Below are 121,896 nucleotides of genomic sequence, written 5' to 3'. Positions count from 1 at the left end.
ATGGCATTCACAAAAGGCACTATGAGGGAGCAAGAGACAACTCCAAAAAGGAGGTGGAGAGATTTTATTCCAATGTGTGCAACCAACAAGTGAAGACCAAAGTCAACCATTGGCCTTTTATACATGCCACCTTTTGAAGGGAGGCCCAATCCTATTCCCTTTATACCACTCTCTTTCCTCATTCTTTACAACAATCAACTTGGGCCTATTTGGCTCCAAGGCACAATCATAGCTCTAGGGACTTGCCACCATCCATCCAATGACATTGCTACCTAATGTAGTTAACATGCCCCCCTTCCTGTTCTTGATCCCATCTCCTAGATCATGCAAAGGTGATAGTTGTTTGAGGGTTGTTGCTAAAGATTATTCCTTTTATGCACTCATGTGAAATTCTCTCATTCGCAGTGCTTCATAGGTCTTCACTAGATCCTTTGTTGTGGATTTTGCTATAATTGACATGGCATGGGCAATGTTTGCAATAGCTGGATGGATTGGAGCTGAGTCCTTGTGACCTTTCTAAGGAAGAAAAACTAAAAGAAGAATATAAGGTGCATGTTAGCAGGAAGAAGGAGTTAGTAGGGGTTAATGTAAAGTCCTAGTGGTGTTAGTGTTAGCAAAGTAAGTAAAGTGCATTCTGATTCTCCCGCTTAAGTCCCATATTTGATTTGAGTGCCAACAAGTTTTGTCACAGTAGGTTCTTGTTGATCTACTCCACTTTTAGAAGTAGGTTCTTGTGGGTTGATTGTTATGTATTTTGATTGAATGCCACACTGAAGGAGTGGATTTGCATTTTCTCATTGGGAAAGCTATCAAGGCTATTATTGCCTTACACTTTGTGGATGTTGCAATAGGTTCTTGTGTTACTACTCCCTCTCTAGGAGTAGGTTCTTGTGTAGCCACTGACGGTGAATGCTTCATTGTTAGTGTTGTAAACTCAGACCTTTTAGGTCTCTCCTCTAATTTTTGTGGGCCTAGAGGGGTGAAGTTGACCCTGATACAAGCTTGAGAAGATGGACTTCCATGTTGATGATGCTTAGGGATCCACACTACCATTGTAAGATCCTTGAGCTTGCAGTAGTCCTTCTTGATCCCATCTTTTTGGTGCCTTTGTCAATTACATCCTCTTACATGTTCAACTTCCATTGTCTCACCATAATAAAGTGATGTATGTCCTCTATAGCAAATGTGAGTAGAACCATAGTGTCTCGGAGATCTTCTATTTTTGTTGAGGCCAAGTTGCTTCTGAGAAAGATGGCAATGAAGATAATTCCTCATTCACATTGGAAGGTTCTTGTGTGACCTCCACTCTGTGTGGTGTGGTTACCGTCTCTTTTTTGGAGATAGGTTCTTCTGTAATTGCCATTTTCCTTAGAGATGATGCAGTGAATTCAACGGCTTTTCAATAAACTAGTGATCGAGTAGGTTCTTGTATTATTCTCTCTCTCTTTGGGACAATAACTACTCAATAGGAGATAGAGCATGTTCTTTGTGTTGGATCCTCTTGTATTGGTATTGGTTCTACCTTTTTCAAGGTAGGTTCTTGTGGTCCTGTTCTCCAATCTTTGCCTTGATATATTTTCATAATCGGTAGGTTTGAATTTAACTATTGGCTTGCATTTGTCGATGATAATAATTTTAAAGGCTTTGGCCTCCAGTCTTTCTTCTCTTCTTTACTAAGCACCTTGTGATTACTATTTGAAGATGATGGAGGTGGTCTTGTTGGACTAAGTACCTTGGGTACCCAAATATAAGTGTTTCCAAGGCAATATCCCAGGGCTTTTAGTAGTCTTGTGAGAATCCAGCTGTATTGTACCTTCCTTGTTGGATGGCATCGCTTTGTTATTCAATGTCAAGGTTTGTTGTTTACATACTGGGGTGGCTTTTGATGTCAATTTGGGAGCAACACAATTTGAGGGCCATCGCAATCATCGGGCTTTGCCTAGATGATTCATTGATTCATCACATCGACTTTAAGTCCAAAGCAAAGGAGATTTGGGCATGCCTTGAGAATATATTTGGTAACAAGATCACCAACTCCAAGGTATTTTTGAAAATGCAATTTTATAAGCTGAAAATGGAAGAGTCTAATACTTTAAGTGTGCATATAGCAAAAATTCAATCTTTAGTTCAACAACTCTCCAATTTGAAATGTTGTCCGCATGAGGAGGACAAAATGGCTGTCCTGATGACAAGTATGGAAGGGATTTCTCGCTTTGAGAATGCCCTTGAAGTACTTCGCATTGCATCGACTACATTCGAAGATATGGTGTCTCTATTGCTTGAAAAGGATCACCGCAACAAAGAATCTCCATCCTATTCAGCAGATACTACATAGGCACTTGCCTCCACCAGCAAATGTGGTTTTTTGCAAAAAGTGATAGTTTTTCCCTTTCAAATCACTTTAAAAATCTAGTGTTTTTGTGCTATTTGTTATCATATACACCTTACCAATCACCCCATATGCCTTATACAAAGTTTGAATATTAAAGAAACACCAAAATCACTTCAAATTCACTCCAAATGACTTTCAAACCTCTCTTTCACTCACACTTTCCTATACACCAAAAACCAACAACTTTTCACTAAGCTTACTCAATGTTGGGCAATGGGTGGGTAACGAGAGAAGCAAATGCAATGCAAAAGCGCACATAGAACTCCCTAGCAACGTTGCCAAAAAAGTGGAGTCTCCAACGGTGACTCATGTGTAATTGGAATCTTGTAGGAACGCCGATGGAGTTCTCCTCCAAGCCACTATGGGTTGAGAGCAATGCATGCAAATGCCATCCACTAGTGTCACTGTAGCGATTCCTAGCTTGTTTCAATCGTGAATCCATAAGGAGGAGAAGTGGGAATGGAGAGGGAGGTGGAGAAGAGAGAGGAGGAGAAGAAGAAGAAGGGAAGAGGAGAAGAGAGCATGGCATTCACGAAAGGCACTATGAGGGGCAAGAGACAACTCCAAAGAGGAGGAGAAATTAACAATCGAAGACCAAAGTCAACCATTTAGCCTTTTATACATGCCACCTTTTGAAGGGAGGGCCAACCCTATTCCCTTTATACCACTCTCTTTCCTCATTCTTTACAATCAACTTGGGCCTATTAACTTTATACCACTCTCTTTCCTCATTCTTTACAATCGACTTTATCGACTTGCCACCATCCATCAAATTACATTGTTAACAAGTTGTTTGGGCCCAAATGCTTGTAACAAGAGCATAAAAGAGGTGAAAAATAGTAGATAGAGAGTACAAGGGTTAGCCCTCCCTTTAAAGGTGGATTATATTAAAGGCCAAAATTTTGACTTTGGTCTTCCTTGTGTACATGCAACTTTTGAAATACAAGCTCTCATTCTCTTCATTCTCTTGTGAGAGTGAGACTTCTTGCTTCCATTGTGTATTGCCTTCTGATTGCCACTCCCTAGCTTTATACTTTCCTTCACCTTCTCATCCCCATCCCCTTTCCCTTCTTCCCTCTTCCTCTCTTCATTCTTGTAGAATCACACTGACACAATCTGGTAGAAGCAGCTTGGGTGACACACGTGGGTGACACAAGTGTGAGGTTTGTGCATACAAAGCTCCCATAATGAGTTTCTTAGGCTCGTGCAGACTCCGATGGCATTCTTCTAAGATCCCCATGACACATGAGTCATTGCCAGAGATTACACATTTTTGGTGCAGCTGCTGCAAAGGAGTTTGAGATGTGCTTTTGTATGCATAAGCTTTCTACCATCAACCACCCATTGCACAATGATTTCTAGCGTAACTAAGAGTATTCTTAGTGGAGTATAGGATTGGATTAAAGAGACAAATTGTGTGTTTGAAGGGGAAATTTTAAAAACTGTCATTTCTACCCCATGGTGATTTTGATGCATTTGATCTTGTATTTAAGTGTTTTTTATTATCAAATAATAGGAATAGATAGCTTGGGTGATTGCTAAGGTGTTTGTGGTGTTAAATCTCACTAAAAAACATTAAAAAATGAAGTTGAATCAGATTTGGTTGAGGTATGTGTGAGTTCTCAGCCACCCCCTTTGAAAATCTCCCATTTATCGCTTTCAAGTTGTTTTTTGTGATTTTTTTATTTGAGTACATAGATTAGGTAGGGTAGCACCCCCTAGTGCTCACAAGCCCCACAAAAAAACTTAGAAATTCACAAGGAGCACCAAAAACCAGTCGATGTCATAGCCAAATTGTAAGCCACTCCTTTAAGATTAACACAATGATGACTGGCTGAGTCGCTACGTCTAGTGACTACACGTGGACTACTAATTGGACAACCACCCTCACTCAGCCCACCTAACTACACGTGGCATTAATTGAACTCAATTTTCATATCAAAATCCAAACCACTACTTTAAGGTTAACGCAGCAGCTCTAAGGCCGTTGTGTTAAGGAGTTAGTGATGTAATTCACTCGTTGCATTAAGTACTCGTTGCATTACCAGCATTGATGTTTTACTAATCATCACATTAACTCACTTGCTGCATTAGAGTCACTGCTTTTAGAACCTATCATATTAAAGAGTCACTGCTATAAGGCTAACATAGTGACTTGACAACACAGTCACTCATGAAGTCGATGCTTTAGGGCTAACACAGTGACGTCTATTACTTTAAGGCCAGAAAGACACATTGATTGAATTTGACTGGGGCAGCCAGGCTGACTGAGCAACACATGCACCTGAGAATTGGTAAGGTGATGGGAATTGACCCAAAGCTAGAAGATAACGCTTCAAATAACATCCTAACTGGCCCATCAAATGTTGCACTATTAGTTTCATTTGAGATCTTGACCTTAAGCTCTTATTCAGTATATGGTCTCATACACATGGAGTCCTCTAGTTCAGAGGACACAATGAGCGTTGATGCCAAAATGGGGGAGAATCTGAAACTTGGTGCTACTATGGCTTTTAACTACAGCTTAATTAGGCCCCAACCCACAACACCTTCAACCACAGCCTCATGATTGAGGGAGTCATTCTCTAATTTTATGAGATGGTTCGGCTTGTCTACTGACCCCAACCCCTTTACCAGGTAGACCAAAGTGCCAAAGGAGCAACAAGCTCCACCTCCAACATTTGCAACAGATAGTGCTCCAAGTAACCCATACCCAATTCAACTGAAGAAGCTCCAGGGCCTCATTTACAATTCTATGAGGGTGAGCCATCCTTCACTAGAATTTCCACACCTTGTATACCTAGGGTTTGGCCATCGAGTCCTTAAGGATAGGGAAATGACTAGATGGACTTTGGGGAAAAGATTCTTCCTCACCCAATGGCCCCTCATTCCAACCTATACCCAAGTTGGGTAGGAGCCTTAGAAGGTACTCCTTACCCTATGACTGCACCCAAGAGGCTAATGCCTAATGTGAATATACCCATGCCAAGACTCATACCAATGCAACCTATACATCCAAGCCCACCACAGATGCCGGATCCAGGTTCTATTAGGCTAAGACTAGCAAACACAATACCTATATGACCTACAACTTTCTATTGGGTTGACTGTCCCATGAGAAGAGCATCCAAAATGACCCATGATCCTAAGACTAGAATCAATTTGTTGAGCATTGAGAGAGACCAAGTGTCCTCAGTATCGTTAAATGTGATTATGAGGGACCAAGCTAGAGCCATGACTAAAGAATTCCATGAACAAGCCAAGAAAAAAAGGATAGCCACATCTCAATTTGAAGGTAAAGGCCACGCGAGTGCCATCAAAGTAGGTAAGGAATAGGATGGATTCATCATTCAAAGTGGCTTGGGACGAGGAGACTAACGTGGTCTCCACCTCACATCTTCAAGACCTAATCGATTGACCCTAGATCCTACCCACACCATGGCCTGAGGAAAAGGGTAAGATAGGTGAAGCATAGCCACATAGATGGGACTTAAGTCCCAATTGGCCGTAATGAATACCCTAACCATGCTACTAAGAAGCAATACATTGTAGATGCACAACAATTAGTTTATGACTGCCAGGAGGGAGATTTGAGCAAAGGTTCAAGACTAACAAAGGCATGGATACTATCTATCCAAACCATCAAACCCTAAAAAGGTGAGATAGTCTCAAATAGCATGTCAGTGGGATGATCGTTCTTATGCCACAAGATGTTTGAAGAGGATCCTACCTAGCACTAGGTTGTAGACAAGGACCCTGTGTCCTTTTATGGATTTCAAGAACCATAGTTAGAAGGTCGAGAGCCACCAATCATCCAACCTTGGGATGTGGTAGGGCTCACTACATTCTTGTCCACGGAGGTAAAAATGCTTATAGCAGCCCTACTAAGAGGGAACCCCATCCTTTGGAGAGATCTCTCAAATTGGATGAATGGATAAATGGTCACCCATGAGGAAGTGGCCACCAAGGTAGTTGAAGCCCTCATGAAAAAGCCAAATCTTCCAAAGATACCAATCACCAAGTTAGGCCAGTACTTTGAGAGCGATGATACAAATGCCATGCTCCCAATTACCTACCAAAATAAGAATGCTACAGCAATACTGGATGGAGGGGCAGGAGTCAGCATTGTCATGCAATAGTGCTAGACCAAATGGGGTAGGCCTGAGATGGAAAGCATCAATCCGGTCGTTAAGCTAGCCAATGGTGCAACGGCCCACCCGTAGGAGTTCGAAAAGACATAAAGATCATGACCTTTAGTATTACCTACTGAGTTTGGTTTGTCATAATGGACTTCTAGGGAAATCCAGATGGCTATGAGGCATTCTAGGGAGACCCTTTATGCATGTTGCAGGTCTTGTCCATGACTGGACTTCTAACAAAATCTATCCATGCAAGGATGAGTAGATTATGAGGGTCGACCTCCAGACATGGAAAGCCCATCCAATGATCGGCAATTTATTTACAGTTGAGTCGGGCACTACGCAAATGATCACTTCTATAAACTGTTACAAGCATGTAATGAGAAGAACATGGGAGAGGCCCGAGACAAACACTGGTACCTCCACTTCTTGAACCCAAGTTCTCACGATACTCAATGCATGTCGTAGCGACCAAAGATGTAGTCGAGATGACAGGAGTGAAGATGGCAGCCTATGATTCCAAGGATAGTTCCCTTACACATGAGCAACATCTTGAGGGAACTAGAGGATGGACAAGGGGTACAAAAAGTGAAAATGGATCTTCATTGGTTGAGGTAAATGGGTGCTATCACTGCACACCATGAGTTCTCATCCAATTGGGGAGCCAAGTTAGATAGAATTAAGGCCCCCTAGGATCCCTTAAAGTAGAGGAAGCCCGTCTAGCTAAGATTAAGCCCCCTTCGGAAACTAAGCCACCTTGGAAAAGAAAGGCCACAAAGGGCATAGACACTAAGAATTCTCCAAAGGAGAAGCAACCCACCTTAAAAGCCTTGGAGGATGACGAGGAAGAGGAAACCGATTTATGCCAAACCCCCAAGGATTTTAAACATTACATGCTCCAAGGCCGCAAAATACTTCTAAGGCAAGCATTATGGTTATGACAGTCTGGCTAAGTTATAGAAAGTGGACCTTGCCAATGAAGGCGAAGACCCCAAACTAGACTATATAGCCAACGACTTGACCCCTTAGCAAGAACATGCCTTACTTGCTCTCCTACATGAATTGCTTGGAAGTATACTGATATGAAGGGAGTGCCACCAAAGGTTGTACAATACACCATCCCTATGTTGGATGATGTTAAACCCGTGCAGTAGAGGCCCTACTCAATGAATCCAAAGTACATGATGATTGTCAAGGAAGAAATACGAAAGTTAATCAAAACATGATGCATCTATGAGATTGACCATAGATTGGGTATTCCCCATCATCATAGTTCTAGAAAAGAATGGCAAGATCAAAGCATGCATAGACCTCAAAAATGTAAATGTTGTGACTCGAAAGAACCACTACCCAATTGCCCTTTACGAAGCATGTTTTGGAGAGAGTTGCTGTGGAAAGGAAGCTTATAACTTCTTAGATGGGCTATTTGGATATAATCAAGTGTCCATAGCACCAAAGGATCAGCAAAAAACCATTTTTACCATGGAATGGGGAGTTTATGATTCCAAGGTGATGCTCTTTGGGCTCAATAATGCTCCCGTAACATTCTAAAGATTGAATGATCACGGCATTCAAAGAATATGTGAGGGATTTCCTAGAGGTTTTCCTAGATGACTTGTGTTTTCATTCCAAATGGGATGATCACCTTATGTACTTGAGACTGTGTTTAAGAGATGCCATCTCTATCGGATCTCCCTCAACCCACTTAAATGTCAGTTTTGGTTAAACACAGGGTTGTGCTCAGACACGTAGTGTCCAAGAATGGGATCTCCATAGACTATAATAAGATTAAAATTATTTTGGAGTTCTCGCCCCCCACTAATGCAAAGGTGTCCGGACATTTACTGCCGTAGATTTACTGGGCATATGGTCTATTATCATAGATTCATCTACAACTATGTTGGGATTGTGCGCCCTTTGTACAAATTGCTTATCATCTTTCATTGGGAAGAAGAATGCCCAAATCTAATATGAGACCCTCAAACTAATTATGGTGTCAGCCTCAATTTTGCAAGCATCAAACTTGGACTTGATATTTCATGTCTCAATTGATCCCTCAAAGCTCGCAATGGTGTGTGTATTGGTGCAGCTAGGCGAGTTTAATTTAGATTACCTGATATATTTTGCAAGCCGCCAATTGAATGATGCAAAAATGAACTATACCAAAATGAACCATACCACAAGTGAGCCGGAGGGACTTGCCATGGTGTATGTAGTAAAGAAGTTTAGGCATTACTTTGGCAAATATGTTTTCCTTCTTTGTAGATCACCAGGCTCTCCTATATCTAGTTAATAAGCCATGTATGATTAGATGCATCACGCACTAGATGCTCATTATTTTCTAGTTTGATTTCACTGTTGCTATAAGGAAGGGGCGTACACACTTTATGGCTAATCACATGTCTCGTATTTCCAATGGAGAACTAGCAACGATAGGAGTGGAGGATGATCTTCCAGATGCCTTGTTATTGCCTTTTTATCTAATTCTAGAATGGGCTCAAGAGATCGGACACTTCTTACCCAATGAATTCCTTCAAGACAATGCCCTTAATAAGGATAGGGCTAGGAAACTTATCAAGGATGCAACTCCATATAAATTAATAGTTGGACAACTCTACCAAAGGGGGAAGGAAGGCATAATGTGCCACTATGTCGAGGAGGATGAATTTGTGGAGGTCTCAGATGAAGCCCATTTAGGCATCGTAGGTGGTCATTTTGCTAGAGAACTTATGGCCTGCAAGGATTACAAGCAAGATTATAATGGCAAACACTCTTTGTTGATGCTATCAAGTTTGTTAAGAATTGTGATCCGTATCACCGAGTATCCATACCTAAAATCCAAGATTACATGCTTTTGATAGGAGTCCTTACAGATCAACCCTTCGAAAAGTGGTGTATCAAGTTTGTAGGATCGATAAGTCTAGCTACTAAAGGAACCAAGTCCGATATATTATAGTGGCCACAAATTATTTTACCAAGTGGGCAGAAGCCAAGGTCACCATGAAAATGGATGTGAGGACAAACGCTAAGTTCTTGTATGAGAACATAATATCACGATTGGCCTCCTACTAGAAATTATGAGTGATCGACTTCGTTAATGACACAATTCACATACTGATGAGTGAGTTCCTCATCATTCATTGAAAATCCACAGTTACTACCCTCGAGCTAATGGACAAGCTGAGAGCTCAAGAAAGACCTTGTGCCAAACAATGACGTGCATAATCGAGATTGCCAACCCTAGCAAGCCATAACCTAATATCATATGAGATGTGCACCCGGCTCCTAACATTTAAGGTATCCCTAGAAACTGTACCTATCATGGTACGAGCAGTGAATGGGAAAATCTCACTCATAATAGGTTGTGTGGAATTGCCCATATCAGTTAATAACCGTAGCGTGGCTAGTGGATGTTATGCTATGCATGCAGTTGCCATGGATGAATAGGTAATCATCGAAAAAACTTGGTATTCGGTAGTTGACTACCAAATAGATTGTTGGCGGGAAATGCCCCGTGCCATTAATCAACGATGGTTGCACCTCAGTCATTTCAATCGGTAGCAACCTTTGACGTCATTCACGGCTAAGACAATAGTAGTACCACAAGAAACTACCTCTAAATAGGAGATAGCCACACAAGAACCTACTATTGTGACCTCAAGGCAAAATATGGCTAAGATGAAACCACGGGGAACTCCTTTCTATCGCCGAGTGATTATGTTTCAAGGAACAACTTCACAAGCAACCGTAGTAGTAGTAACATAAGAACCTACTACATTGAAGAAAAAATGTGAGGCCTGCTGGATTCCCAAGAGTCCCACTAGAGATAGCATTCGCTTCCACCTCCACATAGACAATGAACATGGTAGCCACACAAGAACCTGTTCCTAAAACTAGAGCAGTCCCACTAGAACCTACCATCATTTCAATGCCATATGTACCATATTTGAGCACCAACACTCTCAGAGGTGTCACAGAAAGTCGAGTAGTTCCTCAAGTTTGTGCAAAACTTCAAGCTGTACTACTACTAATTGATGTTGGCGCCCCACCTACGTGCTTCAACACCAACAAGCTACTAACACCATTCCTGCACACTTCCAAGGCATAGCTCTCCACTCTCTTCATAGGTGCTCTCAGCAAGTATGCAGCTTAGAAAGAGGCCAGATACTCCAAATCATAGCACTTTGAATTTCAGTATACATGCATTGGGTCTAGGTGATAGTAGGTAGTCAACATTTTAGGTTAAAAATAGAAAGCTTCCAAGTTCAATCCATTGTTAGGTGAATAAAGCAACCCCTTCCATCAACTTATGGTTCTCTTGTGAATATCGATGCATCAGTCAAAATAGATGATGAGGCTCCATGAATCTACACACACACACCATTCATAGGGTCCCTTTCTCAAAATTGCACAGTCCAAGTTAGCACCACAATAAGGCCAATATTTCAATGTCGTAGCATCCACATAACTTCACATGAAATCACACTCAAATAGGAATCTAGGAAAGCCAATCAGTTAGTCCAATTGCAAAACGGCTCCCATAAAGTCAAGTCACTGCTTTAAGGTTAACACAACAACTGCTTCAGTCTCGCGGCTATGAGCCTAGTGCAATGACTCTTGACTCATTGCACTATTAACATTCACCCAATGCTATATATCACCAATCACTGCTTAAGTGCTAATGCGATGACTCTGTAACATGATGACATCCTTTCAGGCTAATGCTGAGACGCCGCTATAATAATGCTAACTTGCTACTATAATAACGTTGAGTCACTACACTAATCCAATGGTAATGCCAGTCGTCATCGTCGCTGTGGTAATAACACCAATCATTGCATCAATACTAACTCCAAGCATGGCATGTAGGTTATTCAGTTCTCCCCATTGGGACCAGAATGGTTGGAAGGAATCTAGGGATTGGTTATCCACTCACAGTTCAAATATACCGCCAAGGATTTTATACCACAAAGTAGAGGCATACGAGGATCTACAGGACCCAGAAGTAGTACCACTTATCGAAGAAATGGGCTTGCACATGATGGCCAACAGGTTTCCTTGCCACTTAAATTTGTGCTAGCTGATCGATATATGGATTCAATAACTCATCAAGCTCCACTAGTTGGCTCCATGCAAATGGGGAGTATCATTTTTACCAATTTATTGTAGAGACAATCCGCCAAACTATTGGGCTCCCCCATGTCACCAAGACATATGCAACACTACATGGAATTGACAATCGGCTTGGAGGCTTGGTGAAGTACAACACAAAAATTCATAGGGGTGGCATCCCTATCAATTTGATCACAATGCAACATTGGCAAAGGCAGCTCCGAGTAATCACTCTCCTTGCCCAAATTCAACACACAGAGAATCACAATGTGGTACTCCCAAATCTCTCGGCACGTCTCCTTAAGCCAGAGGAGACTGATTGGGCAGATCACTCTTATTAGGGAAATTGTCAATATGTGTACACACTCAGGGTAAAAGATCAGCAACCCCAAGTTCCTCATGTCCACAATCCACCACCTTTCTAATGATGCAAGTTCAAAGGGTATGAAGATACATCTAAAGGTTGTGCATTATTAACGGCGCTAGAGAGAAGGATCACCCCCACCATCACCTAAGAAAAGGAGAGAGGACCAGACAAGCTAGTAGGTAGAGGAAGAAAAAGAGGCCAAATGAAAGCAAGAGCAAGATGCTATTCTACAACAACAACGGGAGGAAGAAGCACGAAACAAAGAAGCAGAGGTTGCTAAGAAACTCTACCAAAAATGCCATCTAAAGAGTCCAATCCATGAAGGGGTGGGAATCATTGATATGACCCAGGAGCCCGATGGCCGCGTCTAACTCAACAATAGGTCTAAGCAAGTGCAACTAGGTAGCCAACATAGGTCCATGGACAATAGCCACCATAGCAACTCACCACTTCAGTACCTATTAGGTGATGGAGAATTGTACCTCCAATACATACACTACAGTAGAGGGCTCCTCCAAGCTTATGCATGAGGACAGTCATGTCACACAAAAGGAGCTAGTTTTTGTGGAATCCCTTAAAGTTATGCGATGGCTGCTCGGCAAATACTAGCAAGGAGACATCAGCGCACAGCTCAGCAAGCTCCAGATCACAGAGGTGGCCTTGTAAAAAGAGAAGGCAAAAAGGATGTAGTCGAAGACAGTGGACTAAAGGCTGTAGAAATTGGAAAGAAGTACGAGATGGAGCTCTAGGAGACACAAGAGCCCTGGCCACAAAATAGTCCAGAAGTGACACTCTTCAGGCCGACTACAATGCATTCCAACACCAAGCCACGATGGACCAAGAACAGTACACAAGGGAATAGGAAGAAAAGGAGGCCCTAGAGGCAAGGGTGGCCCAACAAACACAACTGATAGAGTGCATGTATGCAATAATTTAGTAGAGGTAGCAATAGATAGTCAACCTTTAGCTAGATCAACAGTTGGTTAGAGCTTCTACCCCTCTGCAACAAGACCCCGAAAAACTCCACAAGTGGCTACTGAACATGTCTACCTGTGCATCCTCCCTTTGTTTCACAAACCACACAATTAAAGACACCTTCAACTACTTTTTTCACACCATCTCCATAGTCACACTTTAGCAAGATATCAGTTTTGATAACCCACTCATAGCCCATGACTTAAAGACCCTACTTCGCCGCACTAATTATCTGTCCCATCCCCTAATAGCCATGGCCTATTTTCATGAGGACATGGTCCTCCAAGATGATACAGATATTCTTACTCTCCCAATTGTTTATAGCTTCATGGAGTGGAATGAAACCCTCCCTCCGATTTTATTTCCACTCCATAGTTGGGTGGGTGGTGTGAGCGTGCCCTAAGATGTAAAGGATAGCTTTATGAAGGCTAGGTGCTTTTTTAGTAGACATTTGAACCTATTATGTGAGGCTAGTTGCTTTTATGGTAGACATTAGAACCTCTTGCTCGTCAACATTTATAAAGGAAGCCAACATTCAGGTACATCTACTTTTGATTGGTCTAGTTGATAGAGGAAGAAATCCTTGTGAGGTGTTGTGGCTTCAACTCCCACTCAACGCGACTTGCAGGTTTCAACCGTGCGCTTGGTGGGCAGCCTACGTAGTGCAGGCGAGTTTTCCTTTCGTGAGAGTCCGGGCCGAGCTTTTTTATTGGGCCAAGCAACCATCGCTCCATGTTTAGAGCGCGTGGTGTGAAGTGACCCTTAGTGCTTAAAAAACTAAATCAAGAAACATTTGTTGTGTGCATATAAATATTAACTCAAATGGAAAAAGGGACCTTAAACTTTGTGGCTTGTGTATATTCACAAATTCAGAAAGAATGACCATCAATTTCAAAAGCTTGAGCAAACAAACCAACGTTCCTGATACTTGACACTCCCACAGCGCTACAAATGGGGGAGTCCGCAGAAGATGCCTTGCTCAAAGAGTTTTTTGCCGATGTCAGCGAAGTCGAACGTGATAATGAAGTTCTCAGGTTGGTTCTCTCGCTACCTGGCCCTTTCATGGCATTTCGTGTAGCTTTGCAGAGACAACATGAGAACTTTCGCGCAGTTTATTTGAGGGGAACTCCGAATGTCAAAATCCAGGGAAACTATGAAAGGCAATAATTTGGTTAGCTGTGAGAAAAGCAGGTTTCCCTCGCAATCGCCGTGCTTACTCTTTACTAGAAAATAATTTTAACCTAAAACCTGACATTGTCAGAGAGGGATTATTTATTGGTAACAACAAGCTTGAATCGTCCATACATGCACCTGTGCTGTGGATTTCTAAAACGGATGAAAACCTTCGGATTCTTTGTGATCTCAAAAACAGAAATCTCGTTTATAGGCAACATTTGTTCGGCGCCTCCAAACCATGACCGATCATCACGATTTTGCCTTTAAAACACGTAGGCAGAAACTTATGCGATTAATTAGTTCAGTAGAAGCGTTCGTTGTTTACATCAAAAAAGCTGACTGTATTGCGTTTGTAATGCGCAGAGTTCTTTCCTGCTTCAAGCTAAATCCATTTGAACACTTGAATCTACCGTTTGATTCCAGTCCAGAAGACGTAAAACGGCAGTACCGTAAGGTATTTTATGTTCAAGCTTTGCATGGAGTTGGAAATGAGCAATGACGTCGGCATCCACTGTATTCATGGAAGTAATGATTGTGAATCGAGTTATGAAGTCGACATCCACTTTGTTCATGGAAGCATTACTGCAGTCTTTATTCGAAAGTACGATGCAAATAATGAAGGTTATGCACCTCGCATAATAAAAGTTCAAATAATGATGGAAAAAAACCCCTTTTGGACATTTCCTCAATGGATAGGGTAGCTTTTTATTTGACTTTCCAACTGTAACTTAAAAATACCAGGCCCCCGGGCCCCCTTCCACCACCCAGTCCCCCACCCCCTTACCTTCTGCCCTTCTATCTGCCCTGCCCCCTCCAATGGCTGTTAGAGATTAACAGTGACTGGGACTTGCTTTCAAGGCCAAGCCCAGATCACTGCAGTGGAAAATATATTAAGCCACAAGATCACACATTGATTTGGATCTTGTTCAATGTATGCATACAAGCACGTGAAGACAATATGCTTAGATCTGGAGATAGACAGCGAGATATTGCTACCAAAACATGAATAGATAGCTCCACAAATAGGACCTTAACTGAATACACAAAATGAACTCACGACCTACACCACGTGGATAACGGTGTGTTGCTCCACTAGTGTTCAATCTGAGAACTGTGATGTTGCAACAATGTTGGCCATGCTTTCTACAGAACAGGGAAAACCATAGCTAATGCCAAACGAGAGGATCATGCATTAAATAAAAAGTTTTCTATGTTTACAAGTTTCACAAGAGATAGCCACCACAAGTCTACTTCAGATGCATGATTGCCATATTTAGGTTCTCACACAACATTTAAAGTTAGCACTAGGAGTTAGGCCCAATTAAGATAATCAGTAAACATTAGTGGAGATAACTTTTATGCTCACAGCCCTGCCCTTTGGACATACATTTACACAGTTTATTTTGCCTCTTTGGAGGACCCCGATTCGTCCTCAGTTCTCACACTCACATCACTCCTTTGACTTGTGTTCTATAAGTGTATCTTCTCTTAGTTTCTACTTTGTTCAGGTAGTAGGAGAGAGAGTGATTAATCCTCTCCTACTACACTTGCGCTTATCGTTGTACCAGCTATTGCAAGATACAGAGCCAAGAGGCGGGGTGAGTGGAAGGGGTGGTGTGTGTGAAAGTGTGTAGTATGGCCTTATGGAGAGAGCAGGTGATGAAGGCAGCTCAATCCTCTAGGAGCGGTATGTCACCGATATATGTGAGTAGAGTGGAAAGGCATGCAAAGTACTCAATGACAAGCTAGGATCTTTTTGTATGTCATGATATGTTGCTCCTGGAGAGTGAGGCGAAGGCAAGGGATCCTATGGGGTAGGCAACTACGCTGGAACACCTCCCCCTCCTGTGGGAAACAATTGAATCCGCTTGAGGAGGCCACTGATCTAGACCATTGTAAATGGCAAGATCATGTATCTAGTCCATGTCCAAGAAAGCATGCCCGTAAGATGTGATTGGGGTTCGTTTGTCTTTGTGTGTTTGCGGAAACTTATGACGTCTGTGTATCATCTACATCAAATAAGATAGAGTCGTGGCGAAAATCCAAAAGCTATACCTGACCCATACTCGTTCTCGCATTGAGTCCCCTAGCAAGGAGAACTTCTCTATGGCTTGAGAAATCCATGATGTCCGAGTATATGGCTACGTATGGTCCTCATATACGTCCCTAGTGAAGTGTGTGGTCTTTGGAAAAAGGTAACATAATGCAATGAAGAGGTTCTGTAGAGAGGGGTGTTGGATTGGAATCCATAGAGGTCTAGCTTGTGTCACGCCTCTCCACGGAGATCGTCTCGATGAGAGATGATCTGTATAATACTGCCACTCCTCCCAATCCAAGCACTCCACCCAGTGATTACATAGAATCCTAATGGCAAAAGAAAGGAGATCGTTTCGATGAGAGATGATCTGTATAATACTGCCACTCCCAATCCAAGTGATTACATAGAATCCCAATGGCAAAAGAAATATTTGGTTGGATATTGGTTAAGTAAAGAAAACTTGCCGATTCTTACCAGCATCCATCGATTGAGAGGTATTCTCCTTTTTGAGCCCAACCATCACGGCTTCCTTGTAGTCCTCCATTTGGAACGGCTTCAAGATCTCACTGCAATATTTCTCTTGAGAAATGAAAATGTTGGGCTCCCTTCACCCGACTTCTATTTCAAGGAAAAATGGAGAAGTCCTGAGTTAGTTGATTTCTTTGCCAAGCAATAAAGGTAAGAAAATATAATGAACTTGCAAATGATTGAGTTGACATCTTCCCGCAAATGTCAAGTGCACTAACTCTGGCGGGGCTTTGGCTGTGAACATGTTCTCCTTTGGGAATGGCTCTTTGTGTTGCTTGCCTTCCATGCAAGCCTTCCAAACCTCCATGCAACAACCTTAAGCTATTAGACTTTTCTTGAACTGTCAATGCATTGATCCGATACAATTTATTCTTTTTCACTCCTCATGCTAGTATCTTATTGATCCGATGCAATTTATTCTCCTTCACTCCTCATGCATTGAATTTATTCTCCTTCACCCCACCAAAACAATATATTTCCGTCCAAGGCTATGGACACAACAAAAGAAAGAGATCCAAAGTCCCACAAGAGCATGGTCCTTTGATCTTACCACAAGGTACTTCTACTATCTGCCGGATACTTCTAGACTTGAGCCCGCGTGCTCCACCTCGAGCGTATGTAGACTATATCTGTCCAGATCTCAGCACCTTACTGCCCTGGTAGACAGCCTAGGTCTCAGCCAATGTAGAGCTAAGTCTGCAGCACTCTTGATCCTCCTTGACCTCCCTGAAGTAGGCCCAAGTATAGGTCTGCTGCCGCTCCTTACTGCTCCTGGAAGGCTGCACAGCTGGATGCTAAAATGAGGCCCGGGGCCTCTCCTTTTATGGGGTCCAAGGCCCCTTCAAACTGACCGACCCGCCAGCCCTAAATGGGCCGACTGGCCTGGTTGGTTGCAGTCCTGATGGTCAGCTGGTTGGCTGCCTTCCAGCCCTATATAAGGGCCAATGCCATGCCCTTTGCAGCCCTTCTGCTGCCCCTCCATATCCTCCTTGCAGGTGCCTCCAAGACCTGCTGGTTCTGCCTTTTGCTAGGCCATGTCCACGCATCCAAGGACCTGTATCAGTCCCGTACAGCCATGTCGCTGCTGTTCCGTACTGTTCCTGCAGGGATCCTCCACCTCAGCGCTTTTGCTGCAGTCCTCCATGGTAGCTTTGTCTTTGTGCTGTCCACAGCTGTCTATGTGGCAGCCCCTTTTCTTCTCTCTTGGCTGTGAGGTGCTGCCCATGTGGCAGCCCCCTCCCTCTCTCTTTTCTGGTCTGATCCCTGCCCTCATGGCAGCCATGATCAGGTTCATCCCCCCCATGCTCTCCTCATATGGGGGCTTACAGATGGGGAGTTGACCTTTCCAACACCCCCTCTCACCGGCACATCTAGGCCCAATGCCAACATGTCGATGACGCTGCTCTAATAGCTCCCATGATGAAACACTCTTGCACAATCCGGTGTCAATTTTGGTTCCTGGCGTTTCAACCAGTGGCTCCTACTCCTCCAAGTCCGGTTCCGCACAAGCAAACCATCTTGGTACACAGGTTCAAGCACGTGTTGGCACCTCCACCTTCAATCACGTTCCTGCCTTCAAACTCGAGCAATCTAGACGCCACAATCTTCTAGTTATCCCCCTCATAATGAGTGAACAACCTGGAGTCTTCCAGGCACCATGCTCTCAGGGTCTGGTCTCAACCCATCCTTCCTTTGGCAAGGTCTGCAATAAAAGAACCATCTCGAGAAATGAAATCCCAAGAATATCTCCAGATAACGTGAACCACGAACTCTCACTGAGTTCTCAAGCATGTACTCTTATAGCTTAAGTACACCTTGTCCATCACCTTTCAGCACTCTGTGTTTGAGATTTGAAGAAGCACCCCCACTTTCCCTTTTGCCTTTGAAGAAGGCCCATTCCTTCCAATCTCGCATTACTTGAGACACATGAAGAGCAGATTCTCTCCATAGCATGCTATAAAGGCTTAACTTAAGAACATCAAGTACATACCAGACCTATCGTACTGCCTATATGCTTGCTCTTACAGCAAACCATGCACCTCTTCAAGGCACATACCAATAACCTGTGCAATCCTGTACTGCCCCCTTCTGAATTACAGCAACCTAGATCTGCCCATGTAGCATTCAAACCTGATGCATACACAGCAGACTCTCATGCATCCCTTTCCGACATTGGTATCATGTCCTTGTGCTCTCCTTATATGGGGGTTTAGAGGTGTGACCCTATTTTCCAGCGTTGAGTGCATGCTTCATAGACTGGCCATTTCCTAGCTTCATCCATTGTGTGGTTCAAGTTCCAGCTTTGGACGCTGAATGAATTTGGAAGAATGATGAAAAGGGTCAGACCTTTTTTTTCCCTTGCAGATTTGAGAAGTTAGAGGAATGGGGCAACACTGCTTCACCTAATGGTGCTCCTCACCTGCTCTAACAACCATTTTGATCTTATAGCATTGGGTTTACCTGGAGATTTCAGAATCTTTCAAAAGACAAATGGCAGCTTTTAATGCGAGCATGGATTTTTAGGGTCTTGTAGTGTTTGATTTAGGATAGGGTTAAGGGTTTCTTACAAACCCCACACTCTGTCTTTTCAAGCGTTGCAATTATTTTAGCATTGCTCTTTAATTTGTTGGAAAGGATACCTCCCCATCTGTAAGCCCCCAAATGAGGAGAGTGTGGGGGAGGGAGACTTAGGGCAGCATATGCCCTGAAAAGAGAGGAGAGAGGACAATGGTACCTGGCTGATCTGCAAGAGCATAAGGCGGACCAGAGGACAGCAGCAGGGACCCAAGAGAAGAGGCTATGAGCTCACGGGTGGCATCAGCAAGGGTACGGAGCAGTACGGGATAGAGGCGCACACGTGTTGGCAGATCAGGCAGCCAGAAAGGGGCGCAGCAGAGACGTGACAGATCAGTACATGGGTCTGCCAAAGAGAGAGGCAGCCAACAAGGCCTTATATAGAGCAGACCTAGGGGCTGGGCCCCTGCCTTGATGTGAGGGCCAGTGCCCTAGTGTTGTGGGCCAAGGGCCCTAGTTTTGAGCCCCAAAAGGGGCGCATTTATGGAGCTGCTGGGTCGGTTTTAGGGCCCGTTCTGTTAGAGAATAGGAGGGAATGAATCACTCAAACCTCCACCCAAGATCTCTCCAACTCTTCCACACACTCAACTCAGATAGATGATCACAGATGCAATAAACACTCACTTAGAGATAACTTAAACGGAGAGAGAGAAAGAGTATATTCATCCACTGGAAGGTGGGCAGAAAATCTCTCCAAGGGAGCAATACAAAACTCAGCGAAGTGCTGGAGAAAACTGACGGAACTCTCTCTCACAAACTGAAGCAGCTCTGAGTGCACAGCACAGCCTTGGAAGGAGGCTTTCAGTCTTGCACTGGATGCTGGAATAACTGAAGGAGTGGGCCTTTTATAGGCACTGCCCAGGCCCTTTGGGTTGGCCGACCAGCAGGGTCGGTACCGTGTCTGGTGGCCGACCAGATGGCCCTGGAAATCCGACCAGGGTTGGCCCTGGTCGGTGGCCCTGGTTGGGCCGACTTGGCCTGCCACAGGCCCCTATTTAAGGGTGCCCTGTCCAGCCAGTCTATGCAGCTGCAGGCGCCTCCAAGTGAGGCCCAAGGCCCCCTGTTTCTCTGCTGTTGCAGGCAGCAACCAGCCCATGTGCTGGTTGCCTATGATGCCAGCCTGAGTCTCTCTTTCCCATCCCTCCTACCTCTCACTGCCCCTTGTCCCCTCAAATCGGGGGCTCACGGGTGGGCACAGTGAGTTTCTAACACCCCCCCTCAATGTCACAACTGTGGGCCAATCCCCATGCGTTTGATGAGGTGCTCGATCTGTTCTCGAGGGAGTGCCTTTGTGAAGAGGTCGGACAAGTTGTCGGCGGTCGGGCAGTAGATAAGCTTGATCACGTCGTCGATGATGAGCTCTCGAACAAAGTGGTAATGAACTTCGATGTGCTTGGTCCGCGCATGGTACACTGGATTCTTGGCAATGGCTATGCAACTCTGATTGTCGCACATCAGCACTGTTGCGTCCTCCTGACACACGTCCATGTCCTCCAGAATCCACCTCAACCACAGTGTCTCACAAGCTGCTGTACACGCGGCTCTGTACTCTGCCTCTGTAGATGAAAGGGCCACTGTGGGTTGCTTCTTACTCAGCCAAGAGATGGCACCAGATGCAAGTAAGAAACAATACCTTTTTGTCGATCTTCTGGTGTCAGCATCACCCGCCCAATCACTGTCACAGAACCCGCCTAGTTCGATGTCTTTGGTGTAGGTGATCCTATAGGTGCAAGTACCCTTTAGATATCTCAGCACCCGTAAACCTGCATCCCAATGACTCTTCCTGGGAGAAGCAGAGAACTGGCATAATAGCCCAACTGCATAACAAATATCAGGTCGCGTATTGGTAAGGTAAAGCAAACTTCCTACCAATCGTTGGTACAAAGGAGTATTGACCAGCTGAGATGTGTCGTGAACACTTAGCTTGAGCCCGACCTCCATGGGAGTTACTGCTGTCCTGCAATCCTCCATCTGAAATCTCTTCAGAAGTTCTCTGCAATATTTCTCCTGTGAAATTAAGATCCTGCCTTTGGCCTGCTTTACTTCTATCCCAAGGAAGTAATGTAATAACCCAAGGTCAGTCATCTCAAACTCAGACATGAGTAGCTCCTTGACCTGTGAAATCTTCTTGACATGATCACCTGTCAAGATAAGATCATCAACATAGAGGATGAGTACCAGTCGCAGCTGTAGACATTGGGCCACAAATGTCGGCGTGAACCAACTCAAGTGGTTTGTTGGCCCGAAACGAGGCCTCTTGTGGGAACTTATCCCTGTGCTGCTTGCCTTCTAGACAAGCCCTACAGACATCATCCTTGCCTGTAATTGGTGGAAGTCCATCCACCATCTTCGACTTTGACATTTCAGCCAAGTTTCAATATCTGACATGACTGAAGCGCTCATGCCAAAGTTTGGACTTTCCGTTGTCTTCATGAACCAACATTGCATTGAGACGGTACAGTTCGTTCTCTTCAACTCCTTGAGCCACCATCTGTCCATTTGCTTTGGATGTCACGGTGACCTTGCCATCTTGAAAGAGAACTGCCATGTTGTTTTTGTCCATTTGACTTACAGACAGTAAATTCTTGCAAAGGTTGGGTACATAAAGTACTCCAGAGATATCCTTCTCCTCACCCGCGGTTGTAATGAAAGGAATGCTACCGATGCCCTTCACAGGACACGTCCGGCTATCCCCGACATAAACTTTGGAATCCGGGTGTGTACTTTCCATGGTTTTGAACCAAGTCCTTCTGTTGGACATGTGCTTGGAAGCACCGCTGTCAACATACCAACCCTCTTTACCTTCACTGACTGCATATGCTGAACAATGTTCACTGATTAAAAACAACTGTCCAGTCGCCACATTGGCAGAATCATTCTTAGGCTCTTCTTTGTTCTTGGTTTCTCTCTTTCGCTCTGATTTGCCTTCTTCTTTCGGCATTCTTTGGCAGAGTGGCCAAGCTTTTCACAGTAATAGCACTTCATTTTCTTCTTGCGGTCAGCGTCCTCTAACTTCTTGGACTCCTTTGGCTTGCCTTTTCCAGGCTTGTCTTTGGCCACTAATGCTTTCCTGTCGGTTTGCGTAAAGAGTTTCTCTCGAGCCTCCTCCTGAAGCAGGAGTGGGCTAAGCTCCTCAAAGGTGATTGGCTTAGTCCGTTGACCCGCAGTGACCGTAGTCACAAAACTTTTGAAACTCCGTGGCAACTTGTGGAGTGTGAGCAACGCCAATTGACGCGAGTCCACTTTCTGACCAACCGCTGCGAGCTGGTCCCGCACGACTTTCACCTTTGTCAGATGATCATGCACACTATCACCCTCATTCATATCAAGATTATAAAGCTGATGCTGAAGTGTGAGCAACGCCAATTGACTCGAGTCCACCTTCTGACCAACCGTTGCGAGCTAGTCCCGCACGACTTTCACCTTTGTCAGATGATCATGCACACTATCACCCTCATTCATATTGTCATGTGCACGGATTGGTATCTGACGTGTACTAGTTACACAGAACTAGCTCAGGTTAGCCTGGGGAGGCTTAGAGCTAGGCAGGCTTGATTCTCGGGTTGAGTGGCAAGGGTACGAACTATTTATAGGTCTTCGCTATTTTTGGCGCCGGGGCCCGAGTCTATAAAAGAGGCCCAGGGGGTTCAGTTCTCAGTGTGCAGTTGGGAGCAAGTCTCGTTCCCAGGTGCTAGGTCTGATCCTGGATTGTGTCGCGGACGCGCGCCTGCATCTTAGCGTAGCCCAAGGCCCAGTGGCAGATCCAGGGCTTCACAGCGCCACCTGGTGGTATGGGACACCAGGCTGGTTGGGATCTGATTGGGAGTTCGTGCCAGTAGCTCAGCTCGTGGCTCGGGGGGACATCTTCTGATTCGGGATCACATCCCGTAGATGTCACGGTTGGGTGGTGAGCAGCCTGCTCAGTTCTGATGTTGTGTGTGGTTATTTTGCAGATCAGGGGTTTCAGGAGTGCTGGGACGTGTCAGTTGGTATCAGAGCCAACTCCTGAGGTAGGAACTTCTGATGCGAGAAATTTGACGGATTTCTCTTCCAGGTATGCCCTAAAATTCGAGATTTCCTGCTGCGTTTTTGCTGTCTACCTGGGGTAGAAGGGGTGAAGAAATATCTGGAAAAGGAAGAAGAAGAGGAGTGAAATAGAATCGAGATTTCTGAAGGCTACGGAGAGAAGTTTTGAGGGAGGAGAAGGAGAGCAGAAAAGAAGGAGAGTAGTGCAGGAAATAGACAGCCAGGGAGTAGGGGACGCGGAGCGTAGGAAGGGGCGCTGTAGGCGAGGCAGTGTGGCGGGACAGCCTGTGTAAAGGGCTGTCCACAGCCAGCGCAACAGGCTGCGAACAGCCTGCGCCTAGGGCTGCGAGCAGCCTGCGCTGAAACAGGGTGTTTTTTTTTCGAAAAAGCACCCCTCCAAAGTTGGAGGGGCTCAGGTGCTTTTTTCGAAAAAAGCACCCCTCCAAAGCTGGAGGGGCTTAGCCTTTTTTGGAAGCCTAGCTTCCAAATCAGGCAGCCCTGCACCCTATATAGGTGGGGGCTGGGTGCTAGGCAACCCACAAGCAGCCCAAGATTCGAGAAGCTACCTCGAAATTTGTGCCAGCCAGCCTCGCCCTTCAGCCGCGCCCTGTTCGAACAGCTCCCCTGCACCCGCCCTGCCTGCGATAGCCCTGCGCAACTCCCGAAGCCGCCGTACCAGCCGTACAGCTCCAGCGACAGCCGTACAGCCTGTACGGACTGTCCTGCCTGTTTTCGTACCAGCTGCTGTACCGAACAGCAGCCGCGCCAGCTTCTGCAGCTACCGTACGGCCTGCGTCAGCAGCCGTACAGGCCACGTCAGCAGCCGTACAGGCCACGTCAGCAGTCCGCACAGCTCCTATTGCAGACTGCGCATCCGGTTAGCAGATTCGGGGAGGCACCAGGACTCGTGGTCTTCCAGATTTCAGCATCTCTTCTGTTAGATTTATCTGGGACGGTTTTCTTCTGCTCCATCTCCCTCCGTGCTTCGTTTCAGTCAGTTATTTCTCTCCGTTTGTAATCAAATCAGATTTCAGCCATGTCTGATGCTCCGAATCCCGAGTTCGCTATGGGAGAGCAGGACTTAGATTACACTCCAGTGGGAGAGGATGATCAGGGTCTCTATGACGACCTGATCACTAAGAAAGCCTTCAGTGAGTTCACGACTGCTCTAGATGGTAAATTTGAGCAGGTCAACGCTAATCAATCGGGGTTAACACAGCAACTCCAAGGGATACAAGCAACTTTGACTCTTCTGGCTAGCACGGTTCAGGCACTCACGCATGTGGATGCCATGGCTTCCGTGCTAGGCCCGAATATCACTCCGGATCCCTTTCCAGGTGACCAAAAATCAAGAACAAAGGAGGTGGTTGACACTTGGTTACACAAGTGGCAAGTACACTTCCAATTTCACCCCTATCCAGACGAGAAAAAGATTCAGCTAGCAGCAGGGTTTATGTCAGGTAAAGCCTTGCTTTGGTGGAAAGAACTTCAGCCTAAGCCTGATACTTGGACAGAATTTGAGGGTATCTTCAGGAAGGAGTTCCTGAAGAAGGAAGATGACTACGATATCGTCGGCAAGCTCAAGGCCCTCGATATGTCAAAATTGAATTTAACTTTTGAAGTTTATCTTCAAAGATCTAGGGGATCTGCAAACCAGGGCCACTAAAATGGATCCTGTAACCTTGTTAGGTTTTTTCGTGGATGGTTTGCCAGACTCCTATAAGTTACAGATTAAGAATAACAAGTGCACAACATTGCAGGAGGCCATGACATATGCGCGCATATATGATGATACCATGGCCGGTACCAAGGCAACCACAGTTACCGAGACCAGCGGAAAGAACAAACGCAAGTTCTTTCAGCCTGCGACTGGTATTGGGGAAACGAAGTCTACGGACAACGCCTCCAGGAAAAGCTTAACTCCTGCGAAGAATGGTAAGGCCCGTTTCCTTCGCACTCTCAGGCTCAAGAAAGAGGGCCGGTGTTTTTATTGCGAGGAGCGGGGCCACACGAAGAATGAGTGTCCTAAGCGGAAGAACCAGAAATTGGTGCTAAGCTCCAGGCAGGTCCACGTACCGTTTCAAGGGAGCCAACCAGGTTACGATGACAGCTATTTCAGTAAATGTCATTACCTGCCCCCTTTCTTGTAATCGTACCTTTAATACTTCGTTGTTTGGTTCCCATTATCTTTTCCGAGTTTATGGAGAAGTTAGGGACCAACAGGTTCACATTCTCTTTGATCCGGGCAGCTCTCACAATTTTGTTAATTACAAATTTGTGCAGAAGATGGGGCTGTCCACAGTACCTAGCGACCACACCTACGAGGTGCAGCTTCCAGCCGGGAAGCAGTTTTGGGATCGCAAGGTTGAAGCGCTTCCCATCCGGATTCAAGCCTACACGGGAGCTCTCACATGTTACGTTATGCATCTAGAGCATGTAGACTTGTTGATCGGGATAGAGTGGTTTAAAACCCACAATATCCAGATTGGATGGACGGAGCATACGCTTTCTTTTGTAGACAAAGGCACCCAATTTTGTATTCAGTGTGATAAGATTACCCCTTCTCAGGGGCCTATTGTATCTGCGATGCAGCTTCGGAATATATTGAACACTTCTCATTATGATGTCTATCAGTGTGTTTTGATTCCACTTTCTTCATTTATTGTTTCGGTGATTAACAAAAATGAATTAAGTGTGTTTGAACACCGAGAATTGAGAACGTTGTTAGATAATTTTAAGGACGTATTTCCAGCTCAACTGTCGGAAGGTTTATCTCCAGAAAGGGCAGTAGATCATCGCATAGACTTAGTCCCAGGGGCTCAACCTATCAGTGTACCACCATATAGGATGAGCCAGGTAGAGGAGGATGAGTTAGCTATCCAGCTTCAGGATTACCTGAATATGGGCTATATCCGCCCAAGTAAATCTCCTTGGGGTGCACCTGTCCTCTTAAGAAAGAAGAAGGATTCTTCCTGGAGAATGTGTATAGATTATAAACGATTAAATAAAGTTACAATTAAGAACCGCTATCCTTTACCTCGTTCTGATGATTTGATAGACCGTTTGGCCGGAGCGAAGTATTTCACTAAGATTGATTTGCGTACGGGTTATCATCAAATCCGTATCTATGCTAAACACATAGATAGGACCGCATTCCGGACTAGGTATGGTCATTACGAGTTCCTTGTATTACCTTTTGGTTTGACCAATGCTCCTGCTACTTTTCAGCAGATGATGAACGATTTGTTCAGAGATTATCTGGGCAAATTTGTTGTAGTGTTCTTAGATGATATCTTGGTATATAGTAAAACGCTTGAGGATCATATAGGACACCTTCGGGTTGTCTTACTTGTTCTAAGACAGCATAAGCTTTATGCCAAGATGAGTAAATGTGACTTCTTTATGAAGGAGATCATTTACTTAGGACACAAGATTTCTTCTGAAGGTATTAGCATTGATCTGGATCGTATCCAGAAGGTTTTAGAATGGCCTATCCCTCAGACTGTGAAACAACTTCGCTCTTTCCTAGGATTTACGGTATTTCTTCGGAAGTCAGTCCGTGATTATTCACAAATCACGGTACCCTTGACCAACATATTGAAAGGTCGTGGACGCAGGTCTACTCAGCCGATCCCTTGGAATGATGCAATGAACAAGGCTTTTGAAACCTTGAAGTTATCTATCAAGGAAGCACCCGTTCTTGCATTACCCGATCCTACCCGGCCTTATGTTTTAGAGGCCGATGCGAGTGATTATGCGATTGGGGCAGCTCTATTTCAAGAGGGCAGACCTGTAGCTTTTGAGAGTAAGAAGCTAGACGACACTCAGTATCGTTGGCCCACACTTGAGAAGGAACTTTATGCAGTAGTGTATGCTCTCAAGGTTTGGAGACACTACTTGTATGTTTCAAAGTTCCTTGTATTGACTGATCACCAGTCAATTAAGTATGTGTGTGACGGATCAGACTTGAGAGGAAGGAAAGCCAGATGGGCAGAGTTAATGCAAGATTTTGATTTCGAAATACGTTATCGTAAGGGTTCGTTGAATAGTGTGGCGGATGGCTTAAGTCGAGTTAAGTTTGTAAATGCTTTGTCATTTACGGAAATATCCTCAGACCTATTTCAATCCTTGAGAGGGCTATACGCAACTGATAGTCATTTCAGTTCTTATTGGCAGAGAGTCCAGGATGGGAATTCCATGGTTGACCAGGACTCAGGGATTGTGCCACCTAGGATACAGGCGGCGGGAGGTCAGTGGATGATTAGGAACGGCTTGCTGTTCCAGAATGAAAAGATTTGTGTGCCTGATGTTCTGGACCTAAAATCCAAGATTCTCTGGGAGTGTCATGATGCTCCTAGTGCGGGACATCCAGGTATACGTAGGACTCTGTCTCTTGTGAAGCATACCTTTTATTGGCCTAAGATGCGTGCATTTGTAGAGAACTATGTGGTAGGTTGCCGAGTTTGTCAGGTTACTAAGGCTGAACGCCTTAGAAGCGCGGGCTTATTACAGCCATTACAGATTCCAGGTAATAAATGGGAAAGTATTTCCATGGATTTTATTACTGGTTTGCCTCGAACGCGCAAGGGTCATGACTCTATTTGGGTCATAGTCGACCGTTTGACAAAAATGGCTAGATTCTTACCTACAAGAACAACTATTTCAGCTGTTCAGTTGGCTCACGAGTTTGTGGACCACTTGTTCAAGCTGTATGGTTTGCCATCTGACATAGTCAGTGACAGGGACTCAAAGTTTACAAGTAACTTTTGGACACTTGTATTTGAGAAGTTGGAAACTACTCTAAGTATGAGTTCCTCGGATCATGCACAATCCGATGGCAATACAGAAAAGGTCAACCAGTTGGTTGAAGACATGCTTCGGGCATATGTATCTAAGAGACAGTCTTCATGGGAAGATTATCTACCCATGATTGAATTTGCTTACAACAGTGCAAAGCATTCTAGTACAGGTTATAGTCCTTTTATGCTTATGTACGGGTTTCAACCTAAGTCACCAGTTATGGTTGGATTAAAAGGGATTCAAAATGATGCTGCTAAGAACTTCTTGCAAGACATGCAGGAAATGTTGCAGTTTGCCAAGGAGTCTATTAGAAGTGCCCAAGATCGGGACAGATTTTATGCTAATAGACATCGTTCACCTAGAGAGTTCTCTGAAGGAATGATGGCATATTTGAGAATTCCTAAGGAATCCAAGAGCCTAAGTACTGGTTTGGTTCCGAAATTATCCCCCAGACACTGTGGCCCATTCAAGGTCATTAAAAGAATTGGACCAGTTGCATATCGACTAGAATTGCCTCCTGATGTTAAAGTACATCCAGTCTTTCATGTCAGTAGACTGAAAGAAGTATTGGGTGCAGATGATCAAATTATTTCTCCTCATGAGATTATAGAAGTTACAGATTTAACTTTTATTCCTCACGAACCTGAATCTATTCTTGAATTTCGTGAAAGACAGATTCGAAATCGTACTATCACGGAATACAAGATTAAGTGGAAGGATCGTGTTGAGGAGGATGCAACATGGGAGACATTACAAAACCTCCAAAGAACATTTCCCGATTTCTTAGCGAACTCAGGAGTGAGTTCTTAGAGGAGGGGGAGTATGTCATGTGCACGGATTGGTATCTGACGTGTACTAGTTACACAGAACTAGCTCGGGTTAGCCTGGGGAGGCTTAGAGCTAGGCAGGCTTGATTCTCGGGTTGAGTGGCAAGGGTACGAACTATTTATAGGTCTTCGCTATTTTTGGCGCCGGGGCCCGAGTCTATAAAAGAGGCCCAGGGGGTTCAGTTCTCAGTGTGCAGTTGGGAGCAAGTCTCGTTCCCAGGTGCTAGGTCTGATCCTAGATTGTGTCGCGGATGCGCGCCTGCATCTTAGCGTAGCCCAAGGCCCAGTGGCAGATCCAGGGCTTCACAGCGCCACCTGGTGGTATGGGACACCAGGCTGGTTGGGATTTGATTGGGAGTTCGTGCCAGTAGCTCAGCTCGTGGCTCGGGGGGACATCTTCTGATTCGGGATCACATCCCGTAGATGTCACGGTTGGGTGGTGAGCAGCCTGCTCAGTTCTGATGTTGTGTGTGGTTATTTTGCAGATCAGGGGTTTCAGGAGTGCTGGGACGTGTCACATATCAAGATTATAAAGCTGATGCTGAAGAGTAATGATACGGACTGTATTATCGGTTTCATACAGCTCCTTCAGTATGGCCCACGCCTCTGAAGACGTCTCTGCCAACTGGATATGAGGAATCACAGCATTTGCTGTCGTGCCAATAAGCATTGCTAAGGCTTGAGCATCCCTCACCTCCCATGCACTGAGTTCATCCGCATCTGCTTCAACTAAAACTTCACCTCTTTTGTCCACAATGTCCTCCGGCTTGTCCTCGGTCCCAATCACTATCTTCCACAGCTTCTGTGCCAACAGATGGCTTCGGATCTTGACTTTCCAGATTGGATAGTTCGTCCCATCGAGCTTTCCAGCTTCACCAAAATTGGGAATAAATGAAGAAGGAAGATGAGTGGAGAAGGAGGAAGGACGAGCAATGGGTGTAGAGGCTTCTAAACGTTGATTCATCTCGGTGAATAGCAAACTGAAAAACTGAAGCAAAAAAGATGTACTGACCTCCCGTGCTAGCCTGAGCTGAAAACAGAATCGCCTTTCTGCCAAGGGACTCCTTCCTTCAGAGAGTGCTTTGATGAAGAAGAGTTGAGAGCCTATGGCTCTGATACCATGTTAGAGAATAGGAGGGAATGAATCACTCAAACCTCCACCCAAGATTTCTCCAACTCTTCCACACACTCAACTCAGATAGATGATCACAGATGCAATAAACACTCACTCAGAGATAACTTAAATGGAGAGAGAGAAAGAGTATATTCATCCACCGGAAGGTGGGCAGAAAATGGCTCCAAGGGAGCAATACAAAACTCAGCGAAGTGCTGGAGAAAACTGATGGAACTCTCTCTCACAAACTGAACCAGCCCTAAGTGCACAGCACAGCCTTGGAAGGAGGCTTTCAGTCTTGCACTGGATGCTGGAATAACTGAAAGAGTGGGCCTTTTATAGGCACTGCCCAGGCCCTTTGGGTTGACCGACCAGCAGGGTCGGTACCCTGTCTGGTGGCCGACCAGATGGCCCTGGAAATCTGACCAGGGTTGGCCCTGGTCGGTGGCCCTGGTTGGGCTGACTTGGCCTGCCACAGGCCCCTATTTAAGGGTGCCCTGTGCAGCCAGTCTATGCAGCTGCAGGCGCCTCCAAGTGAGGCCCAAGGCCCCCTGTTTCTCTGCTGTTGTAGGCAGCAACCAGCCCATGTGCTGGTTGCCTATGATGCCAGCCTGAGTCTTTCTCTTTCCCATCCCTCCTACCTCTCACTGCCCCTTGTCCCCTCAAATCGGGGGCTCACAGGTGGGCACAGTGAGTTTCTAACCTGCTGTTGTAGGCAGCAACCAGCCCATGTGCTGGTTGCCTATGATGCCAGCCTGAGTCTCTCTCTTTCCCATCCCTCCTACCTCTCACTGCCCCTTGTCCCCTCAAATCGGGGGCTCACAGGTGGGCACAGTGAGTTTCTAACACGTTCTAGTTGGGCAATAAGGGGGCAGGCTGGTCGGTAGGTTTGCCAGCCCCTGGGGCCTATATAAGTAGATGCTGGAGGCCTCATTATCTTATCACTTGCAGCAGCAGTTGAGGAGCAGACAGGAGCAGCAGGAAGCCCTCCCTTGGACCTACACACAGGAGGAGGAGGTGGCTGACATAGGGCTGCAGACTGAGCTCAAGGTGCTGCCCACCTAGGCGGGCTTCTGGACAGCAAGGTGGAAGGGATTTGGACGGAGAGTCTACATACGCTCGAGGTGGAGCACGCAGGCTCAGTGTTCGAGAGATATCCGGCAGATAGTAGAAGTGCCTTGTGGTAAGATCAAAGAACCAGGATCTTGTGGAACTTGGATCTATCTCTTTTGTACCGTGTCCATAGCTTTGGATGGAAATATATTGTTTTGGTGGTTTCTATATCTGGTTGGGTTATTGTCTATTTACTAGTCTGCACATCAATTTGAAGCACATAAAGCTAAGAGGTTTGGATCTATCTCTTTTGTACCGTGTCCATAGCTTTGGATGGAAATATATTGTTTTGGTGGTTTCTATATCTGGTTGGGTTATTGTCTATTTACTAGTCTGCACATCAATTTGAAGCACATAAAGCTAAGAGGTTTGTGATTCCACACCCAACACACATTGTGTGAGCTCCTGGGGGCTATTCTATCAGTTTTTCGCTGTGCATACCCTCTGTTGGTCGATTTCTAACATAATTGTATGCTCTCCTTTCTCTCTTTGTTTCATTAGTCTTATGGTTCTTTATATGTGTTTGGATATCATCATTAGTGCGGATTTGAAAGCCATTGCTTTCTCAAACCATTTAAGAAATTCATTGTAGTAGAGCCTAAAGGACATGCACTTTACAGTTCATTGTAGTTTCTACTTTAATTTTTGCATAAGTGCTGTTGTGTTTATTTTTGTGTATGTGGGTGTATATATATATGTACATACTTGTATATATTGCTTGTATATACGAAAGGCTTGTAAGGGTCTGCATTTAGATTGTGAAGACACGTTTTTAAATCGAAAAGTACGTTTTAACAAAAAATGTACTTTTTAAATCCCTGTGTAACTTGCTGCAATTTTGCAAGCAAATCCATCAGAGTACTTGTTGTAGAAATCTTTCTCAAATCTATTATGTGCGACTTATCGTGCAAGTGTGTTCCGATGGTACTTGTTAGATAGTATAGATTGTAAGAATACCGACTATGTTAATTGCATCTACTCACGTGGTGGATGGACAAAATATGAAGGACTTGCAGGCTTGAAGTTGCAAGCAACACTTATGGCTACTGTTGTCAAATTACTACTATGTACAAGAGAGTGGCCCTAATAGTTGAATCACCATTGCAGGGAATGAACTACTTAAGAGATTTCTTTCTACTATTACTTAGAGAGTTTTCGTCCAAGTTGCGGCCTGCTGGTATTGTGATAATTCTTTCTATCTTAAATGGTGCGTTGCCCTATCAGCTAGATTTAAATGCTTGTTTGGGAGAGACTAAAATGAAATCGTTTAGACTTCACAAGCAGTTTGTAGTTTGAATGAAGAGATTTGGACTACTTTTTGATTAGCCTTCTTCTTTAGTGCTAGCCTTCGTCATGGCTGAGTTTGCCCTTCACCTCCGGACTGCCGACAGAAACTTAGTATGAAGACTTTGTATAAATGGATGCTCAAGTATGTGTGGGTGTGTGGATTTGTATGTGTGAGAGCATATTTTTATACTATGGTCTACACCCGCTGTTGGGCACTGATGACGTAAGTGGGGATGTCATAGTAGCTAGTTCCTGCTATGCGTGATGATGATGAGATAGAAATTGCACCATGTTGTGTTTTTAGAGGATGAGTTTGGGAATGTTCTTGGATTCATCTAGGTATATTACTTAGAAGAATGTCTTTCTAATGAGTAACCATTGCCATAAATGAACACTTATTTCTACAGAATAAACATTGCTACCATTTTTCTTTCTTTGTGGAAGTCAGATGTCTTATTCCTCTCCTTCTCTCCCTCTCTCTTTGAGAAGCTCACAGTTGAACGTGATCTAAGCTTGTCATTACTCCTTCACATTAAAAGTTTGACATGTATTCAACATGTTGGTGTTTTGTCTTGTCCAGCTGTCGTTATTGATCCATCCTGACAAATGCAAGCATCCAAAGGCAAAAGAGGCTTTCGGAGGTAATTACGTTACTCCATAGTTTTCATTAGCTTAATCTTAAATAAATTCACGTGCATATGATTACTAGAGCTGCTTAGTGTGTGGATATGTATGTGTGAGAGCATATGTTTATACTATGGTCTAGCACCATTTGGGGGTGCTGATGATGTGAGTGGGAATGTCATCGTAGCTAGTCCCTGCTATGTGTGATGGAGATTATGGTTTTCAACTTTGTGAGTGAATGTCATGAGATTGAAACTGCACTATGGGTTGTGTTTTTAGAGGATGAGTTGGGGCATGTTCCTGCATTCATCTAGATATATGTTCTTGCTGTATTAGCAGACATGCAAATTTCACCTTGTGAAGTCTTTGTCCATGGACTTGCTGGTATTGCAATAAATTCTTTCTATCTTAAGTGGTGCTGCTCTATCAGCTAGATTGTCCAAGCTATTTCTGCTTAGACATGCTTGTTTGGGAGAGACGAAAATGAAATCTTATAGTCTTCACAAGCAGCTGTAGCTTGAATGAAGAGAATGTGGACTACTTTTTGACTAGTCTTCTCCTTTGCTGCCAGATTTTGTCATGGCTGAGTTTGCTGTTGACCTCCGGAGTATTGGCAAAATCTCTGAGTGTGTGGATATGTATGTGTGAAAACATATGTAGCTAGCTCCTTCTATGCGTGATGGAGATTATGGTTTCCAACCTTGTGAGTGACTTAATAGAAATCGGAGCTTAACATGTTTGCTCTCTTTCAACCCGAAGAAAAGTGATCATGTAATTCTTCACATAAAGTACTGAAAATAAAATATACAAGCTTGAGAGATATCGGCACCTAAACAACACGTTTTATTATATAGAAAGACTCAATTGTAGAAAAGGACTGCCACTCCTCCCTATCGGGCTTGTCATGGCTCACAACAGACATTGTAAATGACCAGTGACTCAGCGACAAAGGCTCAAGCACAAGACACTACATAGGCTGACAGAACCACTCAAAGACTTGCTGTAAGATGACACAACACCAGCAACGCTACATGCCTATATTATTCTCGGGAACCAGCTCCATAAATAGAGGTTGAAGGTGCTGCTGCGATGCCCACAAGATGACCATAGCCAGGAGAGAAAGGCCAGTACCGCTTCCACAAGAGAACCACCTCGTGCTAGTGCCAGGAACCAATCAGAGGAGACAACTGTGATCAGCAGACCAATCACCAACCTGTAGAGCCACGCCTCTCAACTCTCATCTGAGCTGTGCATCCATGAACCGACCGGGGAGGAAAGGATCCATAACTTTGGAGGGCCAAGCTTTCAGGAGCTACTTAGTGTGCTACATGACAGCTTGCCATGTGGCAAGAAACTTCTAACTGTCTTCAACCTTAGGGATGCAACTCACACCCCCCTACGAGGTTCACCATGTCCAAAGGAAGAAACCCAACATTCCCCCCCAAACCAAGTAGGGGGACAAAACACAGCCAACTGCACAAGATTGAGTGAGAAAGACAAAATTTAAAAAACTCCACTACAGCCTCATATCACATCTTTGGAGCAGCCATTTGAGGAGCAGTTTGGAGCAGCAGTTCAGCACCCTTTGGGCCCACTTCCCGGAGGACAAAGAAGGCTGAGGAGCTGGAGGCATAGCTCATTGGAAGCTGCCCACCTAGGCTGTACACCCAGGCAGCAAGGTGAAAAGATCAGACACGGAGACTAAGGTCTACATACGCTCATCAGGGAGCACGCAGACTCAGGGATCTAGGAGTGTCTCTGAGGTAGTAGGACAGCATCTTTTGGTGAGGACAAAGGACCACGGTTTGGTGGGACTTTGGTCCTCTGTTGTATTGTGTCTATTACACCGAAATATTTTGTTGGTCCTATATCTCTTTTGAGCATTGTCTATTTGCTGTTCTGCGCATCTATGTGAAGCACATTAAGTAAAGAAGTTTGTGATTCCACCCACAACACACACTGTGTGAGCTCCTGGGCTATTCTATCAGTCTTTCGCTGTGCGTACCCTTTGTTGGTTGATTTCTCAAGTGTGGGAACGTGAAGGCAGGCTTGATTCAAGGCTCTAGGGAATCGACTTCCACGATTGGAGGACTGCGCCCTTGCAAGGAGGAGGGCGACTCTGGTTTAGTCAGGTGTGTAAAGAGTTCTTGTCTACAAACGGTGGTGTTTATTTTTTGATTTTGCTGTGTGGTATAGCAGCAAAGATGTCGATTTTAGAAGCAGAAACCTCTTTAGCAATTGCTCTTCCTTCTTCCTCCTCTAGTCGAATTCCTTCTTTCACCATTCCTAACTTTGAAGAGTCTAGGAAATTGGATGGGACCAACTATCCTATCTAAAAGGTGAAGATCCGGAGTCATCTAGTGGCTCGGAAACTGTGTAAGGTAACAATGGGAATGGAGGCGAAGCCGGAGGATGTACTAGACAAACAAGGGAGGATACTTGTACCAGTACACGTCAGTAGAGGCGTGGGACATTCTAAAGGATCTGTATGAGATAGATAATACATCCCGGATCTTGACTCTTTAGCATCAACTCTACAACATGGATATGGATGAGGGAGATTCGGTTCATGACCATTTGACGAAAGTCAAGGTGGTGAGGGATCAACTAGCATCAGAAGGTAGACTCAAGCCAGCTGGCCTTGGAATGCTACCATGGAGTTTCAAGAGATTCGTTATGACTATGACAGTAGGAAAGAGGCCAAACCTCTGACCTTTGCGGAGTTGGGTCCTTTACTGCTACAAAAAGAGGCTCGGGAGAAGCTCTATAATAAAGATGACGACGACAAGGCGTTGCTGGCAAAGGACAGGGCAAGCCTAGCGGTGGCAAGCCGAAGAAGATGATTCTGGAGATAAAGAGGACTCTTCTAGTAAGAAGAGGAAGTAGAAGAAGAAGTGCTTCTATTGTGATGAGCCAGGCCATTTTGCGAAAGATTATAGTCTTCAGGATCAACTCTACAACATTGGTATGGACGAGGGAGATTCAGTTCATGACCACTTGACGAAAGGCAAGGTGGTGAGGAATCAACTAGCATCGGTTGGTTAGAAGGTAGACTCAAGCCAGTTGGCCTTGTGATGCTACCACATAGTTTCAAGAGCTTCGTTATGATTGTCACAGCAGGACAGAAGACCTTTACTACTACAGGAAGAGGCTCAAGAGAATCTTTATAAAAAGACAATGATGACAAGGTGTTATTGGCAAAGGACAAAGCCGGCAAAGGACAGGGCAAGCCTAGTGGTGGCAAGCCCTAGGAGGATGATTATGGAGATGAAGAGGACACTTCCAATAAGAAGAGGAAGCAGAAGAAGAAGTGCTTCTATTGTGATGAGCCAAGCCATTTTGCGAAGGATTGCATAAAGAAGAAGGCGAACAAAGATTTGGCTAATGTGGAGTCGGAGAACTGTTCTTGGTGACATCACCTTGTGTTATTGAGGTCAGATATGCAGACCTAGAAGTCACAGTGAAGATGTCTGATATTGAGATGTGGGGAAACGGGAGTCAGAGACCTTTGTGAAGGTGAAGGACAACAAGGAGTACTTGGACTCTTCGGGGTGCTTGGTTGTTGATACTAACATGAGGATCGATTTCATGGAGTGCCCTAGGGTTTCAAGTTTCAATGGATGCTGTAATTCAAAAGGGGGCATTATAGGACTACACAGGTCATTGGTATGTGCTTGCATGAGTTACATGGTTTGCTTTTAGAGCAAGCACACAGGTAGGACGACTTGGTATGTTCTTGATGTCATCAATTTGAGCCTTTATAGCATGCTATGGAGAGAATTTGCTCTTCATATGTCTCAAGAAATACGAGATTGGAAGGAATGCGCCTTCTTGGAAGGTAGAAGGGGAATTATAGACACTTCTTCCAATCTCGAAAGTAGATTATTGGAAGGTGATTATGGAGAGGGTGTACTGAAGTCAAAAGAGTACTGGCTTGAGAACTGAGTGAGAGTTCACGGTCCAGGTTATCTGAAGATATTCTTGGGATTTCATTTTTTGAGATGGTACTTTTGTTGCGGACCTTGATAGAGGGAGGACGGGTTGAAACAGACCCTGAGAGCATGGTGCCTGGAAGACTCGAGGTTGTATACTCATTATGAGGGGGATAGCGAGAAGATGGTGGCATTTGGATTGCTCAAGTTTGAAGGCGGAAACGTGACTAAAGGTGGTGGTGCCATATGGTGCTACCTTGGACGGACCTGTGTACCAGGATGGTTTGCTTGTGCAGGACCGGACTTGGAGGAGTAGGAGCCACTTGTTGAAAAGCCAGGAATGGGAATCAACACAGGATTGTTCCAGAGGGTTTCATCACGGGAGCTGCTAGAGCAACTACATCGCCTATTATCATCCTTCTCCTTGTTGATCATTTCCAGGGTCACTTCTATCTTCTCAAATCCCCTTTCCTTGATTTTGGAGATGAGACGCAAATTAGTATGGATGTATACTAATTTCTCGTATTCTTCGGAAGCAGCCTATTCCTTCTTTTAGTATGGATAAGAGAGAATGTGCTCCAATTCCTCTCACAAGGAGAAGCACATGTGCTTTGCGAGAGCACTCAAAGAGCTAATCGCTGCAAATTTGGTGTGTGAGCCCCAAATGTCTCCCACCATTTCACCCCTTGGTGCATTCTTTTTTCATCCTTTGCAATCGCACGAGCAAATGTGCCTGACATGGATTTGTAAATATCCAACTCATCACATAAGGTGCCCTGGCTGTCAACATCATACTTGGTGTATTGCTCTATGACATCCACCCACCCATCGTGCACCTCCTTGTCACCATCTGGATTTTTTTCGTGCAAATAGGATGGAGAACAAAAGCTGCCACATGCAATGGAGAATGCATCATATCCCACCTATCAACACTGAATGGGCTGGAGATGTCACATGCACCCCTGCACTTGGGTGCAAGGTGACACATTGGCTACATCGACAAGTGCATTATAGTTCTCAGATAGGAGATTTTGTCGTACTCTGTGACCCCTTTGTGAGCCATTGTCCAGGGACAGTCAGGCACAAGCTACGTAGGTCAGTCTCTCAGCCTTAGGTCAAGTCAGTAGTCAGTTCTTGTTCACTAGTACCCCCTGGAGAACAGTAGGTTAAGTGTTTCCATCTTATAGTTTAGGTCTTAGCCTAGGTTAGGAGTCCCTTTAGGGTCCCCAAGAGCTGGATAGGTAAGCAGGGAAGGCAGCCTACAAAGGCTGCCCAAAAATTCCCTTGGCAAATGAGCCAGGGAGGGCTTTTTATAGGCTGGTTGTAGGCCAACCAGTCTGTAAAACAGACTGAGTCGGTCTGTTTACAGACTGGGTTGGCTCAGTCCAGCCCTATAAAAGGGCCCCTTGGCTGCCCTGTTTTCTCATTCAGTTTGCTCTTGCCTTTAGTTCTCCTACAGCTCCACTTCAGCCTCTTGTGCAGCCCTTGAGATCCTCAGATCTGGCCCTGCTCTAGCCTCAGTCCCTTGGCCATTGGTTCAGCCTGATCTGAAGGTGACCATGCAGCACAACAGTCGGAGGTTTGGACCAGCAAACAGGGAAAGGTTTGGACACTGTTTCCTCAGCTTTCTCAGCTCTCTTTTACAGTTTACACAGCTCACTCTCAGCTCTATATTTCAGTCATCTCTCAGTTCTCTCATAGGATCTATCACTTCTAGTTTTCACTCTCTCACTCACGCAGTAACCCTGCATTCCGGTAGACAGCACAAGCCTCTTCCTTGCCTTGCAAAAGCGTCCTACATTGTCAGTGTCGACAGCATCAAGGTCTCGGTATTGGTCAGTGTTGCTTCTCAAGTCTTTGGGTCTGCTATACGTGTGCACAGTGAGCTCTTCAGAAGCGCGTTCCGTGCTCTCTTGAATAGTGTTCTTTGTATTTCTCAGTTCTCCAAGTATAAAGCGAATTCTCCCCTGACTGGGGGAGGGGGTCCTCAGTTGGTACAAGGACCCAATCGGTTGTCGACTCTACTCTCTCTCTACCCTCATCTCCTTTCTCTCTCTATGGTAAACAACGCTCATTCCTCGCTAAAGGTTTAAAGAAGGTCTTGCTGTGAATTGTACACGATTAGATAACCGTTGCATGTTACATTGGTATCAGAGCTTTGGTCTGTATCCAGCTTGACTATCGCGAGTGTATGGTTGTGTTGAGATCCGGAAAGGACACACAATCAAGCGCCATGGAAGGGTTGGGAAACGATTTCAACCACGAAGACTTTAAAGACTACCAACAAGATACGCTTCCGCCAAATGCTCAAGAAGTGATGGTGAACCTTCTAGAGCAGAATCGGATCCTGCTGCAGCAACTCGAAGAACATTCATCCCAGCTGGAAGAAAGCAGAAGACCCCTGGACCAGACAAAACAACGTCTGGAGGAAAAAGAAGCAGAAAAGCCGCTGGAAGAAAGAGGAACCACAGATTTTGAAAAACTGCTCTTGATGATGCGTGAGGAATGCAAAAATGAGGAGGCACTGCGATGCGCAGAGCTCGCCGAGGCAGAGAGGCAACAAAGCTAGACCGAGAGGCGATGCTTCTCCAACACAAACAGATGTTCGCCGCTATGCAGGCAAGTTTGAGCGCAGCAGCCGGCAGCCGTCTCCGCCACAGCTTCGCCATCGACAAAGGTAACACCACTCACTCGATCCACTCCAAATTTTGTTAAGTATGATGGTAAGTGTGACCATTCAGCAATTTTACAGTTTATTCATCAGCTTGTAGCTCATTTTCCGTTAGCACGGATTCAAGATGAGCAAGATAAAGTCCACCTTGCAACCCCTCATCTTACAGGTGAGGCGGTGACTTGGTGGCAGCATTGGGCTAGTAAGCATGCTGACCCAAACATGTTTAAGACGAATTTTGTTTGGGCAATGTTTGTGGCCGACCTCAAAGCCTGTTTTCTCCCACCCCAATATCTGCTTAACCTGGAGGATGAGTTCGCTCGTCTCTCCTAGAATGGTTTGCTTGTGTTGACATACAGTAACAAGGTCATCACATTGGCACAACAATTGGGCGTGACGGAGAGCGTCAAGATGAAGCAATTTATTCGAGGATTGGACACGAACAACTTCGACCCGTTGGATTACGAGCGGGCGCTGACTCGCACAGAATGAGGAGATGATGCTGAACGGGGAAAAGCCCAAGCAGGTTCAGAAAGATTCCAAAGCCCCGCAGCAGTCAAACAACACAGCAGTTAAGGATCAGAAGAAGGACAACTAGTTCCAAAAGAAAGACGGCCAGGCTTCTGGTCAAAAGAAGGAGTTCAATCCAAAGATGACTCTGGATGAGAAGGCTAAAGCGGGTATTACGGGAGGCTATCTACAGCCCGACGAGCAGAAGCGGTACCACCAAGAACATCGTTGCTTTCATTGCCACCACATCGCTGGACATGGCAAGAAGGATTATCCGAAGTGGCTTGCCGAAAAGGTTGTGAAAGCACCTACTTCGTCCGTCGCCAATGTATTGGCTCTTTCAGCCCCGCCTCCATCCTCAGCTACGAATGTTGTCTTCCCTGCTTTGAACGCCGTTCCCATGGTGATCTTTCAAGGTAAGAAGGAGGGCGACTTCTCAGATCCAAAGAAGGCGCTCATTTGAGCGTACGGCACAGCTGGGCATGGCAAGAAGGATTATCCGAAGTGGCTTGCCGAAAAGGTTGTGAAAGCACCTACTTCGTCCGTTGCCAATGTATCGGCTCTTCCAGCCCCGCCTCCATCCTCAGCTACGAATGCTGTCTTCCCTGCTTTGAATGCCGTTCCCATGGTGATCTTTCAAGGTAAGAAGGAGGGCGACTTCTCAGATCCAAAGAAGGCGCTCATTTGAGCGTACGGCACAGCTAACGGGCATCAGTTTATTATCCTGTTCAATATGGGGAGTTTAGAAGATGCCATCTCCCCTCAGCTTGCCAAGACAGTGGGGTGCACCTTGGTGCCTCACGAGCTTGCAGTGGACGGGTTCACGCCCGGCTTGCGCACACATCACGCATAAAGCCATCCGGTTCACTTTTTCAGTTCAGAAGGCCATGTTTACGCGGGATTTTATATTGACTCCTTTGATGGGGTGCGACATGATCCTCGGGATTCAGTGGTTCTGTGAGCATGTTCAGACGCCTAATTGGCGGCAGGACACCTTCACGATTGTGGAAGGTTTATCTGAGCCCGTCGTGATACGTGGTGATCGGAGCATACTAGGGATTCCATTAATCTCTCATATTCAAGCAGGTCGCGCTGTCCGCAAGGGTGCCATGTGTGCACTTGTCTATGTCCAGTGCCAGATCACTGCTGACACGTCCCAGCACTCCTGAAACCCCTGATCTGCAAAACAACCACACACCACGTGAGATCTGAGCAGGCTGCTCACCACCCAACCATGACATCTACGGGATGAGATCCCGAATCAGGAGATGTCCCCTCCGAGCCACGAGCTGAGCTACTGGCACGAACTCCCAATCAGATCCAAACCAGCCTGGTGTCCCATACCACCAGGTGGCGCTGTGAAGCCCTGGATCTGCCTCTGGGCCTTGGGCTACGCTAAGATGCAGGCGCGCGTCCGCGACTCAATCGAGGATTAGACCTGGCACTTGGGAACGAGACTTGCTCCCAACTGCACACTGAGAATTGAACCCCCCTGGGCCCCTTTTATAGACTCGGGCCCCGAGCGCCAAAAATAGCGAAGACCTATAAATAGTTCGTACCCTTGCCACTCAACCCGAGAATCAAGCCTGCCTAGCTCTAAGCCTCCCCAGGCTAACCTGAGCTAGTCCTGTGTACCTAGTTCACGTCAGATACCAATCCGTGCACATGACATACTTCCCCTCCTCTAAGAACTCACTCCTGAGTTCACTAAAAAACCTGGAAATGTTCTTTGGAGGTTTTGTAATGTCTCCCATGTTGCATCCTCCTCAACACGATCCTTCCACTTGATCTTGTATTCCGTGATAGTATGATTACGAATCTGTCTTTCACGAAATTCAAGAATACACTCAGGTTCGTGAGGAATAAAAGTCAAATTTGTAACTTCTATAATCTCATGAGGAGAAACAAGTTGATCATCTGCACCCAAGACTTCTTTCAGTCTACTGACATGAAAGACTGGATGTACTTTAACATCAGGAGGCAATTCGAGTCAATATGCAACTGGTCCAATTCTTTTAATGACCTTGAATGGGCCACAGTATCGGGGGGATAATTTCGGAACCAAACCAGTACTTAGGCTCTTGGATTCCTTAGGAATTCGCAAATATACCATCGTTCTTTCAGAGAACTCTCTAGGTGAATGATGTCTATTAGCATAAAATCTGTCCCGATCTTGGGCACTTCTAATAGACTCCTTGGCAAACTGCAACATTTCTTGCATGTCTAGCAAGAAATTCTTAGCAGCATCATTTTGAATTCCTTTTAATCCAACCATAACTGGTGACTTAGGTTGAAACCCGTACATAAGCATAAAAGGACTGTAACCAGTACTAGAATGCTTTGCAGTGTTGTAAGCAAATTCAATCATAGGTAGATAATCTTCCCATGAAGACTGTCTCTTAGATACATATGCCCGAAGCATGTCTTCAACCAACTGGTTGACCTTCTCTGTAATGCCATCGGATTGTGCATGATTCGAGGAACTCATACTTAGAGTAGTTTCCAACTTCTCAAATACAAGTGTCCAAAAGTTATTTGTAAACTTTGAGTCCCTGTCACTAACTATGTCAGATGGCAAACCATACAGCTTAAACAAGTGGTCCACAAACTCGTGAGCCAACTAAACAGCTGATATAGTTGTTCTAGTAGGTAAGAATCTAGCCATTTTTGTCAACCGGTCGACTATGACCCAGATGGAGTCATGACCCTTGCGCGTTCGAGGCAAACTGCAACATTTCCTGCATGTCTAGCAAGAAATTCTTAGCAGCATCATTTTGAATTCCTTTTAATCCAACCATAACTGGTGACTTAGGTTGAAACCCGTACATAAGCATAAAAGGACTGTAACCAGTACTAGAATGCTTTGCACTGTTGTAAGCAAATTCAATCATAGGTAGATAATCTTCCCATGAAGACTGTCTCTTAGATACATATGCCCGAAGCATGTCTTCAACCAACTGGTTGACCTTCTCTGTAATGCCATCGGATTGTGCATGATTCGAGGAACTCATACTTAGAGTAGTTTCCAACTTCTCAAATACAAGTGTCCAAAAGTTATTTGTAAACTTTGAGTCCCTATCACTAACTATGTCAGATGGCAAACCATACAGCTTAAACAAGTGGTCCACAAACTCGTGAGCCAACTGAACAGCTGATATAGTTGTTCTAGTAGGTAAGAATCTAGCCATTTTTGTCAACCGGTCGACTATGACCCAGATGGAGTCATGACCCTTGCGCGTTCGAGGCAAACCAGTAATAAAATCCATGGAAATACTTTCCCATTTATTACCTGGAATCTGTAATGGCTGTAATAAGCCCGCGCTTCTAAGGCGTTCAGCCTTAGTAACCTGACAAACTCGGCAACCTACTACATAGTTCTCAATAAATGCACGCATCTTTGGCCAATAGAAGGTATGCTTCACAAGAGACAAAGTCCTATGTATACCCGGATGTCCAGCACTAGGAGCATCATGACACTCCCAGAGTATCTTGGATTTAAGGTCCAGAACATCCGGCATACAAATCTTTTCATTCCGGAACAGCAAGCCGTTCCTAATCATCCACTGACCTCCCGCCGCCTGTACCGTAGGTTGCACAATCCCTGAGTCCTGGTCAACCATGGAGCTCCCATCCTGGACTCTCTGCCAATAAGAACTGAAATAACTATCAGTTGCGTATAGCCCTCTCAAGGATTGAAATAGGTCTGAGGATATCTCCGTAAATGACAAAGCATTTACAAACTTAACTCGACTTAAGGCATCCGCCACACTATTCAACGAACCTTTACGATAACGTATTTCAAAATCAAAATCCTGCATTAATTCTGCCCATCTAGCTTTCCTTCCCCTCAATTCTGATCCATCACACACATACTTAATTGACTGATGATCAGTCAATACAAGGAACTTTGAACCATACAAGTAGTGTCTCCAAACCTTAAGAGCATACACTACAGCATAAAGTTCCTTCTCAAGTGTGGGCCAACGATATTGAGTGTCGTCTAGCTTTTTACTCTCGAAAGCTACAGGTCTGCCCTCTTGGAATAGAGCTGCCCCAATCGCATAATCACTCGCATCGGCCTCTAAAACATAAGGCCGGGTAGGATCGGGTATTGCAAGAACGGGTGCTTCCTTGATAGAAAACTTCAAGGTTTCAAAAGCCTTGTTCATTGCATCATTCCAAGGGATCGGCTGAGTAGACCTGCGTCCACGACCTTTCAATATGTTAGTCAGGGGTGCCGTGATATGTGAATAATCACGCACAGACTTCCGAAGAAATATCGTAAATCCTAGGAAAGAACGAAGTTGTTTCACAGTCTCAGGGATAGGCCATTCTAAAACCTTCTAGATACGATCCAGATCAATGCTAATACCTTCAGAAGAAATCTTGTGTCCTAAGTAAATGATCTCCTTCATAAAGAAGTCACATTTACTCATCTTGGCATAAAGCTTATGCTGTATTAGAACAACTAAGACAACCTGGAAGTGTCCTATGTGATCCTCAAGCGTTCGACTATATACCAAGATGTCATCTAAGAACACTACAACAAATTTGCCCAGAAAATCCCTGAACAAATCGTTCATCATCTGCTGAAAAGTAGCAGGAGCATTGGTCAAACCAAAAGGTAATACGAGGAACTCGTAATGACCATACCTAGTCCGGAATGCGGTCCTATCTATGTGTTCAGCATAGATACGGATTTGATGATAACCCGTATGCAAATCAATCTTAGTGAAATACTTCGCTCCGGCCAAATGGTCTATCAAATCATCGGAACGAGGTAAAGGATAGCAGTTCTTAATTGTCACTTTATTTAATCGTTTATAATCTATACACATTCTCTAGGAAGAATCTTTCTTCTTTCTTAAGAGGACAGGTGCACCCCAAGGTGATTTACTTGGGCGAATATAGCCCATATTCAGGTAATCCTAGAGTTGGCTAGCTAACTCATCCTCCTCTACCTGGCTCATCCTATAAGGTGGTACACTGATAGGTTGAGCCCCTGGGACTAAGTCTATGCGATGATCTACTGCCCGTTCTGGAGGTAAACCTTCCGGCAGTTGAGCTGGGAATACGTCCTTAAAACTATCTAACAAAATTCTCAATTCACGGTGTTCAAACACACTTAATTCATTCTTGTTAATTACAGAAACAACAAATGAAGAAAGTGGAATCAAAACACACTGATAGACATCATAATGAGAATTGTTTAATATATTTCGAAGCTGCATCGCAGATACAATAGGTCCCTGAGAAGAGGGAATTTTATCACACTGAATACAAAATTGGGTGTCCTTATCTACAAAAGAAAGCGTATGCTCCGTCCATCCGATCTGAATATTGTGGGTTTTAAACCACTCTATTCCGATCAACAAGTCTACATGCTCCAGATGCATAACATAATATGTAAGAGCTCCCGTGTAGGCCTGAATCCGGATAGGAAGCGCTTCAACCTTGCGATCCCAAAACTGCTTCCCAGCTGGAAGCTGCACCTCATAGGTGTGGTCGCTAGGTACTGTGGACAGCCCCATCTTCTGCACAAATTTGTAATTAACAAAGTTGTGAGAGCTGCCCGGATCAAAGAGAATGTGAACCTGTTGGTCCATAACTTCTCCATAAACTCGGAAAAGATCATGGGAACCAAACAACCAAGTATTGAAAGTACAATTACAAGAGAGTGGGCAGGTAATGACATTTACTGAAATACCTGTCATCGCGACTTGGTTCGCTCCCTTGGCTGCGGTACGTGGACCCGCCTGGAGCTTGGGTCCAAGCACCAACTTTTGGTTCTTGCGCTTGGGACACTCATTCTTTGTGTGGCCCCGCTCCTCGCAATAGAAGCATCGTCCTTCTTTCTTGAGCCTCAGAGTGCGAAGGAAACGGGCTTTACCATTCTTTGCTGGAGTCAAGTTTTTCTTGGAGGCGTTGTCCGTAGACTTCGTCTCCCTAGTACGAGTCGTATGCTGAAAGAACTTACGTTTGTTCTTTCCACTCGTGTCGGAAATTGTAGTTGCTTTGGCACCGGCCATGGTATCATCATATATGCGCGCATAATTTATGGCCTCCTGCAACGTTGTGCATTTGTTGTTCTTTATCTGCAACTTGTATGAATCTGGCAAACCATCCACGAAGAAACCTAACAAGGTCACTGGATCCATCTTAGTGGCCCTGGTTTGCAGATCCCGAAATCTTTGAAGATAAACTTCAAAGGTCAAGTTTAATTTTGACATATCGAGGGCTTTGAGCTTGCCAACGATATCGTAATCATCCTCCTTCTTCAGGAACTCCTTCCTGAAGACCCCTTCAAAATCTGTCCATGTATCGGGCTTAGGCTGGAGTTCCTTCCACCATAGCAATGCTTTACCTGACATGAACCCCGCTGCAAGCTGGATCTTCTTCTCATCTGGGTATGGGTGGAACTGAAAGTGTACCTGCCACTTGTGTAACCAAGTGTCAACTACCTCCTTCGTTCTAGACTTTTGATCGCCCGGAAAAGGGTTTGGAGTTATATTCGGGCATAGCACTGAAGCCATGGCATCCACATGCGTGAGTGCCTGCACAGTGCTAGCCAGAAGGGTGAGAGTTGCTTGAATCCCCTGGAGTTGCTGTGTCAACCCCGTTTGATTTGCATTGACCTGCTCGAATTTTCCATCTAGAGCAGTCGTAAATTCATTGAAGGCCTTTTTTGTTATCAGGTCATCATAGAGACCCTGATCCTCCTCTCCCACAGGAGTGTAATCCAAATCCTGCTCTCCCATGGTGAACTCGGGATTTGCAGAATCAGATATAACTGAAATCTGATTTGAATATAAACTGAGAGAAATAACTGACTGAATCGAAGCGCAAAGGAGAATGGAGCAGAGGAAAACCGTCCCAAGAGATGCCGACGGAAAGAGATGCTGGAAACTGGCGAACCGGAAGCCCACGAATCCCGAGACCTCGCTGAACCCGCTACCGGATGCACGTGCGAAATCCTGCGGCGAACGTGCTGCTGACGTGGCTGTACGGTCTGCTGACGCAGGCCGTACAGTTGCTGGCGGAGGCCGTACAGCAGCTGACGTGGCTGTACGGCGTCCGTACAGTTTGCAGGTACCGGTGCGCAGACAGGGTTTGCAGCAGCTGACGCAGGGCTGGCGCAGTTGTACGGCGCTGTTGCAGGGCTGGCGCAGGCACGAAACAGGTTGGGGCAGGGCTGGAGCAGGCTGGCTGACACAGATCCGTGCAGATGGCTGACGCAAGTACGGACAGGCTGAGGCTGATGCAGGCACGCAACTCGATGCAGCTCCTAGACTCTTTGCGAGGCTGTGGGTAGGCTGGTACCCTGCCCCCATCTATATAGGAAGCAGGGCAGCCTAATTGGGAAGCCCTGCTTCCAAAAAAGGCGAACCTCCCCCAGCTTTGGAGGGGGTGCTTTTTTCGAGAAAAGCACCCTCCACGCAAGCTGATCGCAGCCTGTTCGCTGCTTTATTGCGCCTCTTCCTGCACCCGCCTGATTACGTACAGTCTAGACGTCACCTCTCCGCCTCCCTCGCAGCCCTCTCGCCTCTCTCTCCTACTTCTCTGCTCTCTCTCCAGCTTCCTACAGCCTTCTCTCACAGGCTCCTTCAGGAATCTCGAAATCTCTCCCTCCTTTCTTCTACCTTTTCCCTAACATCTGTCCACCCCTGCTAACCCAGGTACCCAGCAGAAAACACAGCAACAGATTTCGAATTTTAGGGCATACCTGGAGGAAAAATTCGTCAAAAATTCCCGCATCAGAAGTTCCTACCTCAGGAGCTGGCTCTGATACCAACTGACACGTCCCAGCACTCCTGAAACCCCTGATCTGCAAAACAACCACACACCACGTGAGATCTGAGCAGGCTGCTCACCACCCAACCATGACATCTACGGGATGAGATCCCGAATCAGGAGATGTCCCCTCCGAGCCACGAGCTGAGCTACTGGCACGAACTCCCAATCAGATCCAAACCAGCCTGGTGTCCCATACCACCAGGTGGCGCTGTGAAGCCCTGGATCTGCCTCTGGGCCTTGGGCTACGCTAAGATGCAGGCGCGCGTCCGCGACTCAATCCAGGATCAGACCTGGCACCTGGGAACGAGACTTGCTCCCAACTGCACACTGAGAACTGAACCCCTTGGGTCCCTTTTATAGACTCGGGCCCCGAGCGCCAAAAATAGCGAAGACCTATAAATAGTTCGTACCCTTGCCACTCAACCCGAGAATCAAGCCTGCCTAGCTCTAAGCCTCCCCAGGCTAACCTGAGCTAGTCCTGTGTACCTAGTACACATCAGATACCAATCCGTGCACATGACAACTGCAGTTCAAGCCGCTCCTCCGATGGGGCAAGCAATGGTGGATCTACTCCAAGAGTTCAAAGACATCATGCTTCGGGACGATCTGCCACCCCAGCTACCTCCCAACCGACCGGAGACCATCGCATCGATCTCCTTCCGGACTCGACACCTCCAAGTAAGTTCTCGTATCGACTTTCAAAGTCTATGGAGGGGGAGTTTGAGCAGCAATTGTCTCAATTAATGCGCGCAGGTTTATTAGACCTTCTTTTTCGCCTTTTGTTGCACCCATTCTATTTGTGGCAAAGAAGGATAAGTCTGCACGACTATGTGTCGACTACAGAGCACTCAACAAGCTTACGGTAAGCAACAAGTTTCCTATGCCCCGCATCGAGTACATCTTGGAAAGACTCAATGGTGCAAGATTTTTTTCAAAGATTGACCTCAAGAGTGGCTACCATCAAATCCGTATTTTTGAAGCTGACATCCTGAAGACAGCTTTCCGAACGGAGCGAGCTCATTACGAGTTCATCGTCATCCCCTTTGGTCTGAAGAATGCACCACCAACATTCAATAAGAATCAAGATGATGTTCCGGGTTTCACAGAGTATTTTTCTCGATGATATCCTTATCTTTTCCGCAACAGCCGAGCAGCATATTAAGGATGTGCGATGTGCCCTACAGTTATCACGTGATAACCAGCTATATATCAACGCAAAGAAAAGTGAATTCGGATTGTTGGAAATTCAGTATTTGGGCTACATCATTAGTGCTCAAGGGATTCGATTGGACCTTGAGAATATCCAAGCTATCACAAGTTGGGTTGTCCCCATGACGGCTCAGGAGATCCGATTCTTTGTGGGTTTGTGTTAAGCATACAGCTCGCACATGGAGGGTTTCTCAACATATGCAGCCCCTCTTACAGATTTACTCAGGGGGGTAAAGGCACGCAGGCAAAAAGTTCAAGCCACAGGCAAAGCTTTGTTAGAATTATAGATATAATTCAGCAGTGACCAATGTAATTTAATAAGCTAGTTAGGGGCACTTTTCCCTCTTTAAGAGGTTTTTCCCCCTAACCGTAGTTAGTCCACTAACTATGGTTAGTGACTACTAAGGTTTTGTCACTAGGACAAAACCTTATCTCTCACTCTTTCAGATGTACTCTCACACTCTTCTATTGCAACTAAGCTTTCAAGCTTTTAGCTCTCAACTCACTCTCTTGCTCTCTCTCTCCCCCAGATCTTACATTTGGTATCAGAGCAGATCGTGCTCTAGGAACTGCTCTAAGCTTCCGCGAGCTCTCTTTGCTGCTCATACCTTCGTCAGCTGCAGTCTTGTCGTCAGTACCTATCGTACCTGCTCGCATCTGTCATAAGTGATGAGTGCGTACTTGCTTGTACTTGTCGTACCGTACGTACCTGTTGCTTTCGTACCTTTCGTACAGTCTTGCTGTACCTGCTCGAATATACTGTTCGTCGTCCGTACGTGCGCTTCTTTCCTGATTGCTCCGTATGTTTGTCATACAACTTCGTCGTCCATACTGTAGTACCCATACTGTACCCGCAGCAGTGCCATACCAGCCTTACTTGCGCTGACGCCCGTACAAGCATACATGCAAACTCGACGTCCGTACCTGCGATTGTACTATTTCCCGTCCGTACATGTGATCGTACGATTAGTCGCTGTACTTGCGCGTACTTGCGGTACGGTCTTGCTTCAGTACAGCTCATCATACGTAACTGCACCGTACATCTGTACTTCTCCGTACATCATGAATCTGCTCATTCGTACTCACCGTACTAGCAGATTTGGTGGTATTTGTACAGACATTTGCAGTCTTTTGCAGTCATTTGGGTATCTTCGGGTTCATTGTTGCTTGTGAAGCAGACATTGCAGGCAGATTCAGAGGTTTAGCCCAAAAATTTGGGGCTTTCTGCTGAAATTGCAAAATTTGGGGTTTTCTATGCTTTTGCCCCTTTCTGGTTGCAATTTCAAGCTCGAAATTTGGGGCTTTCAGTTTTGCAGTACAATTTCTTGCAGAAATTTGGGGATTTTGTGATTACACTGCAATTTCGCAGTGAAATTTGGGGCTTTTGCAGACAGAGCGCAATTCTTGCAACATTTGGGGCTTTTGATCAATTTGCCCCTTTCTGGTTGCAATTTCAGGCCTATTTTGGGGCTTTTGTGTTGGGAGAGCAATTTTGGAGATTTCAGTTCATACTGCCTTTCTTGAAGTGTTTTGCAGCACTTTTGGCAGATTCTGGAGAGTTTTTGATGCTTGGACAGATTTCTGACAGTGCAAGTGCAGAAATCTGAGTTGCATTTACAGCCAGTACTTGGCTGTGTTTTTTGGGAGTTGTGCATTTCATTCCCAGTAAGGGAATTCAGTCTTGTATCTGCTAAATTCTCTTTCTCAGATATGGCCCAGCAAAATCAGAATGATTTCCAGTGCGGTGGTCTTTCACAGGAAGACAAGTTGGATGGTACCAACTACTCCCTCTGGAGTTTTATGGTACGCAATATTCTGATTTCTCGCAATTTATGGGATTATGTGAATGGGGGTGAGATCCGACCAGCAGGTATGGCACCTAATACCCCTCCCCAGCAAGGAGGTGCAGCTGCAGAACAAGTTGTTGGTGCAGCTATAGCCACTTAGCTTTGTCATGCATCTCTCTTTCAGTGAAAAGATTTATCATTCCGCATATCCGGTCGTGTAAGACCTCGAAGGCAGCGTGGGATATCTTAGAAAGCATGTATGCAGCCCGGAATGATGCAAGGGTATCTTTCTTGAAAAGAGAGTTAAGTAATACACATATGGAAGAGGGTGACTCCATGTCAGTCCACCTCACAAAGCTACAGGATCTGAGAGAGCAATTATTGAACATTGATGAGATTATTCCTGATTCAGAGATGATTACCACCACTCTGAATTCTCTTCCTGAGTCTTATCTCAGCTTTCATACCTCGCTGAACTTATCATTGAGGGGGGTTTTTGTCATTACTGCAAAAAGCCAGGTCATCACATTGCAGAATGCAGAAAAAGGCTTGCAAAAGAGAAGAAAAACAGCTCCGGTATGGCTGTTTCAGATTCAGCTCCTCATGCATCTGACAGTGGGGATGCTGCAGCCAACTTTGTTGGACAGGATTATGCCTTTTTATCTTGCATTTCAGATTCTAGGCTGGCTGCTCCAGATGCTCGGGATAGTACAGCCACTTGGAATGATGATACATATGCCTTTCGAACTTGCAGTTATGACTTCTCTACGGATGCATCAGCTTTCAGTGTCAATGAAACACTGAATACCTGGTATTTTGACAGCGGTGCATCCAAGCATATCACTTCTAGGAAGTGTCTCTTTATTTCCTTGCATCCACCTCCCGTTGGTAAGAAAGTCACTTGTGCCAACAACTCGTCATATTCAGTACGTGGCACAGGACAAGTTGAGCTCACTGCCATTGATGGCTCAGTTTTCAGACTTTCAGATGTCTTATATGTGCCTGGTATCACTAAAAATCTTCTTTCAGTGTCCACTCTTAACGGAGCTGGATTTCAGGTCATCTTTGAGGATGACAAATGTGCTGTCCGAGACAGGGAAAATGATTATGCCTTGAGATTATCTGGTACTCTGCTGCGTGGACTTTTTCAGCTTGACCTTTTTGAGAAAAGATCAGCCCATGCTCTTGCAGTTTCTACCCCTACTATTGCCATGCAAAATGCAGAATTATGGCATGCCCGAAATGGCCACATGCATTACAACAGCTTGATGACACTTCAGAAGCACTCTATGGTTGATGCATTGCCACCTCTTGAGATACCTCCTCCACATGCCTGTGAAGGGTGCATTTTAGGCAAGATGCATAGATTCCCCTTCAAAAAGGATGGTTCAGTTAAAGCTGTCTGCAAATTACAGCTTATACACAGTGATGTCTGTGGTCCCATGAGGACTCCATCATTGGGTGGTCATCTCTATTTTGTTACCTTTATTGATGATTACTCCAATTTCACTTGGGTCTTTGGGTTGAAGTGCAAATCAGAAGTGTTCATGGTGTTTAAACACTTTTCAGCCATGGTTGAAAATGAAACCGGACTCAAGATACAGACATTACGCACAGATAGAGGTGGGGAATACTTGTCTGCAGATTTTGACGCTTTTCTGAAAGGCAAGGGTATTGTGCATCAGCTCACAGTGAGGCTGACCCCTCAGCAAAATGGCAAAGCTGAGAGGAAAAATAGAACTCTTATGGAGATGGACAGATGTATGCTGAAAAGCAAACACATGCCTCACAAATTCTGGCTTGAAGGTCTAATGTGTGCCAACTACATCTTAAATCGGGCTCCCACTAAGGCTTTGAAAACAAAAACTACCTATGAGGTCTGGAATGAGAGAAAGCCTTCAGTGGATCATTTCCGAGTCTTTGGATGCCTTGCATATGCTCATGTGCCAGTTGAATTTCGGCATAAGTTGTTAGATAAGGCAATTAAGTGCATATTTGTTGGGTACAGTGCAGAAAGCAAGGGGTACCGTCTCTACAATCTTGCTACACGCAATATCATTGTCAGTAGAGATATGATATTTGGAGAAAATTCAGCTCACACTCAGGCTGAATTTCATATGCCTTCTTCTTTAGAGGATGTTTTTGAGGGGATGCTACCCATTGCCTTGGGTTCCCCTGCTGATATTTCTGATGCAAATCAGAATTTACAGCCACCTCCCGATGCTCCAGTTTGGCCACAGGATGTCTTGCCACCTCCACAGGCAGTGGAACAGGTAGTTCAGCAAGAAATTGCAAACATACATGCAGCAAAAACAGTCCCAAACTGGTTGTTACAGACTCTCAGGGAGAGTAAGATTGATGCTCCATTACCTCAGCAAGGCACATGGAAGGTGCTAATTCAGTGGAATCAGCATATGCAGGTACTCTTCTCGATGAGGAGGAGCTTGCAACATTCGAAGAAGCAAAGGACAATGTGCATTGGATGAATGCCATGCACGATGAGTTGCAGTCCATTAAGAAAAATCAGACTTGGGATGTTGTAGACTTGCCACTAGGTAAACATGCCATTGGCACACGATGGGTTTTCAAGGTGAAATGGAAGCCAGATGGCTCCATTGACAGATACAAGGCAAGGTTGGTTGCTAAAGGCTATGCTCAGAAAAAGGGCATAGATTATGAGGAGACTTTTGCTCCTACATCCCGGATGACCATTATCCGATCTGTTATTGCAATGGCTGCACATTTTGAGTGGAATGTTCATTAGTTGGTCATAAAAATAGCCTTCTTAAATGGAGACTTGTTGGATGAGGTTTATGTCAAACAACCTCCAGGCTTTGAAATTACAGCAAATGCACTTCAGGTATGTAAGCTAAACAAAGCTTTGTATGGGCTGAAACATGCCCCTCGTGCATGGTATGCCAAGATTCATGCCTTTTTGACCAGCAAGGGGCTGCACAATAGTCCTACTGAGAGCACCCTCTACATCAAGATGGATGGGGGGGAAATTTTAGTCATCCTTCTTTATGTCGATGACTTTCTGCTCATAGGGTCCAATGAAGGTAATATTGCAGATTTCAAAGCTGATTTGCAGACCAACTTTGACATGTCAGATTTGGGACTGCTTCACTTTTATTTGGGGATCCAGTTCTCTCAAGAGAGACGTGGCACTGTTATGTCTCAGTCCAAGTATGTGCAGAAACTCTTGGACAGATTTAACATGCATGATTGTAAGCCCATAGCCACTCCCATGGAGCCGGGGCTGAAACTCACAATGCATGATGCAGGAGAATTAGTTGATGCCACACTTTACAGTCAGGCTGTTGGATGCCTCATATATCTCTGCAACACTAGACCTGATATTCAGTTTGCAGTATCTCAGGTGAGCAGGTATATGCACAGCCCAAAAACTATGCATTGGCAGGCAGTTAAGCGCTTCTTCCGTTATTTGCAAGGCACGAAGTCTTTTGGCTTGTTATTTCCCAGGGGGGGTGACTTGCAGATGCATGCCTATAGTGATTCAGATTGGGCTGGTGATTATGACACTAGCTAGTCCACTAGTGGCAATTGTTTCTTTTTGGGTAAATCTTGCATTTCCTGGCTGAGCAAGAAACAATCTACAGGGCAGCTTTCACAGCAACAGTTGAATGTCTCTGGTTGCGACGTCTATTTGCTGATCTTCATCTGTCTTTGGAGGGTCCTTCTCCAATTCTCACTGATAGTCAGAGTGCCATTGCAGTGGCAAAGAATCCAGTGTTTCATGCTCGCAGGAAGCACATTGAGGTTCACTATCACTACGTTAGAGAGAAGTTGCATGCAGGAGAGATCAGTATGATCTTTGTGTCCACACATGACAATGTTGCAGATATTTTCACCAAAGCACTACCACGCAGTGCCCTGAACTTATATCCGTTTGGTGATTAATAAGCCTTATACATGACATTGGCACTGCAGGTGGGTGTTAGAATTATAGATATAATTCAGCAGTGACCAATGTAATTTGATAAGCTAGTTAGGGGTACATTTCCCTCTTTAAGAGGTTTTTCCCCCTGACCGTAGTTAGTCCACTAACTATGGTTAGTGACTACTAAGGTTTTGTCACTAGGACAAAACCTTATCTCTCACTCTTTCAGTTGTACTCTCACACTCTTCTATTGCAACTAAGCTTTCAAGCTTTCAGCTCTCAGCTCACTCTCTTGCTCTCTCTCTCCCCCAGATCTTACAAGCTTTGCAGGCCTTCCATGACTTGCAACGGTTGGCCACAACAGCACTAATTATGAAGATCGCCTCTTGGGATGATCCATTTCTGGTAATCATAGATGCAAGTAATGTCGCCATAGGGACAGTTTTACAGTAAGAAGATAGGCCCGTGGCATACTACAGCAGAAAGCTTAACGATGCTGAAAAGAACTATTTAGTGAATGATAGAGAGCTCCTCGTTGTCATCTAGTAATTAAAACATTGGATGCCTTTCCTATACGGACGGACCTTCACAGTGAAGACAAATCACCAAGCCCTTAAGTGGCTTCAGACATGCCTGATCGGTAGCATCGGTGGAGTCAGATATTCCAGCAGTTTGGGGGAATGATCGAGTACGTTCCCGGCAAAACATTCCCGTTGCAGACGCTCTTAGTCGGAAAGATTCCATCCAGACCATTGAGCAAGCCACTATGCTCGAAATGAAAGGAAAGGATCTTGATAGCATGAAGACACAGTACGCGGAGTCAGCAGAGTTTGGCACGTAGTTTCAGTTACCCACAACGCGTGCTCCAGGCCATTACTCATTGGAGGACGGTTGGCTTTTCTATAAGAAAAGGTTATGTGTACTCAAAGACAAACGACAGTTGCTTCTTCATGATGCCCATGACGCCCTTACCGGTGGTCACAAAGGTATCAACGGGACTTTGGAGAAGTTAGAGCGCTATTTCTATTGGCCAAAGATGCGGAAGGACGTATACGGCTATGTGCAGAATTGTCAAATATGCCAAAAGGTCAAGGCTTCCCACAAGAAAGCGACAGGCTTACATATGCCATTGCCAATCCCCGACGGTCCTTTCGAGGACATAGGTATGGATTTCGTGGGACCACTTCTAGCATCCGCAGGTACGCATAATACTCAATGTCTTACTGTTGTTTGTCGTTTTAGTAAATATTGTATGCTCATTCCTTGCAAACAAACGGCCAGTGCTGAAGATGTAGCTCGTTTGTTTATCAAGTATTGATATCCCGTTGGAGGGTTGCCAAAGACCATCACATGTGACAGGGACTCCAAGTTTACGTCTAACTTTTGGTGCGCCTTGTTTGATAATTTTGGTACTAAGCTGCAGATGTCCAACGCTTTCCATCCGCAATCGAACGGCAAGATGGAAAAGTATAATGGTATGGAATTTGATATTTTGAAATCATAATGTCATGATGCTTAGGAAAAGTGGGAGCAGTTTCTTCCGCTTGTACATGCCATTCTAAACGATACCTATTCTTCGAGTATTGGTCGCACACCTTATGAAGTGGCGTTTGGACGGCGATTTACCTCACTTCTCACTTGGATGGTGTCTCCATCTCTTGAAGCCAACAAAACCACCGAATCCATGGAAGAGATTACGGAGTCCGTGAAAAGCCACATCGCCAAAGCTCAAGCATCGTATACACGCCAAGCTAATAAATCCAGACGAGATGTCCAGTATAAAGAGGGTCAATGGGTGTATTTACGCATTATCAAGCAACGATTGAAGCAAGTAGGCAAGCGATGCCCTAAGCTGTCCTTCAGGAGCTTCGGACCATTCCCTATTATTCAAAGATCAACGATGTCTCAAAGAAGTTATGCCTTCCAGACAGTTGGACTATGCACAACGTGTTCCATGTAGCTTGGTTGAAGCCATATTTTGGACCTCCTCTTTCAGAGATTTCCGACTAGCAAAAACCTGAAGTTCTTGATGAAGCCGAAGTTTTGCAACCAGAACAGATCCTTCTTCATAAATTCAAGCATGGGTCAGGACGCAGGATCCGGGAGTTTTACACCAAGTTCCGTGATTGAGGTACCCATGAAGCAGTGTGGTTGGACGAAGATTTTTTCCAAGAGTTTCCCCAGATATTGGCGGACTACTTGGAAGCAATGAACCTACTACCAAGTTAAGGAGGAGGGAATGTCATATGCACCCCTGCACTTGGGTGCAAGGTGACACACTGGCTACATCGAGAAGTGCATTATAGTTCTCAGATAGGAGATTTTGTCGTATGCAGTGACCCCTTTGTGAGCCCTTGTCCAGGGACAGTCAGGCACAAGCTACGTAGGTCAGTCTCTCAACCTTAGGTCAAGTCAGTAGTCAGTTAGTTCTTGTTTACTAGTACCCACTGGAGAACAGTAGGTTAAGTGTTTCCATATAGTTTAGGTCTTAGCCTAGGTTAGGAGTCCCTTTAGGGTCCCCAAAGGCTGGATAGGTAGGCAGGGAAGGCAGCCTGCAAAGGCTGCCCAAAAACTCCCCTGGCAAATGAGCCAGGGAGGGCTTTTTATAGGCTGGTTGTAGGCCAACCAGTCTGTAAAACAGACTGAGTCGGTCTGTTTACAGACTGAGTTGGTTTGTTTACAGACTGGGTTGGCTCAGTCCAGCCCTATAAAAGGGCCCCTTGGCTGCCCTGTTTTCTCATTCAGTTTGCTCCTGCCTTCAGTTCTCCTACAGCTCCACTTCAGCCTCCTGTGCAGCCCCTGAGATCCTCAGGTCTGGCTCCTGCCTTCAGTTCTCCTACAGCTCCACTTCAGCCTCCTGTGCAGCCCCTGAGATCCTCAGATCTGGCCCTGCTCTATGCCTCAGTCCCTTGGCCATCAGTTCAGCCTGATCTGAAGGTGACCACGGAGCACAACAGTTGAGGTTTGGACCAGCAAACGGGGAGAGGTTTGGACATTGTTTCCTCAGCTTTCTCAGCTCTCTTTTACAGTTTACACAGCTCACTCTCAGCTCTATATTTCCGACTTCTCAGTCAGTTTGCGACCGGCAAGGGCAAACCGTCATCCCCCCTTACTCTGAACTGGGTGGTCAATACCATGAACCAAAGTAAAAGACAATACGTTCATTTTTGGGGGACAACCCAAGGCAGAGTACCTCTCTTATTGACTCAATTTAGAGGGACAACTCAAGGCTGAGAACCTTTATGTGACTCAACACAAACACACATAGCATAGGGGCCTAGAAAGCCCAACCCTGGTCAAATGGATCATCATTGTCACGAGAGGGGCCGTGAACCTCTGTTGTAGCCTGTAGCTGCATGTATCTTCTGCGGGGGCTCTTCAGGTTTATCTGGTTCTTCAACCAGAAGATTGGCATGATGCTGCGCTTGTTCTTGTGCTTTCTTCTTGAAGCGATGGACTTTAATGTGTCCTTTCCTCATGCGGAACTTGCAAATAATGTTTTTGTTGGTCTTCCATTTGCTTGTGGAAGCAAATGCATGATCAACAGGAGAGGCAAGAGCGGCTTCCTTATTGCGACGATCCTTCTCAGTGAGGAGTGCCACCATATCATCAAACGTGGTAGTGGCAAGACGAAGGATTTCAAGAGTGTGCTCAAAGCGAGAAATTCCATGCATACTCTTCATATGGACAACGATCTTATCTTCATCATCAGGTACACTTTTCAAACTTGAGAGTTGTTGAACAAGAGATTGAAACCGGGCTAGATGATCACTCAACTCATCACTCTCTTCCATTTTCAGATAATAACATTTGAGCTTTAAAAAGACTTTAGAGTTGGTGATTTTATTACCAAAGAAAGTCTCGAGGCGACTCCAAATCTGATTAGCTGTTGACTTGAAATCTACATGATGGATGAGAGAGTCAGCTAAGCAAAGACCAATGAGGGCAATGGCCTTAGCATTCTGCTGCTTCCAAATCCTTTGGTGTTGTTGATCAAGTAACTCAACCTGGTCATCCTCAACAACATCCCAAACAACAGCAGCATTTTGGTTTGCCATGTGGGAAAACCTTCCCCCTTAAACTTCTCCACGAGGATAGAACTTGAAGACAAAGAGATCATGATTGAAAATAGCTTCGTGAGAGTGGACAGCAGCCTGAAATGGATAACCAGCAACTTGTGAATGACCTCGGAGGCTCCAAAATGCAATAGTAGCCTCCACGTGCGCAAGACAGCTGAAGAGGTGCTCATGTAAATAGTTGCAGCAGTTGGTCGAAGGCCTGAAGTACTCCAAAATGCATACACAGGTCTGAGATATGTAAGACGGTTGATGTAGGTCGCTAGGCGATAGCTCTAGGCGATAGCTGTAGATGCTCCAGATGCAAAGGCGGGTGTCGAAATCTGTAAAGCTGCTCAGCAAGGCACTCCGAATTGCTGCAGCAGATCACCAAGCTGAAAGTTGGCTGGTATTTGTATGCTGGAGCGCTGGAAATAGCTCGGAAGTGGCTCTGTTGAAAGCGGCTATGGAGCAGCAGCACATGAAACCCTAAATTCGGCGATAGAAGGCTTCAAAAAGACATGAAGAGTCCACATGTGTAGATGCCTCTTGCAGGATGTGCCGACCAGCAAGCAGGGAGGGAGAAAATATGCCGACCAGCTATCCGAGAGGCTGCCAAGGGCACTAAACAGATGCAAATAGCTGAAGGAAGTTGGCAGCTAGAGACTAGAAGAACCAAGTGAAAGGAGGAGACAACATTGGCAGAATTAGGGTTAGGGCTAGAGAGGATGATGTGGCAGCTATGGATGGTGGCTCTGATACCATGTTAGAAACATGGTGGGGAGAGAGAGAGAGAGAGAGAGAGAGAGAGAGAGAGAGTGTTAGGGTGTGAGGAAATAATGCTCAAATGAAGACATGAAGAAGGCTTTCATTCATTTATCAAGGATATCATGACAAGTGAAGTACAAGCCTTTATATAGGCTACACTCACACACTAGCACCTAGTGCATATGGGATAAGTCCCATGATGACATGTGGCACTCACACAAGACTCACACACATAGACTAGTACTAGATCACCTAGTACTACACACCAACACTTCACACCAACACACTCTTTGCCTATGATATCTCCAACAATTGCCTAGCTCTGCATGTCGCATAAGGTTCAAAGTCTTTGTTTATGATGATGCCAGGTGCTCTCCATCTCGTCTAGTCTTGATATGGAATGTATGCTGCGATGATGGTTAGAGACGAGTTTGTTGACTTGGATGAATCCGTCCTTACACAAAGGAAATGATCCCTGTGAAATGCCATCTTAGTGGAATGTGGTTGTGTCAGTGACAATGCACAATGATGAAAAGGCCCTCACTGGTAACCTTTGTTTGCTCCCGCAGTCAATGCCATACTCCGAACCCTATCTAGGTATTCGATCCTCTTTAATGAGATATTTGTAGGTAGAGGCCGTGCTGCCAGCACTGCATGTATGATAATATGTGGAGTGCACTTGTTCCCATGGACCATATGTGAGAGCATCATGATCTGCAGCACCGAAGTATGATATCATGGAGTGCACTTGTTTCCACGGATCATACATGAGAGCATCATGATCGATAGTCCCTTAAATGCAACCCAATCTGCCCACATGAGGTTTGTTCCCTAGATTGCTCCCGCTTATAGTGTTGCTAGTCTGAGTGGGCTTGAAAATACTCTCTTGCTCAGACGCTCTGCTCAGTTGTTCCAACTCCTTGTTCTGTTCCGCTTCCACCAGCTCACTCTTTCGCTCTAGTTCACAGTTGCAACTCATCCTTAGCTGCTCCACTGAGGCTTCCTCACTCTCCCCACCCTGAGTTTGAGCAGATCTCCCAGCTCAGCTCAGGGGTTAAAAAGAGGGGGGGGGGTGGGCTTTGGAATTTAGGCCAATATGGAACAAAAAAAGGGTCCCAGCTGACACCCCTGCTTGACTCTAGCTATGAGATTATCATTCTTCTGCCCTGCACCCACCACCTATGCTATGACCTATCAGAGACAGCACAACAAACTTGCAGTAGGACTATTTTCCACAACGGGGAGCTTACAGAAGTCAAGCTTTGGCTTGCCTCCTTGAAAAGGAAAATCCTTGTCATGGAAAATAATGGAAAACAGGTGGTAATGCAGAAATGTGATGCAGCAGGACATGCACCGCAATTTGTATCCATCCAAATCAAGTCCATGCAGCATGAAATTATAGGAGTGGTTGGCAATAGAATCAGTACATAGGGCGTGCATGGGGAGGTAAAGAACAAGAAACCAGGGTTTCCGATGCCCTCAATTACGCAGAGGGGGCTGTTGAGGGCTGGCATGCCGGAGATGGGTACACAGTAGAAAGCATTGACCTCGTCAAGCAAAAAAATCCCCTGATTGAATGGGGCTTAGAAGACACACGTTGTGTCCTCCAAAAAGGGGCACAAGCACAGGGCAAGATTCTCGAGCAAATTTATAAGCTGAAAGGTACCAGGATTTGGATCTTAGAGGAGCTCACCCCGACTCAGCGAAAGACAAAAGCAACAGATCTCGCTAAAGTTAAGAACGTTCGGAGAGGAGTGGTTTAAAGGACACAGATTTGATGATCTTTTTAATTCTTCAAATCAGAACTAGTATGTAGTCTTCATATCACTATATATGAAAGTTACATGTAGCTTGCATTATACTTGCTTGGCAAGATTGTTCTATAGCATCAAACTTCGAACAATACCTAGCTCATGTGTTGTAGAGTTACTTGAAAACTTGACAGTGGTAGCATCAAAGATGAGTATGGAATGCTTTTTTGTATCATTGATATCAATCAACGTTTGTGGGATAAATTGATTCATTCTAAGTTTGGGAGATGTAATTTTGGATAGATTTATTCGATCTATGACTATTGCAATTACTAATCCATGATTGTCGTGTGAAAAACCAGCTTTGGCGAAAGCGCAACAATTGCTATTAGACCCATCAGAAAGAGATTACGTTGTAGCACAAATTAATTTGGCAAGAGGTACTGATTTCTGTTTTGGAATGTTGTTTTTCAATCATCAGTCAAAGTTTTTGCATTTGCAAGACGCAGGAAAAAGAATCTATTATTTGCTTGGAGATCTCTGCATTAGGGGGAGTGGCCTCTGCACGCTCAACTTAAGTTCAATGCGAATTACTATGTTTTGAAATTGCTAGATTTGGTCAGTTTTTTTTAAATTTGCAAAAAACACAATAAAGACTCAACTGTGGCTTGGGAGATCTTTCTACAAGATGGAATGACCTTTGGGATGGTCAAAGTTTAATAGTGTTTGTCGGATTCCTTAATGGTTGCAGTCTTCATTAACCCCTTGCTAAGTCCCCACAACGAGCGTAGGAAAATACAATACTAAAGTGAACATAGGAGTGTCCACTTGCTACGGCATATCATTTGGTGAGACTCTATTAGAACTTACTAGAGCACCACCTACCACGTTTAAGCCTAGCATCCACTTTCCAATTATCCACTTAGGATTCTTAGTGCACCTAGTTAGTACTAACTATACAAAACTATCCTCAATAGGCACTAACAACCCTTTAGGCTACTTAAGCCCTTTATTAGGTCACTAAAGTATCATAACAAATGAGTACTTTCTTTATCTCCTAATTTCCTAGACCAAGACACCCATCTTATGGGCAATGCCATACCATAGTAGTATTGATGTAACATTTCCTGCCCATGAAGAAGTGTAAACGTCCACGGCAACAAATTTACAAAATCTCCTTTTGTGTTTGCTCACACTTTCCCAAGTAGCATTCTCTTCATTTCATTCTGAAACTGAGTAAAACTGAGCTCATTAACCATGGACATCCCCCTCAATGCATCAGCTACCACACAATACTTTCCTTTGTGATGCATATCAAAGTCTTGCATCAATTCAGCCCATATGGCTTTTAGCCTTCCAACTCAGGGTGATTCCACAACCACTTGATACTCTTTGGTCAAACATGATTTCAAACTTACAAGGGCACCATACAAGTGGTGCCTCCATGTTTGAAAGCATGGATCATCATACAGTGGTGCCTCCATGTTTCAAAGCATGGATCATAGCATAGAGTTCTTTCTCATATGTTGAATAAATTTTATGAGATGGGTCTAGTTTCTTGCTTTCAAAAGTCATTGGTCATCCACCTTGGACCAATGTGACTTCCATAGCTCTATTAGTTACATCAACTTCAAGTATGAAATGTTCATTTGGATCAACTCCGTAAAACTGGGGCAATTGATATTAATTGTTTAATAATAATAACTCAATCTTTTCCAATCCAGGCAAAGGTACTTCCCTTTCCTTTTAGCCGACTTGCGACTGGCATTGCAATCATAGCACAATTCTTGACAACTCTTTGATAAAAACTTGAGAGACTAGGGAGTATCGGTAGCCTTTCTAGAGTAGTCAGACTAGGCCACTCTAAAATGGCTTTAATTTTCTCTGGATCTATACGTATCCTTCTTTAGAAATAAATGACCCATGTGCTTGACTTTCTTACAAAAGTGGTCACACTTAGACTATTTGGCATACAACTTTTTCTATGAAATCTATATATGATGGCATAAACCCATCTTTTTAAAAACTAAAAGGAGTTGGCCAAGGGGAATTGCTGGGTTTGAATTTGTTCTTTTGTAACATACTTAGACATGTAGCTCCTTCTCTTCCATTTTGCTTAAAGGGTACACTTTGAAAATAGGAGCAGCTTCTTTTTTTTCCCCCAAAGAAAGGAACCTTCTATTAATGCTTGAAAGATTTCAGACAAGACAGCCCCAAAGGTGTTGAGTATGGAAAAAACCGGAAAAGAATGAAAGAAAAACCGGCATGTTCCAGAGAAACCCAGCTCACTACTCTGGTACTGGGGCTAACAGCCAAGTGGGGGGACTATACAACGAGTGAATCCCTCGCGGAGTGAAGATGTAGAAAACTCCTGCAAGCCAAGCCTTGCAGAAACGAGCACGCCTCTTGATAGTCGCCGTGGAGCTTGGAGCTCCACGCTCCCAGGTGGATCGTAGAGTGTAAATGATATCTTACCAGATGGCAACTAGGGTGGAATTGAGTGCTTGTCCATCACGAGACTGCAACGAGCCACCCAAATGTTCCACGCCGTGATGCTGGCTTCAAACGCTGTCCTCCCTAGGAAAAACCATCCCCCAGTATAGTCTCTCTGAAGACTCTACATACTCGTCATGATCCTGAGAGCTCTCATCCAAATCCTCGCTGCGCTATAGGAGCTCCACAAGCAGTGCGGGATAGTCTCCAGGAGACCATCGGAGCAGCAATGGCACTGTCCTTCCACTCACATCTGCTCCAACCACGGTCCGATGGGCAAGCCTCCGTGGGCGGCTAGCCAGAAGAAGTAGGATATCTTCCTCGGCCGCAAATTGGACCATAACTACGTCCAAAACCTGAAGCAAACATCCCGGGGTACTCTCTGGGTCACCCAATGCCTCTCCCTCGAGGGGGTCCACCTCGACGTGTCCATATGAAGCGTGCATGTGATGTAGGAAAAGAAGGGCACCTTTTCCACCTACTCGGCTAGGCCCCCTGGAAGGCCAGAACCACTCTCTTGGATCCATTGGACCTCCCTCAAGGATCTACCCTCCCACAGCCAAAGGCGCCATCTAGGGGCATCCTACTTTGAGATACTGGGAGGGTCAATGTGCCACTCCTTCCCCAAACGTCCCACCACTCTGATCATCTGCCAGTGAATCCCATCAAAACTCCCATCCATCTCAGGGTCTCTCCTAGCGAGTCATTGAAGTAGGCCTCCAGCTCCTACACGGAAGAAGTCGGAGTGCATGCTGCCTCGCTGCATCAACATCCTCAAGGGGACACCAGCATGAGAGAATTGCCCCAACCATCTGTTGTCTCTCCATGTGCGAAGTCCCTCCCACCAGGACTCAAGAATGGCTAAGTCAATCTCACTCATCCGCTACCTTGCCCCTCACAGATGCGCTAGGTCGTTGAGCCTCGCCTCTGCCTCCATGGGTAATCTGCTCCATTGGTCAAAAGACCCGGCTGGACCATTGTCCCAGTGTGCCTAACCAATGTGAGTACGCTTTCCGAGCATACACCCCTCCTGATCTCTGATCTCTAGGTGCCACATAACGGGCTGGCGCTCAAACTCCTCTCTGCATCTAGGCGGAGCACGAATGAGACCCCCTACTAGTCTTTGCTAGACCTTGTGGAGGCTCCTCATCAAGGGGGAACCCTTCCCTGTAAGGGGGTCTTCTGAGAAGATCCATCTATGTGAAGGTTGCCACTGTCCCCCTGTGTGTGGGGTGTTTCTTAGAAGCCCTCGTTGTAAGAGGAGCTTCCAAGGCTCTGCACCTGGGGTGAGGCCGCGAACAACCAGCTTGCCCAAGAGGGCTCTGCTCTGCATCTCCGGATCAATGATACCCAAGCCTCCAAGTGCCTGTGGCATGATCACCGTCTACCAAGCTACCCGGGCTCTAGTGTTCCTCGTGTCGTCTGAACCTGCCCAAAGGAAGTCTTGAACCAACCGTTGGAGCTACCCAATGCATCCTCTGTGAAAGCACCAGCAAGAGGTGATATACTAGGCCGTGGCAAGGAGGACTTGGTTTGCCACTAAGGCGCGACATGCTAGAGAGAGTTTGGCTGAGCTCTAGTATAGAAGCTTACGCCGAACACTCTCAAGGACCGGGGCGATCTGTTGCTTTGTTGTAATGTCAATACCAACCTGGCATCGGAGGTATCTCGCTGTTTGACCCCACGGTATCCATCTGAAGTCAAAGTCACTCTCCCACTCATGAATCTCCTGTGTCTCCTCAAAGCATGTGAAGAAACCTATGGATTTTGTCCAATTGATCCGTGCATCCAAGGCCTCACAATAGATAGCCAAGGTGCCTCTGACTCTCTCCAAACTCACTGTGGTGCCCTGGACATACAAGGCCGTGTCATCTACAAACTTTGAGTCAAGCAACTCCTCTTGTCTGATTGGGAGCCTCAACCCCGTGAGGACCGCCACCTGTGATCTCAAGTAATAGCCCAAAGCCTCTGCCACAAAGAAGAAGAGGAAGGGAGCAAGTGGGCAGCCGTGGCGGACCGAGCGAGAGAGAGGAAAGGCCTCGCCCGTATGCCCTATGATAAGCATGTGACTAGAGCTCCCCGCATACAGCGTAGAAACTCCTGTGACCCATTTGTGTGAGAAACCCAATCTCCTCATAGTACCCTCCAGGAAGGACCACTCCACCTTGTCGTAGGCATTCTCAAAATCCAAGAGAAGGACGGTCAGCGGCTGTGACTCCTCCCTAGACCAATCCACTGCCTCCGAGAACGTGAAGATGTTGTCCAGGATGCTATGCTCCTGGACGAACCCGGTCTGTGTGTCATGGATGATGTCGGTAAGATGGGGCCGTAACCGAAAGCTCAAGACCTTGGCGAGGATCTTGTATGTAGTATCAAGTAGAGTGATCGGTCTCCACTGTCGAATGTTTGACCTATCACCCCCTTTCGGGATCAAACAAATCCACCCCCTGCTCAAGGACTGAGGGAGGGAGCTTGTGTCAAAAAGCTAATCGGAAAGGGTGGAGATAATCTCCCAGAAGTTCCGGAAGAAGGCCGGAGTCAAGCCATCCTTGCCTGGACACTTTTGGGTCGGGAGAGCCTTGAGGGCTTCCTAGAGCTCCTCATCTGTGAAAGGCTCTGTTGGGGTAAAGGCACATTGCCACCCCTTTATTAAAGATATGACACCTATGACTGTCTTAAGACAGTCATAGGGGGAAAACCTAATCCTAATAAAACCTATGAGTTTGTGGTGTGGCTCATCACTTCACACCCGCACATTTGGAGTCTTCTCTCTCTCTCACTCTCTCCCTCTTGTACTTCTCCCACTCACCTTCCCCCTTCAACTGGTATCAGAGCCTACCCCTCCCTCTCCACCCTAGCCTACCCACCCCCTCGACCTCTACCTAGCCTCTGCAAGGGCAGGCAGTGCAGCAAGGGCCAGCGGGACAGCAAGGGCAGCGCACCGTACTGCCCACGCGGGTGAGCAGCTGGTCTGCGAGCAGAGTAAGGCGGCGCGGGACGGCGCGGGACAGTGGCAGCGCGCAGGTGCACTCGCGCAGGTGCACTGCGCAAGCAGTGTGGGCAACGAGGCAACGCGCAGGCGCGCCCGCAGGCAGCGCGGGGCAGCCGGCCTTCGCTGCAGCAGCAGCAGCGCAGCAGCTAGCTGCTGCTAGCTGCGTGTGCGCAACATTTTGCGCACTGTACAGCTACTGTACGGACGTACGGCCGTCCGTACCGCCGTACGGTAGCCGTACAGGCGTCAGTACAGTACGGACGACGCCGTACTGTTTCCTTGGAAACTGCGACAGGGAGGCGTTCTTTTTTTTAGGGAGCAGCGTCAGGCATCTAGGCACGCAGGCCTAGGTGGCATTCGAGGAGGAAGAAGAAGAAAATCTCGATTTTCTTCAAAAGTACAGCAGGTACAGCGAGGAGATTTGGTTTTTTACCCGAGGTGCATTGCATTGCATGAAGTACAGCAAGTACTTTCTCAGTTATTTCCCTTCTGCGTGGAGGACTTGTGCACAGATATCGGGATTTATGCATCTGACAGAGGATATATGCTTTTACTGGGTTTGAATCTCAGTTTACGGGTGAGCAGATCATAGGGCTTTTGCCCGGCAGTTGATGCTTTGTATGCCTTGAGGTAGTGTGGTGCCAGAGTGCACACATTTGTCTCGATTTCCGCAGTGTGGAGGTGACCTTTTCTTGCAGGTCACATTTCTTGTGCAACACTCAGAGAACCTCAGTTGAGCCACGCTTGGCCAGGGCGCATCGAGTTTACTCGGTCCCTAACTGTCCATCGTTGACAGTGCTCAAAAGGTTCCTCATTGAGTGTTTGTACGTTGGGATCTGTGTATGTCATTTCTACACAGGGCAGTATTTGCATTACACTGTTAGTTGATTTTGTCAGAGAGATTTGCACATTGTATGCCTTATCCCTCATTGTTGAGGTTGTTTTCACTTGGTACAAGTGTCAGGTCAAGGGGCTTTTGCCCAGATTTTGCTTGAGAGCACTTGGGTTACTGTCTGAGACCCTCAGATGCCTTTTATCCCCTTGGAAGAAGGGTGATTGCTTGGGATTTGTCCCATTTTCTGTTGCAGGTTTGTGATAGGCTGAAGTGTCTGGAGCCTCTTTTTCAGTGAACAAAACAGTGTATGCCAAGTGGTTTATGCATATTAAATCAGTGCAATACCTCATCTGAGGTGGGAGAAGTGATCAGGACAGCATTGTTTTTTTTTTTTTTTTTGTGCCTTGTCAGCTGATGATGCACTGTTAAAGCACTTGTGGAGCAGCTGCAGCATTCTGAAATTACTATTTTTTATGCCTATTTGAGCACGGTACAGTGTGTCAGAAGGTATAGTAACTGGAGAGAAATTTTCTGTTTTGCTGCAGATTTTCTGACAGTAAAAAACGGCACTATTGTGAGTGCTCCTGGCTCTTGATAGAGCAGGTTTTTTTTGAGAAATCAGAATTTTATTCAGTCTTTCTTGACTTACAGGGAGTCAGGTACTTTCCTTATCTGATATGGCATCAGGGGGAAGTGAATCATCAATTTTGAACATAAAGAAGTTGGAAGGGGCACACAATTATGCATTATGGGCAGAACAGTGTTTGAATGTACTTCTGCTTAAGAAGATTTCTAAGCCCATAAGGGTGAAGGGTGTCAAGCCATCTGGGATGTCAGATGATGAATGGGAGGAGCTAGATCTGTCCGCGAGGGCTGCTATCATGCTTACTCTCAGTGATTCTCTTGTGTACAATGTTCAGGCTGAAAAGACCTCTTATGGTGTATGGCAGAGGCTAGCAGAGTTGTATGCCCAAAAGAGTTCAGCCAGTAAGGTGTATTGGTTGAAGAAGCTGGTTGATCTTCACATGAAGGAAGGTACAGCTATGACCTCACACTTGAGTGAGTTCAATTACACAGCTGATTGCACAGGGGTTGAACCTTGATGAGGAGTTCAAGGCTACTTTCTTGTTGTGTACCCTCCCTGAGAGTTGGGACACTTTCAAGACCACCCTGTCTAATTCGAATGTCACTCTTATGTATGCTGATGTAGAGAGCTCTCTCCTTATGGAGGAGATGAGCAGGAAGAATAATGCGAGCAGCAAGTCTTCAAATGCCTTGCAGGTACGGGATAGAGGCAGGACTCAGCAGAAGGGGAGATCTGCTAGTAAGTCCAAATCCCGCAGTCAGTCCCGTGGCAAAAAGGATATTGAATGCTTTTATTGTGGCAAGAAGGGACATGTGAAGTCTAAGTGCTTCAAGTTCATACGGGATCAAAAAGCCAAGAAGGCTGAAATAAAGGATGCAGGCAGTGGAAGCAAAGGCAAAGGCAAGGCCAAGGCAGATGACTTGGATGCAGTGAATGTTGCAGCAGAGGATAGTGACAGTGACATACATGAGGTATTATGCTCTTCTGCTGTAATTGCACATACCTTGGTTATTGATGGCCATGACATGCACACCTGGCTCTTGGATTCAGGTGCTTCTTTTCATGTTACTCCTCATAGGGAGTGGTTTACTTCCTACACAGGTACTCATGGAGTTGTTCATCTTGGGAACAACTATGCATGTCAGATTGCAGGGATTGGCAGTATACAGATAGTATTCCCTGATGGATGGTCATTTATGCTTGATGGTGTTCGCCATGTGCCGCAAATCAAGAAAAATCTGATTAGCACTGGCTTGTTGGATGACACTGGTTACCACACCACATTTGGGGATTCCAAATGGGTGATTACTGATGGCCAGGGTGTAGTGGCTGAGGGTTTTAAGAGTGATACCTTGTACCCTCTTTATGTTTCCAGTGCGGGTAATCATGTTGTTGCCATAACCGAGCTGCCAAAGGTTTCATTGTGGCATAGCCGGTTGGGACACATGTCTGTTAAAGGAATGCAAGAACTGTCACGTTTGGGTTATCTGCCGTCTCTTTCTTTTTCAGATTTGCCTACTTGTGATCATTGCATATTTGGCAAGCATTCTGTGACTCCTCATAAGAGGAGAACTCCCCAAAATAGAGCACCGCTTGATCTAGTGCACACTGATTTGTGTGAGATGCCACAGTTATCACTAGGGGGTGCAAAGTATTTCATTACTTTTATTGATGATGCCACATGCAGAGTGTTGGTCTATTTCTTGAAGCATAAAAGCGATGCCTTAGCTTCTTTCAAGAAGTTTGTCGCTCAGGTTGAGAATCGGACAGGTCGCAGGCTGAAATGCCTCAGATCCGATAATGGGGGTGAGTATGTGTCACATGCTTTTGTGCAGTTTTGCGAAGCTAAGGGCATCAAACAGGAACTCATAGCCCCTCATAATGCATCTCAAAATGGTGTAAGTGAGCGAATGAATCGAACTATTCAGGAGAAGGTTTGATGTATGTTGTCTTATGCTGCATTGCCCCATGGCTTTTGGGCAGAAGCCGTGCAAACAGCAGTTCACATTATTAACAGGTCGCCAAACAAGGCTTTGGAGTTGAAAGTGCCAGAGGAGGTGTGGTCTGGCAAGCCACCCTCATATAAGCACTTACGTGTATTTGGCTGCGAGTGCTTTGCTCATGTACGCAAAGAACTGCGCACCAAACTGGAGCCAAAGTCTTTCAGATGCATCTTCATGGGTTATGGTGACGAAGGTGAAATGGGGTACAGGTTATGGGATCCCGTTAAACGGAAGATTATACGCAGCAATGATGTCATCTTTAAAGAGGATAGTGTACACAAGGAACCCGTGCAACCTGTGGAATACAGGAGGGTTATTTATGATGATGTTGGACAGCAAAGAATGCCCTTTTATATGCAGCAGCAGGCTGCTGCAGATAACCCTGTTCAAGAGGGTATACAGGCTGGAAATCAGCCAGATAATTTTGCCAATGATGCACCACTGGATATGCCAGCAGATGGGGCTGTAGAACAGCCAGATATGGTGGTACAGCCACCCGTCATGCATGACGAACAGGCTGGACAGCAGCCTAATCCGGAACATTTTGTTAGGAGGAGCACCCGTGTACAACGGCCTCTTGACAGGTTTGTTCCAGGAGCCAACAATGTGGCTGATTTTATCATGCTGACAGATTGTGGTGAGCCTTCCAGCTTCAAGGAAGCTATGGGAAGAACAGAGAAAAGGAAGTGGGAGAAAGCCATGCAGTCTGAAATGGGCTCTCTACTTCAAAATGATACATGGGACTTGGTGCAGCTGCCAGCAGGCAGAAAGGTTTTGCCATGCAAGTGGGTTTACAAAGTCAAAGTGGATTCAAATGCTTTACCGAGGTATAAAGCCAGATTGGTTGCCAAGGGATTTAAGCAGGAGAAAGGTATTGACTTTGATGAGATCTTTTCCCTTGTAGTCAAGATGACTACTTTGAGAGCAGTGTTAGCTCTTGTTGCTCATGAGGACATGGATTTATGTCAGATGGATGTGAAGACTGCTTTTCTTCACGGAAATCTCCATGATGAGATCTATATGAGTCAGCCAGAGGGATATGCTGTTAAAGGGAAAGAGCAGCTTGTGTGTAAGCTCAAGAGGAGCTTGTATGGACTCAAGCAGGCACCAAGAGAATGGTACAAGAAGTTTGATGCCTTCATGCAGTCCCAAGGGTATCATAGGTGTGAAACCGATCATTGCTTGTACACCAAACGGGCAAAGGATGGCAGTTTGATGCTACTCATTCTATATGTGGATGACATGCTGATTGCCAGTAAATCTCAGCATGAGATTAGTGCTTTAAAGAAACAACTGCATAAGTCTTTTGACATGAAAGACTTGGGTGATGCCAACCATATTCTTGGCATGCGGATTACTCGTGACAGGTCCAAGGGACTTTTGTTTCTGTCACAGAAGGAGTACATTGACAAAGTACTGCAGAGGTTTAAAATGGAGGGGGGGAAGTCTATTAGTACCCCGTTGCCTCCACATTTAAAACTGAGCAGTAAGGACAGCCCCAGATCAGATGATGATAAGGCTGAAATGGCCAAAGTTCCGTATGCATCTGCAGTTGGTTCTTTGATGTATGCCATGGTTGCCACTCGTCCGGATATTGCTTTTGCGGTGGGAGTCATCAGCAGGTATATGGCAAATCCAGGCAAGCGGCTCTGGGAAGCAGTGAAAGGTGTCTTGAGGTATCTCAAGGGTACCAAAGACTTGTGCATATGCTATGGTAGGCAGCATGCATTGGTGCATGGTTTTACAGATTCAGACTATGCAGGGAATGCAAATAACCGGAAATCCACTACCGGTTATATTTTCACATTTGCAGGAGGTGCTATATCATGGGTGTCTCGGTTGTAGAAATGCGTTGCACTGTCAACTACTGAAGCTGAATATGTTGCAGCCACTGAGGCTTGCAAGGAAGCAATATGGCTTACTCGGCTGGTGGGAGATTTGGGCATTACAGGAGATATGCCAGTTTTGCATTGTGATAGTCAGAGTGCTATCATGTTGGCAAAGAATCCGGTCTTTCATCAGAAGACCAAGCACATAGAAGTGAAATATCATTTCATCAGGGAGGTACTGGAAGACAAGCGACTTGAGCTTGTGAAAGTGCATACTGATGATAATCCTGCAGATTTGCTCACTAAGAGCTTGCCTACAGAGCGGTTTGCACATTGCTGCCACATCATGGGATTAGGATGAGACCACTCTTATTTTATGGTCTTGTATACAGTAACTGTATATTGCTGTAATTTTTATTCGTTTCTCCCCTTTAGGCACATTGGCCTTTAGGTGGGAGGTTGTTGGGGTAAAGGCACATTGCCACCCCTTTATTAAAGATATGACACCTATGACTGTCTTAAGACAGTCATAGGGGGAAAACCTAATCCTAATAAAACCTATGAGTTTGTGGTGTGGCTCATCACTTCACACCCGCACATTTGGAGTCTTCTCTCTCTCACTCTCTCCCTCTTGTACTTCTCTCACATTCCTTCTCCCTTCAGGCTCCTCCAGTTTGTTGCATAAATCCTACGAGACTACTGTCGGAACGTGATCCCAAACTACCTCTTGGGCCACAAGACCAGTTGGGGTCATCCTCTCTGTCTGAAAGAGCTGGCTGTAAAACCTTGTGGTGAGGTCTAATATCTCCTGTGGGTGAGTGTGCATGATGCCTTGCGAATCGAGAAGACGCTGCAGTTGTGTGCCTGCCGATCGGGGCCCAGTGGTCTGAAAAAATTGCTTCATCATCCTATCCCCCCGTTGCACCCACCGGAGGAGTGATAGGTGAACTCAGCCCGCCAAATCTCGGTGTCCTAAAGCTCAAGGTGAATGCTCTCGAACTTGTCACTAAGCCACTGAGAACCTGGGTCCTGCTCCTTGAGCCGCTCTATGGAGGCGAGGTCCCTCCTCAAAGCTCGCTCCCGCTCCTGAAGTGTCCTCTTCCACCTAATGGCATGAGCCTGCAACTCCTCACTGCTCCTCTGAATCGCATCGGCCACCCACGCAGCCTAGCCCTTGCACGGTATCATCTCTAAATGATCCCAAATCCCTGCCATGACCTGTTGGATCTCCTCGTCCTGCAAGAGGTCCTCTAGAATGCGGACCCCCTTCTAGGGGAGACCTCGACGGGGCTGATCTAGGTGAAGTACTACTGGAGAGTGGTCTGACATCGTGGTACCTGCCAGAATCCCAGTTGAGCCGCCTTTATGCGGTGCCTAGTCCCCAACATAGAAATGGTCTAGTCTCTCAAGCAGTCCATCATGTCTCCTCTGTCCGAAGGAGAAGAGGAGGCTGCCAGGTGTCCTGCTGAAATCTGGCTCTCTCCAGGGGTCTTTGTCACTGATCATGAAAATGAACTGCTCCCAGGTGCTACGCTTTGCTGCTGGCATCTCAGAGAAGGAGGCGCTGCCCTGCTCGTCTTCCCCAAACGTTGTTGAAGTCCCCTCCAACAATCTAGGAGTCTACATCCGGAAGACACTCTCATAGCCTCCTCCAAAAGGCCGGGCGGTGTTGTCTGCACGTTGGGGCATACACGTTCAGGATCCCAATCCTGGACTCTCCCATGTGAACTCCCATCTAAACTGCTCGTCCTGGGAAGAGCTCGCCCTGATCATAGAACTCTGGAGCCAAAGTCTGTGAGACTAAGATGCAGACCCCTCTGCTCCGTCCTACCTCGGGGGACCACTCCTCTGGACCTCTCCTTGGGAGGAGGTGGTGTCGTCGTCTGATGTCTAATGCTGAAAACATGTGCTCCTGAATCAAAAAGATGTCCACTGTTCGCCCTACCACTGCCCTCTACAACTCCTGCCGGGGTATGAGATACTGGAGCTGGCTACGAGCATGGTTTTGGAGCCCGTGCACGTTCCAACTCACTATGGTCCAACTCATGAGGACGAGGGTGCCAAGAACAAGGCTCTCCTGTGGGTGGGTGCCTGTTCCAAAAAGACTGCCTTAAGTGACTTTGTTGGGGGTTTGGAGGGCGAATAGTCCGTGTCTGTGCGACGACGTACTCGGCTCAATACCGATCTTCCGTGCCCACTTCATCATGAAGAAGACTTCCACCCGAATGGCTTCGCACGCTTCTGGAGGGGCCAATAGTATGCCTGCTCCACCTTTGCCTCCAGCTGCAATCTGATAACTCTTACCGCCAAACCATACATCGGCTCCTCGCGCGTGAAGCTCAGCTGAAAGTTCACCTCCGCACCATGGGCGTGCCAAAGGTCCAATCCCTGTGGCCCCATCCACTCGTCCATCATGCGTGAAATCTGATCACCCATAATAGCATCAAACACCTCTAGGGACCATTTCTCCAACCCTGTGGAGGAAAACTGGAATCTCCAAACGGAGATCCCATTGCACTGATCAAACCCCCTTTCTGGGGCTGCAGGACCATGAGCGTTACCTCTAGTGGTAGAGGATACGAGTTTGGAATCTCTAGATAGTTTTAGGGTCCTAACCTCTAGAAGTCCCGCGGTAAGGGATGCCCAGGCCGGAGGTTGGAAGCTGCTGACTGGGTGGACGAGCCCCATCCCTCTAGGTCCCTCCTCGGATGGACCGTCTGCTACGATGAGGAAGCAGAAGGGGGCATTGTCTTACCCTTGCCTGCTGGCAAGGGTGTCAAGGCGGGAGAACCTGCTGCGGAGGTGGAGAGGGAGGTGGCGGGGGAGGTAAGGGGGCGGGGGGCGAGAGTGATCATAGCAAGAGGGGTGGGGGGGGGAGGGGAGGGGGCGGGGGGAACCTTGGAGGGGGGGGGGGGAAGTGGAAAGGAAGAGGGGGAGGGATCTGGAGGGGGAGGGGAAGAAGGTGGGGTAAGGACAACCGTAGATCCCCTACTGATCAATCTCGCCAGGGCTTTGGATCCGCTCCTCCAAAGTCGCTGTCGAGCTAGCGTCTGTGGCTTTTGCCATCGCCACCTTTGGAGCTCCAGGGGCTCGCCGCTGATGCAAGGGTGAGTGCAGAGGCTGAACCTCCAAAACGGGAGGATCATCTGGCTGTGCGGTGGCCCTTTCCGCTGGGGGAGATGGCTCCTGCAAAGGGGGCGGGGGGAACCTTGGAGGGGGGGGGGGAAGTGGAAAGGAAGAGGGGGAGGGATCTGGAGGGGGAGGGGAAGGAGGTGGGGTAAGGACAACCGTAGATCCCCTACTGATCAATCTCGCCAGGGCTTTGGATCCGCTCCTCCAAAGTCGCTGTCGAGCTAGCGTCTGTGGCTTTTGCCATCGCCACCTTTGGAGCTCCAGGGGCTCGCCGCTGATGCAAGGGTGAGTGCAGAGGCTGAACCTCCAAAACGGGAGGATCATCTGGCTGTGCGGTGGCCCTTTCCGCTGGGGGAGATGGCTCCTGCTGTTTCTTCTCCGGGGCCTCTCGGTCAACCCTGTCCCTCTCTCAACGTTTGTCCTCTGTCTGCGGTGCTTGTGGGCCTATTTTTTCTTTTTAACTTGAGTCCAGTCCCCTTCGGAGGGGGTAACCCAGGGGGTTTGAGACTCCTGTTGCTCCTACCTGAGAGCGTGTTGGGCTCGGGCCTGTTGGCTCTGTCTGCTTTGCAAGGGTGGGGGGGGAGGCGCTCGGCCATGGCCACGGGGGAAATCTTTGGCTAAGTGGTCCATCAGTCTGCAACGGAGACACTGGCCTTGTAACCCAGAAATCTCCACTTGTTGGCGAAGTGTACCCCCTTCGAGGGTCTCTAGAAGAATCAACTCTGGGTTCTCAACTACTAGTCTGATCCTGGGGACCCTGTCATCTGCTACCACTGCTGTAGCTGAATCTGGCGGAGACTTGAGCATGGTGCCAAATGCCCGACCAATGGAGGGGAGAATGGCTCTGTACTCCTTTGGGAGCCCTGGGAAGCGAAGCGTAACCGGGAAGCGGGGAACATGGTGTGTCGTGTCCATGTCCTCCACTATAAAGCCATGGTACCAAGTAAAGAGGTACACCAAATGCGGGCCAAGGAGGATGGGGCTCTGCTCCACAAGTGTCATGGGAGCTTAGCTGGATGAGGAAGACGCCTCTTCCATAGATGGTGACCTCTTGAATGTGGTCGCCCTCTAGTGCCAAGCTCGCCTGATAGGAGCAGCTTCTTGTACTAAGTCTATCTTATGAATTGAACCATTTTACATTTTAAAAAACCTAATGTGATGGATCAACTATCCATGTTTTTGGAAGATGATGGAGTTATTCAAATAACTTGTTTGTAGGGTATGGCCCAACCCATAGAGCCATTCTCTACCCAAGACATCAGCCCTATAAAGCTGCATAATTTGAAAGTAATGTAGTTTATAGTCCAACTCGTAGAGCCATTCTCTACATAGGACTAAGGTGATCCTATCAAGGTGCATAATTCAAAAATTAATAGTACTTGTATTCCCTTGAATTTTCAAATTTACATTATTAACCATAGTGTCTCAGCCCTTCTTGTCTCAACCCCTTGCCAAGGAGACTTATGCAATGTATACTTCTTAAGGAGTGAGTGGTTCAAAAAGTCACGGGTGGCATATCATCCACCTTAACTCTTACCCTCTTCCTATTAAGCCCATCATGCATCCCAACTAGATCGTGGGCGCCAAAAGTGGATTGCCACATTGAGGAATTGACAAAACTTGATGGGCTTGCATCATTGGTTGCTTACCCTTATCAAAGGGATTTTTATTACCTTGAGACTGATTGGGAAAATTTATGGGTACCATGATCTTTACTTGGACACTTCAAACATAGGCTATCTTTCACGGCCTTCCGATATTGATCATCAGGAGGTAACAAAAAACTCTTTTATTTGTAGAGTCCTTTGAACTCTTTGGGGAACTGAGGCTTTAAAGTTGGCCTGTCTTTCTAAAGAAACATGTCAGGTTGACCAGATTGAAAGTTAGTTTGAATAGGGGCTTTAGATTCGGCTACAGAATGGCCTATTCTAAAGATTTCTACGTACTGTGACCTTATATTTCACTTTAAGGCCGCGTATAAAATCTCTTGGCTTGTGAAACTCGGTGAGGTTTCATGGTACTTGGCAATATTTTGATTTTAATGAGGGATTTCCCATACAAATGAAATCCCAGGATGTTTCTTGTTCATTCTGTGTGGAAGGAATTCACTAAGAAAGAATTTTAACCTAGTACTAGAAAGCCGCTTACTATCATGCAAGTTCAGACACCAGGTAGAGTTTTTGTTGCCCAAAGTTAGACTTTCTTTAGGAACTTGCAGTCGAAGATGGGCAGATTTCATGAAGCCTATGAAATCTTGCATTTATGGAGAAAGTATAAAGAGTTTTTTAAATTCCTATCTTTCTCCTCTCCATTGTTTTTTGATTCCTTATAAGCATTATTGCGACACTTAGAATAGAACTGTTCTCAGCATGATGCATCGCTGGGGACATTATTAGGTGCAGATGATGCTAGAGTCATTTTCTGGATGTCCAATCTAGCTTGAGCTTCAAAACATTTCTTAAGTAACGAAGTTAAAGTACAAACTGTGTCACCGAGATATATTTTATTTTCTAGAGACGTAGCTTTGAGCACAAGCTTCCGTAATTCACAATAGGGAATACCGTCATTTTGCTCATGTTCCCCTTGCAAAGGTGTCGAGCTATGGCCTTGAGATGTGTAAGCCCCCATATGAGGATGACGAGGGTTCAGTGGGACTTGGTTAGGGTGGAGAGTTACCTAGAGCATGTGCCCGCTGTACGGCCTGCTGTATGGCCTGAAGTACGGGCTGGTGTACCTGTGAAAAGAGTGCGCAGGACAGTTGGATGCAGGTCGGTATAGCTGGAGTTAGCTCAAGTTTTACAGAACTAGGTTGGCCTGGATCTGGTTGGCTGATTCTACAGACCAGGTCCTCCTGGTCAGGAGGGTTGGCTGCCTATAAAAGGGTGAAGCCCTTCACTGAAGACTTGCAGGAGCAGAGGAGAACCAGCCTACTTTGCCCTCTCCCCTCAGATTTGCGCAGCCTCTTCTCTGGCTGTCTTTTGCCAAGCAGTTGCTGGATGTTTGTAGCTCCTCTTGGAGCAGTTTTCCACTTTCGTGGTTGGCATAAATCTGAGCATTGTTTGACGTGTTTGTGCTGCTTATCTTTCTGTTCTTTTATACTTTGTGGTTCAGAATTCATTCTTCCTCTGGAAGTGTTTGGAGTGAGTCATCTAGGAGAGGAGAGTGCAACTCTCCATTATATAAGCTAGGGTAGAGCATTGAATCTCCAACATAACCTGTCTCTTTACAGGTGACCCCTCTTCTGGTCCTCTCTAATTACCTCCAAGCGATTTGTAGGGCTTAGAACCACATTACCACATAAACAATTGAGGAGGTACATATTAATGGCGTGAAGTTGTAAAAGTTTTGTAGATGGTAGGGTAGGTCAAATCTTTTCTCCGGATTACTTACTCTAGCATGATCTAAGTGTCGTAGCCCTTAGGTTTCACTAGTTGACTCATCTCCTATCATTAAGGTTGCCTAATCATTTATGCATATTGCTTTGGCATAGATTCCTTATGCCCAGGCACATAAATGCTTCATAGTGTTGACTTCCTTGATGATGAAATGTATATCTTCCACTGATTGTGGTAGTTTGAGTAGCTATAAGAATCTTAAAGATGTTCGTTATAATTTTGAGTTAATGCCGCGTACTTATGGATGGAGTCTCCCAAATGATGATAGCTTTGAGAAATGGCGAAATTGCTAGATTTTCAAAGGCAATAAGGCAAGGTGTATTTTTAAGGGGATTATTGAGCCATTTCTTTATCTTCATGCTTAAAGGCTTAAACACTTTGGAGAAGGAAGCCCATGTTGAAGATCTCATGCTATAATATCTTGTATGATAGCAACTTTTAAGCTACTATATCTGAGTTTTAAATTTATCTCAAATTTATTATTCCTTTGTTAATTTTAGCTGGAGATATTCTATGATCATGTGTCTACCTTAATAGAATATCAAGAAGCCAATTTCTTTATGAATCACCCAAAAAACTTTGCGGTCACTAACTTCTATTTTCTTTTTAGTTTTCTCCCCTCTTAAGCAAACTAGTTTTTTCTATTATCGCCTTTTAGGACAACTAGTTAAGGGTGTGTCAGTTCCATCATAGTAAAAAAAGCACCGTACTAAGATGATGTTTTGAGTATTATCGGGTCAGATTAGTATCAACAAATGACAGTCAATATGGATTCTTTTATAGCTGCTAATGTACCATGGATGATGATGTTTGAGTCTGATAGTGCTCTTAATCAAAGGCAGTGCATATGAGCAGTCATGCTCTCTTGTTTGTTTTATATGGGTCTTTTGGTGGCTGGTACACGTGTTGTATGCTCACGTATCATCTACTCATTATTGCTCTTAATGGACTCTTTTGTAGATGAATTAAGAGCTGAGAGAAAGAAGCAATTAAAGAAAGACAATGCCTCTAAAATCAGGTCCTTAGTCAATGAGGTAACATGCTGCTTCTTATGCAAATTGCATACTTCAAAGTACTGTGTATGTAATCATTCATGTTGAATTTTTAAAAACCTATGCATATGAGCTGCTTCCAAATGCATGCAAAAGCTAAAGGTTTGTCTTTTGGGTAAGTTTTCCTATATAATTGTAGGTCACTACATTGTGGATTTTACCTTTTTTATTTGTCTTGAGGCAATATTGAAGAGGCATATACCAGTATCTTATTTTTAATACTTTGGTGCTCATACACTTGTTTGCATGTATAATGTGTTTATGTATTCGTGGCAAAGCAATTAAGACACTCTTTATGCATCCATACACAACTTGTGCACAAGCACAAGCACTTGTGTATGGGCATCATAAAAAGGCATGGAGAAGAGATGAATATTAGAGGTAGTCGCAACTACACCCACGGACCACAGTTCTCCTCACTAGCGGGCACCTAGACAAGCTTGAGTTGCTTGGTGTAGGCAACATAGTAACAAATAGGGTTAGTCCAGGTCATATGCCTAAAGATTAGGATCTTTGGCTTTGTTAGAAACCTTAGGGTCGTTTTACGTACGTTGAAAATTGTTAGGTTTTAATATTTTAGTGCCTACCTTTGCAAATGTGCCGCCATATAGACGTATGGCACACTTCTCTCATGCGGCACTCTGTTCGTCGAATTGCGGCGCCTTGCTACATGCCATGCATCCACCTGCAACGTACCTTTTTTGTTTTATAAAAAAGAACTTTTTATTAATGCTTCAAAAAACAACCATACAATATACAAAGAGAAACTGGCTGTCAGAAAAGAAACCAGTCTGTTTCTAGAGAATCCAGCTCACTACACAGGGAATCACTGGTACATGAGCTAATAGCTAGGGTTGTGGTCTATTCATCCAGCAAATACCTTGCCCGAGAAAATGTAAGAAAGGCCTGCAGGCCAAGCCTTGCAAAAACACTCCTCTTGTGGGCCTCGAGTGTGTAGTCCCGTGCTCGCAGATGGTGCGTAAGATAAAAATGATATCCAAATGACAACAAGATAAGCCGTTGGGGAAACCTACTGGTCACCTATCACCAGAACTGCAACAAGAGAAGCCGTTGGGGAAACCTACTGGTCACCTATCACCAGAACTGCAACGAGCAACACAGATATTCCAGGAAGTGATGCTGGACATTGTCTCCCAGACACTATCCTTTGGTGAGGGAAGGGGTGCTGTCGAGAGGGGGGTGACGCCTCATACGTCTCTATCTTGGTAACTTGCTGCCCCTGAATCTTGTGAGTTGGGGAAGAGGGATCAATCGAGAAGGCATGACCCCCTCTGTCAGCCATGCAACCATGCGCCTTGTAGAATGCCTCTGCATCCCATGTGTGCTGGCCACACTCCGGAGTGCCCCCATCTAGATCCTTTTCATTGCTGGGCAACCCCACAGACATTGCGGAATCGTCTCCAATACTCTGTCTACACAGCAGGGGCAATCCGCATCTACCCTCATCTGCTCTAGCCAGGGTCCAATGGGTAAGCCCTTGTGCACCACTATCCGAAAGAAGTATGAGATCTTTGGTGGTGTGTGACTTGTGAGAGGTGTGACCAAAAGCTGAAATGATATGTATGGGTGCGTGCTAGTCTACCCGTTGGTGCTCTCTCGACGGAGTGCAGGTAGCTGCCTTTAGACGAAGCAATCTATTGATGCGGGTCGTGTACGAGAAAAAGGGCACCTCCTTGAGCTCATTCGAGTGTCCTACGTGACCACTTTCTCGGATCTCACTATACCTAAGAGCTGCCCCTCCAAGAGCCAAAGTCGCTAGCACGCCTTGCTGGCTTGCCGTTGGAATGGGGTCGATGGTCCAATTCTTGCGTAGGCGGCCCACTATAGCCCTCTTGCAAGAACAATATCCCATAGTCCTCTGCGTCTTGTACTGTCTTTGGCTGGAGGAGATATTCAGGCTTTGTAAGACTTGCAGCAGAAGGATCCAAGGGACTATCGACTGAATTAGATTGAGAGGTGCCTCGGTCCCGGAGAAGTGCCTATACTAGTGAGGCGTGTCCACGACACTACGCATGTCCCTGCCACCAAGACTTCGCTACATGAATACCTACCCCTTGCAGATGAGAGGACGCTTGTCCACGTGCCTCTGCCTCCTTAGGCCTCCTTAGCGCATGTCCCAAAAGACCTAGTTGGGCCACAATCCCATAAGGCCCAACCGATGTAATCTACACTCCCACCTCCTTCCTGCTACTTGCTCCCTACTCTCTCTCACCCGCTTACTCTCTCTCTCTCTCTCTCTCTCTCTCTCTCTCTCTCGGAAGACTTTTGGAAGGCCTTTCGACACTGTCCCGTGATCCCGCATGATTAGGAGACTACAGGATATGCAGATTCCAGAGGTTCTGATCTGGGGAGTGGTGAGCCTATAGGAGTCCATCAGAGGGAGAGTTTGTGTCCAGGAGGCCTATCAGACTGGGTTGAGAGCACGATCGGAGTAAAGCAGGGATGCCGTCTCTCATCGACTCTCTTCAGGCTCTACATTGATGAGATTGAATCTTTCATAGACTGCCTAGGAGGCGAGGGAGCACCACTAGCAGACTTGATGATATAGATTCTACTATACACGGATGGCATAGTCCTGTCATCTTCGGCAGAGGGACTACAGAGACATCTAGATGCCCTAGAGCTATTCTGCAGAGAGAGAGACCTGATGGTTAACCTTGGGAAGACCAAGGTCATGATCTTCAACACCTCTTACACAATGCTTCGCCGACATAGATTTACATACCTGAGTCAGCCAATGGAGATTGTGCAATCCTACACATGCTTGGGTGCAGTTTTCAGAAGGCCAATTTTCACGATGACCCACGCAGCCAGAGCATGACTCACACGAGGGCATGGTGCCTTGGCCTGACTAGAGCGATAGTGCTTCCAGGCGCACTTCCAGGATCCACCGATGAAGTGTTGGCTTTTCGACACTCTAGTGAGGCTGCCATGTATGCGGCACCTTTTTGGGGGTGTGATATTTCAGCAACAGAATGGAAGAGATTTGAGCGGCTACAGGTGATTATGGGCTCTAGGATGATTCGGAGTAAGCCCTCGGTCCCCCATCAGATAGTACAGGTAGAGTTTGCTATGACCCCTCTCCAGGTTGATGTTATTTTTCAGACAGTGACTTTCCTCCTCGGAGTTTGGGACCTACCTTGCGAGAGACTTCCGAGGTTGGCACTAGAGTCCTCCATACGACTAGCAAAGAGTGGGGTAGGTACAGCATGGTTTGCACACATCATCGCATGGTTTGCCGTCACAACATTCAGATGGATTGGCTTTCCCTGTTTCAGTATAGCATGGATACACGGCGCGAGTCGATCCCACGGGATCAGATTAACTGCATCATACGGTTAGATCTCCTCCAGCTCCACACATCTCGCACTTGGAGGGGGGACCAAGAGTTCCCCACCAAGACCCAGCTCTACTATGACCACTTTTTGAGAGTATCGGAAGATGGGCTCATCATGAGACCTCAGTATCTCGAGGACAGAGGAGTCTCATACGCACTGAGGATTGCTGTCGGACAGATGTGGGTCTCGTCCCATCAGCTGAGGATCGAGACAGGGACAACTGCACGCATACCCAGAGAGAAGTGGACTTGCAGGTTGTGCACGATGGGGGTGGTTGAGACAGAGGAGCACTTTCTATGTGTCTACTCAGTCTACTATGAGATCCGAGGGCGCTACCATTGCCTTTTTCAGGAGGGGTACGGCTTTGGCCCACTCTCACGACTGCTCCACTTCCAGGACCGGGTCTGTATTGGGCTCTGCCTGATGGAGATGCGATGACATAGGGAGACACTACTACGATATAATAGAGAGCAGGAGGATGGGACCACCACACCACATGGTACCGAGGTAGACCGAGCGTAGAGATAGGTCACGGATTTCTATGCATTTGACTCAGTCCCAGGGCACTCTGGGATAGAGGAGGAGGAGCTAGCCGACATGAGAGATATATGGATTAGTGGAGAGAGCCGACACAACACTACCAAACGAGGGACACAAAGATCGTACACGGCACAACAGGCGACGAGAGCACACACGATTGAGATTCGACCTATTTCAGCTCTCCTTAGGGGAGATCGGCTGAGGCGAGGCATCACTCTTGACATAGCCCATCGGATCTAGAGATCGAGGAGACCATGCCCTCCACCACCATGGGAGACATCCCGACAGACGCAGATACGTGAGCTCTTTGCATCTCACCAGAGAGCCACCATGGAGCCTGGATATGTGGAGCCGGTTCATGCACTTGGGACTCTAGCCCTGTGTGGGAAAAGGGGCAAAAGCATCCAGCCAGCCAATGGTAATTTGGTTACAGATTTGGTTGCAGCATATCTTGAATATCAATATATGCAAGCTCATGCCTCTCCTTCAACAAAGAAGGCGTACTCTTCAGAGGGCTTGACTAGTTCTTGGTAAGTTGTACTTGAGGACTATGGCAGAGACGACTTGTTCAATGATGCTCAGATGCAGTCAATCTGGCATGCATACACAAGACTATGGGTCAGCACATGCACTTTGGGTTGCACATGGCTGATAGCCTTTGTTCTCCGTGCATGTTTGTGTTGTCTTTTAACTACCACAGCAACTGGACAGCTAACCCTTTTCAGCCCGAAGCAAATGGAGGGCAAACAGGATCTAGCATTTTGTTGTTTCATCCAATGCCCGCTCCTTGGTCTGTTGAAATAGGTTCAAACAATGTGTTTGATTATTGTGTTGTCTGGGTTTGGACTTTGGTGTCTCTAGTGAGAAGGAAAGTTTTTGGGACCATGCCTACATGACTCCTAGCAGGCCTAATTCGTCTCTCTCAAATTATTTGGCTGTTCGCAGGCTAGATGCACCTGGAAGACGTATGAAAGAAGCTTATGGAGCTGTTTGAGTCCAAATACAGCAGCTATAATGAAGATGATTTTCAGTTCTTGACATTTGCCAAGGACATCATAACCAGAGATGCAATGCAAAGATAGGTTATTGAAGCGCTCATAGAAGCTACCATTGAGGGTATATGGCAAAGCAATCAATGCTTTACGTGTGGCGAAAAGTGGACAGCAAAGCACAATGTGGTGCGCAGAACCAAAAACTTGGGAACTCGTGATTATGGAGTTTCATGATGATGATCGTGACAGGAGGGATTACCACTCACATGACCCCAGAGATGCCAAAACACCCAGGCATATATTACATTTCCTTTTGACCCTGGTGGTATGCATGGCGGCGTATGTCCTCTTTACAGCAGGGGGACCCATCACCTGCAATTCCGAGGACAAAATTATTTTTTTAAAGGAGGGATGATTGTAATGAAGGCCAGGAAAGTGGGTCAAGTTAGCCGGGGTTAGGATAATTAGTATTTGGGGTGTTTGCAAGATAGAGGGGTCTAAAGGGCTAAGGAGGTACTATATAAGTACGATCCTCTCATGTACAAGGACACCATTTGATGTGACATCTAATCCTATCTACACTTCCACCTCCTTCCTGCTACGTGCTCCCTACTCTCTCTCTCTCTCTCTCTCTCTCTCTCTCTCTCCCCCCTACCTCGTTCTCTCACTCTTGCCCCTCCTCTTCCCCCCTTTTCCCCTCTCTCTCTCTCTCTCTCTCTCTCTCTTCTGCTCCTCTATCCCCCTTCTCCAAATCTGTCTCTATCCCTTTTCTACAATCAGGAATGGATGCATGCCATTTAGGAAGAGTAAAAGCATAATTCATCCGTAATTCAAGTTGCATAATGGGCTGTTGTGGTGCAAGGACATGATTTATTTAGTGCCAGACTCAAAAAATAGACAGCTGGTTTTGCAAGAAATGCACTTCTCTCCCATGGCTGGACATGCGGGGCTCACTTAGATATATGAGAGAATCAAACAGAGCTTTATCTAGGAAGGCATGTGGTGGGATGTGGTTAAATACGTGGCTGAATGCTTGCCTTTGCCAACAGAATAAAGTGGACAGCTGGTTTTGTAAGAAATGCATTTCTCTCCCATGGCTGGACATGCGGGTCTCACTAAGACATAGGAGAGAATCAAACAGAGCTTTATCTAAGAAGGCATGTGGCAGGATGTGGTTAAATACGTGGCCTTGCCAACAGAACAGAGGGGACATCAAATTACCCACGGGTCTCTTGTAGCCATTACGCATTCTATATAGCAAATGGACACACACAGCCATGGATTTCATCACAAGATTGCCTTCTACAGAGCGGGGATGGGACAACATCCTTGGTGTGGTGGATAGAATGACAAAGTAGGCCCACTTCATACGCATGAAGATCTGGTATTCAGCATCACAAGTTGCTTAGCAATTCATTGAGCATGTTTTTAAGCATCATGGTTTTCGTCATGAAATTGTAAGTGACAGAGATGCAAAATTTATGGGTCACTTTTGGCAAGAGTTATTGACAGCAGTGCGTACTTTACTCACACCTAGCACTGGGAGACTGATGGCCAGGATGATGGGATATCTCAAGGTGTATGCCCCAGGCACACCTTGGTTTATATGTGTGTGTGTTAGAGGCACAGTTAGGTGCCCATAAGCACTGTTAGGTGGTGGTAGATGCCACATAGGATGATTGAGAGAATCTAGGACCTGATTGAGGAGATGATTGTGGAGCTTGGTGGCTCATGTAAGAGGTGCCTACATATGGACCTCACCTTTCTTCATTCCATAAGCATCGTGTTCAGCTTTATGCTTTCCTTTCAGTTCTTCAACATGGTATCAGAGCACTATGATCCTCCTTGAGCCCATTTATGCCATGTCATCATCTTCTTCTTCTCCATCTTCTTCATCTTCATCTTCACCATTTCTTCCCCAAACTTGTGAGAGCTTGTTCTCCCTCGTCTTCTCGCCATTCTCCAAATCCTCTGAGCTGTAGACTCCTCGTGTATGGGCGAACTTCCACGTCAGAGGAATTAAAGAATGCTGCCCACGAAACCGCGCAACAGTCATCTTCCTCCTGACGCCTTTTCTTTGCAATGCGACTTGCTGGAGCAGCCATTCCAAAATTCCTCTGAGCCAAGCTTGCACAACAGTATGAGCTAGCTTTCGTCCAGATTTGAAGGGAAATGGTCCACCAGGGAGGGAGAAACAGAAAAAAAACCAGTCGACTTTGAAGCTGCTAGCTATGGCGACCTGACGCGGCATTTCGTCTCTCCTCCTCAGTGGCTCTTCTCTGGTATACCAGCTTTGTTTCTACCTAGAAAGCCCTCTTTTCTTTGCTTTGAAGAGTGAGATACAAGCCCTCCAAGTTCAGGCCTCTGTTTTGGACAATTTTGACAATGTTGTGAGTTTGATCCTACATTAGATGCTACTTTAGCATTTCTGATGTTTTAAAGTGTTGAATAGCATCAGTATAACTGTGGCTATAACTTTCCTTTAAGTTGCTATACCTGGATTTGCTTGGAATACTTTCATTTAGCCACCTCTATGAAGCATGTAAGTTGAAGCATCATTTCCATTATGATTTGTAGTATGGAATTTGGTTACAAGTCTTTGCTACTCTAAATGCTTGTACTTTGAAGCTCTTTAACTCTTTATAGCCTTGTAAGAGAGTAGACACTGCCCAATTTGGGTTACACCCTCTCATGACTACCTTCTTGAATATGGATAAGTTCAATGGTAAAGGCTTTCACACATGGCAGATGAAGGTTAAGTTTGCATTGATGAGGGAAAACCTCTGGGGGCTTGTCAAACCTGCTTCAACTTCTTCTTCGACAACCTCTAATGCTGGAGAATCCTCAGCTCCTACACGCCCGGCACGAGATCCTGCTAGAGAGGGGAAAGCCTATGGCATTATTGCTCTTGGCTTAGGAGATGACTATATTCATCACATTTCTGATTTGGAGTCTCCTTTTGAAGCTTGATATTATTTTTGGTGCTAGCTCTCACATCTCAAAATTGTCACTTAAGATTGCTTTCTTTGAATTGAAGATGGCTAGTGACACTCCCTTGGCTGTCCATGTCAATCACATGCGGAGTCTCATGACTCAACTTGCTTCTATCAACTCTCCAATCACTACAGATGATGCAATGGCAGTGTTGCTCAAAAGTATGCCTGAAGATTATGATCATGTTGTTACCACTTTGAAAAATCTTCCTAATCCTACTCTTGAAGGTCTTATTACTGCTCTTCAAGAAGAAGAGAGGCACATGGAACTCCGGAGAGGCAATGACACAGCCTATGCCATAAAAACTCAAAAGGGCAAGTTTTCACCTTGTAAACATTGTAGGAAGACTAATCACCTCTCAAAAGATTGCTTCAAGATCAATCCTTGCAAACATTGTGGCAAAAACAATCACCATGAAAAGTATTGTAAGGCCAAAAAGGAAGCAACTACAAAGCCAGAAACTGCTAATCTACTTTCAGTTGATGTGCCTCCACAAGATGAGGCATCCTATGAAGATTATGCTTTTTGAACCATCTCCATGTATGCTCCAGATCTCTCTTTTTATGTTGAGTCAAGGTACTCAGCCTGGATAGTCCTCCAAAATGAATGAAATAAACATTTTTGTGTTTTGTAAACACCTCTGGTCACCATATGATGTAGGCCATGTTTTGCTCCATGGTACCTCCTGCAGACATTGTGTGCATGTACATGCAGGGGAGATAACCATTGGAAGGTCTTATGTATCCCTTTTGTTTACTTCACACCCTTGGAAACCCCTTGCTAGCATGAGATCCTAGCCATAGATTTATCCTTGACCACCATGAGATGGCATGAGAAACTATGTATCCTTGACATAGCCTGAGGCATTCCCTTGAGGGGGGGTATGATGGGATATCTCAAGGTGTATGCCCCAGGCACACCTTGGTTTTTATGTGTGTGTGTTAGAGGCACAGTTAGGTGCCCATAAGCACTGTCCAATCTGCCCCTGCCTCCTTCATTGCATGCATACCACATCAGCCATGGAGACACTAGCCAGCATTTGGTAGGTATCATTCAGGTAGATGGGGCATTATGAACCACTAGATGGTTATTTGTTCAGCCCTTTGGACGAGGTAAGCCCCATAGAGTGGCAAGCTACGGGGATGTCCTTGTATTGCTATATTGTACCCTTCATTGTGGGGTTGTATTTTCCTTGGTGTCATAGAATGTTCTTCTCTCTAGGAAAGAAGATACAAAAACACAGAAGCAAGCACAAAAGCAAAACTAACGACCTATGGACATGCAACTCCCAAATGAAGAGCTAAGGGAAGGAGTTGAGGTAGATATTTGGCTTCCAAGGTTTGTTGACACTTCCTATGATTGGAGGAACTCCATATTGTTACATCAAGGCAACTCGTGTGATCAAGGCGACATTGCCGGGGTGTAGATGGTGAGCAAGTTGGATGCCACTGCTTTAGCGAAGCTTGAAGGGCATTGAATATCCATATGCAATCCTAGAGCTTGTACCCTGCAAGGCGGAACATGATTGTGACCATCGTTCTTGAATCTTCAATGTTGTAATCAATATTTTATTGTTTTGATACAATCTGCCTACAACATTCTGCTGGCCCTTGTCCAGCTGATGAAGTTCAGCTACCTGCTAATGCTCAACAGAATGATATCTTGGTGAATGTTTGTACTCTACCCTTGTCTCATGAATTCTTGCTGGCCCAAGGGTCTCGCTTATAACTGGTAATGCTTAGCAGGATAATATTGTATTGATCCTTTGGTCTGAACAATGTATTTAAAATGGATACAATAGGGAAGTTCTGTACAAAAAATGCTACAATGTATGTAAACAGGGATTTTGGCATTAGTTGGAACATATTATTGCAGCTATGCATGTTGATGGATACAACAGTCTTAATATCCATGGGCTTGAATCGAATTTTGTCATGAGCCACATTTTATTGCCACTGGTAATACCATGTGGTATGTTCGGGAAGAGTACCTGATGATTCTGCAGTTTTTGTATTGACCATCTTAGAATGAAATTCAGATACCTTTCTGCAAGGTTCTAACCTTTATTCCCTGAAATGATGATTTAGACAAGACACCTTTCACCAGCTTCCATAATTTTTCATTTCCATTTGCATCGACTCAAGGATCCTTACTGGCCCTCGAGAGGATATACCTATCCTTACTGGTCCTCAAGAGGATAGACCTAACAGTCTAATTCATTAAGCAGGCAATGATGCACAGTGTGTTTGTACTTTTTGTCAATGTTTGTAATCTAACTTAAGGACCTTCATCATTGAATCTGAGAGGATGTTCAAAGATCCCCTGCATGTTGCTCACTAGCAGGCAGTAATTTTTTGATTCAAAATGTGTAGATTTTACACTTGAGATGTCACCAGGTGAAAGATGGTGTGGCATTTTGCTCATAATTCTGGATCTTGTGTATTGCTCTCTCTTTTTTGCAGGGTAAATATGAAATGCAATATGAAGACACTGAAGAATTCAAACAGAAGTGGAAGCAAAGGGTTCGAGAAATTCTGACCGAGCAAGAGTGGCGCAGACGCAAAATGCAGATGCGGGTAATTTTCAAGGATATCACACACACACACACACGCCCGCACGCACACACCCCTTTCACATGCAGCCTTGCAGTTTGTTATTTTTCACTGCATGGCCTTAGCTTTTGCACAGACCAGCACGCATCCTTGCAGTTTTTTGCTTTTGGCTGCATGGACTTACCTGCGCAGACCAACTTAGACTTTTATTGTTGGGTACATGCATATTAAGATTTTAATTGATTTTTTGCTGGACACCTTTTGTTAGAAACATGGTGAAAGGGGGGGGAGAGAGAGAGAGAGAGAGAGAGAGAGAGAGAGAGAGAGAGGCTAGGGAGAGAAGAAGTGGTACACAAATGTAGAAACCATGAAGGCTTTCATTCATCCATCAAGTATATCAAGACAAGTGAAGTACAAGCCTTATATAGGCTACTCACTCACACACTAGCACCTAGTGCATATGGGATAAGTCCCATGATGACACGTGGCACTCACACATGACTCACACACATAGACTAGTACTAGATCACCTAGTACTACACACCAACGCTTCACACCAACACACTCTTTGGCTATGATATCTCCAACACCCCCCTTCAGAGCAAAAAGGTGTGAGACCCAACACGCAAGAGTAGGACAATCCCCCCTCCACCGCAATACTGCAAAGAGCAAGTCCAACTATCCAACACCTCTCGTGTGATAGTGACTTCTCAGTCAGCTTGCGACCGGCAAGGGCAAACCATCACTTGTCATCCCCCCTTACTCTGAACTGGGTGGTCAATACCATCAACCAAAGTAAAAGACAATACATTCATTTTTGGGGGACAACCCAGGGTAGAGTACCTCTTATTGACTCTTCAAACATTCATTTTAGAGGGACCACTCAAGGCAGAGAACCTTTAACTCAAACATAGAAATACTGTCATTCATTTTATGCATAGCACGGGCAGATAACCCATGATCCCGAAGTAGCTACTGCACAAGAGTGTGCACATCTTGATGCGAAGAGGTATGTCGGTGAAAAACCAAGTGAGGATGCGCTCCAGTGAGTCCATAGGAGCAGCTACCAAGGGAGATCATGTCATGACTGTCAATGTGCTGATTGGAGAGGCATTGAATGCGAAGATCTTCAAATTTGAGCAATTAGGCCCAAAGGAGCAAAATGCCCAAATGAATGTACAAGATAGTAATGAAATTACATGAATTTCTAGAAATCCCCAAATGTCTACCCCTAAAAATTTTGAAATATCTGAGTAGATATTGCAAAAATCGACTTTTAGGGTTTCGGGGCAGTTAGAGGTCTGAAATCTGCATGGAGCAAGTCTTGGGCTGGAGTAGAGGCAAAGTCAGCACCTCCAAAAACATTGTGAGCAGTAGCAGGTCTGAGATATGCAAGGCGGCTGAGCAGGACAACTTTGAAGTGATGTAGCAGGTCACCAAGCTGAAAAACGGCTCATATAGAGTCTAGACATGCTGGAAGCTAGGAGCAGTCCTGAAAATGCTTCTGGGGTAGGCGGTTCTGCAGCAGCAACCTAGAACAACTCAAAAATGCAAGCAACAGCTCCAAAACTGGTCGAAAATGCCTCCAAAAGGCTCGAAAGTCTGCAACCAATGCATGTAGATGGACAGCGCTGTTGCAGCGGCCTGGAAACCCTAAAAACGGGAATGGAAATGCTCCGAATCAGCACGTATACATGTGCCACTTGAAGGAGATGCCGACCAACAGCACGTGTGCACAGGCCTCTTGTAAACAAGCCGACCAGCAGGGCTGTGGAGAGGTTAGACGGGCAGAAATGGACGCGAAAAGGGCTGCAAGAAGAGGTGGCTATGGAGGCAGGCTATGGAGATTCTAGGTGGGCAGGTAGGAGTGAAAAGGGCTGCAAGGGAAGGAGGCTGAACTGAGGCAGTTGCAAGAGGGAAAAGAGCTTGAGCATAGTTAGGGTTAGGGTTAGGGCAGAGATGATGACGTGGCAGGGCAGCTATGGCAAGGCTAACTTGCTTTGATACCATTTTAGAAACATGGTGAAAGGGGAGAGAGAAAGAAGAAAGAAGGAAGAAAGAAATTTTATTAGAGTCTTCGGAAGACCGATGGGTCTATGAGACTGAAAGGAAACCTAATACAAATCACAGTAAGGGTGGAGCTACTGGAACGAGCATCGTCACCCATGCTGAATCCTAAGTCTGATCGTACATAATCAAATCAAATACATTTGGATGTAACAATGAAAAGAAAAGGATTGGAGCGGAGCGGAGTCCTCCGTATGTCATGTTGCCCTAGCTGGTGCATAGCCGGTGATGGGACGTTGGTGCCCGTCAAGGGGTGTTGTACGTCTCGATCTCTTGGACGAGGCTCGACGCAAGACCAGAGCCATCGTGACTCCCGTGGGACGTATCCCGGGTCTAAACAATGACGGGAGGTCCCCCAGAGTGATCTCTGTGTCCCCTCGATGTCTCGTGTGTCGTGCTGCGGTCGTTGGGTCAGGGTCTGTCACGTTTGCGGCTAGAGACTGGACGATCAATGTCACTCAATGGGAAGAACTCTGTGATCTTGCTCTGAGAGGTGTCTGATGATGTGACCAAGCCTCGTCACCTGAGTAAGTACTCTTTGTGTCGGACCCCCTCGTGAATGAAGGCCGCGAGGCATCTCTGATCTGGGTAGGCGAGGAATCTGGAAAGGAGCCCGAAGCTGTCTCTGAAGAGGCAGTGGTAGCGACCTCGAATCTCGTAGTACACTAGGCACCTGAAAATAAAATGCTCCTCCGACTCGACCTCCTGACAGTCACACAATATGCATAAGCGATGCTCCCTAGGAATCCCCTCTGTTCTGTCGCTCTTTATGCGGAGGCGGTGTGATGATACCCGAAACTGTCCAATGGAGATCTGTAGTGAGCGAGGCATATGAAGCTCAGTGTACCCCGGTGGTGTGATAAATCCCTCCTCCGAAATACGAAGACAGTAATCTCTGTAGAAACTCAGCTTCACTGGAAGCTCCCTCGGCTCGAACCAGGTCCTAAAGGTGTGTAGCTGCAAGAGATCCTCACGAATGACCTCATTGGTGTGTGGCCCGATCGGGATGGTGGGTGGGAGTATCGGAGGGGCATCTAAACTGTACTGAAAAGGAGGTATCCTATCATGTGGAACCCGAGTCTCACAAACCATCTGTGAGTCCGTGCATACCAGCATCGCTCGTCTCCCTCTGCTGCCAACCTCATGGAGGAATCGAGAGCCAACCATGGCAACCTCTGTCTCCCTGATGTGCAGTCCCCATATGATCTAACCCCGGTGTAGATATATAATGGTCTGAAAGGCTACATCTAGCTGGAGTGGAGAAGCACCAAACTCGGCCTGAATGATGTGATGTGGTACAGATGGTTTCCCCCGGATCATCTGTGAGAGCATGAGGATCTGCAGGTGCTCCACCCGTGTCCACTCTATCTTTGACATGTTAGGCCCCCAACAAGGGTTGCCATACATACCGGCTGGTCGGGGACCAAGGAGTCGAAGAAAAGAGCCTTGGTCCGAGGGTCCTGGAAGTGGGAGTGGAAGCATTGTCTCTCTAGCTGAGCCAGTGAGGTGTATCCTCTACTCAGTCTGGCTTGCATCGTTGGTCTCATCGTGAAGATCGGGTCGGAGAAGATGACCCCCAACTAAGTGTATGAGGATACGATCTCAACTGGTGACCCATCGAAAGTAAAAGTAAGCTGCTTCCGTTGCATGTTTGCTCGAGAGGTGTTAAAGATCATGACCTTGGTCTTGCCAAGGTTGACCTCCAAATCATGGGATAAACAAAAAGCCTGCAGTGCATCTAGGTGTCGCTGGAGCCCCTCAGGTGTGGACGACAAGAGTGCCATGTCATTTGCATAAAGAAGAATCTTGATGGTGATCTCGACAGGTGAGCAACCGGTCCCTTCGAACGCCCCCATGAAAGTCTCAAGCTCATCAATGTAGATGCCAAACAGGGTTGGTGATAAGGGACAATCATGTTTGACTCCTATGGTACTGAAGATCTCATTTGTCCAACCTACGCTTGTCCGAACTCGGCCTGAGACTCTCATACAGTGCCATGACTGCCCAAATGATTTCCTGATCAAATCCCAGTGTCTGTAGGCGTGTGATGAGACGAGCTCGAGGTACTGTGTCACAGGCTTTGTGGAAATCCAAAGCAGCAAAATACTCTCTCCTTCCGTGATCTGGCCTTCTCAATGACACTCTTGAGCGTGAGTATGTGATCCATAGTCCCATGGTCTTGCCTAAAATCGGCCTGACCCTCTGCTCTGAGCCCTCTCATCTCTGCCAATAGGCTGACCGACGCATCCAATACAGCTGCATAGATCTTGGACATCACATGTCCAATCATGATAGTCCGTAGTTACTCGGGTCCATGGGATCCCCTGCCTTGTGGATGGGGGTGATGGTGTTGAGTGTCCAGGTGTGGGGGAAGCCAAGGCAAACAGCGTCATTGAATAGCTTTGCTAGGATTGGGACTAACGTGTCGATCCCATATGCGATAAACTCAGTGCATAGCCCCTCGTGATCCTTAGCTTAGCCATTGTGCAGTTTCAATGTCGCATCCTTGACTCCCCTTCTGGTGAACAATGTGCAAGTAGTGGGGCGACGTGTGTGTATGAGATGGCGTGTGTGTATGAGATCTGGAGTGGGCTGGTGTGGGACATCATAAAGATGGTGTGCATGCGTGTGCTAGACTCTCGTGTCGGTGAGGGGTGATGGAGACCTACGCTCAAGGAATCTCCGCAAAAAATCCTTAGAGTTGCTGTTGTGCAAGATGTGCAGCAGTAGCTCCTCATTTCAACGAAGAAATGCCTGCTTCTTCCAACGTATGAGATGTCGGTACTTGCGTATTGTGTCTAGTGTGTTCAGGAGGTGACATTTGGTTTCAAGTCGGAGCTGTCAGCGATAAGCCTTGCACTCCGCATCGTACTAATTGTTGCAGGATACAGAGGTGGTCTAGTGGACCGTGTGGTGTGGGGAAAGATTTGGAGGGCAGCCTCGTGGAGTGTGCGACTAATCAGGGCAGCACGGTCCTCTATGAGTGGTATGTGATCGATGTAGGTTAGGAGTCTGTTTAGGCATCCAGAGTAGGCCGGTGAGAGGCTGTGATCAAAGTGTATGTCGTGGTAGGTGTCGTGCTTCCTATGTGGTGTGTGTGGTGTGGCTAAGCGTGGGGTGGCGATAGTGAAGAATAGGTATGTGTGATCGGAGGGAGTGGTGCTATGGTGAAGTTGGTGATACATGAAGTGAAGGTAGGGGATGCCATGATGTAATCTACTACACTAGTGCCCCCCCCTGTGTGGAAAGCAAGCACGTGTCCATATGGTGTAACAGGCCCGTGTCAGTCCGATGAGGTCCTGGTCATACTTGCTCTGTCTAGGTCCATGTCTGGTAGCATGATAGAGTCGTCTCGGAAGTCTGTGGTACACAAATGTAGAAACCATGAAGGCTTTCATTCATCCATCAAGTATATCAAGACAAGTGAAGTACAAGCCTTATATAAGCTACTCACTCACACACTAGCACCTAGTGCATATGGGATAAGTCCCATGATGACACGTGGCACTCGCACATGACTCACACACATAGACTAGTACTAGATCACCTAGTACTACACACCAACACACTCTTTGGCTATGATATCTCCAACACCTTTAGCTTTTCGCTGCACAAATTTAGCTTTTTGAATGAACCTTAGCGATCAACATGGAAGATGATGTCAAACTTTTGTCTGGGGTATCATAAAAGAAATTCATTGTCTTCAAGAAGAACTTAAAGACGTTCTAGTGCATAAAGCACAAAACCATCCAACAACAGCTTGGATAAGTAGCAGTGAGGACGATAAGGAAGATGAGTTCACTCTGGTGGCTGAATTATAATGGATATTTGGAGGAATGGTCAACTCCATCTAGGGATGGAGAACAGAATTAGAAGCCCAAAAGAAAAGAGGTAATGGAGGCGAGGAAAATACAGTTAGTGATAGAGATCACAATGAAAGCCCTGAACCAACAAATCTGTGGATAGCGTGTCATCTTGTATTTTGATGGGATTTCCCCCCTTTGTAGTGGGAGGAAAGTTCTGTTCTATTATCATTGTCCACAAAAATTTGTAATTGTTTTTATGGCATATATGTTCATTGTTATGTTAGATGTTATTTATCTATTCCTAAAACAATCCCTTCCATGTTCGTTTAGAATGTTACTTCTAAGAAAATATTATAAATATTTTAAAATGTCGTGCATGAGCAAGAATGCACTCTAATGCACCCTTTCCCTTTCCTATTGCCCTTAAGACCTAGACACGTGTGTGCACATCTTTATTACTAATCATTGTCCAATGTTACATAGTTTTGGCGGTACTATTTACACCGCTTGATTGATCATAAATACAAACATATAACCGCACCAAGGCGCCTAACAATAATAAGGTTCTAATGACTATTAATTAACTAAATAATCATTTCTCTTGTCATGACATGGTCACCCGCTCACTACACGAGACTGTCCTTCTCGCTTTCCCCCACACCACTCGCTCCACCCGCCCACCACCCCTTGGGACCGTACCCTGTAATAGTTGGTACGATGATGAGTATAAGGCTTTACGTCGTCAGCTCAGATTCGAAAGCAAACAAAGTCTTCTGAGCGAACTAGAGACGCTACATGAGTACCGTAGATTGGTACGCAAAAAGAAACTAGACTTCGTTCGTCGGAACGAGAAGAAGCTACTGAACATTTTGTTTAGTAACAACTCTAAGGACTTTTGACGGAGATTTCTAGAGAGACAATCTCCCTCACCACTCACTGACACTCAGGTCTGGTTTGATTATGCACACACACTTTATGACATCCCAAATTAAAGGATGTCGTAATGAAACTTCATAATGGCCGAGCGAAGGGTCATGAGGGGCTATGCACTGAGTTCATTGCATAGAGGATTAACCTCCTAGCCCCGATCTTAGCAAAGCTCTTTAATGAAGCTGTTTGTTTGGGGTTTCCATGCACCTGGACCATTAACACTATCTCACCCATCCACAAGGCAGCAGATCCCATGAGTCGGGAGAACTACAGGACCATTATGATTGGACATGTCATGTCCAAGGCTTATGCATCAGTATTTGATTCCGAGGTCAGCAGATTTACGGAGTGTCGAGGACTTAGAGCAATAGGACAGACCGGATTCCGGCGTGATTATGGAACCATGGACCACATTCTCACGCTTAGATGTATCGTCGAGGAGGCGAGGGCATGGAAGTAGAGGGTTTATTGTTGCTTTGTGGATTTTCGCAAGGCATTTGACACGGTTTCAAGAGCCCGCCTCATACAGCTTACAGGATTCGGGCTATGACCAGGAGATCATTTGGGCTGTCATGGCACTTTACGAGAGAGTTTCAGGTAGAGTTTAGGCAGGATCTGGGTGGACGGACGAGGAGCACTATCGGGGTCAAATAAGGATGTCCATTATCACCTACCTTGTTTGGCCTCTACATTGACGAGTTTGAGACAGTGATGCGGACACAGGGGAGGTAGGTTGCTCTCTTGCGGGCACGCTGATCCAGATATTGCTTTCTTTGGATTGATTAACGCACCGGCCACCTTCGAGGCACTGATGAACAAGATATTGCAGCCACTTCTTTTCAGATGCGTGCTGGTTTTCTTTCATGATATCCTCATTTACAACAAGGATAAACAAGAGCACATTAAGCATGTGAAGCAAGTACTGGAAATTTTGAGGATGCATAAGCCTTATCCAAAAGCCAGCAAATACACTTTTATGGCAAAGGAGGTTGAGTATCTGGGGCATATTGTGAGTAGACATGGCGTTCGGGTGGATCCCTCAAAGTTGAAATGCATCAAAGATTGGCCACAGCCACAAAATCCCACCTCTTACTGAACTCTTGGAAAAGGATTTTCGGTGGTCAAAGGAAGCACAACCCAGCTTTGAAGACCTGAAATTTTCTCTCACTCATGCACCTGTCTTGGTATGCCCTGATTTTTCGCGTCCTTTCATTGTGGATGCAGATGCCAGTGGCAAAGGATTGGGGCTGTTCTGAGGTAGGAACACGGGATAATAGCCTTTGAAAGCAGGAAGTTTGATGCCAAAGAACTCAATTACCATGTTTCTGATCGGCTATCTTGCATGCTTTCAAGAAATGGCACCACTATCTGTACGGAAGTAAAATTAAGGCGAAAACAGATCATAGGACACTCAGATTCCTCCTCACCCAGCAAAATTTGTCATAAAAGCAGAAGAGGTGGTTGGCTGCAGTTCAATCCTATGATTTTGACATTGAGTACAGAAAAGGGAAGGCAAATGTGGTTGCAGATGCCTTGTCCAGGATGTGGGCTTGCAATTTGTTTGCTATCTCTACCATATATCAGGAGTGGGTTCATGGCATTCAGGAAGAGTATATGCAGAATTCTAAGGCAGCTTCCATATTTTCAGATTTGCAGAAGCCTTCTAGTCGGGGTCATTTAGATTTCAAATTGCATAATGGGCTGTTGTGGTGCCAAGATAGGATTTATTTAGTGCCAGATTCAAAATACCGCCAGTTGGTTTTGCAAGAAATGCATTCCTCTCCCATGGCTGGACATGCGGGTATCACTAAAACATATGAAAGAATCAAGCAGAGTTTTACGTGGGAAGGCATGGAGAGAGATGTGGTTAAATATGTGGCTGACTGCTTGCCTTGCCAACAGAATAAAGTGGACAGCAAATTAGCCATAGGTCTCTTGCAGCCATTACCCTTTCTAGAGGGCAAATGGACGCACATAGCAATGGATTTCATCACAGGTTTGCGTTCTACAGAGAGGGGATGGGACAGCATCTTTGTTGTGGTGGATAGAATGACAAAACAGGCCCATTTCATATCCACTAAAACCCGGTATTCAGCATCACAGGTTACTTGGCAGTTCATTGAGCATGTCTTTAAGCATCATGGTTTCCCTTAGGAAATTGTCAGTGATAGAAATGCTAATTTTATGGGTCACTTTTGGCAGGAGATATTTACATTAGTGGGTACTTTACTCACACCTAGCACTCTTACCATCTTGAGACTGATTGGACAGCCGAAAAGGGTGAACAAATGGGTGGAGGAATATTTGGGGTACTTTTGTCATGATACTCAGAAGTCTTGGGATAAATGGTTGGCACTCGCTGAATTTTGCTACAACAATACCATGCATCTCTCCATTGGCATGAGCCTGTTTGAGGCAATGTACAGATGCAAGGTTGGGATGCCTTCTTCAATTGCTGACATGGCTGTGAAAAATCAGCAAGCACGGAATGACTTGGAGAGGATGGATGCCCTTCTGCAGTTGGCAAAAAAGAATATGCAGGATGCCCAAGCCAAGCATAAGAAATATGCGGATGAACGCAGGAGATATTTATCTTTCAAAGAGGGAGATTATGTGCATTTGCTTCTATATAAGAACCGTTATGCATCGCTGAAAGGTAATACCAACAAAAAGCTTGCTCATAGGTATTACGGTCCTTATAGGATCATCCGCAAGGTTGGACAGGTAGCATATTAGTTGGAGCTACTCAGTACCTCCAAGATCCGTGGTGTTTTCAATGTGTCTTTGCTGAAACCACATGTTGGATAGCATGTCCATGTTCTTTCTGAGTTGCCACCTATGGATGAAGAGGGCCACATCCTGTATGTTCCGGAGTGCATCGTGGGTTTTAGAGACCATGTACTCCGAAACAAGGCCTATGTAGAGTATCTTATCAAGTGGCGAGGACTCCCTGAGGATGAAATTCATGGCAGCCAGAAAGCATTGTCCAGGACCACCCCTATCTCCTACCGGATTGATTAGTGGTTGCTGTTTGCTGCACTTTTGGACAGCCATGCTATGAAATTTTGAGGGAAATTTTCTATGGGAAGGGATGGCTATAATGAATTCCTTAAAAAGGGCCAAGTTAGAGGCCCTTTAGGTGGAAAATGTGGAGGGACTATATAGGTCCCCATCCACCCCCTACTATGAACTTTTTTTATGTGACATCTAATCCTAGCTATGCTTCCACCTCCTTCCTGCTACATGCTCCCTACTCTCTCTCACCCTGTCTCTCTTCCCTACTCTCTCTCTCTCTCTCTCTCTCTCTCTCTCTCTCTCTCCTACCTCATTCTCTAACTCCTGCCCCTCCTCTTTCCCCTTTTCCCGTATCTTTCTCTCTCCCTTTTGCTCCTCTATTCCCCTTCTCCAAATCTGTCCCTATCCCTTTTCTACACTCATAAAGGCATTCTTTGCACAAATATTGCTCTTTGACTAATGGGAGTCGTTCTTGCATTCAAGAATGGCATGGATATGAAGTGAAGATGTCCATACCTTTAGTGCCATAATTGAGAATTTGTATGTGCAATCATGGATCCCCTCTTTTCAGGGATTGTGACCACCAACTTCTAAAAGGTTCCATCTCTCAACACATGTCCAATGATTTGCTTTTTGAGTGAGCAAGAGCACCTTCTTGTCATCGAAGAGAAGTTAAATCTTTTGATAAACACATTGCATGGCTAACTAGTATGTTACCGATTCCTTTGAGTGGAAGTGGATGAGTATCTTCAAGATGAACATCTGGAGCACCCTTGATTGGATCAAGTGTCTTGAACCAATCACGTTTGCAACACTCGTGTTGTGATGCACTTGAGTCCGCTATCCATACACCGGGGTCAATTTTCTTTGAGATACTCAAAGATATGGATAACTTGATGTCCATGAGATGTGTAAGTTCTCTGCATGACCTGTCTATGACAATCAAAATCCTTGTCATTGTACAATGCATCTTGCTTGAGAAATCTCCTCTATTTAGAAGCATACTCTACTCTTGTTGTATGTGCCCTGAATTGTTCTTGCCATTGTTACCATGTCTTGCCTTTGACTAGCTACAACATACTCAAGAAATGTGCCCTAGCTTGCCACATTCATAGCAATAGATTTTGCTCTTTGTAGATAGATTTTGCTTATTTTGTTGCAGCTCCTTCCTTGCTCTTTTCGCTTGCATTCTCTTATAGTCCATCCCCTACCCAAATGAACCCCAACCTTGATCCGTTGCCACTCAAGCAAATCGAGGGCCGTGTCCAACCTTGGGTCTCCCTCTACCGTTGGCAAAAGAAGACCCCTTATCCTCTTTATTGCATGGAGTAGGATGTGCCTCGCCATTGCCTCTCGCAGGTTTGAGAGGGCTCTCACCCATGCCTCAATCTCTTAGGGAAGTAGGCTCCATGCGCCAAAAGATCTAGCTTGGCTGCTGTCCCACTGGCCCAACCAATTAGGTTACGCGGCGCATCGTATATCCCTCCTTATCTCGGACCTCTGAATGCTAGTGTAGGGTGGAACTCAAACTCCTCTCGACGCTGTGGGCTGGCTCTCGGATTGAGTCCACCACAAATGCTACCACATCCTTCCATGACCAAATTGGTGACGAAACTCAGCCAAGAGGCCAGGCAGAACACAGCCACACCTGGTTGTAGGGGAGCAGCCAAGTGATTGTTAACTCTACAACACAGAGACCAAGAAGATAATTGGCAGCAGGGGGGTCATGTTCCAGGATTATGATAGGCAGCAAGAAGTTGAAGCCCAAGGTGATCGACAACATTGATAGATATTAGTGAAGAAGACGTGGGGAAGAATGAAGTCAAGGAGCTAGAGCCCTTGAGCAGGAGAGGCTTAGTACATTATTTGAGAATCTTGAGTGAATGGAGATGGTTCAAGAGATCCGGAAAACTTATTACTTGCCCAAGACAATGTCGTGGATTATACCTCCATTAACATTTCGGAACTGGATACCTTCGAAGAGGCAGAGGGAAACTCAGTTTGGGAGCTAAGCACTGAGATCAACTTCACTCACAAGTGAAATTTGGTATTTGGTGGCTAGGTGTGTGCAAGCCACACCGTCATAGGGATGAAGTGGTCTTCAAGTGAGTGCAAAGCCATGGCTTTTTGGACAAGCACAAAGCTAGATCCTATTAGCTCTTTAATTAGTGGCTAAAGAGTATATGGAAGAATTTGATCACACATTAGATCAATGGTTGAAATTGGCCTAGATCACAACATACTAATTATGTTTTGGTCTCCGAAAAAAAAACTCATCAAGGAACTCATGCTTTGTGAACTCAATTTATATGTTTAGGTCACACACATGCGTTGCCCTATCAGCTAGATGGTCTAAGCAGTTTTTTTTCTTGGATGCTCGTTTGGGAGAGAGTAAAATGAAATCGTAGTCTTCACAAGCACTTGTAGCATGAATGAAGAGAATGTGAACTACTTTTTGATTAACCTTCTCCTTTATGCTAGCCTTTGTCACGGCTGAGTCTGCCCTTCACCTCTGGTGTGCCGAAAAAAACTTAGTACGAAATGGATGCTCAAGTATGTGTGGGTGCATGGATTTGTATGTGTGAGCATATGTTTATGCTACGGTCTACACCTATCGTTGGGCGCTGATGACGTCAGTGGGGATGTCATAGTAGCTAGTCCTTATGATGTAGTTCATGGTTTTCAACCTTATGAGTGACTATCATGAGATTGAAACTGCACTATGTTTTGTGTTTTTAGAGGATGAGTTTGGGCATGTTCCTGGATTCATCTAGATACACACACACATACACTTTTTTTTTTTTTTTTTTGGGTGGAATCTTTGAGTCATTACATTACAAAAAAAAGCTATCCCAGAAAGGGAGAGCTATAATACATCAAGAGAAAATCTCACTGTAGGACAAATATACATCATGATCAAAGACACGAGATTGCAAGCAATCAAAAAGCGATTGCTGCAAAGAGTGTCTGAAGAAAGAGAAAGTGGAAAAAACAGGATCACCAACGACCCTTTGATTACGATCCTTCCAGAGAGTCCAGAGTGCACACACACACACACACACACACACGTGATTGACTCATGCTTTTTGGACTCAATTTATATGTGTAGGTCACACACAAAAATTATAGCTCCATGCAACTTTGCTCAAACAGCATAGATGACAACAGTCCTTGCTTTAGCTACACATGGCCAGTACTTCTGATGGAAGTTGTAAGGACTATATGACTTTTGATCATAATACTGTTTGTCATGCCATTGTCTGCCCTCTTCAGTGGACAGGAAGTTATGCAATCTGAGTTCTTTAGCACCCATGCCCATTTTATTTGTTCAACCGCATCATCATGTTAGCTCTTGGAATCTTCTGGAGCAATCAAAGTTCACCCAATGCCTGATCAAAATTTGGATTTCTTTTTATGTGACATATCTTGCAGATATCGGAAGAAGAAGGAAGGTTGAAGAAAGATGAAGAAGAAGCAAGGGAGATGTGGAAACGAAAGCGTGAGAATGACGAAAAATGGGAAGAAACACGGGAAAATCGGGTAGGATACCTTTGACAAGAAAATTTGTTATTCTTTATACTTGGATGATACTGGGAACTTGGTACATGCATGATAAACTGACATTCATTTGGGCTTGACTAACTGAGAGCTGGGACAGGGATGATGAGTATTTTAGTTCGCAATTGGTCAAACCTAAGTTTGGTAGACTTATTGTGCTTTGACTTGGAAAATTTATTTGTTGTACACCCTTTCACCATTTGTGAAGATTAAATGTCATTGCCAATTGGATCTTGAGTGGCTAGTCCATACCAGAAATAGGTGCAATGTGACTGAGAGAATCGTGATTTTTCTGTTTATATCATAGATGAACTTTGAAACTCTTGGAAATAAATCATTGCTTTAGTTCTGGCTGACGTATAATGGAGAGGTAGTATCTTAAGGTTAAGCTGACACTTGGAACCCTCCTGTTTCTGAGTAGGTGACAAGCTGGCGAGATTTTATGAAAGGTGGTAAAAAGGTAAGAAATTGCTGCGTGAGCACTCAGAATTTTAGAGTAGGAATCCTCTACTCTTTATTCATAACCACAATGAAGAGTTGTCTATTATTATAGACTAACACTAAAATATGTTCTTTGAAGGCCCATAAGGGAGAGTTGCGACCACCGAAGCTGAAGACAGAGGATCCTAATAAATCTTATGTGCAGCGACCAATAAAGAAAGGCTGAGGTCAAGTTCTTGTAATTGATGGAAGAGTCTCTGTAGTAATGGAGCGATGGCATATATTATGTTTAGGATGTAACATATTAGCATCATAAATCGGTTTCATGAAGTCAAATTACACTCTTTCCTGGTTAATTAATTGTTGTTGCTTACCACCTTCATTGCTGTCAAATGATACAGAATAAATTCTGTGCGACAGGTGGTATTTGGATAATGGTATGTAGGCTTTACTCTCACATAATTTTTGTGAGCAGAAATTGGCATCACTCAAGTTTAAAAGGAAAGAAAGTACTTAAACAGGAGCTTCCAATCAGGGTTTTTGACGTATACGCTGGTGTATGGCGGACCATCAGGACAGAGCTTATTTCTCTGTGTTCATATGATTGTTACTGTGATCTAAGCTCAAACTAGCTCACACCTGGAAGGCATTTGTCGTCTCCTGTCATTCTGTAGGAATCTCATCTTCTGTCGCATCTACACAGAAAAGTGCATCCAACATGCAACCAAGATCTTTGCTAGATTGATCATGAAAACTCTACATACATTGAAATTTCTGCCAGTCAATGTGCCCTTAGTTGTGGGTAATGATTACATGTGTAGCCACATTCTGTGTTTGTTGTAACCTGCAGTGGCTCCTTGCAATAAAGATCTAATACAAGTTTACACTCGAATCAGACAAGACTGCAGTTTTGTACAATGCTTCCACTGTCCCCCCCCCCCCCCCCCCCCCCCCCGGCCTCCCGGCCCACTATTAGCATTGTCTGCAATGACATTAATATTTAGCATTGGTGTCAGAGTCCTGGCTCCAATGTAAGTGTGTTGTAATTTGCTAATACTAGTGTGCAACCCGCGCGTTGTTGCAGGATAGAGAGAGAGAGAGCCCATTTTGGCACATGCATTGATTGGTTCTTAAATTGCTAATCAATTAACCTTGCATACTTGGATTGGAACTCGCACGTTGGAGAGAGAGAGAGAGAGAGAGAGAGAGAGAGAGCTTCTTTTTGCACATGCATTGATTGGTTCTTAAATTGCTAATCAATTAACCTTGCATACTTGGATTGGCTTTTGAAAATTTGGCAAGTCTTAACCCATGGCTTTATCTCCTCCTCTAATTCCATTGACCTTCCATCTCCTCCTTCCTCCCAAAGGTGAACTTCTATCTCCTCCATTTCGTTGACCTTCTATCTCCTCCTTCCTCCCAAAGTTGCCTCGTCTTTCCACCTCCTCCCCCTAAAAGCCTACCTCTTGTCTTTCCACCTCCTCCTCTCTCCCAGCCTCCATCCAAGAGCTCCTCCTTTGTGACACGTGGCAGGCTCTTCTCTTTCAAGTTGTCACGTGTCCTTGCTTTTTTTTCCTCCTTTGTCCACGGTTAATAGGTTAAAGATGCACACATGCTATTCTTGTTAAGGCTATAAGGCTAGATTTCTAATAAAATTAAGGGCTCCTCTCTTTCTTTGGGCTTAAATGTACACACTAAATTGCAAGCTAATGGTGCCATCCAAACCTTGTAGAATCCTTGGCGGCTTGTTTATAAGGTTTCGTTGGACACTTCAGAAAGTCTTTAATGCTTTTATGCTCGTTTCTTGCTCCAACAAGCTTTCTTTCTACTTGCTTTTGCAATTGAGACACTAGTGTTGGCGCGCTTCTCATTGAGCTGTGTGTTAGCATGGACTAAGCTTGGTTGTAGATCTTTATGTATTTTCCTCTCTTTTCCTTATCATTGTTCCACACTCTTAAGAGTTGTTTCCACCCTCTTGATGCAGTGGGATCTCAAGTTGGGCATGGGCTACTCATACCTTTGGTCCACAATCACATGAACACATAATACTTTCCAAACTCCCACGGATGTTTCAAAAATCCAAGATTGTTACATAAGCTTTCACTCATAGGAAGGCTTTGTTTGCCACCTCCATACCCTCTAATGTAATGGATCATGGTGAGTTGGAAAGTGCATGGTGTACACAATTGTGCACGTCAACAGCCATAACAGTTGATACTTCGTGCCTTAATGGGATGGTCAGTTGGCATTCTTATGATACAAGAGCATACATTTTTAGATTTGGATATGAGTTGGTGGCGTGGCCTCCAAATGTGAGTAAGAGCAGGGGCGTGTGCCTTTAGCAGCATAGGGCCTAGTCCCAACAGTGTTTGATCAAGGTGAGACCATAGGACGGGCTGTGTGGATAAGCTTGAGGATGGGAGGCTCCAAGATTGGAGTCTTGAACTTTAGCATGTGTCGTTAACACAATGCTCTTTCTAGAGATGGTTTATCGAGAGTCTTTTGGACGTGGAGTCTTGGATTGTCGGAGGCAACTTATATAACCTAGAGTTTGAGGAGAAATATAGAGGAGCTTCGTTTTGGCGATACCTTGTACTAAGCATGACACATGGGAGCAGTTTATCTTCAGAGTTAGTGGCCGTGGTCCTTGGTGAGAGATAGAGAGACTCTTGGGTAGTGCTCACTTTCCCTTCGACCAACAGCATCATGGTGGACTACTCAAGAGACTTATTCATGCATGGCATTATCCTAGGTTTGGAGCATGGAAGCTCTTGCTTTGACGAGGGTGTCTCAGGAATACCCCGCACATGGGAGGAGAGTGATAACCACCTCATTACTGGATTTTCTCAGAGACTTTCCAAGAAAGGGGCCACAATTGGAGGAGCTTACATGGGGTGTGGTAGTGTTTGGTTGGTGGACTCATCCTAGACAATCCATAGCATCGATAGGAGTTTAAGCACAAGTCTCTTCTTTGGCATTTGGAGGTTTGTCATCAAGAGGGATGTATTATGTGGCAAAAAAGGCACAATGGGGCAACGGGTCAGTTAAATCATTTGGAGCATGGAGTCAACTTTCCTAGGAAACAAAGCGTCCTCTCGCACCTCAAAAAAGCGGGTATAAGGAAGTTGGAGATAAGACGTCACCATTCCATAGTCCTATAGGGATTGTTTATGTAGAGTCTTAGATCCCCTAAGTTGGTATGGATAGTTCTCTAGGACAGGGTTGCCGTAAGGATCCTTGTTGCTTCTCATCTCGGGCAAGGTGGCTTACTTTAACGCGAGGTAGAGGGAGACCTAGGGTTGGATGGACAGGGGCCTAGATATACTCGCAGTAGATCAAGGCTAAGGATGGTCTTGGCATGGGATCGATCAATCACCCTTGGGAAGAACCAATCTCGGTGTCGGTTTTGGTGGGACTCGGATGAGTGGTTTTGGGCTTCTTTAGAAGGGCACTTGGAGAGGCTGACAGAGGTGTTCTCATACACTACACGTATTGGTCAATCTTTACAACTGGATGTAGCTATCTAGACCCTTTCAAGAGAGTGGCATTTGGCCATTACTAGACTTTGGTCTTGCCTTTGGACTAGCCTCCACCCTCATAAGACTACATATTTCTTATGGATGGGATTACCTATTGGCTTGTGGTTGGAGCAGATGCGAGTGGAGAGGAAGTGCCAACGCCGCTCAAGATGAGATCGTAGTCCATGGAGTTGCCCATAGCACAGAGGATGTGTCATTAAGGAGCCCTTTGGATTGTGTCTCAGAATTAGAGGTGCAACGAGACTTCAATTGGAACATGGCAATCTAATTGAGAGTGGGAGGTCATGCCTTTTGAATTGAGATGGTTTCACTAGCCTGCAAGATTCTTGGACAAAGGGTAGGGTAAATGGGCTAGTAAAGGGGTGGAGCCTTTTAGATGTCAACATACCATGGGAAGATCCAGTAAAGGGGTATGAAAAAGGGGGGTAATGCTTGTGTCCAGCTCCTATAAAAAGCCGAGATAGTCATGTGGTAGAGTACTGGTCCACCAATGCCTTTCGTATTGGATATTTATGTTTTTCACTAAGATGGGTTTTTTTTCTCTTTTCTTTTGAAAAAATTATACCCCCCTTAATGGTTATCCATGCGATGCATTTACATTTCCAAAACCTTTCAAAAGACCAGTAAGTGCAACCCGTTGCACTAAGTAAAAAGTTAGGGCCACATAGTACTAGCCCTTTACCCTAATTTACATCAAGGTGTAGGACTTGATTCGTCCATCTTGTAAGCAACCTATACCCTTAACCAAGGATAGTGTTTGCGTTAACCCCACGGGACAATTCCCATAATGTTTTGCAAGATAGAGCAGAGAGCATGAAAGGATGAGGGGAAATAATGGTATTCTGCCGTGGCATATGGCCCAAGTGGTTGTAAAATGGGGCACAGGGAGAGTGGTAAGGAGGAATAGGGTTGGCCCTTTTGACTTTCGTCTTCAGTTGTATACATGCAAGATTGAGAAATATAAGATTCCCTCTTTTTCAAAGAAGTGTTGTCTATGTTTCTCTTGCTCTTGTCCTTGTGAATGCCTCTCACCTCCTTTCCTCCTTGCTTCATGCTTTCCCTTCCCTCTTCCCTCACCTTTCCCTCTCCCTCATCCCTCTCCCCTTCTTCTTCTCCTTCTTTTGAGGATTTAGATTGCTACAAACTCTGAAAGCCATTGGCGCGACATTCTTGGACCGCATGTGCTTGCATTGCTCGGACAAGGAGTGGTAGGAGGAGAGCCCCCTTAGCATTCCTTCAAGATCCCCATGACATTGAGTTACCGCCGAAGATCACACATTTTTGGCACCGTTTTCGGGGAGTTAAAGGTATGCTTTTGCTTGCACATGCTTCTTCTGTAATCTCCCACAGCCATATATTGGTGTTGGTCTTTTGTGTAAGGAAGGAGCTGAAAAAGTACAGAAAAGTGAGTGAGAGGAAGGTAGGAAGAAACTCCAGTTATGTTTTGTAGATTTTTGAGGATTAAAGGTGTGAAAACCTAGGATAGAGTACTTAGAATCATTGCTTAACCTTGGATGAAGTCCCATCCCATTGAAAAAGATAGATGTTGATGATTGGGTAGAAGTTCCAAGGTATTGGGAATGACAAACATTCCATCTTAGGAATAAAACCTTCTAGTTTGATCCATAATTGCTTGTTTTTTGTTAACTTTTATTTCTTTTTGTTGCTTCATCTTTGTTTTGTATGTAGACTAACTAGAAAACTAGTCCCCAAGCACTTGAAACATTGCACAGAAGCCCCAAAAACTCAAAGAATCCCAAAAATTCCGTCAGCCAGGCAATCCCGGAGAGAAGCACTACATTAATTGTAACACAGCAAACACGTTGCATTAATAACCCAACACTAGAGAGTTTAGAATCCCCTACATTACCGTTGACCACATCGGGTTATTGTTGTGTTTGTTGCATTAACGTTGACTTCATTGCATTAGTAGACTGACACTCTAACATCACCTTACATCCATTAACAGTCTGACACCTGACAAAAAAAATTGCCAATTGGCATAATTAATGCACAAAATCGTGTTCAAAATAGAGGTCAAATCTAACCCATCATATGCCAGGTTAGTAAGCCAGCGAACACTTTGCATTAACAACCCCACGCATGTCGGTGATTAATATCGCAATGCACATCGGGTTAGTAATGCAACATATACGTCGAGTTAAATGGTCAATGGTTAACATAGTTTTTTGAGTCAAATCTAGTCATTTAATGATTTGAAATATCCTAAACCATTACCAACCACTCAGAAAATGATTTTCTAGAAGTAGAATCATCTTTTGCTCGGCTTAAGAATTTTGCACCATGTACTAGTACCCCATGTCCTCTGGACCCTCCAATTCGAGTAGTTGCTCTACTGCATATCTATGGTGGTGCGTTGTGATGTGAAAAGGGATTGCTTGTGCCAGTGATGACAGTGGAGGTGGGATTGTGGCTAGGTGTTGTGTCAGTGTTAGAAGGTGGTGGTGGTTGTGGTGCCATGATGAATAAAGCCCAGGCAGTGTCTATATCTACTTCTTGGACAGTGATTGAATATGCTACATGAGAATCATCAAACTGGCTGATGCCAGTTCGAATCATTTTCTAGATAGCTTCTAAGATATTATTACATAGGACTATGATGCTAGTTGGGGTATACCATTTGATGTTACGTCCAAAAAGGTGGCTCAATATATATTCGGCATCGCTACGGCCGTACACTTGCAACCATTGTAAGCTTCATTCTAAGATTCTGGGTCGCAAGGTCGGTCTTGTAGATCGAGTATGGGAGATGAACTAGTTCAAAATAAACTCTCTCTCTCTCTCTCTCTCTCTCTCTCTCTCTCTCTCTCTCTCTCTCTCTCTCTCTCTCTCTCTCCCCTCTCCCTCCTACTGCTGTTGTTCTTGTTCTTGTTCTTGTTCTTGTTCTTGCTACTACTACTATTGCCCCTCTCTTCCTCCATACTTCCTTGCAATGTTGCTCTTTTGATAAAAGAATATCGAGCTTTATTGCATCAATATGAAGTTACACGTATGAAGATCTGAGCTTTGTTGCATCAATACAAAGTTACACATTCAATCTCCAAGCTCAGATTGATGTTGCTTTGTAACTTGCACCAAAGAAATCATCGAAAGCTATATGACGAGGTGGCTAAGACAATGATGGAGTTGGACGAGTTCCAATGAGAGAGATGCGGGAGGAGTGCGATGAATAAGAAGATGACAAAGTTGAAGGAGTTTCAAACGAGGGAGTTCCCATATGAAGGTACTAAATACAACATAGGAGTTTCAATGGGGGAGTTGCCATGAAGCTAATGAGTAGGACGAACTAGTAGAGAGCAGTCAGAAGATGGGGAGCTATACGATAGAGATGGCAGGCAATGGGGGTTGCTGCTATAATGCGAAGAGTGACTACCGTCGAATGACCTTCTTGGTGAAGTTACCACCTCCACTCCTTCATTGCATCCTCTCTCTATGCTTGAAAAAACATTCTTTCAATGTCCATGCGATGTGCATTCTTCTCCCATCCAACTAAGACATCCTCGAGCTTCCATGTCGAGCTATTGTTACGGAGTTATCCATTGACAATATGCTCCTTCTTAGCCTCCTGCTCCTTTCGAGGCTCTCATGACTTGCATGCCTCATTTGCCTAACAAACCCAAATATGGGCAAACATGGCTAGGATTTCTTAACCTTAATTTTGAGCTTAAAGACACTAAGCAAAGAGGCTTTGTGGGGGCAACATAATGTTCATTTCCTTAAAGTTCGTGCACAAAAATGTTTTTGATCTCACTAGGTGAGATTCTTATTCTAGCAGCTAAGCGGCCCTAAAGGGGCAAGAGGAACTAATATCTAGAGCTTCCATTGTGGGATGATAAAATAGAGGACAAGAGTGGTGTATCCCATAAGATTAGATGGAGCAACAGAGTGAGCCAAGCAAGGTAGAAGGCAGCAAGGAAGTGAAGGACAAAGGTGACAAAGGTGAGTTGTCATTAAAAAAAGAGTCTTGAGAAGCATGGATTGAAAAGGGAGTCTTGAAAACCATTCACAAATGGAGTTTAGAAGATGTAAGCATGAATCAGTTGAGATTCCATGACTTGAAATCTCAAAGACTACTATGGTGCTGAGATATATATTGTCAATAGAATGCAATCACTCAATTGCTTCTACAAGTTCATTAAAAAAAATGGGGATAATCAATCTCATAGAAGAAATGGATGGCAACTGCAAGTTTGGTATACATCCATTCATTCATGTTTGTAAGAATTGTTGTGCCATTCATCAGTCTTTGTTGCGAATTTCATTACTTTGTCCACTCTCCTTTCTTGTGAATATTTTGCACCATTCCCTGCAAATTTCCTATTCTTTCTCTCAAATCCTTGGCGTAAAGAGAGGTTTTGGGCCTTAGGAAGTTAAAACAGAGATGCATGGATATGTGGATGCAATTACAAGAGAGGTTTCTAGAGTCTCATGGTCAAACCAATATCAATCCCAAAGACTTCAACCTAAAATGTGCAATATCATAGGACAGATTCAGACACACAAATGGGAAATAGCCTAAATTATGCCCATCCACGAATCTCTTACTTGGCAATTCTATTTCAACCTACCAGATCATTTTGATAGACACGAGGTGGCATATGTTAAAAGTCAAGGCTCTATAAAGTCATTGTTGGCAATAGTGAGCTACTTTAGATCAAAGCTACAAGTAGAGATGCTAAGTAGAAGCACGATGACAAGCAGAGAAGCAAGCTAGTGAAATTAACATGGGTGCAATTGCAAATGGGGGATCCTTACCAAGGCTTGCAAAATGAACAAACTCAAAATTTTGCACCTAGAGCGTAGGTCAGTTCTTCCGAAAGCCAACTTCTACTCTTTTAGCTATTGGGAATCCATGGCATGTAAGGGATTACTTTGGCTTTGACTATCTACTATTCCCAAGCTTGCTATAGATGATCTAGGCAACATGCATTTGGGAAAAGTAGGGGCACAATTGTGGATTACAAAGGCCACCATAAAACAATTTCACCACGCCAATGCAAACCATCTTCCTAATTTGTGTTTCTATTGCATTGCCTTGCTAAGGGAGAAGCGCCTAATTAGCAACAACTCCAAATTTGGTTAGTGTGCTTTTTCATATACCTTTTGTTTTTGGGAAAATTTGCTTTGTATTATTATTTCCTTCTTTTGCCTATCTTCTCTCCCCCTTCTCCCCCCCCCCTCTCCCCTCCCCCCCCTTTTTGTTTTCTTTCCCAAGCTTTCCCCTTCACCCATGACTTGGTCCACCTCACACTCCACCCATGTACTAGCTCCTTCTGAGGTCCCGTGCCTTTTTCCATGCTCTTGCAAAGCCTCATGCTTTGGTAGGAGTGCCTACTCATGCCACATCAACCCTAAGCTCCACTCTCTAGCTATCTCGCCCTTTGCACCATCATTAGTGATTAAACTGCATTGGTATTTAGGGTCTTCCTTAGAATTTGAAGGCCAAGATGATATCCACATAGATCGGGTTTTACAACCCTTGATTCAATAGATGGAAAATTAAGTCTCTTTGGTCAACACCAAACACTCCCATACTCACATGTCCAATTCCCCACCCACATGTATCACTTGCCCCTCATCTGCTCATCTCAAGATCAGATTCTTCACCATGCCAATGTTTTTCTTATAATTGATCCAATCAAATGTTGGGCGGTTGCTCGAGCTTTAGGTGGGTATTCAAAAGTAGCGAGGAATGATTGAGAAGACGATAGAGTAATCCAAGACTACCCTACATTCCATAACTATGTCAATTTTTATTTTCTCTTCCCATGGGTGCAAGTTGTGGCTAATGAACTACGTATTCTTATGGGAGACTAATGGAATGATGTTGGTTGTTGATGATATGCATTTCACCATTGGGTAATGGTACCCTACGGGTAAGCATGTAGATTTGTGTGAATGAAAAGTATTATGATCCACTCGATCTGTGTAGATTTGAAGTTCCCTATTTTGCAAGAGTAGAATTTGGCTCATGAAGAGATCTCTAGTATTTATCAATATGTTCTTGATTAACACGATCATATACTACAAGGTAACTTTAGCTAATGCCCTCTACCTTTGTTTTCTACATAGGTGGCCTACCGAAGATGCAATGGCCATCATCATCAATACATACATTTCAAGATCTTGAAGGCTCCACCTTAAAAGTGTCTTCTTTTAGGCTTTGAGTCAATCTGTCAAGCCTTTAATATCACCTAGTTTTAATGATTCTTTGAAGGGTAAGCCCAATCATGATGGAAGGTTTTTTGTGAAAGAGTCGATTGTTGCTATTGGCTTGATAAATACAAGCTAGCTTCAATGCTTTACATCTCCTATGGTGGTGTAGATTCATTTGCTATTGAACAAGTAGAAAAACTAGTGTCTGGCATTAAAGCAAGCAAACAACCATTTGTATGAGTGGCATGGAAAGATGTGCGTCCCAACATGCCATATGCATGAACCAAAACCTTGAGTAAGGGAGGAGGTGTGGGATTTGTGAGCACACAATTTTCATTAACAAGACTAAGTCTCACTATGTGTTCCTAGGTAGGATGGGTAGAGCACAATATGTTTTTGTGCTCTTTGGCCCAAGTACAAGTAATTGACAACTATTAAATTTGGAATAGGGGTTTCATTCAAATAGTGGGAGAGGACAACCCCCCAAAAAAACTAGAAGAATAAGATTTTGTGTTACCCCTCTTTGCTAATACACACTACATCAAGACGTGTCCAAAGACTAGAATCAAGCTATCGAGCCAATGAGGAGTTGTGACAATCCACAAAGGAGATATTGTTTGAAGATTTATGCGTTCTCATTCCTAAATGGAGGAGGTAGTATTGGCTTATCCCCCTTTAATGGTTATCGATTATTTTGCCCCTGCATCATAGTCCCCTTTATGAGAAAATGAAAGTCCATACAAGTTATTGGCAAGGGGGTGCACTTAGACTTTCCATTGAGAATTGTCAATCATACTTAGAAAATAAACTGAAAGATCTAGAAGTCAAAAAATGTTATGTAGTTGACAAAAGTTTATTTGGATTTTTTGGATGAGTTTTGCAATTGATGTAGGTTTTATTCCAATTGTTAATGGGATGTGTAGAGTAGATTATATGAAAAACCTAGAGTGTTTAGTAAAGTCAAGTCACCAACCCAATGAAGAATGCTACTAGAGGAGAAATTATTTCACAAGAATGACTTCAACCTTTGAGGGTCTTCTTCCAAGAGATGTACTCATGATTGGGCATAATTTCACGCCTTAACCCTAGACATAACAAACCCTTCTATGTGTATGTGTGTGTGTGTGTGTGTGTGTGTGTGTGTGTGTAGTAGACATTTACAACACCCCTTTCCATAGTGAAGAGTAGACAAATTTGGAGTAGGAAAGAGAGATGTTTAATAGAAAAACTTTGCAATAAACATCACAAGAAACGAAGTAGCATCATTAAAGGATGAACAATTTTATCTAGAAGAGAAAATGAGAGTAATGAAGCTTTGATAAGTCATTGGCAACATCACGTTTATTGAAGAGGGGATTTTGCCTACCTGCCACCATCCAACAAGAAAAACATGGTGAGAACCCATTTAAACTTCATTTGGGAAGACAGGTGTCATAAACACCCCTCCCTTGTTATCAGAGTCACAATAAATTTAATGCTTAACAACAAACTTATAAAGCAAGATGCATAAAACAATGGCTATTAGTGAACAAGTGTTTGAGGTAAGTAGGATTAAAGGATTAATTTAAGATGAGGGGGAAGTATAAGAAAGGTAAGGAAAAAAGAGAGGGGGGGGTTGTTAATAGAATTGAGGGAAGAATGAAAAAGTAATAGGTGGAGAAAACAATGGATGAAAGGAAGGGAGGGGTAGATAATTTAAAGAAATAAAAAGAAAAATAGAATTCCCAACAACCTGTAGTTCTCTTTCAGATAGCAACTAGATTGATGGACTACTAGAACATCTAGATAGATTCTACATATGTGACTGGGCACTACTCAAAGGTGGCTCCACCAGCATTTTAGCAGGCACCATCATGTCAGATCACTACTTGAGATACATTTGGAGTAGACTTGCCATGAACTCCCCAAAAGGGGATCTGTACACCAGACGATCTCCTATAAGTGGAGATGTAGAGGCATCCCAAGGAGGGACCCTGAGAGGGTGGGTAGTGTGGGTGGTTGAGGCAATTCAGTAGAGCAACAAGGATATCCAAGCCCATGCTCTTAGATGGACACATGCTCTTTAGGAGCGGTATAAAGCACTTTGTCATGACCTAGCATCCATAGAGAGAATTTGGGAGTAGGATCTAGGCTCCTAGTGGCTCAACGACCACTTGGAGTGTGCATAGTTGGAGTTGCAAGATATGGAGGTCCATAGAGTTGAGTTCTTGTACCACTCGAGCTAGAAGGGTTCTAGCAAGGGGACATGATGACCAGGCAATTCTTTTAGACCATAGGCTAGTTGACTTTAGCACTCACAGGGACATGCACACAGACACACAGGAGATCCTTGAGCTGACCACATACATCTATTGTTAGTTGTTTCAATTGGAGGAGTCGTCGCCTACAACTCTCCTAGCTCATGAGGTTGTGAGGGAGTAGGTTCCTTTAGTAGTCACGTAGAGCTTGAGCAGATGACTAGAGGCGCCTTTCATTAATCAGGAGCGTTAGGAGGCCTTGCAAGCCCTACCAATCCGAACTTACAAGATCTTGGCCAAGGTCTTGAGCATGCGCTTGAGACCCTACTTACTAGACATCATCCATGAGACGCAGACATGTTTTGTTCAGGAATGCAAATAGATTTAATTGAGGAATGCAGTATCCTAGACAACATCTTCACATTCTAGGAGGCAGTGGACTAGTCTATGGAAGAGTCATAGCCTCTTGCCAACCTGATGCTAGATTTTGAGAAGGCATATGACACAGTAGAGTGGTCCTTTTTAGAGGGCACCATGCAAAGACTTGGCTTCTCAAAGAGATGGATCAGAGGGGTCTCAGCTCTTTATGTGGGTTGCTCTAGCTAGGTGATCATCAGGTAGTGGAGGCCTTAGGTTACTTTTTGTGCTCTCAAGCACTTGGCCTTGTAGGGATGAGGCTCCTAGTCCTATAGGAGGAGGAGCTTCTAGACTCTAAGTTTGCAGACAATATAGCTTTGTATGTGGAGGGTTCAGTATCACTCTGGAGAGGGTCAGGGGGCCCTGTTCGTTTATTGTGAGGCTTTTGGAGATTGCATAAATTGGACCAAAATCAATCTTCATAGGGAAAAATGAGATCTTGGAGGTCCAAGGCTTGGGGGTTGATTTTGGCTTTTGATGGATCATGAGGGGAAGAGACAGCAAGATACTTGGGCAGCTAGGTTGCATTAATATTTCGACAGAGAAACAACTCATGGCCCACTTCTAGAGAGTGTGCAATGTAAGCTCTTGTACTAGAGCCCAGCCAAACTCTCACTAGCAAGCAGAGTGTTGGTGGTTAACCAGGTCCTTCTTTCCATGGCAATCGGATTGGGTAGAGAAGTTCTCCTTCTTTTCTTATACGACTCACATTGGACATCGCCTACAGCTTGAGGCAGCAGCATGGATCCCCTTGAGGGAACAACATTGGATTGAGCAACATCTCTCGACGGAGATTATATCCCACTTTTGGCCTCATATGACTCTAGACTAGCCTACAGCTACACAAGATCTCTTTTGAATTTGTGAAATTGTACTTTTTGACATGTGAGATGAATTTATGCATTCATGTTCTACACAATTCTAGTACTATCATAAAAGGAAGGGATTTAAATAATTTTTTTTGAAAGAAGTACCTTCAGATTTAAATGTCCATCACTAAGCAATTCTTAATTCCATCTTTTACACATTCTTTATTTTTTTTTCTAGAGAAAGGAAACTTCTACTAATGCTTAAAAACACCATACAAATAGCTTCCAAAAGGAGATACAAATGGTAAGTATAGAAAAGAAAAAGGTTGCTAGCTATAGGGAAGCCAGCCTGTTATCAGAGCTCCTAGCTCACTACCTAGAGAGATTCCAGAAGACAAGCTAGCAACCATGGTGGTGGTCTATATAGTCATTGCGGAAAGGGAGTAAAAGATTCATGCAAGATTAGGCCTTGTAGAATCACTCTTACCTTTCAGCAGTCTCGCGGGGTACCGTGCTTCCATGTGGCGCACACAGTGAAAATCATGTTTTGCCAAACAGCAACTAGGATAGCCACTGGGATGACCAGCTAGCCTCCCATCACCCATCACCTACCGGGAAACACTCAAGAGCATTTCCCAACACTATATTATTGGTAGACACCCCCCCAATTTTACTTTTTCTTAGTAGCCCTTTAGTGCCGAAGGCCTAGCCGCTCTTCCTCTCTACTCCTGCCTCCTTGCGTAGCACCTCCCCCCCTCCCCCTCTCTATCCCTACCTCATCCTAGCCTCTCTCTACTCCTACCCTCTCCCCCCTTCCACCTCTCTTCTCCTACCCCTAGTCCTCTCCTCTCTCCCCTCCCTTAGCATTCTTCATCCTCTCTTCAGACGTAGCATTTTTAGTTGGACGGAGCTCTCGACAGTGGTCAAGTCGGCCTTCCCACCTCGATTGACGATGTCCATTTGCACCTGACATGTACTAGTATACACTCATGTTCTGAAGAAAAAGGGAGAGATATGTGATGTCAAAAGCAAGGATTGCATTATGATGGTTTGTGCAAGCTCATGCAATTACCAAATGTGATGTAGTATTGGACAAGGAGGAGATGCACAAAAGGCTTTTACCACTTGTACTACATATGAGATTGCCATGATTGCACCCAATATTGCTCGTTTGTCATATATAATTCAAACCATAGTGAACTATCTATTGCACATCCACTCTACCACACATCCACTATGCCATTGTGGACTAAACCATGACCTCTTATTCCATGCTATGCACTAGGGGGGGGGAAATTAAACAACATAAGTCGGGGGGGGGGGGGATTGCACAACACACACAAGCCAAGAGAGAAGCATGTACACACAACACACACACACACACACACACAAGCCAAGAGAGAAGCATGGATCAATAAAAATTTACATTCCTAGTCACAACCGTGTTTTCAAGAAAGTTTTAAGTTTGTTTGTTCTTCATTGGACCAATCTCTATCCCATCATTATAGCCAAAGAATGAAAAATATGGATGATTGGAGTCACAATTTTTATTCCTTGGTCAACACATTCGCATTACTAAACACTACCCATATGGACTTCCTAAATTTGAGATGTAACAAATACTTAATTCTACCATTTTGAAATTTAATAGTCTCCTTGCAATCTATCCAAACACATATCAAAACACATGATGGTTTTAACATAGGCCTTGCCAAGAGATGATGTTTAAAGGACACACATATGTTTAAAAGTCCAAGTTCACTATAGGGGCTCGAATAAACATAAGACAAACACTAATGCAACACTTCACTCTAGAAATTGGCTTGGTAATAGGTAGTTCACATATCATTATAGTGCCATATCATGTGTTGAGAGGGAGGGTTTGGCATAGTGCTGATACAATGCTATATATCTCTAAAATTTCATTACATGCCTTCTCATCTTGCTTCTTGTGAAAACAAGTTCACTCTTGTCAGACAAGTGGTCCACAATTGCATCATTCTCCTTGCATACAAGGACATGATGTGCTTTACAAATATTGACTCCTCTCTAACACCCCCTTACCATGGCTGTGATATAGGCTTCCTTCTTTTCAAAGGATCTCATTAGATCAACTCTACAAGAATCACCCAAAAGAGTGTGAAACTTTGTCTTTACTGATCCCCCTACTATGGCTCTACAATAAGTTTCCTTCTTTTCAAAGGATATCATTAAATTCCAATTTACAATAATCAACAAAGATAGTGTGAAACTCTGTCTATTGATGCAAGTACAAAATATATGGGTTTCAATGAAACATGGGGGAATAAAAAAATCAATAATCTTCTAAAAACTACTAGATTGGGTCCAGTTTATCTTCGAGGGGTTTGTATAGTATGTACAAGCTCTCATATAGATTCTTGCCATGCCCTATTTGATTAGATCATATGAAAGTGGTCAGTACATAAATATGAATGCTTCATGTATATGTTACTTAGGTTCTAACCAAGAAAGTATGAAATCTAAATTTGATGTGCAATTTGGACAGATTGGCGAGGCTATGTTTACATTAAAGTAATACATGGGATAAAGTTGTTTGAGGAATAATTAAAAGAATCTCTATTCAAGAAACATGAAATCTAAACCCTATGTGGATGTAGAATCAATGCATTTATGAGACTTACTATGAGACTTACTATTTACAATGAGTATTGACTTATTGTTATTATTTTCTAGGTGTATGTCATCCAAGCATAGGTACTGATATATCGCGGGGTTTAAAATGATAAGTACAGTTGGACTACACGCATGTAGCCTTCACTGTAAACAACCAAAGGAGTTATACCCTAATGCGGGAGGCAACACCAAGTAGATTCCTACTCACCAATGGGTCCTTCACTATCAGAACCTAGCAAAATGTCTCTCAGTAAGCCTTTCACATGGACTTTGAAGCCCAATTGTTTGTTGTCTGCACCAAAGGCAAGCTCATTGCAGAATTTCCATAGCATAATCACGACGGTGGCTCAAACATAGGGCTAGCAAGTAGTCCTTGAGGAGGACAAGTGATGTTCATATTCCAAAAAAACTAAACACCAGTTGAATCCAAGGAACAATTTGGTCATCAACCCTGACCCTTGGATTTCTCTTTGTACCTTAAACCACACTTCCCTAGCCACCTGGTAATGTCAAAATAGATGATTGAGCACCCCCATTGATTTGTTGCAAAGGGGGAACACTGGTGACATCGGGAGATGTTTGGTGAGCTTTGCCCTCACCAACATCCCCACTGATGCATTACCTTCCACAGGAGGAAGCGTGCCTTGCTTGAGGCACAAACTTTCCAAATGGCCTTAGTTCTTTTGTACCACCATGTTGGGACTTGTTTGAGAGCCCATTGTCAGTTGAGGTCCGAGATGGAGCCCATTTTCAATTCAGGTCCGTGATGAGGCTATGAAGGTGCACTAGGTGTTTGTAAGCAATTCTTGCCAAAAATTTATTGAGCCAAATTTTCTCAAGGGTCCATTGATCCTTCCTCCACCTGCAGGACATAATTGTGTTTGAGGGCCAAGTGTCTAGATCTGCCCGTTCACTGAAGAATGTCTTTTTCGCCCTCACTTACCTGTATACGGGTGGCAATCTACTCCACCATCAGCCAATTTGCCATGTCAGGACCAAAGATCATTCCATGACTTAATGACTTTTCTATAGAGGCTCCATGCCTTTGTGACCTCGTGGAGGGCAAAGGACTCCTTTCAAAAGGCCGTGCTCCATCAAATGCGACTTGCATCTCCTCGCAATCTTTTGCAGCCCTTCCAAGAAAGAAGGTTGATCATCTCCTTCCACACTTTGGCTGAGGCCAGATCGAACCCCACAATGCAAAGTGGGAACCTTGAGCATAGCCGCTCATACCATGATAGGCCTTCCCATCTCCTACTTCTGATGCCTCTACCTTTCTTAATGAAGGATTTGATGATGCCAGTCCACAGGGCAGCCCCTTGGAAGAGTCACAAGAGCCACTTGCAGACCAAGGAGCATTTTTGAGTTTGGACATCTAAGAGGCCAAGCCTACTAAGGCCCTTGGGGCCATCAGGGGCTCCCACGGGATGTGATGTATTCTGTCCTAGTTCGGCCCCCATGAAGGCATGCAGTAGCTACTCAACCTTTTGCCAATTTGCCATTGGAAAGTTTCACACAGTTGCCATGTAAGTGGTCATTGCAGAGAGAATGTGTTGAATTATAAGGGTCTGGGCATTCCAACCTGGTTGGTCCCCTTTCCAATACTTGAGTTTTGATTTGAAGTTTGTGAAGAAACCATTGGAACCTCTATCACACTGTGCCACCTTATTCCGAAGGGTGCACCAAGGTATTGGACAATTTCACCTCTTGGGATCAGTTGTACCTGAAGATCCTTTAGCCACGCTGGGCAGGGGGGTTGTTGGTGGATCTCAAGGCAAAAGTTTTTGCCCAGCTACACTAGGATTCCGAAGCCCTGCAGAATTGCCTAACTACTTCCATAAGTTCTAGCACACTACTCTCATCCTCAATTGAGAATGAGACCATATCATCAGCAAACAATTGGGTTGTCAACTAGCTACAAGAGGGTAGCTCAACACCTTTGATAGTGCCTATGGTCATGGTTGATTTGATAGCGTGGATGAGAGGGACCATGGAGATGGCAAATAGCAGTTGGGCCGAGG

General features: G+C 45.1%; 1 protein-coding gene across 3 annotated transcripts; it reads left to right on the top strand.

Moving 5' to 3' along the window:
* The first annotated feature begins 13,841 nt into the window (after positions 1-13,841).
* Positions 13,842-104,943, top strand: LOC147902788 (Chaperone DnaJ-domain superfamily protein). 3 transcript variants are annotated; one of them, XM_087373209.1, is made up of 10 exons: positions 13,842-14,019; positions 14,525-14,615; positions 33,049-33,109; positions 61,833-61,910; positions 79,696-79,769; positions 90,135-90,248; positions 103,475-103,582; positions 104,022-104,060; positions 104,181-104,268; positions 104,462-104,943. In XM_087373209.1, the coding sequence occupies exons 1-9, from the start codon at positions 13,937-13,939 to the stop codon at positions 104,265-104,267; spliced, it is 735 nt and encodes a 244-aa protein (XP_087229335.1). In that variant the 5' UTR covers positions 13,842-13,936; the 3' UTR covers position 104,268; positions 104,462-104,943. The 3 variants fall into 3 exon arrangements, with proteins under 3 accessions (XP_087229335.1, XP_087229333.1, XP_087229332.1); XM_087373207.1 differs by having other exon boundaries at positions 104,443-104,943; XM_087373206.1 differs by lacking the exon at positions 104,462-104,943 and having other exon boundaries at positions 104,181-104,415.
* Positions 104,944-121,896: the final 16,953 nt, after the last annotated feature.

This window comes from Dipteris shenzhenensis, chromosome 4 (genome assembly GCF_047967505.1).
Source record: "Dipteris shenzhenensis isolate YYH24624 ecotype China chromosome 4, Dip_SZ_1.0, whole genome shotgun sequence".
NCBI classification, from domain to species: Eukaryota; Viridiplantae; Streptophyta; class Polypodiopsida; order Gleicheniales; family Dipteridaceae; genus Dipteris; species Dipteris shenzhenensis.
Note: the sequence above shows the minus strand (reverse complement) of the source record. Positions and strands in the feature narration are given on the sequence as shown.

What these genes read in the sequence shown, in the direction of transcription:
- LOC147902788 (XM_087373209.1), top strand. Translation starts at nt 13,937, where the DNA reads ATGGGGGAGTCCGCAGAAGATGCCTTGCTCAAAGAGTTTTTTGCCGAT. An exon ending in ACAAATTAATTTGGCAAGAG is followed by an intron (nt 61,911 to 79,695) that starts GTACTGATTTCT and finishes ACTCTTTTGTAG; the next exon opens with ATGAATTAAGAGCTGAGAGA. An exon ending in TCAGGTCCTTAGTCAATGAG is followed by an intron (nt 79,770 to 90,134) that starts GTAACATGCTGC and finishes TCTTTTTTGCAG; the next exon opens with GGTAAATATGAAATGCAATA.